Source organism: Pseudophryne corroboree, chromosome 3 (genome assembly GCF_028390025.1).
Source record: "Pseudophryne corroboree isolate aPseCor3 chromosome 3, aPseCor3.hap2, whole genome shotgun sequence".
Classification (NCBI taxonomy): Eukaryota; Metazoa; Chordata; class Amphibia; order Anura; family Myobatrachidae; genus Pseudophryne; species Pseudophryne corroboree.
The window spans coordinates 159478295-159622473 of NC_086446.1; the positions used below are offsets into that span (position 1 = coordinate 159478295).

Consider the following 144179-nt stretch of genomic DNA (forward strand, 5'->3'; position numbering starts at 1 on the left):
GTGGTAGTGTCCTGTCCATCAGTCATTCCAGTCATTCCTGTGCCGCATATTGTCTTATATAACTCCCAAAAAATAATGGAGAACAAAAATTTTGAGGATAAAATAGGGAAAGATCAAGAAGAACCACTTCCTCCTAGTGCTGAAGCTGCTGCCACTAGCCATGACATAGACAATGAAATGCCATCAACGTCGTCTGCCAAGGCCGATGCCCAATGTAATAGAGGGCATGTCAAATCCAAAAAGCCAAAGTTCAGTAAAAAGAACCAAAAAAAGAAATTGAAATCCTCTATGGAGAAACGTAAACTTGCCAATATGCCATTTATGACACGGAGTGGCAACGAACGGCTGAGGCCCTGGCCTATGTTCATGGCTAGTGGTTCAGCTTCACATGACGATGGAAGCCCTCATCTTCCCGCTAGAAAAATTAAAAGAGTTAAGCTGGGAAGAGCACAGAAAAGAACTGTGCGTTCTGAGATGGTATCACAAATCCCCAAGGAGAGTCCAAGTGTTTTGGTGGTTGCGATGCCTGACCTTCCCAACACTTGACGGGAAGAGGTGGCTCCTTCCACCATTTGCACGCCCCCTGCAAGTGCTGAAAGGAGTACATACAGTCCAGTTCCTGATATTCAAATTGAAGATGTCACTGTTGAAGTACACCAGGATGAGGATATGGGTGTTGCTGGCGCTGAGGAGGAAATTGACGATGAGGATTCTGATGGTGATGTGGTTTAAGTCAGGCACCTGGGGAGACACCTGTTGTCCTTGGGACGAAGAAGCCCATTGTGATGCCTGGGCAAACTACCAAAAAAGCCACCTCTTCGGTGTGGAATTATTTCTCCACAAATCCGGACAACAGGTGTCAAGCCATCTGTTGCCTCTGTCAATCTGTAATAAGTAGGGGTAAGGATGTTAACCACCTAGGAACATCCTCACTTATACGTCACCTGCTGCGCATTCATCAGAAGTCAGTGTCAAGTTGTGAAACTTTGGGTAAGAGCGTAAGCAGTCCATTGACACCTAAGGGGGTAATTCCAAGTTGATCGCAGCAGGAAATTTTTTAGCAGTTGGGCAAAATCATGTGCACTGCAGGGGGGGGGGAGCAGATATAACATTTGCAGAGAGAGTTAGATTTGGGTGTGGTGTGTTCAATCTGCAATCTAATTTGCAGTGTAAAAATAAAGCAGCCAGTATTCACCCTGCACAGAAACAAAATAACCCACCGAAATCTAACTCTCTCTGCACATGTTATATCTGCCTCCTCTGCAGAGCACATGGTTTTGCCCAATTGCTAACAAAATTCCTGCTACGATCAACTTGGAATTACCCCCTAAATCCCTTCTTCCTCCTGTACCAAAGTTCCTGAAAGCTACACCACCAACTCCCTCAACGTCAACTTCCTCCTCAGTCAGGAACATCAGTAGTCCTGCAGGCCATGTCACTGTCAAGACTGAGGAGTCCTCTCCTAACCGGGATTCCTCCGTAGGATCCTTGAGTGGTACGCATGCTGTTGCTGCCGCTGCTGTTGTTGCTGCTGGGAGTTGATCGTCATCCCAGAGGGGAAGTCGGAAGACCACTTGTACTACTTCCAGTAAGCAATTGACTGTACAACAGTCCTTTGTGAGGAAGCTGAAATATGACAGCAGTCATCCTTTTGCAAAGCGGATAACTGAGGCCTTGACAGCTGTGTTGGTGTTAGACGTGCGTCCGGTATCCACCATTAGTTCAGTGGGACTTAGAGAATTGTTTGAGGTACTGTGTCCCCGGTATCAAATCCCATCTAGTTTCCACTTCTCTAGGCAGGCGATACCGAGAATGTACACAGACGTCAGAAAAAGAGTCACCAGTGTCCTACAAAATGCGGTTGTATCCAGTGTCCACTTAACCACGGACATGTGGACAAGTGGAACAGGGCAGACTAAGGACTATATGACTGTAACAGCACACTGGGAAGATGTACGGCCTCCCACAGCAACAACAGCAGCGGCACCAATAGCAGCATCTCGCAAACGCCAACTCGTTCCTAGGCAGGCTACACTATGTATCACCACTTTCCTTAAGAGGCACACAGCTGACAACCTCTTACGGAGACTGAGGAACATGATCGCAGAATGGCTTACCTCAATTGGACTCTCCTGGGGATTTGTGATATCGGACAACACCACCAATATTGTGCGTGCATTACATCTGGGCAAATTCCAGCATGTCCCATGTTTTGCACATACAATTAATTTGGTGGTGCAGAATGACAGGGATGTGCAGGAGATGCTGTCGGTGGCCGAAAAATTGTGGGCCACTTTCGGCATTCTGCCACTCCGTGCCAAAGACTGGAGCGCCAGCAAACCCTCCTGAACCTGCCCTGCCATCAGCTGAAGCAAGAGGTGGTAACGAGGTGGAATTCAACACTCTATATGCTTGAGAGGATGGAGGAGCAGCAAAAGGCCATTCAAGCCTATACATCCACCTATGATATAGGTAAAGGAGGGGTAATGCACCTGACTCAAGTGCAGTGTAGAATGATTTCCGTCTTGTGCAAGGTTCTCCAACCCTTCGAACTTGCCACACGTGAAGTCAGTTCAGACACTGCCAGCTTGAGTCAGGTCATTCCCCTCATCAGGCTTTTGCAGAAGCAACTGGATAAATTGAAGGAGGAGCTAAGACGGAGCGATTCCGCTAAGTATGTGGGACTTGTGGATGCAGCCCTTCATTCGCTTTGCCAGGATTCAATCTGTTGAAATCAGAGCACTACATTTTGGCCACCGTGCTCGATCCTAGGTTTAAAGCCTACGTTGTATCTCTCTTTCCAGCAGACATAAGTGTGCAGAGGTTCAAAGACCTGCTGGTGAGAAAATTGTCAACTCAAGCGGAATGTGACCCGCCAACAGCTCCTTCATTTTCTCTTGCAACTGGGGCTGTGAGGAAAAGGATAAGATTTCCTAGCCCACCCACTGGCGGTGATGCAGGGCAGTCAGGAGCGAAAGCTGACATCTGGTCCGGACTGAAGGACCTGCCAACGATTACTGACATGTCTACTGTCACTGCATATGATTCTGTCACCATTGAAAGAATGGTGGAGGATTATATGAGTGACAGCATCCAAATAGGCATGTCAGACAGTCCGTATGTATACTGGCAGGAAAAAGAGGCAATTTGGAGGCCCTTGCACAAACTGGCTTTATTTTACCTAAGTTGCCCCCCTTCCAGTGTGTACTCCGAAAGGGTGTTTAGTGCAGCCGGTAACCTTGTCAGCAATCGGCGTAGGAGGTTACTTCCAGAAAATGTGGAGAAGATGATGTTCATCAAAATTAATTATAAATTCCTCCATGAAGACCTTTACCAACAATTGCCTCCAGAAAGTACACAGGGACCTGTGATGGTGGATTCCAGTGGGGACGAATTAATACTTTGTGAGGAAGATGTACACAGTGAAAGGGGTGAGGAATCGGAGGATGAGGATGAGGTGGACATCTTGCCTCTGTAGAGAAAGTTTGGGCAAGGAGAGATTGATTGCTTCTTTTTTGGTGGGGGCCCAAACAAACCAGTCATTTCAGCCACAGTCATGTGGCAGACCCTGTCGCTGAAATGATTGGTTTGTTAAAGTGTGCATGTCCTGTTTATACAACATAAGTAGTGGGTGGGAGGGCCCAAGGACAATTCCATCTTGCACCTCTTTTTCTTCTTTGCATCATGTGCTGTTTGGGAACTAGTTTTTTTTGTGCCATCCTGTCTGTAACTGCAGTGCCACTCCTAGATGGGCCAGGTGTTTGTGCCGCACACTTGTGTCGCTTAGCTTGGCCATCCAGCTACCTCATTGCACCTCTTTTTCTTCTTTGCATCATGTGCTGTTTGGGGACTAGTTTTTGAATAGTTCTATCTTGTCTGCAACTGCAGTTCCACTCCTAGATGGGCCAGGTGTTTGTGCCGCACACTTGTGTCGCTTAGGTTAGCCATACAGCCACCTCGGTGCAACTTTTAGGCCTAAAAACAATATTGTGAGGTGTTCAGAATAGACTGGAAATGAGTGGAAATGAATGTTATTGAGTTAATAATACCATAGGAGCAAAATTACCCCCAAATTCTGTGATTTTAGCTGTTTATGTTTTTTTTCAAAAATCATCCAGATCCAAAACCAAAACACGAAAGGGTGGTTTTGGCAAAGCCAAGCCAAAACCAAAACACGAAAGTGGAATTAGAACCAAAACCAAAACACAAAACACGTAAAGTGCCCGCCACACATCTCTAATATATATATACTGAAAAACATAATTCAGTTGTAACCAAGGATAATTTTTCTTTTACTATTCTAGAACACATACCATTGGATCCGAGAGGGAAAAGTAGAGATCTAACCCTATCTAAACAGGAGACTTTTTGGATTTATTCTTTGAACACCTTGACTCCTAGTGGCCTCAATGAGGAAATTGATATTGTGTCTTTTCTGTAGTAGTTCAAGTTCAAACTGATAAGACCAGATTGATATTCCTTTTTTTCGCAAAGATAATTTCTCTTAAAATAGTTTAAGAATTAAAGAGGGCCAAGCTATACATACAGTTAGTCCAACTCGACTAGGGATCTTATTTATGTAATATCCTAGTTACACTAAGTCAATAAAAGAAACGAAACTTTGAGTTAATTTGATTATTATGAGGAACGAAAGTTTGGGAGCCCTATATTATATAAATTGATGGTTTAGTTTTGTTTATATAAATTGAGCATGATATTATACTATGCAGGATAAGATGGGGCAACCATATGGATTGAATTGTAAATTGTAAATGGGAAACCATGTTGATGTCAGTTTGACTATATTTTTGTGGGTTACGAAAATTAGTAAGAAGAATTCCAATTATTTGTTTCAGATAAACGGTGTAATTTATGCCGTATAATTTAGTCAAATATGAAATATCTAAAATGTTATTAGGAGCAAGCACTATATATATTACATCTATTAAAATTAATCACTTTAATATATAGGTATTCAAAATTTTTTACCAATTAATTTATTTAAAATCAATATGTTTAATGACACAATTGATTATGAGCCGTCCATTTTCTTATTTTGGGCTCATAAAATTACTCACACACCAATAATTAATATGTTCACTTAATAATAATAAAAAATTATCACTCACTTCTCTGTATAAGTATATGTGTAATTGGGTCAATTACTTTAATATATATAAATTAAAAATAATTAGTGATAAGCTAACATCATCATATTTTTATCATATTGTTTTTTCACTGTAATTAATTAGTTTAGTGTTTGCAATTAATTTATATCTATGTGAATTTCTGATGTCAAATTATTCATTTCCATAGTATAATAACTGAGGATTGATCAGCGGTTCACTGCTCATAGCCGTAACCGGAAGTGCGGGTCCGTGACACGCAGTTGAGGCGGTGACACGCATACAAACGTACTTCCGCCGGAACCGGAAGTTAGCGGCCGTGACACGCACGCGGTGCCGCAAATGGAACGCAAAGCGCGTTCCAGGGGTTTAGTGTTGTTCCCACAAAGTTGGAGTTAATCAAATTAATAATAACATGCACATGAGATAAAATTAGCAATGTGACAAGAGAATAAACTAGCTATCAGTTTTTATAAGGTTAGTTGTTTCCAATAAATTGACAGGAAGTGATGTAAGGTTAGGGGAGGTATAAAAGATGCCTTTGGACTGTCCCTCATTTGTAGTTGTGATCCTGTGAGGTTGCCAGTTCCAGTGAAAAAGTAAGTTCTTCTTAAAACTTAAAAATTAGACTAATTACTAGTTGTATTTCAGCTATGGAAGTCCTTATGATCTCCTAGCTCATTAAAAAAAATTGATAACTAAACTGCATATATGGGTTATTAAATATATAACCTTCAATCACTGATTCCTTAATTGTAGGGAATAGTACGGTTCAGGATTGGAAATTTCTAAAAGACTTCCATTGTGGTGATTTTTTGGAGCAGAGTTGGATTGTAGGATTCTACTCTCCTTGATTAGGTAAGAACTAGATTAATTAGGCTCTAATAAGAAAGTCACATGTTAATAATATTATAAGCTCGGTCTATTTATCTGTTGAAAGTAGAGACAGGATAGAATAACGGTTGTAAATTAGATCATCAATTGGGTACGGCTCCACACCGATTTAATTCCATCCCTTGATAACATTATAGTAATTTAATAAATTGTTTAAAGGATTCCTTATAGAATCAATAGAATTGAGGAGTTTAATGAATTGATATCAGCATGGTCTCCTATGTTTAAGTGATTAAGTTATACTCTTAGATCTATAAATTTCTTCTGAGTGATGTTGTTGATTCCTTTTTCTCTGTTTAAAACGGCCTATAAAAAAGCCACAATGATGGTAATATACATAAATTATTTATGAGTTATTTAAGAGCTATATAAGAAATACAGTTTTATCCTTATCCTTTTTAGGGATAAATACGACTTCAACCTAATTGTACTTTTTCTGTTTTGATGAAGTTTATTTAGGTATGTATCGCTAAATTATATCTTCTATATGTTTGTTTGTTTTTTTTTGGATCTTATGTTTGGTGCTGTCATAATAAGTTATCAATAACGTCTGATTGTCTTTTCCTCTTAAGACCTCCATCTATGTATTATCCCTTCTAATTGAACTGGAGTAATAGTATTGATGTTTTACTCTATGTATTACATACAAATTTGAGATCAGTTATAAAGTTCATCTTTTCTGACTCTTCTTCCCCCCCTATGGAATGTATGTATGTATGTATGTATATATGTATATATATATATATATATGTATATGTATGTATATGTATATATGTATATATGGATATAATGTATATTAATTAGTATAACGGTAATGTTTCAGATACCAAATCATTTGAAAAGAATTTGCGATTGGATGTAACATTAAGAATTTAAATCTGTCTGAATCAGTGGTAAATCATTTTATCATGAAAGCTGGTATGTATGTTTATCCATACTTGATTTCAATAGAACACTCATATGACTACTTGATTTTATTGTTTAAAAAGTTGGCCATGAAGATTGTGACTTATTTCCCTCTGTAACTATTTAGATTATCAACCCCTGATGAAGTCCTAACGGACGAAACGCGTTGGGTTTACACCATAGAGCTAACAAAGCTATAATACAAGCACCTGGTTGGATGCACGTCTCCTACAAGTTCTGACTGATCACCTGACTGTAAATTCCTCACACCAACTAAAAATATCTATGTATAAGATTGTTTAATTGTTTTATTGAATTTTTAGAAAATTGTACCTAGGACAAACTTTTAGGTTATAAATACCTTTTGTTTGTGTATAAATAAAAAATTATTTTTATAATATTGTTATTCTGAAGGCTGATTGGCTCCCACAAGATCTTTTTCCTATCCCATACCTATTTTAGATACCTTATCTGACAGAGGGTATTTCTTGTTTGGTTAGAGACAAGTGGTACAGCGCAAAAAAAAGGGTTACCTTTGTTCTATATATATATATATATATATATATATATATATATATATATATATACTAGTCCAGTGCAGTTTTATAGTGCTTGTAATAATCTCTGCATTGCCTGTGACTGCGTGTGCCTGTAACTGCTGTATAGTTTCACTCTCATGCGTATCCAATCTGCATCTGTCACTGTATTCTGTACCCGAAGGGACTAGGGGGGTCATTCCGAGTTGTTCGCTCGTTATTTTTTTCTCGCAACGGAGCGATTAGTCGCTAATGCGTATGCGCAATGTCCGCAGTGCGACTGCGCCAAGTAAATTTGCTATGCAGGTAGGTATTTTACTCACGGCATTACGAGGTTTTTTCTTCGTTCTGGTGATCGTAATGTGATTGACAGGAAGTGGGTGTTTCTGGGCGGAAACTGGCCGTTTTATGGGTGTGTGTGAAAAAACGCTACAGTTTCTGGGAAAAACGCGGGAGTGGCTGGAGAAACGGAGGAGTGTCTGGGCGAACGCTGGGTGTGTTTGTGACGTCAAACCAGGAACGACAAGCACTGAACTGATCGCACTGGCAGAGTAAGTCTCGAGCTACTCAGAAACTGCACAGAGAAGTCTTTTCGCAATTCTGCTAATCTTTCGTTCGCAATTTTGATAAGCTAAGATTCACTCCCAGTAGGCGGCGGCTTAGCGTGTGCAAAGCTGCTAAAAGCAGCTTGCTAACGAACAACTCGGAATGACCCCCTAGGTGCATTAGGGTCCTCTTATATATTGTACACAGTACTTATCATTATATGGATATTTTACTGTGTTACAGTCACATACAACCGGGATTTAGGGGGTCATTCCAAGTTGATTGCAGCTGTGCTAAATTTAGCACAGCTACGATCAGGCACTCAGACATGTGGGGGGACACCCAGCACAGGGCTAGTCCACCCCGCATGTCAGTGTGGCCCCTCCTTCCCAGCAGAAATACAAAAGCATCGCACAGCGGCGATGCTTTTGCGTCTCAGGAGTTATTCCCCGCCAGTGCGGCTCCTGCGGCTGGCCGAGAGAACCTCTTCGCTGCCCCGTGTCGCAGCGGCTGCGTGTGATGTCACGCAGCCGCAGCGCCCCCCCCCCCCCCCATCCAGCCCCCTCCCGCCCAGCGACCGCCTCTGCCTCAGAGGCGATCGCTAGACAACGACGGCTTTCGGACGTCTGGCATGCGCCAGCGCACTGCGGTGCCGGCACATGCGCAGTTCTGACCTGATCGCTGCGCTGCGATAAACTGCAGCGAGTGATCGGGTCGGAATGACCCCCATAGTTCACAAGTTTGTGTACTTTTACGCAGGTTGTGTGCTTTGTCCGCAGGTTGTGTACTTTGTCTGGCTTCACCTACTACTATTAGCCTGATTGTTGCTTTATTACAATGTCTAACAATAAGGGCAATAAAACTCTGGAGGCTCCTGCAATTTGCAAGGTATGCTCCAGGGGTTTATCTAAGGGGTAAGTATTGTGTGATGGTCTGTGTACAAAATGTCATACACCTCCCAGTCAGCCTGCAGCTCCTGTGACTACAATGGAGCCACCCTGGGCTATGTTCACTTCCCTCCTGGGGACTTTGGTGGACCGCTTAGGACCGTTTAGCCCCCCCATGGGACCTCCGGTGCCACTGCCACCACAAATTGTCCCTATGGCAAACCTCACTCCCATGTCCCTAGGTCCTCTAAGCGGGCTGCTTCCTCCTCACAATCCACTAACTTCTATGCGGTTTCATCTGAAGAGGAGGGGTCGCATACGGTCCTGTCAGACACTGAATCCTGTGTGACTGACGAGGATTCTCCCTCACAAGTTGATGTCCCTGCCCTTGTGGTTGCTATTAAACGGGTTCTACAAATCTCTGAAGATGAGGATTCCACTACAGTGGCCAAGAAAACTGATATGTGTAAACAGCAGAAAATGGTTAAAACTGTATTACCCCATTCTGATCATCTTGTGGACATCAGGCGGGAACCCTGGTCTACCCCAGGTAAAAAATTTCCACTCCCTAAACGGGCTTTGGCTCGATATCCTCTCTCCGCCGCTGGTGGATTCTCACGTCACCCGTCTCGTGGTGTCGTCTACTCTGCTTGTCACCACTGTCACCTCACTGAAGGAACCGACAGATAAGCGTGTGGGGGGGATGCCTGAAATCTATATATTCTCAGGGGCCATTCATAGACCCACAATAGCTGCCTCTTGGGCCGCAAAGGTATTAAAGCATGGGTTCAGGCGTTAGACGAAGAGCTACCTGAGGATATTTCTGACAATGCCAGACAATACCTGTCTCACAAATGCACCGTCGCTTATTACATTCAGGAGGAGTCCTCTGAGGCGGGGATAATGGCAGCCAAAGCATCATCCACATCTGTCCTGGCTCGCCACATACTGTTGTTAAGGTTGTGGAAAGTGGATTTAGACTCCAAGAAGACCTTGGAGGTACTCCTTCACTGGGGACATTTTATTTGGAGAGGACCTAAATAAAATAGTGTCTGAATTAGCAGCTGCTAAGACTGCATTTCTTCCTCCTACTAATCCTTCTACACAGAAGGCGAAGACTACCACTTTTCGTTCCTTTCAACCTGCTTCAGCCTGCTTCAAAACAAGACAAGCCTGCTGCATGATGGGGCAGACTTCCCCCTGGGGGACCCCAGGGTGGGAGGCCAACTTCTACAGTTCGCCCAGGTCTGGTTAAAGACCACTTCAGATGCTTGGGTACTGGAAGTTGTCTCTCACAGGTATGCTGTCTCCTTCAAGAGACGTCCCCCTTACCATTTCTGCGCTAGGGTACTCCCTTCGGATCCGTTGAAGGCGCAGGCTCTACAAATGGTGGTAGGTTCCCTCCTGAGTACAGGAGTAGTTGTGCCCGTACCTCAGTCCCAGCGTGGCAGAGGCTATTATTCGACCCTGTTTCTAGTGCAGAAACCCAATGGGTCTTTTTGGCCTATACTCAACCTGAAATCACTGAACAAGTTTGTGATGGTAGCCAAGTTTCGTATGGAAATGTTGCGCTCAATCATGCTGGCTATGGAACCGGAGATTACATGTTATCCCTGGATAAACAGGATGCTTTTCTGCCTATTCCTATTGCCATATCACATCAGCAGTTCCTGTGGTTTGCTATTGGCAACGGTCACTACCAATTCCAGGCTCTGCTGTTTGGACTGACCACGGCTCCTCGGATCTTCACCAAGGTTATGGCCATCATGACGGCGCACCTCCATCGCCAGGTACTCAGAATCCTGCCATACTTGGATGACCTGCTGATTCTGGCGAGTTCCCACGATGTCCTCCTCAGTCATCTACAAGCCCACGGATGGCTGATCAATTGGAAAAAGTCCTCGCTGGTCCCAGCCCAGAGCATGGTGCACCTAGGGGTGCTTCTGGACACACACAGTCAGAGACTGTTCCTGTCTCCAGACAAGGTCCTGAAAATCCAGGACAGGATAAGACACTACATCCCTCATCCCAGAGTGTTGATACACTTGGCAATGCAAGTACTTGGCCTGATGGTGTTGGCGTTCAACATGGTGGAGTACACTCAGTTTCATTCCCGCCCGCTGCAACATTTAATTCTTGCCAAGTGGGACGGCCTGCCTCATCGGATCAGATCTCAAATGATCTTGTTAACTCCAGAGGTTCGTTTGTCGCTGATCTGGTGGCTCCAGGACCAGCAATTGAGCAGGGGCCGTCCCTTCTGGATCCCCGACTGGGTCCTCCTGACGACGGATGCCAGTCTGAGGGGATGGGGAGCAGTGGAGCAACACCCTTTTCAGGGTCCATGGACCAAGGAAGAATCACTCCTCCCAATAAACATCCTAGAGCTGAGGGCGGTGTTCAATGCCTTATCACTTGCCCTGCCCCTGGTACAGAACAGGCCGGTTCAGGTAGGGTCAGACAATGCCACGACAGTGGCATACATAAACCATCAAGGCGGCACTCAAAGCCACATGATTCCATTTGAACCTCTTGATTCAGTGCACCTTAAATGGCTCACAGCCAGGGCCCTGTTCTTGCTGGCTATTGCCTCTGCAAGACAGGTGTCAGCCTTAGAAGCTTTGTCCTGTCGTCCACCCTTTCATATCTTCCATCGGGGTAAGGCAATTCTACGACCTTGCCCAGGTTATTTGCCTAAGGTGGTGTCATAATTTCACCTTAACCAAGAGATTGTGGTTCTGGCCTTTAAGGGTCATTCTGACCTGATCGCTCGCTGCAGTTTATCGCAGCGCAGCGATCAGGTCATAACTGCACATGCGCCGACACTGCAGTGCGCCGGTGCATGGCTGACAGCCGATGGCTGTCGTTGCCTAGCGATCACCTCTGCCTGATTGACAGGCAGAGGCAGTCGCTGGGTAGAAGGGGGCGGCACGGCGGTGTTTGGCTGCCATTTTGTGGGCGCAGTCCGGCCAATGTAGGCGTGGCCAGACCGTGCGGGGGGCGGGCCACATCGGCTGCGTGACATCACACGCAACCGCTGCGAGCCGGGCAGCGATGAGTAACTCCTGGCCAACGCGCAAAAGCTGCGCTGGCCGGGAGCTACTCCTGAAGTACCAAAGCATCGCCGCTGTGCGATGCTTTTGTACTTCAGCGATTGGGCAGGGACTGACATGCGGGGTGGGCTAGCCCTGTGTTGGGCGTCCCCCCGCATGTCGGAATGACTACCGTTGTCTCTTTGGATTTGTCTCCCAAAGATCGTTCTTTGGATGTGGTTAGGGCTCTCCGTATCTATGTGGAGAGGACTGCCTCTATCAGGAGGTCAGATTCCCTTTTTGTTCTGTTTGGTTTTCACAAACGTGGCTGGCCTGCGAATAAGCAAACCTTGGCCAGATGGATTAGAATGGTGATTGCACCTGCCTATGCGCAGGCTGGACTCTTAGATCCTGCTGCAGTTAAAGCCCATTCTACTCGGTCTGTTGGACCTTCTTGGGCGGCCCAACATGGCGCGTCCCCAGAACAATTGTGCAAGGCAGCTACGTGGTCCTCAGTGAACACGTTCATTAGGTTCTATGCCTTTGATACTTCCGCCTCCCAGGATGCTTCCTTTGGACGCTAGGTTCTCTTATCCGCTAAGGCGCGTCCTCTCCCTTGAGGAACTGCTTTAGGACACCCCCGATTTTTCCCTGTGGAAACCAAGGTACTCTGCTGCAGAAAAGGAGAGTTATGGTAGACTAACCATTGTTAACTCTCTTTCTGTGAAGTACATTGGGTTCCACAGGGCGCCCACCATGACGCACCTAGCTTCTTTGGGATATATGGCATTAGCCGCTGGTACCCCTCTCCTGTCAGGAGAATGTGGTTCTATGTGACTAACATCTTCTCTCTTACCTGCTCCTGCATTGGACTGGTTAACGAAACTGAGCTCTCAGTGCCTGGAGGCGGGGTTATAGAGGAGGCCCCAATGCATCATGGGACAGACAAAGCTTTGCCTGATGGTGCCTCTGGATCAAGATCCCACTCTATACCCCGATGTTTCCCTGTGGAACCCAATGTACTTAGCAGAAAGAGAGTTAACAATGGTAAGTCTACCATAACTTTCCTTTTTATTGACAGTGTTACATTTTTCACAAACATGTGAGAAATAAAAAATCCATTCTATTCATGTCATGTTTCTTTAAAATCTTGTCTGTAGCACATTTTTGGTTAAATATATAGCAGCACCAAGACATGTTTTCTATCAGCATTTAAACATCATTACTAATAATGCAAATGGGTTGTCAGGGGGTTCAATGTGGAAAATTAATGTGAACCACTGATTTATGAGGGATAGGGTTAAATGATTAAATTGGGATAAGTGATTGTGTGGAATTATTATGAGAGGAGTTGATGTTCTGAGGTTATCCTGAAGGGTGATTGATGCTGGACCCTTTGCAGCAGTGCAGTGCTGAAGGTGTTGTGGCCATGCTATGTTGGAAGTTGTGGCTGTTCCTTTTTGGCAGGACCGACCCTAAGCAGACACAGATCCTGACACTTTGTACTTACTCGCCTGTCCCCTCTCTGCGTGAGATGCGGTTACAATTCCGATGGTCGGGATCCCGGCGCACAAGATACTGGTGCCAGAATCCCAACACATGATGGAATGTCGTCACAGCAATGAGCAATCCCAAAAGGAGCCTGGACACCAACACCAGAATCCCGATCTTCAAGACAGCAGGACGGGTAAGTACTACGCCGGGGATAGGTTTAGGTGACCCCAGTGAGACGTAGGTTTAGGCTGCGGGGAGGGTAGGGGGGTTAGGGTTAGGCAGCAGGGGGACGGACGGTTCGGTTTAGGGTGTGGGGAGGGAGGGGTTAGCCTGCATGGGGGGGTTGTGTTAGGCTGGATACCTAAAAGGGAGGGTTAGAGTCAAGACACCCGACATTTCATAACCAACACCTCTGCATACCTGTATTGATGAGATAAATGAATATGGTTACATATTGTGTACAAATTTACATGATAATAACTTACAAAATATAACACTTTTTATTGAACAATAATGGGCAATTACGGATGAGCACGGGGAAAGCTCCAGGTTTAACACCTGTAGCTATTCAATTATTTAGCCTTCCCTTCAGTGGCGGAACTAGCGAGCGGTGGCCCCAAGTGCGACAAAATGCTTTGGGCCCCCCCCCACCCCCCTCATCCCATCCAAGTCCACCCCCTCACCCCTGGAGAGGATTTGGTGAGGGGGACCTGCTCAGGGCCAGAGAAATGGATAACTAGCAACAGTGCCGTAACTAGACATTTTAGCACTGTGTGCAAGAAACGGCATCAGAGCCCCACTCCTGCATGCAAAACAGGGGCAGTGCGCGCAATGGGCGCGTGAAAAAATACATAGGGGCGTGGCTTTGTGGGGAAGGGGTGTGGCCACAAAATAATACCAATTCATAAAACGGTGCACAGTAGTCTCCATTATTCAAATTACGCCGCACAGTAGCACCACTACACCAGGTAGAGACCCTTTTACACCTTACGGCAGACAGATTTCCCTTTTTACACATTACGGCAGACAGTGTCCCCTTTTTACACATAACGGCACACAGCATCCCCCTTTTTACACATTACGGCAGACAGCATCCTCCTTTTTACACAACGTCAGACAGCGTCCCCTTATTACACATAGCGGCAGGCAGATTCCCCCTTTTTACACATTACGGCAGACAGCGTCCCCCTTTTTTACACATTACGGCAGACAGCGTCCCCCTTTTTGCACATTAATGCAGACAGAAAGCAAGAAAGAAAGCATGAAAGAAAGAAAGCAAGAAAGCAAGAAAGAAAAGAAAGAAAAGAAAGAAAAGAAAAAAAAGAAAGAAAGAAAGAATTATACTTACTGTCTCCGCTGGCTCAGGCTCCTCGGTGCAGCTTCTGGCAGAGATCCCGATTCCCAGGCAGGAGAGAAGGAGGAGGAGGGAGCCGCAGCAGCGCTGTGTTATTGGTGGAGGTGCTGCTGCTGCTGTCTCAGTCCTTCACCATAGGCTGTTCTCTGCCGCTGTGAATGTTGGGATGCGCTTCACAGCGTTGGAAGACAGTCTATAGTGAAACAGAGCTGCAGCAGCAGCAGCGCCTCAACCTATAACACAGCGCTGCTGCGGCTACCTCCTCCACCTCCCTCCTCCTCCTTCCCCCCGTGTCCGCAGCGCTCCTCTCCGGGCGGCTGTGTGCTGCGGCCAGCGGTTGCCCGCAGCACACAGTGGCATGTAATGAGTCAGTTTGACTCATTACATGCTTTGGGCCCTTGGACAGTGGCGGGCCCCAGTGCAACGCACTGGTTGCACTGGCGGTAGTTCCGCCTCTGCTTCCCCCGCATGGTAAAGCCTGATCCCATGTAAAATACAAAATCTAATGGGTTTCCCCACATACTAAGTACCAGAGGTGCATTTTTACACTGACTTTTTCGCAAAGCTCCTGAGGCAGCAAGGAAAAATGCACCTTCTATTAATTAACACATGGGGGTAAATTTACTAAAATGGGAGTTCTATTTAAGATGGGATGTTGGTTGCTATTGGCAACATCCTATCTTAAATAGAACTCCCATCTTAGTAAATTTACCCCACGGGGTATTGGCTGCTAATTGAATTTGTCAACGACGACAATTAGCTGCAGGGTTGGGTATGCGCCTAAATCTGCTGTTGTGATGGGAGGGCTTTTTTCTTCGCCGTCCAACCCAAAATATTGTCAGTTGTCATGAACTATTCCAGAGGTTCTCAAATGCAGTCCTCAAGGCACCCTAACAGTTCAGGTTTTAGCTGGGGAGTTTTAAGAGAGGAGGGGACCCTCGTGCAGCCTCCGTTGCTGGCCCCCTCCTCTCTGGCAGCAGTAGACTCTGGCCTAATGCCAGAGTCTACAACGCATGCGCAGGTCGCCCGCAACTTGTTCCCGGGGACATCACCAGTACGCATGAACAAAACACTCGGAAAATGCAACGGCTGCTCTTTTCTGAGTGATGTGTGCCCTCACAGCAGGGCTGCCGTCGCGGGCCTCAGGAGGGGTAAGTATAATATATGGGAGTGGGCTCCCCTGGGCCCATGGGCCAGTGTGCACCGCACACACTGCACCCATTATAGAAACACCTATGGGTTTTAGGTATATCCATGGCTCAGCACAGATGGTTAAATCAAATTGACTGAGGTACTAATTAAGTCACCTGTGGCCAAGCATGGATAAACTAAAAAATTGCCTTGAGGACCACGTTTGAGAACCTCTGGACTAGTCAAAAAATACATTGCCTTTAAAAAATAAATAAAAATCATTGGCTGCACACCCTGATAACTGTGCTTTGCTTGCCTATGTGGCTTTAGTGCACTGAGATAACAACAAGGTGTAGCATGGTACAGGGTGTGTGTATAGCACACATAGAAGGTGGTGCAAAGAATGACTGCAGTCATTACAGAGATAAGAAAGCCACGAGAAATGCATTGCATAATGAATTTGTCAAGGTGTATAAAGAATACTAATAGGATTCTATGGAAGAGAGAAAAATATAGAGAAAGAGAGTTGTAAAAATAACAAAGGGGAGATAGAGAATAAAGAAATATAGAGAGGAGCATGGAAAGATAAGAGAGAGTATGAAGGATGGAAAGATAGGGAGAGAGAGACATGGAAAATTAGTAGGGGGGAGAAAGATAGATGGAAAAGATAGGTGGGAGTGTGAGAGAAAGAGTAGGATAGCAAGGGGGGGTAGAGAGAAATAAAGTAAGGAAAGAGAGAGAGAGAGAGAGAGAGAGAGAAGGATGGAAAGATTGGAGGGCAAAGGGATGCAGTGCAGGTAGGCGCCAGGTGGGAGAAGCGCTGTACCTGCTCTGCATCCCTATGCTGAGCTGCTGCTGATGTCTCTGCTACTGCTACCGGCTGCTACTGTCACACTCCATGCAGCGGCGCCAGCAGCACAAAGCACCCTCCTCTCCCCCTCGGTGCTGGCAGCGCAAAGAATCCTCATCTCCCCCTCCCTTACCCTGTGTGACAATGAAGTGGCCTGACGGGATCCAAAGGTGGCGGAGCTAGATGGGGTTAAGGGGCGGAGCTAGACGGGACCAAGCTGCAGCAGGAGGATGGGCTGCTACAGCTCCGGCCAATCAGCTGCCAGACTTCCTTAGGTAAGTGTCTGGAAAGACAGTGTGTGTGTGTGTGTGTGTGTGTGTGTGTGTGTGTGTGTGTGTGTGTGTGTGTGTGTACTGTATATATGTGTGACTGTGTATGTGTGTAATGTATGTACAGTATGTATGTGTGTATATGTAGTGTGTGTATCTATGCGTGACTGCGGCATAATGTGTGTAAGCGGCACTGGTACAGGGAGCGTTACGTGTGTAAGCGGCACTGCTACAGGGGGCGTTACATGTCTGAGCGTCACTGGTACAGGGGGCGTTACATGTGTAAGCGGAACTGGTACAGGGGGTGTTACGTGTGTAAGCAGCACTGGTGCAGGGGGCGTTACGTGTGTAAGCAGCACTGGTGCAGGGGGCGTTACGTGTTTAAGCATCACTGGTACAGGTGGCGTTACGTGTGTAAGCGGCACTGCTACAGGGGGCGTTACCTATCTAATCGGCACTGGTACAGGGGGCGTTACGTGTTTCAGCGGCACTGGTACAGGGGGGCGTTATGTGTGTAAGCGGCACTGGTACAGGGGGCGTTATGTGTGTAAGCGGCACTGGTACAGGGGGCGTTACGTGTGTAAGCAGCACAGATACAGGGGGTGTTACTTGTGTAAGCGCCCATGGTACAGGGGGTGTTATGTGTGTAAGCGGCATTGCTACAGGGGGCGCTATGTGTGTAAGCAGCACTGGTACAGGGGGTGTTACCTATCTAAGTGACACTGGTACAGGGGGCGTTGCATGCCTAAGCAGCACTGCTACAGGCGGTGTTACGTGTGTAAGCATCACTACTATAGGGGGGCGCAATGTGTGTAAGCGTCCCAACTACAGGGGGTGTTACATGGGGATACGGTCATTAGGTCGACACCACTTAGGTCGACAGTCATTAGGTCGACCACTATTGATCGACAGGGTCACTAGGTCAACATGGACTAGGTCGACCTAATGACTGTCGACCTAATGACCCATACCCATTACGTGTGTAAGCGTCACTACTACAGGGGGTATTATGTGCGCTGTCCCTTTGTGAAGTATGGGAGGACGCAAATTTATAGTTTGCAGGGGGGCGCCGAACACCCTAGCACCGGCCCTGGGGGGAGTGATGGATGGAGAGATGAGAGAGTTCGAGGGATGAAAAGACAGAGGGGGGAGAAAGAGAGAGAGAGAGAGAGAGAGAGAGAGAGATGAAAAGATTTGAGGGAAGAGAGATAGATGGAAAGATAAGTGGGAGGGAGGGAGAGAGAGTAGGATGGAAAGATAGGAAGGGGAATAGAGAAAGAATAAAGTATAGAAGGAAAGATAGTGTGAAGGATGAAAAGATAGAAGATAGAGAGTGAATGATGGAAAGAGAGGAGAGCGAGAAAGAGGTGGAAAGACAGGCGGAGAAAGAGTAGGATGGAAAGATAGGTGGGAGGGAGAGAGTGAGAGAGACAGTGTGAAGGATGGAAAGATAGGAGAGAGAGAGATGGAAAGATAAGAAGGGGAGAGAGAGATTGCTGGAAAGATAGATGGGAGGGAGAGAGACAGAGAGCAGGATGGAAAGATGGATGGGACAGAAAGAAAGAAAGAAAGAAAGAAAGAAAGAAAGAAAGAAAGAAAGAAAGAAAGAAAGAAAGAAAGAAAGAAAGAAAGAAAGAAAGAAAGAAAAAGAAAGAAAAAGAAAGAAAGAAAGAAAGAAAGAAAAAGTAGGAATAGGAGAAAAGGGAGAGAACACATTAAAAGAGAAAAGAAAGACAAATCATGAGAGAAACAATAACAAAAATCAAAGAGGACGAAACTGAAAAATAAAAAAACACAGAATATGAGGACAGAGAGAGAATACTACTACTAGTAGTAGTACTGCAGTGAGTGAGTACATGAATGGTGGCTTGTTCAGTAGCTAGCAGCTGAGGGTCTGCATTTAGTACAGGAATAGCAGAGATGGAGCAGGGCACAGCTCTGCGTGTAATGGAATAAGTTCCCAATATCACAGCAGCAGTACTATATGATTGATAGGCACTGCTGTGCCACTGACCCGCTGATATGGCCCTGGCTGAGTGACAGCTGGGAGCAGCTCAAGTAAAGCCTAACAAGGAGGGGGCAGGCGGGGGAGAGCAGGATTTAAAGAGACGTTCTAATCCTCTGGAGCTCTTTCCCTGTGCCTCTCTGTCTGCTGAGGTCTCCCTTTACCTGTCGTTGCTTCTGTGTGAGGACACTTAGAGGTGAGAATTTATCTTAATGTAGATATACAGTAACAAGGCACCCCAAGCTCTGATGGAATGCCGTAGAATGAATGTATGTGCAGGAACTTTCCTCTATTTTAACTTTTTCTTTATCTTTATATACATGTTATGTGTTTGTATTTCTTTCCTTTGCTATGTATTTACCAATCTGTAACCTGTTGCTTTGTAACATCATTGCACTTTTACATTTTCTTTAAAGATCTGGATATCAGCTACTGTAAATTTGGCATCCAGTATTCAGTTACTGTGGGGGCCTTATAAGGGAAAGGAAGATACCGCATGTACAGTAGTATGTGAATTTTGATGGAGAAATGCATAATGTGTCCTACTAGGACCACAGTGACGTGCGGCAGCCATTCTGGTGATTAGTCCTGCATGTGGCAGAAGGTCATACAGAAGAAATGGGTACAGGCAGAGACATTCCCACCATAACCTCATAGACAAGGGAGGAATATGTGTGACCTACTGTATGAACTGTACTGCACAGTTTATTAATAAAATGCAGATTTGTAGGTGGTAAAGGCTGATCAACTTTACTCATTTACACTATATTGCACACATTTCAATAGGCATCACCAGCAACCTGACAACCAGTGGCTAATCCCCTGAGGAAAATAACATTATTTATATTGCACCCATATAGTTCTATACAAAGAATATTTAGTCATTCACATACTACAAGTTCCTGTTCCAATGAAGTTTACAATCTTTATTCCCTATAACACAGACGTTAGTAAGAATCAATCCCAGTAACACACCGCTACGAGACAGCAATTCTATCCACTGTGCCACTGTGAACTTGTCACCTTACTGGGCACGGTTCTTGTGTTTGAGTCAATTTAGGTTCTAACTGTGTACATAATATAGCAGAATATTGTGGATTTACTGTTCAAATATAACTTACAATTAGGTAACCTGGCTATTGATTGAATTGGCCCAAGATTGTATGCCTGTTGAAGGGAGGTTAAATTGTAAACGCCACTTGAGGAGGTGCTAATGTGAATAAATAAATGCACTCTGATTCTGTATAATATGTTGGTGCTATATATATATAAACGGATAACAATAATCGCTCTATGGCATCTAAGTGTCCTAGATTTCCAAACAATTTATGAATATCTAATTGTTCAACATCATAAACAATTTAAGAGTAGCAAATCCGGTACAGGGGCTAGTCCCATTAATACTGTTAATCTAGAGTCCAGCAAAATATGATTATCAATATTCTAATTTAATGATTTCCAATGGCAAATGTGTGTGTGTGTGTGTGTGTGTGTGTGTGTGTGTGTGTGTGTGTGTGTGTGTGTGTATATATATATATATATATAATTACTAATTTATTTATTATTATTATTATTTAGAAATTGGCAACATGGGTGCTCAGCACTGTCTAGTCAGTTACCTGATATAAACAATAACATACAATGACAAGAAACAGAAGTATAGGACCCTGCCTAAGTGGTTAATATGTGGGGATAACAATTGATATGTAATGGAACGGGATGCATTCAATATCCTGACCACCGAGATACTGACACCTGTTTTCCCTCTTGGGGTGTCCACGACACCCCTGGAGGGAGAATAACACTGCACTGTGCCCTTTTGCGCTCGCCCCGCTGCTGGCATTCCGGCATTCAGCAATCAGGACTCTGACCACTAGGATGACGGGCGCCAGTATATCCATACCAATCCCAGTGGAACAAACCATTTATTTTATTTATTGTGGGGATATAGTACGTGTTCATGGATACAGCAATTGTGCTACAGTAGTTTTCAGCTCATGGCAATTGGGGATAGTTATAAAAATACTGAACTGTCTTGGAAAACTCAATGGGGCCAGTTCAGAGTTGAATGGGAATAGTTGCCTGGCCAGATCTCTCCAGAGTCCCTATTCAGTGGCTGCATTCAGAGGGTCTGCGCACGCGCATAGAAACATAGAATTTGACAGCAGATAAGAACCACTTGGCCCATCTAGTCTGCCCTTTTTTTATCCTATTTTTACCTCAATCCTGTTTGATCCTTATTTCTTTGTAAGGATATCCTTATGTCTATCCCATGCATATTTAAATTGCTCTACTGTCTAGCGTCTACCACCCCTGATGGGAGGCTATTCCACTTGTCCACTACCCTTTCTGTGAAGTAATTTTTCCTCAAATTTCCCCTGACTTCTCCCTCCCTTCAGCCCACCCCAGACGGGAGTCCCGGGGCGGTGATGCAGCATGGGGGAGGGGCAAGGAAATGCAGGTGTTTTCGGGGGGGGGGCTGAAGACGTTTCCTGCGAGAGGAAACATGGGCCGGATCGCCTACACATGCAGCATGGCTGAGTAGGCAGCCATCTACCTCCAGCATGTGAGTAGTATGGTCGCAGATTTTGCTGCAATAGCAAAATCTGCGACCAACTCTGAATAACCCCATAAGTGCGTTATTAAGAGTTGATTGATGATTTTGTTAAATTAGCAAAAACTGCGCTCGTTCTGCTCACATGCTGGGTTTCCATTTGCAGGAAACAGGCAACATCATTGGCCAGCCACAAAAACAGCCATGACACCTGCATTTCCTGTTCTCCTCCTACCAACGCAGCGCCACCTCTCCAGGACACCTGTCGCTAGACATTCACTATGCGATCACATCCTTCCGATCGCATAGTGAAGGGTCGCACACTACAGCTGCAGCGGCTGCGTCCCACTCTCAATAAGTCCCTAAATACAGATATTTGAGTCTGCACTGCCCATATGCTTAGTTTCACCATTATCCACCATTATCCAAGGCTTCTCCTTGGTCGAAGAGATCTGTCTGAAAACAGATGTATGCTTGAATATGCATGACTCTGTATAAACCAAAATTCTGTTTGCATGCCTTCATATGCCCTCGATAAACTTAGCCTATGTGTGTGAACACCTTGTTTCCACCCAGTTACACCCATTCAGCCATTTGTGGAGATGTGACAGAGATGCATGTGACATTGAATCATGGGCAGTTGTCTATGCTTGGATCCAGAACTTGCGCAGTATAACAAACACACAAGGTCTATTATCAAAACAGAGTGATTTTTCACTGTACATCGCTAACAGCATGTCCTGGTTCCAGGGCCGGATTAAGCCTTGGGGGTGCCTGGGGCACTTAAGACAAAGGGGGGCCCCAGTGGAAGGTGGGCAGGGGCTGGCTGGGCAGGGGGGCAGGGTGCCATCTGCCCCGCGGGCTAGTGCAGTTTAAGTGTTCCAGGGCCACCTGACTGCAGATTCCCTGTGAAAAGCTGGGCCACGTGTTAGAGTCTGCCCCCCAGGCTGAAAGTTGCCAGCCAGCCCCTGAAGGTGGGAGATATATATTAGATTGCCCCCCAGGCTGAAAGTTGCAAGCCAGCCCCTGAAGGTGGGAGATGTATATTAGATTGTGCATACCTCCCAACATGTTCCATTTCAGGAGGGACAGAATGCTCTCTACCTGGACTTCCCACTTAATATATGATTGGCGTCACCTGTGTTGAACTATTTCATTGATAAGAAAGGTGTTTCAACACAGGTGTTTGCAATCATACATTAAGAAGGAAGTCCAGGAAGAGAGCATTTTGTCCCTCCTGGAATGGGTCATGGTGGGAGGTATAGATTGTGTATATTACATTTAATCCAATGGTGTATATTAGTTTTAAACTAATAGTTTAATAATGTCTGGGTACTGTTTATAGCTCCACCTAATTGAAAGACAACTATTTTATAACATTTTCTTGTAGTGGAACAAAGACTACTTAAACAACCTTAAAATACACATAGAAAAATAAAATAATTTATCTTGTCACATGCAAGAATAGCATCAGCCTCTGTACTACTTACACACTCGGACAGGACTCAGGAGGACTCTCTGTGTGTGTCTCTAGCTCTAGATCCAAATGGTTTACTTGCCTAAAAGTTTACACAAGACTCAGACACCCAGGTGGGGAGGAGAAGCTGGGATCCCTGTGTCACTTACAGCTCTCCCTATCCTCCTATCTCTCCTCTGGTCAGATAGCTCTGTTGGTAGCTCATGAAACATGATATTCCTGTGTCTCTGACTGCACTGCATACTGTCCTGCTCGCATTCTGGCTCTCCCATTAAGAGGGAAAGCTAGTGATATCAGTGTGCTTTGGCCAAGGGGGCCCCTGACACAGGGGTGCCCGGGGTACAGTATACCCTACATCCCCACCTTAATCTGGCTATGGCTGGTTCAAATCATTATACATTACACCAAGAAGTATCCATAGTGCTACACCACACTGACTGAATGTACAACACTTAAAAAGGGGATGTAGTCTGTTTCACCCCCAATAAACAATTGCATACTGTACAGTACATATACGCTAAAGCAAGGAATAGTGCTGCAATATTGCTTATCTAGTTAGAAAGTTAAATATTAAATAGTTCAATAAGGTTCCAAGTTAACAGTTTAGCCAAAGTGTTGAATTCTACACATGGATTTGCTGTGACCTCTTTATACTGTATGGTTTCCTAGAATAACAGAAAAAAATAAATTCTTGAGCTACAGTATTGCCTACTGTATATCTTTACCAACGGTTCATTCCAGACAGTGAAGTTATAAACCCTGATATACAGAACGCTATGATCATGAGGATGTCTGTGGACATATAGGAAGGGTTGCTGGCTCACAGTGAGTTAAAATTGTAATACAGCAAGCAATAGAGTGTCTTTATAAGCACTGTTATTGTTAATACACTATACAAGGTGTTCTACTGCTGCGACTGGACGGATAACACATTCATAGAGGATGGAGGTTATATAACATTTGCCCCAACAGAACAGAACAGTCCTGATTTGAGGGTTCTGTCCCTACTTCTCAAACAGGACTGGCCTTGAGGTTTTGGAGATATGTCCAGTTCCCTGGGACTTGTCATGCCATGTTGGTCACAGTGTTAAGATATCTTAGGGAACAGGATGGGGGTGATTATAAATGTCAAAACAGGTGGGCAAGCCACTGTCATGCATGATGATGGTCTGTGATGTCCAGGGCTTAAAGTGGTCCCGGAGAGGTGGGGGAACTCACCTCCGCCATGACCCCCTCCTGCTTAGTGCGCGCCGAAGGCGCGCGCGCCACAGAAAGGGGTGTGGCCTCACAATGAAGGGGCGTGGCCACACAAAAGTACCCCAATTCAAAATAATGTCTCACAGTAGCACAATTTTATTCACATTGCCCGTCCCACATACTAGTGCCCTTTACACACACAATGCCCACAATATCAGAGCCACTTACACACAACCGCTGGCAAGTATCCCCCCACACAGAACATTCCCTTCACTTTTTAGAAACAGGGGCCTCATGCGATAAGTGTAGCAATAATGTGTCTAATAATTAGATATATTTTGCATAAGTGCATATCCTATATGTTTTAGGACACTGCAGCTTCCATGGGCCTGGGTGCAATGAGGTGGGAGGTGGCAGCTGGCTCTCTCTCTGATGCCACTGAAGTACTTACTCAGATAGGGAGGCTTGAGAGCAAGCCAACCAGCTCTCTCCCTTCTCCGCACCCTTTACCCACTTCTGCCAGACCCTGTAGCTCCATCTCTTTCCCGAAGGTGGAAAAGGATTTCTCCCCTCCTGGAGTCACCTTGGGAGTTTTGAACAACTAAGTGTCCAAACAGACAGTCACTAGTGTCACTGTAGCGGACTTTGGTTGTCAAGAGGAGAAATGTGGAAGTAAGCCATGCAGGGTGACCGTGAGAGGCTCCCACTGAATGCAGCATCCACCCATGCGCTGTCAGCCTGCACCCACCAGATAACACCGATATCTGCCCCAATCCCACACGACTGTGCAGTGTCTATGAACAGCCGAGCAGAGCTCTAGTCATTGCTGCGGGCATACAGAGCCCGGAGTCACTTGGCAACCTATTGGCAAAATGAAGGGACCTGAATGAGGAAATTGACAGTAGCAGGGAGGTTGTGTGCTTGTCACATGGTAACAGACAAAGATGCGGGGTACCTGAAGGCTGGGACACCTGAAGGCTGCTGCGTTAATCCGCCGTCTGGCTGTTGGGTCACTAGCCGCAATTTGCTCGCAGCTGGCGCCACAAAAATGCTGCCGCTGTCTCTCCATTGCCGGTCCATGAGCTGCCCGGCGTCAAATCCTCGCCCCTGTCATTGCTGTTCCTCAGTCCAGCAGCACTCTCCTCAGTGTGGCTGTGTGCTTCAGTGGCTGTGGGCTGGAGCATCAGGTCCCCGGCTGCGGTGTAAAGCTAGCAGCAGCCACCAGACAGTCCTGGCTCACGGACCGGCTGCTATTGCAAAGCAGCGAGGCCGCACTTTGAATCTGGCACCAATTGTGCGCCATTCACTGCTCCCGGACCGCCAGCTAATGAGAAGCTGCCACATGGCAGCTTCACATTGGCTGGCGGTCCGCGAGCCGTGATTGGTTCACGCCAGATTTTAAAAAAGCCGCCCCTTTTTTTGATTGGTGCTGCAGCCGGTCTGCGAGCCGGGATTGGCTGGCGGCCGCTGCCACCTTTGCAATGCAGCAGGGACCGGATGCTGTGGCCGGGCGGAGGCGGAACTAGTTCCGCCTGCAATTAGAGGTGACGGAACGCAGTTCCGCCCCGTTCCGCCCCACTTTAACCACTGGTGATGCCCATATCTATCTTGTCTCTCTTGTCCAAAAAGAGCAGCAGTGGAATGACCATTGACAGGTTAATCATCTTGGACAATTGTTTTTAACCATTGGTGGGAAACTATCAGTGGTTAAAACCAACCATGGTTCGGGTCCGCACTTACGCAAAGGAACAGGAAGCACTGCCAAACATGTGCAGTACTTAGAGGCAAAGCGATGATAAAACTATTAACTATCGATGGTAAAGAACCGATGATTGATGGCATCCCTAAGCAGCAGCGGATGGGTACAATGCCACACCTGACGTGGTGTGCACTGCATTTAAGGAAATTTCAGAGGAAGGGAACATGTGTCATGGTGGTAGTGCTGGGCACACTACCGTGACACATGACCAGGTCCCAGTGATGCATGGTCACACCTCCTTCTCATGTGCGTGCTTATCCCGCTCCAGCTGCTACAAAAGTTGGGAGGTACAATATGGACTTCAACGCTAATACCAAATTTGTAATTAATAATCAGATTTTTTGAAATATTGCAGAAGTTCCTAATATCCTTATTTGAAACTAAATGTTTTCTCGATTACTTTAGTGTTGCATGTGCCAGTTTGAAATAAGGCACCATGAATGATATCCACAACTCTCCAGACTCTTGCTTTACCAAGGGAAAGATTATCCATCTGCAAATATCAAAACGATTGCTGTGGTCTATAGCAGTAGTCAATGTTTTTGTATTTGATGCCAGACGTTACAAAAAATATAGGTACTAAAAATGTTAGTGCCTTCCCTGTTCTTCCTTTTTTAAAGGTAATATACCCATTTTAGATTGATCATTTGTAGTCTGGACACATAGACATGCTTCAGACTTTCTACTGTGAGCAGGACTGTAGCAGAATTCACTCCCCAGAGGTCCAGGCTTAACAGAGTATGAAGGCCACGCTTAGGTTCTCCGGGTTTGGAGAGGGTCTAGTGCGCCAAAAAGGTCTCCTCTGTGTGGCAGGGAGGTGGAGCACAGTGGGCATAGTATTAGAATGAGACAGAAACTCCGCAGGTACTTCTCAAAACTTCACCAGCTGCCACTTTGTGGCACTAGTGCCAAGGACTGCTCTCTAGAATTGCTTTGTTCATTTTTCAGTATATATGTGAATAGAGTACACTCTATTATCATACAGGCTCTGATTCTGAGTTAAAGCATCTGTTGCTGCTTTTCTTTATGACTGCTGTCTACTTCATTACGGAAGCTGGCATATTATTCACCCACTGTAACCCACAGTAACTCCCGGTTACTGCCCAGAAATGCCCATTTCATGGAATATGTGGTCAGATCAATCTGTACACACTAGTGAGCTCTGTCTATTTGCATATGCCTGATCCTGTGCATGTGCATTTGCCAGTTTATTACTTTGGCGCATGCGCAGTATGCTGTGAACCTCATTTCCCCTTGCATCTGGCTCAGAATCAGACCTACAGTTTATTGTAACCACAGTGGGACGTGACTTGTATAGAAACTGATTAAAGCGACAGTACTGTAACTGCCAACTTTTGTTTGCATTTCAGGAGGAGAAGAGCGATGGTAAGTACAATATAATTGCTTAATCACCCTATGGCTGCCTTGCTTTGCCCATTTCTTTCTCACACTTGTCAGTTTGTGTTTGGCTCTTTATAGCTGTTGTCTGTCTCTTAAGCTGATTAGCTGTTAGTGTTTCTTTGTCATTATCCTAAACATAAGTGCATCTTAGAAAGATATCAAGAGGGCCTATCCTACGTGAGTTATGGTTCTGCTTATCTGATCATAACATGTCCTATTTTTATTTGATTCCACTTTGGCGTATCACCCTCCCCCTTGTTCTCCTTCAGCTATCCCTTGACCAGCTCATATTGGATCATCCTATGTACTCCAAAGATGGAGAAAAAAATGAGGTGTGCATACCTGGCATTGCCTCAAATGGTCTTCCATGGGGAAGAGGTCCATCCACAGAGATAACGCAAGGAATGAAGAATGGGGTTGATGAATGGCAGCACCACCCAAATATCACTGAGAGCTACGAGGACCTGCAGAAAATTCTGATTAATGCAGGACTTCCTGAGACAGAAGACAGGAGCAATGAACCCCGCACAGGTATATGACAAACACACTGCTCAAAAGACATGTTTTTTTTTATTTTGGCTGATTATGCCAAATGTTGATAAAAAGGTACAGACACTTCCTGTCTGTTGAGCATTGTTGATACTTCAAGGCAATCCTCCAATAAAATGTACAGTATACTTCTAGATTTTCTGGTCATACCAACCATTACCATTGGACACTGATGTACATAGAAACATAAGGGGGAGGAAGGAGTGTTCAATCTGCTTGGGAGGGATCAGATGATTACTCTTTGGCTAGGCTTTCTCCATAGGGTAAACTGGCTAACACCATCTTCAGATGGCATTAATAAGTTCTTATATTATTAAATAGACCCATTTTGCTGTTCCCATAGAGAATTATGAGGACAGAAGTACTTTAGTGAATATCTGTGATATCTCCAGCGTGAGCATTAATAAATAGGTAATTTACGTATTTTCCTATAATACCATGACAACATCTGTATTTAACTTACTACTTATTTATAAATATACCCAAAAGTCATTATTAAACTTCAGCTGAGCTTGTTGTCATTTAATAGCATCAATCTGAATGTGATCACTGAAAATATACATGGATAAAGAAACCACCTTTATGTTTTTATGTTCTTAACCAATTGAAAACACAAATGTATTTTTCTGCTCTCATCCAGGTCATACCATGGATACCACCACAATTTGTGTCCTTGGGGCTCCCAGCCTTTCCATATCCATCCTTCTGGAGGGTGCTAGACAGTGTCCTGGTAAGATGCTGACTTAGTGAGAACCTGTCAGGACAGGGAAAGAGGCCATGATGTGGAAGTTTAAACCATGCATGGTAGCGTCTAGAAAAACTGTATGTTGGAGAGAACGTGCATCTGTAACAGGAAGGGTCAATGGGTAAATGTTGTAGGAAGCTTACAGCTTAGGGTAACAACTCTATGGAGGAAAACAAAAGTGAAAAGGGGTAAAGATGTTAGTGTGTAATTTGCTGTTATAGTAGGTGGATAGGGAGGTCTAGTTTATGCTTCTCAGTTGAGGACAGGCTGGCGTAATGGTTAGCATTACTGCTTCACAGCACTGAGGTCTGGGGTTTAATTGGTCCTAATATGGTTCTATTCTGTGTGGAGTTTGTATATTCTCCCCATACTTGTGTGGATTTCCGCCAGGTACTCCAGTTTCCTCCCACAATTCAAAAATATACTGGTAGGTTAATTGGCTCCCGAAAAAAAATAACCCTAGTGTGTGCACGTACATGTGTTTAGGTCAGACTAGATGGGCCAAGTGGTTCTTATCTGCTGTCATATTCTATGTTTCTATGTGGGAGTTTCTGAATACTGCCTTAGTGGATAGAAATTTAATTCCTATAGGGTTTCCCTGTTAGCAGAAAGAGAAGGTGTGTGTGTGTGTGTGTGTGTGTGTGTGTGTGTGTGTGTGTGTGTGTGTGTGTGTGTGTGTGTGTGTGTGTGTGTGTATGTACATGACATGGATAGTTTTTGAATCTCAACCGTTGCAGTATTGAATTGCACAATGCTTTGGCTTGCTGTACAGCAGTGTGAATTATTATTATCCTTTATATGGCACTACAAGGCTTCTGCCATGCCTAATAAAGTACATAAACACATGACCAAAGCAAGAAAACAAGTACAAGACAATACAATGCAGGACAAGTACATGGTTTAGGAACGCTCCTGCATCAGTGATCCTAACAATCAAGCAGTAAGGTGGCAGCAAACAAGGGTTAGGTGCTGTTGTAGGGAGTTTGGAGTAGATGATAGAATAAGTAAGGGAAGCCAAAGCACAGGAGAGAAGAGTGCCCTGCTCATGATAGCTTACTGTATATTCTAATGGGAAGGGGAAGACACACAGGGATGACGCAGATGGGGTTGTCAGTGAGCGTAGGACAGAGAGTTAGGATGAAAGATGGCTGGGCTTGTTGAAGAAGTGTGTCTTGAGAGCCTGTTTGAAGTTTTGTAGAGAGGTCAGGTTGGGTGTCTGATAGGGAGAGGGATAGAATCCAGAGATAGGGAGCAGCATGGGCAAGGTGTTGGAGGTAGCAGTGGGAGGAAGCAATCAATTAGTATTGGAGGCAGTAATCGTTGGTAGAGCGAAGTGGGCAAGAGCATAGGCAAACGCATGGGGGGTTTCTACTTTCTGGTTGCCCCGAAACCCCCTCCACTTGGCAAATGGCTCAACTTATGACAACAATAGCAATGGTATATAATATGATTAGATTACTAGTGCTGCATATACATCATGCAGTTAATGGGACAGAGCAGAGTTGCTGCACAAGCCCAGTGGTAGCAACTTCTTCTACTGAGTTTGCTGTGTGTGTGATTCTGACTCATCAATCAATGCACTGGACTAGGGAGTAGCTGCCAGAAATAAGAGACAGAAGCCTTACCATGAGGTGGGAGAATGTGATCTTAAAAAGTGCAGTACTGGTTCTAGTTCTATTATGTTTGTGTAATTATTTATTATGGGATGTTTTACCTTTTACTGACCACTTATTTTATATTATTTAAGTGTTTGAAACAGCCTATACTATAGACCAGAGGTTCCAAAACTGTGTGCCGTGGCTCCTTGGGGTGCCTCGGGACACTTGCAGGCGTGCCCTGGGTTGGTGGTCCAGGACCAATTCAAATTATTCATGGGCAATATAATAGGCAAAACCAGTGCTGGTGGCTGCCAGTCATCAAATATGTGGCCAAACAGAAGCAAATCTTGTCCCTCACCACACAACTGACCCTAAGGATGACATATAAACGCGATCTACTTAATGTAATATTTCTTTCTAAATTTCTCAATAAGAAATTTTTGGCCTAGGGGTGCCGTGAAAAAAATTCTGATATTCTAGGGCGCCGTGATTCAAAAAAGTTTGGAAACCACTGCTATAGACCATCTACAGTATTAAATATTAATACTGTATTCCATACAGTATCCAGTTTATAAAAAGACCAATGTTTACATTAATGACCAGGGTCATTATTAGGTTCTTCTACTGCTCCCCTAGACTCCGACACTTGCTCCAGTGTTCCACAGAGTGGGAGATTGTGGACTGCATTTGGAAACCCCCCCTCTAGAAATCCTGCGTTTGCCACTGGAGAGGTAGTATAAAGAGAGATCAGGTCAGACATGTTCATGGGAATGGGTTGAGTATTTTGTTAGTGAGTGTGAGAAGCTTTAGGGGGTAATTCTGAGTTGATCGCAGCAGGAACTTTGTTAGCAGTTGGGCAGAACCATGTGCACTGCAGGGGAGGCAGATATAACATGTGCAGAGTTAGATTTGGGTGTGGTGTGTTCAATCTGAAATCTAAATTGCAGTGTAAAAATAAAGCAGCCAGTATTTACTCTGCACAGAAACAAAATAACCCACCCAAATCTAACTCTCTCTGCACATGTTATATCTGCCTCCCCTGCAATGCACATGGTTTTGCCCAACTGCTAACAAAGGCCCTCATTCCGAGTTGTTCGCTCGCAAGGCGATTATAGCAGAGTTACACACGCTAAGCCGCCGCCTACTGGGAGTGAATCTAAACATCTTAAATGTGCGACCGATGTATTCGCAATATTGCGATCAAAACCGAGTTAGCAGTTTCTGAGTAACTCCAGACTTACTCTGCCTGTGCGATCAATTCAGTGCTTTTCGGTCCCGGCTGACGTCATAAACACACCCAGCGTTCGCCCAAGCACTCCCACCGTTTCTCCAGACACGCCTGCGTTTTTTCCGGAAACGGTAGCGTTTCCTGCCACACGCCCCTAAAACGCCGTACATCCGCCCAGTAACACCCATTTCCTGTCAATCACAATGCGTTCTCCGGAGCGACGAAAAAGCCGTGAGTAAAATTACTTTCTTCTTAGTAAAGTTACTTGACGCATGCGCAGTGCGAACATTACGCATGCGCACTAAGAGAATTCTCACTGCGATGCGATGAAAAATACCGAGCGAACAACTCGGAATGAGGGCCAAAGTTTCTGCTGCGATCAACTCAGAATTACCCCCTTAGTTGGATTCTGAATGGGAAGGGAAGCCAGAGTAGGTCTTGTAGGAGAGGGGAGGCAGACGTAGTGTGTTTGGAGAGAAAGATGAGCTGGACAGCAGCATTGAGGACAGATTGGAGTGGAGAGAGATGGGAGTCAGGGAGGCCAGATCGGTAGTTACAGTAGTCCAATGAGTGAGAAAGGGTCTGAATAGTAAATAGTGTGAATAGTAGGTTTATATAGAATATGGATAAATAATAAGAAATGAGAAATGTTGGCACAAAACAAATAGATTGTACATATATAAGTGTGTGAAATACAGTGTCAGTGTAATAAAATAAACAGGTCTGTTACAGTTAATTTATCATTTATCATTCACATCACAGAACACACTACACAGCAAGCCATAGTGTTGATCGATACCACAGGGGAGATATATCAAAGCTTGGAGAGAGACAATGTGGAGTAAGATAAGGTAGTAACCAATCAGCTTTTGGGCCTAATTCATATCTGATCGTTGCTGTGCGTTTTCGCACAGCGGGCGATCAGATCCGAACTGCGCATGCATATGCACTGCAATGCACAGGCGCGTCGGACGGCTACAACGAGCATCACCGGTCAGCAACGGGATGGTGCAAAGCAGGACCGGACTGGGACCAAAGATAGGCCCTGGCATTTTTGAAGCACACAGGCCCACCTCGGTGTCAGCATCTGACTCCTCCCCTTACTATTCCCGACGTCTCCTACTTCTTAGTCTATCCTCTTACAAATATAATTAATATTATAACATGCAAGTATACATCATTCTGTATTAAAATACACACAACCATTGGTTGAAGTGTAAATGTTGAAGTGGGGGTATGGAAAAATGAAGGTTGTAACTAAGCGCGCGTGCTCCAGAAAAGGGGCGTGGCCACAAAAATATGGGCCGTGTCCTTCACTGTAGTTTACCCTACCACATACCCCTTATACACATTATGCACCACAATAGTAGGACCCCTTATACTATCTAGTACTGGTGCCCCTTTCACATTATACCACAAAGTATGAGCCGAAATTCAATCAAAGTATGAGCCGCAGACCAATCAGACAGAAAGTGCCCCATAGAGGTACCCATAAAATGGGTGTGGACAATTAAAATGGGACGTGATACACAGACATATGCCCCCAATAGTGCAGTGCCAGATTTACAATTGCCCCCACAGTGCCAGGTATACAAATGCTCCCACAGTGCCAGGTATACAAATGCCCCCACAGTGCCAGATCCACAAATGCCCCCACAGTGCCAGGTATACAAATGCCCCCACAGTGCCAGATCCACAATTGCCCCCACAGTGTCAGGTTATACCTGACACTGTGGGGGCAATTGTGGATCTGGCACTGTGGGGGCAATTGTATACCTGACAGGTATACAAATGCCCACACATTGCCAGGTATACAAATGCCCCACAGTGCCAGGTAAACAATTGCCCCCACAGTGCCAGGTATACAAATGCCCCCACAGCAGTGCTGAAGCTGCTTACCGCTTCTGCGCTGCTGCTGCTCCTCCGGCTGTGATGTGAGGGTGTCAGGAGGAGAGCTCAGAGCGCGGGCGAGCTGCTATGTCTGGCGCCGGCGTGTAGGACTTCAAACTAGCCGCCGGTTCGTGAGCCAATCATAGCTCGCGGACCGGCAGCGGCGGCTCCTGATTGGCTGCCGATCCACGAGCTCTGACTGGCTCACGAACCGGCGGCTGGTTTGAAGTCCGCTACACGCCTCCAGACATAGCCGCGCTGGTGCGCTCTCCTCTCCTGACAGATTAGACACGCTGCTGCCGAACTGAGCGGTAGCGTGTCTCAGTGACACAAGCGGGGGGGCCTTGGAAGCAAACTGCTGCTGCTGCTGCTCGGCCGGACCGGCCCACGTGGCCATCGGCCCTTCTGGCATTTGCCAGAAGTGCCAGATGGCCAGTCCGGCCTTGGTGCAAAGGATCCATTCGCATGGGCGTTCGCAAGGTGATTGACAGGAAGAGGCCGTTTGTGGGTGGCAACTGACCGTTTTCAGGAAGTGTCCGGAAAAATGCAGGCGGGCTCAAGCATTTTCAGGGAGGGTGTCTGACGTCCGCTCCGGCCCCCGATCAACAGGATACAATCGCATTGGATAAGTAAGTCCTGGGCTGCGCAGAGACTGCACAAACTGATTTTTGTGCAGCTCTGCAACACATAGGAATGCACTCTTGCACAGCGATTTTACCCTCCCCCTGTAGGCAGCGACTATATGATTGCAGGGCAGCAAAAAACCGCAGCACAGCGATTAGATCTGAATTAGGCCCTTTAACTGTCATTTTACAGGCAGTGTTTAAAAAATGACAATTAGGAGCTGATTGTTTGAAACTTTATCTCTCTACAAGATTTGATAAATCTCCCCCAACAACTGTAGCAATTGGAGCTTTCCCCTTTCCCCAATGTTTTTATTTATTTTTTCTTTATCTCAAACACTTGCCAGGTCACCCATACATCTTTTCTTGCATTTTTTTTTGCTTTTGTTTCAGGAAAAATACTACTCTGCCTCTCCTCTTCTTGGCTGTGCCCACGGCCACCTAACCCAGCATGCTCACCTCCTCTTTTCATTAGACAGGCGGTGACTTTTGATCTTGGGGGTCGCACTTTCTTGGACACTTTCTCTCCTCCGCGACGGGTTACCTACCTCTCCTGGTTGGGAGGGCAACAGCTGCTGCTGGAGGAGAAGTGGGATTGCCCGATGGGAGGCTCTCCACAGCTTTCCCACCTCCTTGCTGATACCTTGGGGGTGCGACTCCTGTTAGATCGTAAAGAAATTCCTCTTGCACCTGGCCTGCTTCTCACCTCTTACCAGTTGGGCCCTTGGGGGCCTCATAATGTGGAGACTACAGCCACAAGAGTTGTAGAGCTGTATCAAAAAGAAGGACGGGAGGAGCGAGTACGACAGGAGATTTCTGCATTTCTGACATCGCTGAGAAAGAGGGGTCATCACAAGGTAATGCATGATTATCCTTCCTTTTCAGGTCACAGCTCTGTAGCTTTCTTGTGTGGCTCCTGATCACCATTTAATTTCCCCTTAGGTTGTCATGAAGATTTTCTGTGTCCATCCACGAAACTCTCCTGCCACAACCTTTTATTCATCTCATGACCCAGATCACGTGACAGATGTGGCCATTGGGCTATTTTCTGAACAACCACATGGTCAAGCAGTGCTGCTTGAGGGGTTTATAACCACTATGCCCCCACGCAGAATCAAGCCACCACAGCTCCCTGCCTGCATACCATGTAAGTAAGGGGATATAGTGGGAGAGAAGTTCTATAAGATTCTTCTTGGGAGGAGCCAAGAGAGATTGACACTCTGTAGGATCCTCTCCCGTCACTGTCTTCCTTCTGTCTCCTCCTTCCCATTTATATATTTTTTTCTGTGTCATCACTCTTTTTTTATCTTCTTTATTTGATTACAGTCTCTCATCTATACACATTGCATTACACGTTTTTCCATCTTTCCTCAAATTCTTGCTTCATATTCAGTCTGCATTTTTTTCATGTTCTGTATTAAACATGTTCCTCTCTTATTGCATACCCTGTCAAACTTGTCCTTTTTACCTCCTCTATATCACACGGCCCTTACTCAATAATTTTATCTGTTTCCCGTGCTGGGGATGATTTCATATTTCTGTTCATAAATGGAATACTCTTATTTTTCCCAGCATTGGAAAGCAGCTTCACAGAGTTTTGAGAAGAGGCTTCTCTCTTCCCATCCCAAATATGCACTATTGTGATATTTAATTGCATCTGTATTGAAGGAGGGTCAGTACTTTCTTTCCTTCCTTTTTCTTTCTGTCTTTCTTCCTTTCCATCTTTGCTTCTTTCATTCTACACTTTCTTCGACTTCTGCCTCGCTCCTTCTTTCCCTCTCTCTTCCTGTATTACTGTCTCTGCCCCACCCCCCAGGCTGCTCCGTGCGCCCCCCAGAGCTGACGATCCGTCTCTGTGCCGTTGTCTGCCGATCTCGCGGAGACCAACCATTCCTAAGCAAGGTAACGGGGCTGCCCCCATTCTCCCGGGGCTTGTACCCCAAACTCCAAATCCTAATCCTGAGCCCCCGAAGAGAAGAGTTCTTTAGATATTTTCATAATGGATCATCACTATTTCAGATGTTTCATGAACAGATAAAAGTATTTTGGTTAACCAGTGAATGTGATTGTTTGATCATGTTTTGTTCTTTGTATTTTGATTTCTGTCATTCATGTGGTGTATGTTACCTCTCTTCCAGGTGGCATGTGCAGTGGGCCGGGCAGAGAAGCCTCTCTGCCACCGATCTGCACTACCCCAGTCCCTGGACACCACACTAGAGTTGTGGGGAGTGACCAATGAGAAACAGAAAAAAAATATTTGGGCTCAACTCAAAGAAACCTCAGAAAATGTCATGAGAGCAATAATGGAAGAGGAAAAAAAACTAACCTCAAAAGAACGAGGAGGGAGCAAGGCGCAAACTGATATACTTGGTGAGTAATGGAAATGCTTTGAGGAAAGAAAAGGCATATAACAAAATAAATCTAAATCTTTGTCTCTACTCTTTTCCTAATGCAGCAGCGATCCCAGGGTGACCAGACCTTTTCAGTAGGGTAGAAAACTATCCTCGGCCAAATGCAGTGCCATTCTGCCTTACCCTTTAGCCGGTGATCAATATGTTAGGGGAATCCTATAGAAATTCCCTCAGGGTACAGGCTGCTAGGTTGCCTGCTACTGGTTTGTCAGAAAGATTTTGGTCTGTTCCTGTCAACTCCTTGCTGAATGCTAACTCACTCCTTCATTCTTTTTATAGTCAGCATGTCCTGCAGGTTATGTGATTGGTATATTGGTCACCTCTCTTCTTTCCACTCCAGTACCCATTTTTTAGTAACTGAAGGGTTCTTCTATTAGTGTAGCTGGATTTTTGCACTAGAGAGAACATCTTTTGCATCTAGGTGGTCGTCCCTCCAATACAGCGGGGCCTATGCAGGAGCATTTACTTCCTGAGGTGTGTGTAATGTGCAGTGCAAGCTACAGGTACACTATATGTGTGTCATTGGAGCTTGTTTGCTACTTCTTTTGCTGTACTCTGTTGCTCTTGTACAATAGAGCCTGGTGTGTCTGGTCTGGCTAGTTAGTTTCTTTAGTGTCCTGTCTCCTCTTTATTTTTCTATTCTGTTGAATATTTTTCATGCTAATCATGAATATACCTAACCCTGCCCTTGAAATTGTTATCTTCTATTACCTGAAAAAAAGACAAAAAAGTACACATTTTGCCTGTAGAATTCCCCTACCAGATAGCAAACACCACTTATCAGATGGCACAAAATGCTACCTGGCCTTAATTCATCAGGAAGTACAAGCTACTTTACCTTCACTCATTCCTACTGATTCAGAAGAGAGGAAATAAGAGACATTAATACTGCTTTAGGAATGGATAATGTAAAGGAACCTGAAAGAGCTTTTCCTTGAATATGCTAATAGACTGGTGATAGCGGGTACACAAAACATAGCACTAGAAGACCTCTAGTACCGCCCTGACTAGTTACCAGGTAACATTGCTGGGGTTACTCATGAGTCGGCGAAGTGACTCATTAAGACACAATAGTATATTCTGATAGAGGATTTGCAAGTCATTCACAAATGATTACTTCAGCATGCAAAGACTTGGTTGCCACTGAGCTTGCTAGCAAAAGCAACAAGAGCTAAACAATTTTTATAAACTGTACGTTGTCTTGGACAAAGATGTGGAAAATCCCATGAGTGTATCAGTGTTTCACATGTGACTATTATCAGAACATTAGTCACATGATCCACCTGAGTATTTAACTTGAGAGAATGTCTTCTGATGTCAAGACCACAATGGATACAGACTGTTGCACATTGACAGTGCATCCTATCGGGCTGTTATTTAAACATTGCAGTTACCAGTCATCCATTCTAGTATGTCTGGCTATCTTGTTGCCGTGTGAGAATTACTATACTCGTATCAAATCCTCTGCAAACCATACATCGCACAGGCAGATTACTAATTTCTGCTGTGTTTTTGTGTCCTGCTTTGGAACTGGAACTGTAAATAATCACATGAATCTACAAACCCAGTGACTTTTTCTGGGTTGTTACATTTTTAGCTTATCTCTGCACTCTAAAGCTATTGATTGCTGCACTTCTGATTACTACAGGAGAACTGAGACCAGAAATGCTTCATTGTTGTCACATTTCCAGTAACTTCAGCATTAGAAGACTCTGCGTAACCCAAGGCTGTTGGTTGCTGCACTAATCACTAAACTCACCACCTTTATCAGAGCCGTAACTAGACTTTTTGGTCCCCTGTGCCAGAGAGAGAATTTGCGCCCCCCCCCCCCCCCCCCTCATTTTTCCAATAGGGACATAAGGCGAATGCTTCTTGGGGAAGGGGCATGACACGATTGATCCCAGAGAAAGCCCATGCTATGATGCCCCTTCCCACATTTTTATAATACACACACATTTATAGACCACTGCAAGAAAATGGATTTGGACACAAATCCTCTTTATACCACATTCATGCACTTAACTTGAGAGCTCATTGTTATTCAGTTACAATACCCTTTATTAAATAACACATTTCAATATACTGCCATACCCAGGATTCAAACCTATAACGTGTTGAATTTTAATCAAACACCCTACTCACTGAGCTATTTGATTCTGCATAAAAACTGTGAACACCATATGAAGCTACTGGTACTTTGTAAATAACTAATCAGCACTGCAATTGAGCAGATCTATGTAGTGTGCAGCCACACATCCAATCTCTTGCAGTGACACACTACATAGATCAACTTAGCCGCAATGCTGATAATTTTTTCACAAAGTACAAGGTAAGCTTCACATAGTTAGAATTATCTACCTTTCTATGCAAAGACAGATAGCTCAATGAATAATTTGTCTGGCTGCAATGCCACAGGCAATGGGTTAGAATCCTGGGTATGTCAGCATCTGGAAATGTAATAAAGGACAGTGTGACTGAATAACAAAGAAATCTCAAGTTGAGTTCATTAATGTCGTATAGGTATTAGCGACAGAAGGGGTCAGGGTAGGAGACAGTGGCGGTCAGGAGATGCTGGGCTTCAAAAAGAGGGTAAGCTGCAAGTGAAAGTAATTAAAACAGATAACTGACAAGTGCTGCCAACAGCGCCCCCTACCCTGCTGCGCTATGTGCAGTGCCCCCTCCGCACACACCTAGTTACGGCCCTGCCTTTATTATGTGCAGGCAATTCCACACTTTATCTTGTGCCACTTGTTATGCTCCTTTATTATCACCTTTTCAGCATATTAATAAACCCGATTACACCCAGTATACAGATAGATACTGTTTGGAGCAGCACAATGTTGATTTAATTAGTTTAAAAAAGCAGGGAATGGCTCAAGTTATCCAGCCACTATGGGGGTCATTCCGAGTTGATCGCTCGCTAGCAGTTTTTAGCAGCCGTGCAAACGCTATGCCGCCACCCGCTGGGAGTGTATTTTAGCTTAGCAGAAGTGCGAACGGTTGTATCGCAGAGCGGCTACAAACATTTTTTGTGTAGTTTCAGAGTAGCTCAAAACCTACTCAGCGCTTGCAATCACTAAAACCTATTCAGTTCCGGATTTGACGTCAATAACCCACCCAGCATTCGCCCAGCCACGCCTGCGTTTTCCCTGGCATGCCTGCGTTTTTCCGCACACTTCCTGAAAACGGTCAGTTGCCACCCAGAAACGCCCACTTCATGTCAGTCACTCTGCGGCAAGCAGTGCGACTGAAACGCATCGCTAGACCCTGTGCAAAACTACATCGTTCGTTGTGCCGTACGGTGCGCGTGCACATTGCGCTGCATACGCATGCGCAGAACTACCATTTTTTAGCCTGATCGCTGCGCTGCGAACAAATGCAGCTAGCGATCAACTTGGAATGACCCCCTATATTCCCAAGCTCTGCAACTTCATGAGTACTAAAGACCTAAGGAACCTCTGCTGTTATTCCTTATGTATGACAACCATACCTTATAGATTCTAAGAAACAGTGCTGCTGTACCTGGATAGCCAAATCATTGATGTTTAATTATTATTATTATTATTATCATTATTATTTTTTTAATTATTATTATTTTTCAATAATTATGAAACCTTGATATTATACATAGAATGCTAAAGTGGGACTGAAACTTTATTTACTGAAAGAGTCTTCAGCATGGGCTTCTGCACTAATGGAACCTGCATGTCCACTTGCTCAAGATTTGAATGGAACGACTGTTATTTTTGATGATCCACATGTGGGTCTCCATATCAGAGATGGGCCTCAAAAATATAAGCCAAGGATAGAAGCCATCCATTTGCATAATATATGACAGTGCTCTGTAGGTGCATAGTTGACTGACCTCGAATAATGCAACCACAAGATTAAATGAAGTTATAAAAGACAAGTTACCATAGATTTAGGCCCCAGAAGGTTTGGCTGAATTTGTTACAGTATCTTTTTTTTTTTTTATAAAGTAATTTTTATTTAGCAGTCTGGAAAATAAGGTACAGACATTGCAGAGCATCAACACTTCACAGTAAATAAATCAATTAACTTGAATCCGAACCTCATCTTTGAAATAAGTTCACAACTGTGGAATAATGCAGCGTGTCCATGAGGGAATAGTACAAAAAGTTTCCTGTTGTTCTGATCAGTTAGGTCTGCAAGATCCGCAACCATATATATGAATCCTCATTTAACTTTTATATTAACTCCCTTAAACTAACCAGTAGGAAAGATGTAAATAAAATAAAATAATTAAAATAAAATAAAAAGAAACAGAAGCAAAGTAAAAAGGAATATTCTGATTCAGGACCACAGCAATCATGCAACTAAGCAGACGACCACGCAGGGCTCAACCGCCAAGCATCTTAAATACATCATGGAACAGTAAATTGTTGAAGAGTCAGCACTTCAGTGCCTTCTATAGTTGCGGTATCAAGGGAGAATGGGGTGAGTCAAGCCATGGAGACCAGACCCTCTCAAATTTGGCTGATGCGTTTTGTTTCATATATACATATCTTTCTTTAATTATTGTATCATTGATTAAGGTCTTAAGCGCAGAAACCAAAGGGGCTTTAGGGGCCATCCATAGCCTCGCAATGCAAACCTTAGCCAAGGCACATACATTGCAAGCATAAAGACCCATCGAAACAGACATAGAAGTAGAGCATCCCATCCCCAGAATACAGAATTGAGGGGTAAGCAGCCCGCCAGTCACTCCCGTACTCTCCAGAATTGACCTAACCCCCAACCAGAACACCCTCAACCTTGGGTAATCCCACATTAAATGCCAAAATGTTCCCACCTCTCCCTCGCATTTAGGACAGAGGCCAGATCCGCCTGTATCAAAAGTAGCCAGTCTAGCTGGAGTCATATATGTTCTGTGTAAAATGAAGAACTGAATTTGCTGATATCTGAGAGATTTGGTAACTTTGGCAGGGTATTCCAGAGCAAGGGCCCAGTCCTCCTCAGTTATTAAACCCATATCCTCCTCCCACTTTCCACGGAGACGTGTCAGGGGGTCCGCATGGAGCTTAGTAAGCAAATATCCATACGCAGAGGAGACCATCTTAGCTCGACCCAAAGTGGCCACAAAGGTCTTGATGGGAAATGGGAGGATTCGTAGGGGGGACTCAGCAAACTGGGACTGGAGGGCGTGACGAAGCTGGAGGTATCTGAAAAAGTAGGAATTGGGTAAGTCAAACTCAACTTTCAGTTGTTGAAAGGATTTGAGTACATTATCTAGGTAGAGTTGAGAAATAGAAACCACCGATCTAGGGGCCCATACCTCCCGCCCCTCAAGCCCATGCAATTCAGGGAGCCAGCCAGAGTACCAAAGGGGGGTATCTGGGTCAATACCATCATATCTCAAGAGGACTCTCAAGGCCCGCCATATCTTTAAGGCCTGGAAAATAATAGGGGGAAGAAACCGAGCCATGCTCCCACTCAGCAGCACTTGCATAGGGGAGAGGTGAGGGAAGTAACAGCGAATAAACTCACAACGTAAAGAGTTAACCCCAGAATCTTGCGCCCACACACTGATATGAGTCAACTGAGCAGCGTAGTAATATATCTGAAAATTAGGTAGAGCCAGGCCACCGTCAGAGCGCTGCCTGGTAAGGGTATTTAGCTGTATCCTAGGTCGCTTGTTAGCCCATATCAGAGAGGATAGAACACTATATTTAATTTTTTAAAGAATAGCGGATAAATATATACCGGGGACTGGAGAATAATATATAAAATTTTGGGCAGTATAATCATTTTTATGAGATTAATCCTACCAGACACAGTCAGTGGAAGCTTACACCAAGTTTTGGATTTGCTCATGACCCACTGCATAGTTGGGTCCAGGTTCAGAGGGACAAAGTCAGAAGGGTCATTAGTTATTTGAATCCCGAGGTATTTAAATTGTGTCGTCCAACATAATGGCAGGGGGATTTTGGGAATAGTAGGGGCGGACCTATGACTGGCATAATGTATGATTTAGACCAGTTAATTCTAAGACCCGAGTGGTCACCAAAGCACTCAATCACACGTAGCAGAGGGGGCATTGACTTGGTGTAATCCTGCAAAAATAGCAGCATGTCGTCGGCATAAAGAGCTATTCTATCCTCACGTGAACCCGTACCGATTCCCACAATATCTGGGTGCGATCGTATCAAACAGACCAATGGCTCGATGGCCAGAGCAAACAGTGCGGGGGATAGAGGGCAGCCCTGCCTAGTACCACGGGACAGTTGAAAAGAGGAGGATACATAGCCGTTCACCAAGATCCTGACACTCGGATGTTGATACAGTAATTTAGTCCATCTGATAAAGTTGGGTCCAAAGCCCATACTAGCCATCACCCCCCATAAATAAGCCCATTCAATGCTGTCAAAGGCCTTGGCTGCGTCTAACGGGACCACAGCCGAATCAGAAGGGGAGTCATGTGGGAGTTGTAAAATGGTATATAGTCTACGTAGGTTAATAGATGTGGACTTCCCTGGCATAAAGCCAGTCTGGTCCGAGTGAACAAGGGAGGTGATTACTGTGTTAAGCCGTACTGCCAATATCTTTGCCAGGATCTTAGCGTCGGTGGGAATCAGGGAAATCGGCCTATAGGAGTCTGGAGACCCAGGGTCCTTACCGGGCTTTGGAATCACTATTATAATTGCCTCTGACATAGAGAGGGGAAGCTCATTATTGGCAAATATATCTAAATATAGGGCATGTAGTCTGGGCCCAAAAAAATCGATATGATTCTTGTAGACCTCGGAGGGAATCCCGTCACACCCCGGAGCCTTGCCACCAGGGGACATGCCAATGGCCGCAGTCACCTCCTCGAGCGTCAAGGGAGCCTCCAGAGCTCACAGGCCCCAGAGGAAAGTGCGGGCAGCGCAATACCCCCCAGGTAGCAAGAGAGATCCAAAGTAGAGCACGTCAATTGTGAGCTATATATCGCAGAGTAATAAGATCTGAATAATTGCGCAATGTCCGGCGTGGTGTCAACAAAGGAGCCATTCCCATCAGACATTTGGGTGATCGTAGACCCGGAACGATCATAATGTATCAGACGGGCCAGGAGTCCCCCCGTCCTATCAGCCTGCATATAAATATTAGTAGCTTTAAAAAGGAGGGAACGTGAGTTTTTATCGGACAGGTGGGCCATCCAAGCCGACTGAGCCACGGGGGGACCATCTAGCAAATATTGGGACTCCAGTTCCCTGGCGTCGCTTTCAAGGGCCTGTTCTCTCTCCCTTGAGGACATTTTATGAGCCGCTATGCGTCCAATATAGGAACCTCTCAAAAACGCCTTAAATGAATCCCAAATTATCGCACCCGGGGCTGACCCTACATTATCGTTAAAATACCCCCCCCCCCACTGAGTCTCCAGGTCACTGCAGTCACCTAGTTGGGTCAGCCAAGAGGGGTGCAGCTTCCAGTAAGAGTGCCCCTTCTGACCTTCCACAGCAATGGTCATCAACAGAGGGGAGTGATCAGAGACCCCTCGAGCCTCATAGTGGATGTCAATGATCCCAGGGACAAGGGCAGGGGACACCAGCATAAGGTCAATCCTGGAGAAGGAGCCATGAGCACTGGAAAAACAGAACTGACGGGCCGCAGGGTGACGGAGTCTCCACGCATCTACCCATTGCAAACTATTCAAGAAGTCAGCAAACTTGGTAGGGCCACCACCCGCTAGCGCAACCTTCGAGGAGTGCCATCGGTCCAAGGACAAATCTAGGATATTATTAAAATCGCCCAGGCATATCACTGGGGTGGTAGGAGACGGAGCAATGAAAGAGGCAGCCTGCTGTAGCACAGCATATGAAAAGGGAGGGGGCACATACATCGCTAAAATGTAATAGGGCTGGGAACTCAGTTTACATTCCATAAATACAAATCTTCCATACGGGTCAGTTTTGATCGACAACAATTCAAATTGCACTGATTTCTTAATCAGAACCGAGACACCCCTAGAAAAGGAAGAATGAGAGGCATGGTAAGCCCATCCCACCCAGGCCCGTCGCAAAGACAATAACCTATATCCCTCCAAGTGGGTCTCACTGAGGCATGCAATATCCGGGTCATATTTCTTAATCATATTTAGAACCAAAGAGCGTTTGATTTTGTTATTCAGACCTCAGACATTCCATGCCAGAAATTTCAGGTTAATCATGACCCCATGTAGACTCTATGTGTCTCCCGGATATACATTTCCCAAAATATAACTGAGAATCGACATTATTAATACCAGCAACACATGACGTATATAAGCCCTGCGCTATAAGCCACCGCGACTGAATTATTAAACATCTTTGCTTCAGAAAAAACTTAGGAAAGAAAAATAACAAACTAAGGAAAAAAACAAACCAAAAACAGCAACAAAGGGAGCCGCAACCAGCAGCTTCCCAATTATCCCTCCCCTCCCCGTACACCCCCCCCCCCCGAACACCGGCATACTTATATCCCAAACCAACAACCCGAACTTCCAAGTGCTAAGAAGGCCTAGATTCTCAGTTAAACCTCTAACCCTACTCTAACCAACACCACTTGGACGTAAAAGTCTTGAGCCACCAATACAAAGGAGGGAGGGCTCCCCGATCTATGATCGTTCCCTCCGGTAGTCTAGGCCTCAGCTTCTGCAGCGCAGGAGATCAGTCCGGAGCCAGCTGCCGAGCACCCGGTGCAAATCTGTCCAGCCATTGTGCCGCTTCCCTAGGGGAATTGAAAAACTTGGTCTCCCCATCCGCCACAACCCAGAGCCTTGAGGGAAACAGCATGGAGTATGAGATGTTAAGGTCTCGCAGACGCCGTTTAATGGGCATAAACTGGGCTCGGTCCTTCTGGACGTCTGCGGCAAAATCCGGGAAGGCCGACACCTTGACTCCATTACGGACCAACAGGCCCTTCGTACGACCTAGGCGGAGAACTGAGTCCCGGTCCTTATAGTGCAGGAATTTGGCGATGAAGGTGCGAGGAGGGGCACCAGGAGGTAGCGGCCGAGAAGGTATCCTATGTGCACGCTCCACCGTGAATTGGGCCGTAAAGGACTCAGCGCCATATAACTCCTTAAGCCAGGATTCAAGGAAGTCCTCCGGCTGCGAGCCCTCTTCTTTTTCAGGCAGGCCTACAAATCTTACATTGTTCCTGCGCAGCCGTCCCTCCATGTCTAAAAGCTTGGTCTGAAGGGAAGAAACCTGCTGGGTCACCGTGGATACGAACTGCTTCAGGGGGCCGCACATATCTTCCAGGTTGGAGACCCGTGTCTCCGCCTCACCCACTCTCTCACGGATACGCTGAACATCCTGTCGGAGTAAAGAGAGGTCACACTGCACCTTTTCCATCTTATCGGAGAGACGCTGTTCACTGCCAGCTATAGCCTCCAGCACCTGTTGAATAGACGGCGCCTCCGCCACCTCTGGGGAACCGGCCGCAGACACAGAGGGGGAATTCAAGTGGGTTGGAGAGGCTCCTTGAGAAGGAGCCGATGACACCCTGGGATTGGATTGCCTGGCATATCTTTCTAGTTTGGCCGCGGCCGCACTCTGGCCTCCCTTAACCATATTGGACAGGAGCAGTCGCACCCACCCCAGGGCAGGGTTTTCAGAACAGAAGTGTAATTAGAAGGTGGTAGCAGCAAGGACGTATACAATCAGTGGCGGGAAACAACCGTGCCCAGTTTTTAAGTCAAAATATCAATGGATAGAAAATACAGGCTTGTGTAGAGCAGCAATACGGACAGGAATATTGAAGAGGGAATATCCTGCAGCAATTCCGGGAGGCAAGGGTAGGATATTGGTGTGTAATACACTGTAGGATATTAGTGCAGTACAGCAGCGTAATCAGTTCCAATCTATATGCAACTCCTGTGTGTCATAATGAGAGAGCTGCGCAGTGAGAACACCTGACTGTGCTTCCAGCAGTATATTGAGTCAATATAGGTAATCTAGATATTGAGAGGCTGAGAATGGGTGAGAGCAAGTTACATTAAAGTCTCAAAGATCACAAACAGTTCACAGGTCCCAGGAGGATCTCATCAGGCAGCCCATCAGGCGTGCAGGCATGGGCAGCAGCCTTTATAATCCACTCCTAAAATGGCCGCTGTGTCCCTTCCCCTTCCCCAGGAGTACCTGCTTTTTCTCCTATCTACAGGGTTCCAGGTCACAGCCCGAGAGGCAGAGGAGAGGCTCTCTCTCCCCCACAGTCTTCCCACGGCGTCCGACAGCAGCAGCAGCCCGCCGCTCGAGCTCCGGGTGTCCCGTGACTGAGGCCGCCAAAATCGAGGCCGGGGATCCGGAGGAGCTGTAGGCCGCACGTCTGTGATTGCCGCTTCCACGGGACCCGGAGACCACGGAGAGGGACGCCCTTCGGTGCTCAGCAGCACGGGGTGAGCAATTCGGCCGGGCAGAGGGAGTCAGGATGGGTGTCAGGAGTGTGGTAGCCGGGGAGCTCCCGAGACCTGCTGCCTACTCCTCAGCCGTCGTGGCCACGCCCCCCTGTTACAGTATCTTTAAAGATCATGGTATGTTTATATGGACAAAGAAGAGCAGAAACTGCCTTGCTGTAGTCCTCACACTTTCACAGTTTGTGATTTTTGGATAAGAGCCTATACGGTTGGCCTTCTTTCCAAAGAAGAGAAGTATAACCACTGGTGCCAGAACCTTTGTCTTTACTGTGGCAAGCCTGGAAATTTTACTAGATTAAGTTCTGGCACAGGGAAAAGACCTGTGTCTACATCAATACTAGCCTATCCAGAGTTTGATTATTCAACCCTGTTTGATCTTCTAACAGGAATATTCTAATTACTCCTATTTTTTGGGAAGTATGATAAAACAATGGTAGCACTTATTGCCCACCAATGCTATAAGTGGTCATCCAGCTGTTGTTGAACTACATATCCCAGCATTCCCTGCAACAGTTTTACCATGGACAAATAGCAAAACTGGCAGGATATGCTGAGATGTGTAATTCTACAGCAGTTTAAGGGCCGCTTATTGCCCACCATGCCTTATAGGCTGCTGTACTAGGACATTTCATGGTAAAACTCCTATCAGAAGGATTTATACTCTATCCAGTCCAGAACTACATACCTTGAAAACCTACATTGCGGTTGAACTAAAGTAATGTTCCATTTGCTCTCTCTCTCCACCAACGGGTGCTCCAATAGCCTTTTAAATGAGAAAGAAATCACTCTACAGCTTTGCATCGATCATAAAAAAAAAACACAAATACCATCAAGAATTATTATCCACTTGGCAAATTTCTGAATCTGTAAATTGTGTAGGAATTGAACAAGAAAATTAGAGCTTCAAGAAGCATATCATGTTGCATGAATTTGTATGAAGTTGTATGAGCATCATGGAAGGAGGTATTCTGCATCTGTTATGCTCTGTATATGAGTACTGTTATAACATTGGGCTATGCAGAGCACTTGCCAAATGTCTGGGATTTTCTTGATGAGAATACGTGACCATCTTAGAACTCATGGCTTGTATGCGTCTCTCCTTCTGGATTGACAATGGAAACTACAAAGATCAAGCCTGTAAATTATTGCTCTCAACTGGTAAGACATGACCTTTCTCATGGATAGCAACAAGTCTTCTATCATGTTAGGGAGCATTTTGCAATAGGTTCATTTGTCTCATATTCTGACACTGATCTGTGTCGTTTATTGCAGAAGAAGATGCATCTGATTCGGCTATCGGGTCGGTATTAGCTCACAAAGTACCCAATAAAATCATTCTTCATTACTGTGCTTTTTTTCCTGAACAAATGACAGTTGCATCACATTGGTAATAAGAGACTTTTAGATATTCCAGTACCTTGATTAATCTTCAGGGTTACATCTTTGTATTATCTAATCCTCAGCCCAATATCATAACTCTGCAGCTGTAGGTCAGTTTGGAATTTGTAAGAGCGCAAATCTGGGTGGAAGACAATACTGGTAACCAGGTTTTTAGTAAGACTTTGCTGAATACATCCAATCTTGTGAAGTTTATCAGCCATTACGACTAATTGCATTGGACTGTAGTGCAGAATTACCATCTTCTATTGGTTAGTCCGCCATTTTGGTCAAACATTGCCGTTACCCAAGGATGGCTCATTTTCATGTCCTGGACTGAAAAAAGAATTTCCCCTTTAGGAACAGCTGATTTATTTATAGAAGAAATGTTCCATTTTCATGGTCTTCCTGAGGACATCGCCCTTTATCAGGGCACTCAGTTTATATCCAAGGCTGGTTCAGTCTTTGTTTTCTATGCAAATCAAAAAAACAACCGGCAAGTTGTTTTACATCCACAACCCAATGGACAATCATCACAAACTAACCTGCCATTAGAACAATGTTTTGTTACCTTATTTATTTTCTTCAGAATAATTGGTTTCAATTTGTAACGAAGGCTTCATTTGTATTGAATAATTACCGACACAGTGCAACTCAACAGATTCCATTCTTTGCAAATTTACCAATTCTTGGCCCTCAAGCTTAATACCCACAGTTATAAATTATATTGAAGATTGTGTGAAGATTCAATGAAACTTGAGCTACAGCCATTACATACTGGAGAGCATTATCAAATGTTTGTTAATAGGCATCACATAACAGAGCCTACTTTTTGGGTTAGGGATAAGGTCTTGTTGGCAAGAAAGATCTTCAACAATGGATGTCTTCAACCAAGTTAGCGTCTAAACTCCTAGGAGCTCTACACATACTGGAACATTTAGGGCCTGTGACAGCACCACTCCAAAATCTACAGACTTTGAAGATACTTCCATTGTTTCATATCTCTTTGCTAAAATCATTTTCTTGTGAACCGTTTTCAGGATCGGTTCCCAAAACCTCCTCCTGCAGTAATAATAGAAGGTGAAGAAGCGTTTAATGTGGACAAAATTTTGGACCCTCGATTTTGAAGAGTACAGCTACAGTATCTCACTCATTCATTGAAATTTTGTGACTGAAGAGCATTGGTTGGAACGAGATTCTCACATAGATGTTCCTAAAAAGATTTAGACATGTCATCGGCAACATCCTGAAAAGCACGGAAGAGTAGCATCTGGAGATCGCCCACTGAGGTAGGGCCTGATGACGGGAATGAGTTGTCTTTTGTAGCTCCCCCTACAGGGCTGCTATTTAAATCTTGCAGCCACCACTCCTATTTGCTTGTTTGTCTGGCTATGTAGCTGTCTGCTGAGCTTTCTTGTGCATAGTGTATTAGATCCTTTGCCCACCTTAGACCTCCCAGACTTTTCTTCACTCAATGTACCAAACCCTCTCAACATCTCTGATTGCCTATTTCTGCTTCACAAGTACAGCTAAGCAACTACTCACCTGCTATAGCAAATCCAAAGACTTTACTGTGATGCATTTCCAGTGTAAATCAGCAGTGCAAGACTCCATTTAACCTGAGATTATCGATTGCTGCACTTCTTTTTACTAATGCAAACCTAAAAATTTCAGTTTAGCTTAGCATTATTACAATTGGTTCAACTTGAGGCAATTTCAGTGCAGCATTTCTGATTACTAAGCCACTGTCATTATCAGTGTGGTCAGTTAACCTTTATAGCACGCTGCGGTATATTTTCTAGAAGTCGATTTTGGGTCGATTTTGATTGTTTTTGTCGATGTTTGGTCGAATTTTGTTTGATTTGTGTTTCAGGGTCTAAATCAGACATTTACTAACAGATGATTTTTGACATCCTTTGAAAAAAAAAAATATCTAAAATCATCTGTTAGCAAATGTGGGATTATGGGGTATATTTACTAAAAGTCTATCTGAGATGATTTTTGTTCAATGTTTGGTCGATTTTGTATTTCAGAGTCGTAATTCCACATTTACTAACATGATTTTTGACATTTTTATTTAAGCATTGTCAAAAATCATCTGTTAGTAAATATGTGTTTGATACCCTGAAAACACAAACTTACTCAAAAGTCGACCAAACATCGACCAAAATTTTTACAAAATCGACCCAAATCGACTTTTAGTAAATATACCCAGATACAAATGCAGTCTCCATATTTCTTGCGCATGGCAATTTAAACCATGAATGTTACTAAACTGAAAATTGTAAAGAAACTGTAACATTTTGATGGCATCTGCAGAGGTAGAACAGATGTTGGAATTGTCGTTCTCATGAACTTAAAGGCAATGTTCAGGACTACGTGTTCACAAAAAATAGGATTTTAATACCTACCGGTAAATCCTTTTCTTGTAGTCCATAAGGGATATTGGGGACACATTAGTACGATGGGTATAGACGGGGTCCAAAGGAGCCAGTGCACTTTAAATTTCTTCCACTGGGTTTGCTGGCTCCTCCCCTCAATGCCCCCTCCCACAGGCAGTTATAGGTAAAACAGTGCCCGAAGGAGAAATTACATACTTGAGAGAAGGAAGGAACATAACAATAAGTGTGATGAGATTTACACACCAGCACACCATAACATAACCGGGCCAGCGACGGCTAGCAACATTAACAGCAACAGCTGAACAGGTATCACCTAACAGAGAACCTGCAGAAAGTCACCGCACAGAGGTGGACGCCCAATACCCCTTAAGGACTATGAGAAAAGAATTTACAGGTAGGTATTAAAATCCTATTTTCTCTAGCATCCATAAGGGATATTGTGGACACATTAGTACGATGGGGATGTCCAAAAGCTTCCAGAATGGGCGGGAATGTGTGGAGACATCTGCAGCACCGCCTGCCCAAACTGGGTATCCTCTTTGGCTAGGGTATCAAATTTGTAGAAGTTCACAAAAGGTGTTCTTCCCCGACCAGGTAGCAGCTCGGCATAGTTGCAAGGCAGGGACTCCACGGGCAGCCGCCCAGGAAGACCCTACCGATCTTGTTGAGTGGGCCTTCAGAGACTTATGAACAGGTGAGGCTGCCAACACATAGGCCTAATCCAACGAGCAATGGACTGCTTTGAAGCAGGGCAACCCTTCTTCTGCGCATCATAGAGCATGAACAAGCAATCCGTCTTTCTGATCCGAGCCGTTCTCATGACATAGATTTTCAAGGCTTGCACTGCATCCAATGCCCCCGGAGGAGCAGAAGTGCCAGAACTGGACGGAATCACAATAGGTTGATTCAAGTAAAACACGGAGACCACCTTTGGTAGGAACTGCTGTCTAGTCCTGAGCTCCACTCTGTCCTCGTAAAAGACCAAGTATGGAGTTTTACACGATAAGGCCCCCCAATTCCGAGACACTTCTAGCAGAAGCCAGGGCCAGTAACATCACCGTATTTCATGTGAGGTACTTGTCTTCCACCGTCATCAGAGGTTCAAACCAGGAGGACTGCAGAAAATGTAACACCACATCCAAATCCCAAGGTGTCATAGTCGGCACAAACGGAGGTTGTATGTGAAGCACCCCTTGCAAGAAGGTCTGAACTTCTGGCAATAGAGCCAACTTCTTCTGGAAGAAGACGGAAAGAGTTGAAATGTGGACCTTAATGGATCCCAGACGTAAGCCTTTATCCACTCCAGCCTGCAGGAAACGAAGGAATCTTCCCAAGTGAAAGTCTGCAGAAGGATATGCGCATTCCTCGCACCAGGAGACATTTCTCCTCCAGATATGATGATAGAGTTTTGACGTCACAGGTTTTCTGGCTTGCACCATAGTGGCAATTACCTTTTTGGAAAGCCCTTTGTGAGCTAGGATGTCCCGCTCAACTTCCATGCCATCAAATGAAGCCGCCGTAAGTCCGGGTAGATGAACGGTCCTTGCTGTAGAAGATCCCTTCTTAATGGCAGAGGCCAAGGGTCTTCTATGGACATGTCCAGAAGAGCCGCGTACCACGCTCTTCAGGGCCATTTCGAGGCAATCAAGATTGCTTGCACTCCTTGATGCCTGATCCTCTTGAGCACCTTTGGGATCAACGGAATTGGAGGAAATAGGTAGAGCACATGGTAAGGCCAAGGTGATGTCAGCGCATCCACTGCGCTCGCCTAAGGGTCTCTGGTTCACGAGCAGTAGCAGCGAAGCTTCTTGTTGAGGCGAGACGCCATCATGTCAATCTGTGGGCATCCCCATCTGTCGATGATCTGTTGAAACACCTGTGGGTGTAGTACCCACTCCCCCGGATGGAGATCTTGGCGACTCAGGAAGTCCGCTTCCCAGTTGTCCACTCCCGTAATGAAGATTACGGACAGTGCTCTTACATTTCTTTCCGCCCAGAGGAGTATCCTTGACACTTCTCGCATGCAGGCCCTGCTTTTTGTCCCTCCTTGTGGATTGATGTATGCCACAGCTGTGTCATTGTCCGACTGAACCTGGATTGCCTGAGCAGAGGGGAGGCCTGAATCAGAGCATTGTAGATAGCCCGAAGTTCCAGGATGTTTATCGGAAGTAGAGCCTCTTGGGCAGACCACCTGCCCTGGAATTGCGCCCCCTGGGTGACAGCTCCCCATCCTCTTAGACTCCCATCCATCATGAGGAGGACCCAATCCTGAATCCCAAAGCATCGACCTTCCAGGAGATTAGAAGACTGTAGCCACCACAGGACAGAAATCCTGGCCTGTGGTGACAGCTGAATCATCCAGTGCATCTTGAGATGGGAACTGGACCACTTGTTCAGGATGTCCAATTGGAACGTTCTGGCATGGAACCGCCCATACTGTATCGCCTCGTACGATGCCACCATCTTGCCCAATAATTTTATGCAAAGATGAATTGGCACTCGAGCAGGTCTGAGGACCATGCAAACCATTTCCTGGAGTGTTCTCGCTTTTTCCACCGGGAGGAACATTTTCTGTATCTACAGTATCTAGTAGCATACCCAGAAACATGATCCTCTGAGATGGTTCCAGGTGGGACTTCTGTAGATTGAGTGGTGAGACAGAAGTTGGATAGTGCGATCTATATGGAGCAGTAGAAGCTCCCAGGAACTCGCTTTTATCAGGAGATCGTCCAGGTAAGGGACTATATTGACCCCCTGGACTCTGAGTTGAAACATCATTTCCGCCATCACCTTCGTGAACACCCTCGGAGCTGTAGACAGGCCTAAGGGTAACGCCTGGAACTGGTAGTGATCGTTCAGCAGGGTGAACCTCAGATAGGCCTGATGAGGAGGCCAAATTGGGATATGGAGGTAGGATTCCTTGATATCTACAGACACTAGGAACTCCTGGCGTTCCAGGCCTGCGATCACTGCTCTCAAAGATTCCATCTTGAATTTAAAAACCTTCAGGTAAGGATTCAAGGACTTCAGATTCAAAATGGGTCTTACAGACCCGTCTGGTTTTGGTACTACGAATAGGCTGGAGTAGTAACCGTTTCCTTGTTGATGCAGGGGCACCGGAACAATGACCTGGGACTGGACCAACTTTGTGATGGCCAGTAGCAGCGTTACACGCATATTTTCCAAAGCTGGTAAGCTTGATTTGAAATATTGTTGGGGAGGAGCACTGTCGGACTCCAGCTTGTAACCCTGAGAGATGAGGTCCCTAACCCAGGCATCCTGGCAGGAACCTTCCCAAATATGGCTGAAGCAACGTAAACGAGCTCCCACCACGAGATCCTCTCGGGATCGGTGGGCACCATCATGTGGAAGCTTTTGCGGAAGTTGAACTGGTGCTCTGTTCCTAAGAGCCGGCAATGGCTGGTTTCTTAGGCTTACCTCTGTTGCCTCTAGCTGCATTGGAGGCACCCCTGGCCCTAGATCGAAATCTGGTGGACCGAAAGGACTGGGTAGATGGTCCTGGGTAGGTATGTCTAGCAGGCGGAGCCCCAGAGGGAGGAAACGTGGATTTTCCAGCAGTAACCTTTGAAATCCATGCGTCCAATTCACCACCGAAGAGCCATTTACCTGTAAAGGGAAGATATTCCACATTTCGTTTGGAGTCAGCATCTGCAATCCATATGGCTCTGCATGCAGATACAGCCTTAGCAGTGGTCCTAGCATTATTATTGCCAATCTCTTTTAGGGAGTCCCAGAGGTCTCTAGCCATGTGTTTCAGGAAAGTAACTGCAGTAACCAGGGTCATATCCCCCGAGAGATCCTCCTGAATTTGAGTAGCCCAGGAATGAATCGCATGTGTCATCCAGCAGCCTGCAATGACTGGTCTTTGAGATACACCTGCAGCAGTGTAGATGGATAGAAAAATTGAGGCCACACTGAAATCTATCGGGTCCTTTACCGTAAAGGATCCTGGGGCAGGGAGTACCGCCTTTTTGGAAAGGCGAGAGACAGAGACATCTACAGCTGGAGATTCTTCCCAGAACTTTCTGCCTTCAGGGGCGAAGGGACTGGTATGCAAAAATAATTTTGACACCTGATATTTTTTTATCAGGAGTTTTCCAGGCTAATTTAAACAAATCATCTAATTCCTTGGAATCAGGGAAAGTGACTGTCAGTTTGTCTTGTGGGAGGAAAAATTACTTCTGATTTGTAGCATCCTCCAGGGAGAGCTTTAGCACATCCCTTATAGCCAAAATGAGGGGTTTAATACTTTGTGCAGGGATGGAGTCCCCACTTTTGGGGTCCACATCATCCCCATCATCCTGCATATCATCATCAGTATCTGATAGGAGTGCAGGTAAAGCAAGTTTATGTGCACCTGTAGTAGACAGGGGAGGATGGGGGGCATCAGCCCTGGCAGCCAGACTTGCTACTGCTTGTTGCAGTTCTTGTGTTTTATTGGCATTAGCAGTTAATTGAGATGATATTTTTGATAGCCCCCGGCCAGGAGGTCTCGTGACTCTCCCCCACATTGTCAGCATTTTGTGATGGCTGACTACACTGCTCACATGATAAGGAGCCAGATTAGGGATGGAAGAATCTGGCATTACAAACACTGCATAATTTTTGTTTCACCATTATGGAGTAACACACAAGAACACATACAACACAGAATTACAAACAAGCCTGCCCTATTGCATGTGAGAGGAGACAAGGAGTTAGAGAGGACACCAGCACACCAACGCTGCAGAGCTCCAGTGAGGCTGTCAGCGTTTTTTATATAGATATATCAGTTAAACTGTTTGTAATTAGGATTCCCCTAGAGGAATATGGTGCACAAATATTGGCTCTCCCCCTACTCAGACACCCTGTACCAGTGATCCAGCGTGTGACAGACCGGAGGAGCTGTGTGAGGCTGCTGCTGCTTATGCAGAGGAAGGCACCAAAATGCAGCTGAGCCCGCTCTGATATAGCTCCGTCCCCCGTAATGACGTCGGAGATACTGTACATATTTATACTGGCTATGTCTCCTAAATGTGCTGTAGTGTCACATAAATGTCAAGTACAGCAAATGTCAGCCAGTGTCACGCGGGGGCTACAGCGGGTCTCCCCCAGGAGGGACAAATATGCATTACCTGCGCTTTTGCCGCACCATGAACCGGGGGACCCCCTAGTGGAAACCCCGGTTTGTACTCGCCACTGACGATCACCTTTAGGCAGCGCTAGGGGTGTGTGGCATGCTGTGACTGCGACAGCTAAGGCACAGTGCCCTGCTGAACAAACAGCCCCTGAGGACCTCACGAGGCCGGTGACCATTCCCCCTTTTCCCTCTAACTCCCACAGCGCAGGTATGCTATTGCCCAAACAGCATACTGAAAATAATAAAGTTTTAAAAGATACTTAAAAAATCTCTCTGGAGCTGCAGAGATGTGCATCCTCTCCTGAGGGCACTTTTTTCTAAACTGCCTGTGGGACGGGGCACAGAGGGGAGGAGCCAGCACACCCAGTGGAAGAAATTTAAAGTGCACTGGCTCCTTTGGACCCCGTCTCTACCCATCGTACTAATGTGTCCCCAATATCCCTTATGGATGCTAGAGAAAGGTGTCTAGCTTAGACCATCACATGAGCAAATATAAACCTTGCAGACGGCCTATATTTTCATCAAATATTACCCAGGTGCACGCTGTATTAAGCCAGGGCACATCTCTAGCATATGTGCATAAATACGCAATTCATCTGTGCACCAGTTTTACTTTATAATTTATCATGGAAAATAGTACAATTGTTTGACTTTGCCAAGAACAACATTTTCTACAAAACAAAAGAACAACATTTTCTACAAAACAACACTATATTAATATTAAAGCTATCTATGATTGATCATTTTGATTTTCTATGACTTGACAACCCATTGTATAGAGAGGAACAATCAGGACTAAGGTCCTGATTCAGGTTTGTTAGCAAAGCAAAAAAACACACTAATGGCAAAACCATGCTGCACTGCAGGTGGGGCAGATGTAAAGTGTGCAGAGAGAGTTCAGTTAGGTGGGTCATATTGTTTCTGTGCATGGTAAATACTGGCTACTTTATTCTTACACTGCAATTTAGATTTCAGTTTGAACACACCCCACCCAAATCTAATCTCTCTGCACATGTTACATCTGCCCCACCTGCAGTGCACATGGGGGGTAATTCCAAGTTGATCGCAGCAGGAAATTTTTTAGCAGTTGGGCAAAACCATGTGCACTGCAGGGGGGGCAGATATAACATGTGCAGAGAAAGTTAGATTTGGGTGTGGTGTGTTCAATCTGCAATCTAATTTGCAGTGTAAAAATAAAGCAGCCAGTATTTACCCTGCACAGAAACAAAATAACCCACCCAAATCTAACTCTCTCTGCAAATGTTATATCTGCCTCCCCTGCAGTGCACATGGTTTTGCCCAACTGCTAAAATATTTCCTGCTGCGATCAACTTGGAATTACCCCCATGGTTTTGCCCATTAGTGTGCTTATTTGCTTTGAAACAACCCTGAATAAGGCCCCAAGTCATCTAATTTTTGGCCATGGTCAAAATTTAAAGTAGTGAATTAAATCTAACAAAACAAAATCATGTTATAAAATATATATAATTTCACATTTTCGTTGCTCTGTGTATATAAATACTGATAAAGTATAAACTTTTTTGGGCAAAATGTATTAGTCTTGCAGATACAGGCTGTTTGGGAATTCCTGCGAGTCTGCCTGAATTTTTAAAATGGCAATCGTTTACAAATCAAAACCAACCTAATTTTGCCTTGCAAATGATTGCCGCTTAAAAATAAATCATCCAATTTGGTTACGCATGTGGCCAGACAAGATTGGTCTAGACTCCAGGCACAGCGGCAAACAAATAGTTTGGTATCTAGGCGGCAGATGCACTAAGCCTTGGCGAGTGATAAAGTACCAGCCAGTCAGCTCCTGACATTTTTCAAACACAGCCTGTAACATGGCAGTTGATTGGCTGGTACTTTATTTCTCTCCACATTATCACTCTCCAAGGCTTAGTACATCATGATCTCCCCCTGTGTGAGAAGCTCAGCAGAGCTTCAGTGAGAGAGGGGAAAGGTAGAGTAGTAGATCCATGTGATTATATCCTTATTCGTAGATTCAGTAAAAAGCAAGGCTAGATGCCAATAAATTCTTGAATCAACAGATGCTTATTAGAGGTATCTTCTTGAAGCAAAACAGACAGACAAGGTGACATCTTAAAAGAAGCAGGCGTTGCCAAGGTTTCAAAGACCTCCTTACTCAAGTGCAGAAAGATGAATCCCGAAATGTCTGCTTCTTTTAAGTTGTCTCCCTGTATGTCTGTTTTGCCTCAAGAAAATACTTCTAATAAACATTAATTGATTCATGAATTTATTGGTGTATAACCAGAGCCGGTCCTAACTAATATGATGCCCTAGGCAAGATTTTGGCTGGTGCCCCCTAGCACCACCACTGGTTCCGCCTCTGACCTTGCACCTCTTTCCCAGCACAATCACCCCTCACCCATAGCAGTCCTTATTTTGGTGTTTGTACCCCCTATATTTGAAATAGGAACAGTTCGCACATTTGGCGCACAGCCCCTAAAGGGGTGTGTTTTTGCTGGCAAGGGGCATGGCCACACAATAGTAACCCCAATTCCAATTACGCCACACAGTACTGCAATTGTATTCACATTTGATCATGCGATAGTGTCCATAATTCATATTACATCCCACAGTAGTACCACTTTACCTTAAACGTTACTCCTCACAGTAGAGCCCCTTATTCACATTACATCACACTGAATTACTCCTTATTCACATTACACCACACCCTATTGCTCTTTATTCACATTAGACGACACAGTAGTGCCCTTTCTATACGCAACGCCACATAGTAGAGCACCTTATACACATAATGCCACACATTAGTAATGCATTTATACACATAATTCCACACAGTAATGCCCCTTACACATATGAGACACATTATTAATGTCCTTATAAACATAATGCGCCTTACACATTATGACAACCTTTATTAATGCCCTTTTACACAAAATGTCCCTTACACATATGCCGCACATTATTAATGCCCTTATACACATAATGACACACGTAGTGCCCCCTACACATTTGCTGCACATTATTAGTGCCCCTATACACATAATGACACACATACAGTACTACCCTGTTACACATATGCCGCACATTATTAATGCCCTTATACACATAATGACACACATAGGGGTATATGCAATTGCGGTCGAATTCACGAAATTGTCGAATTTCGGGAATTTTTCGACAAAAAAAAAAATCGTCAATGCAATTCAGTGCTTTCCGTCAAAAAAACGGACTTTCAAAATTCGACTTTTTGAAATTCGACTTTTTTCAAATTTGACTTTTCTGCAATGATACAAGTGCTGCAATTCGACCAAAGTGTATTCAATTCAAGTTTGGAAATTCGACAACAGTGCTTTTAGACAGTAAATTCGTCATTTTCAATCCGCCACACTTTGGAGGGTGAAACCAATAAAAAAAATTTAAAACATGTTTTTTTTGGTGTTTTTTTTTATGGTAATAGCATATCTATTTATATTAGAAGGGATTAGGTACTTGGTTTGTCTTTTTTGGAGGCACAAGTATTATTTATATATTTTTAAAAATATATATATATTTTTTTTTTATATATAGCTGGAACGGTAAAATCAAGGAAAAAAAATGGCGTGGGGTCCCCCCTCCAAAGCATAACCAGCCTCGGGCTCTTCAAGCTGGTCCTGGTTCTAAAAATGCGGGGGAAAATTTGACAGGGGATCCCCCGTATTTTTAAAACCAGCATCGGGCTCCACTAGCTGGACAGATAATGCCACAGCCGGGGGTCACTTTTATACAGTGCCCTGCGGCCGTGGCATTAAATATCCAACTAGTCACCCCTGGCCGGGGTACCCTGGGGGAGTGGGGACCCCTTCAATCAAGGGGTCCCCCCCCCCAGCCACCAAAGGGCCAGGGGTGAAGCCCGAGGCTGTCCCCCCCATCCAAGGGCTGCGGATGGGAGGCTGATAGCCTTGAGAAAAATGTCAGAATATTGTTTTTTCCAGTAGTACTACAAGTCCCAGCAAGCCTCCCCCGCAAGCTGGTACTTGGAGAACCACAAGTACCAGCATGCGGGAGAAAAATGGGCCCGCTGGTACCTGTAGTACTACTGGGGGAAAAATACCCAAATAAAAACAGGACACACACACCGTGACAAGTACAACTTTATTACATACTGCCGACACACACATACTTACCTATGTTGACACGCCGACTGCCACAGTCTCCGACGATCCGAGGGTACCTGTGAAAAAATTATACTCACCTTCCAGTGTCCACAGATAAATCCACGTCCAGAGTATAATCCAGGTACTTGGCAAAATAACAAAACGCAAAAACCTGTGCCAGCGGACTGAAAGGGGTCCCATATTGACACATGAGACCCCTTTCCCCGAATGCAGAGACCTCTCCGTGACAGCTGTCACTGAAAGGTCTCTTCAGCCAATCAGCGAGTGCAACGTCCTTGCACTCTGCTGATTGGCTCTGCGCGTCTGAGCTCAGACAGCGCATCGCAAAGCCTCTCCATTATATTCAATGGTGGGAACCTTGCGGTTAGCGGTGGGGTCACCCGCTGGTCAGCGGCTGACCGCGGGTAACCCCCCCGCTGACGGCAAAGTTCCCACCATTAAATATAATGGAGAGAGCTGTGCGATGCGCTGTCACAGCACAGACAGCGCACAGCCAATCAGGTGAGCGCCACGTAGTAGCGCTTCCTGATTGGCTGAAGGGACCTCAGTGACAGGAGTCACGTGGGGTCCCGGCACATTCGGGGAAAAGGGTCTCGTGTCAATATGGGACCCCTTTCAGTCCGCTGGCACGGGTTTTTGCGTTTTGTTATTTTGCCAAGTACCTGGATTATACTCTGGACGTGGATTTATCTCTGGACGCTGGAAGGTGAGTATAATTTTTTCACAGGTACCCTCGGATCGTCGGAGACTGTGGCAGTCGGCGTGTCAACATAGGTAAGTATGTGTGTGTCGGCAGTATGTAATAAAGTTGTACTTGTCACGGTGTGTGTGTCCTGTTTTTATTTGGGTATTTTTTTCCCAGTAGTACTACAGGTACCAGCGGGCCCGTTTTCCCCCCGCATGCTGGTACTTGTGGTTCTCCAAGTACCAGCTTGCGGGGGAGGCTTGCTGGGACTTGTAGTACTACTGGAAAAAAACAATATTCTGACATTTTTCTCAAGGCTATCAGCCTCCCATCCGCAGCCCTTGGATGGGGGGGACAGCCTCGGGCTTCACCCCTGGCCCTTGGGTGGCTGGGGGGGGACCCCTTGATTGAAGGGGTCCCCACTCCCCCAGGGTACCCCGGCCAGAGGTGACTAGTTGGATATTTAATGCCACGGCCGCAGGGCACTGTATAAAAGTGACCCCCGGCTGTGGCATTATCTGTCCAGCTAGTGGAGCCCGATGCTGGTGTAAAAAATATGGGGGACCCCTACTCTTTTTGTCCCCCGTATTTTTTGCACCAGGTGCAGAGCCCGGTGCTGGTTTTAAAAATACGGGGGATCCCCTGTCAATTTTCCCCCGCATTTTTAGAACCAGGACTAGCTTGAAGAGCCCGAGGCTGGTTATGCTTTGAAGGGGGGAACCCACGCCATTTTTTTCCGGGTTTTTCCCGTTTTTTCCTGTTTTTTTAATTCGCGGCAAAATCCGGCAAATCGGCCGTTTTTCGCCCGCGGGAATGTCGAATCCGTTTTTCATTGAATATGGTGAATTCCGGCAGCCACCTGCCGGAATTCACCTGTCGAATTATGTCGAATTAAAAAAACGGCGATAATTTGCCGCGATTCGCCCGCAATTGCATATACCCCATAGTGCCCCTTACACATATGTTGCACATTATTAATGCATTTTTACATGACACACATAATGCTCCTTACACATATTTCGAACACTACTGCACAACCAACCCACTCACATGCACACAGCACTCACACTGACACTAACACTGTGACCTCTGTCTCTGCTTGGGTACAGATGTGTACTCATAAATCTTGCCTCAATGCTAACGTCGGGCACCTTTTTTTATGAAAATGCATCTTATTTGCATTGCTATGTGGCTAGGATGCACAAGCAGCTTCTGCTGATTAAAATGATATGCAGCATGCCTATATACTGTGTGAGACTGTGGCTGTATCTGCATATAAAATGCTACACAGAATATAGGCATGCCACATATCATTTTAATTTGCAGAAGCTGCTGATGCCCCTAGGCATATCAAATGCCCTAGGCAATTGCCTAGTTTGCCTATACCTATGGCCGGCTCTGTGTATAACCTTGCTTTTACTGAATCTTCAAATTGTGTTTGAGGAGACCCCTACTGAATAGCAGTGCTGGCTGTGAAACACCAGTCCACACCCCAACTTTTTCTCTTTTCTCTCCCAAATGCTTATACGTAGAATGGAAGGCATTGCAGAGAATAAGACCAAATGTTGTGATGTTAAATTAGTGTGTTTGGTTAATCATACATATTATAAAAAACTGTGCCATTGTACAAATATACCATGCATCACTATTTAAATGGGAAGTGCCCAGATGAAACTCCCCAAAACTACAATATAGTTCAACACTGGACTCCCAAGTTTTTAAACAAGTGTAAACTGGGTACAATTCTGGTGTCTTGCCTAAAAGATCCATATAGGATCTCCAGTAAGTCTTTACATCCATCTTTTCTAATACTGATAACTTTTGAACTTGATATTTATAAAAAAAAAAATATATAAAATAGGTAATAGCAGAATTATTTGTAAATGTGTCCTGTACCCTCAGGGTTTAAGGTCCAGTAAGTGACATAAAATGGATTTGCTGTTGTCAAATGGCATCTGTAGAAAACTCAGCATACAGTCACACACACTGCAGATGTTGGATGTAGTGGAGTAATTTTTTTATTGTGCGCATACATCTAACTTGTACAGGTAGCATGCACGCGGAGGCAGAGATGTAACTGATGCTCACAGGAGACGCAGTGTGTTGAAAATGTGACAAGAAGGTGTTTTAAAGCATACACCTGGGATTGGGAGTGACCTAGGCGTTTTAGTGAAAGTGGTTGGCCCACATAGGAGGCTATACTCATACAGAAAAACTGCACCAGCCGTATGGCTGTTCCTAAAGATGCACCAATCGTATTTCAGTATCTGACAGTGGGTGATGCAGTCCTCGCACATTCAGGCGCACAGATGTACACCGGGAAGAACTTTGTAATGGCAGTTGCATAAAGTCACAGACGGGTGACTGCCAATAGGCCCCAAACATGTCTTTTAGCGTCCAACTGACCATCAGCTCCAGTGTTTCAATGACGATAAAAAACACTTAAAAATGCAATTTATTCAGCAGGATGCACACATACAGGGGGTAATTCCAAGTTGATCGCAGCAGGATTTGTGTTAGCAGTTGGGCAAAACCATGTGCACTGCAGGGGAGGCAGATTTAACATGTGCAGAGAGAGTTAGATTTGGGTGTGGTGTGTTCAATCTGCAATCTAAATTGCAGTGTAAAGATAAAGCAGCCAGTATTTACCCTGCACAGAAACAAAATAAACCACCCAAATCTAACTCTCACTGCACATGTTATATCTGTCTCCCCTGCAGTGGACATTGTTTTGCCCAACTGCTAACACAAATCCTGCTGCGATCAACTTGGAATTACCCCCATAGTAATAAACATCTCACAGCAGAATGTTTAATATAGTAATGAACATGAAAAGGTCCACATAACATTTTACTTTAAATGTTATGTGGAGCTGTATATACATGTGTATATATTATGTTTGCTGTATATACATGTGGTCTTGAACACACTAATGCAGTCATCTGAACACACTAACACTGTGAACACACTACTTGAGAACCACAGTTTTTTTTTACACAACTTCTGATTCCCTCTGATTTCTAGGAGTTGACTTACTGCTTACCTGTGCTGACTACATGGTGACCCCAGTCGTCCTGGGTGTGACCACTGCTCTCTGTTTGGAGAACTGTGGGATTCACGAATGCATGCTTGGAAGCCTGGCAGCAGGAAAATCCATCAATGTCAATTCTGCATCCGAACCTCTTATTGAGACAATGCTAAGACGATCTATGACATATGTCATGGAGGGTAAAGAAGTTCTTGTGGTCGGAGCTGGTGGCATCAGTAAGAAATTCATCTGGCAGGCAGCCCGAGATTACGGAATAAAGGTAGGCACGATCTTATATATAAGGCACAACACAATGTTCTGTGTAAGACATTCCTGTGATGTGGCTATAGCTATTTTCTTATATTGACATCCTGTAGTTCTTCACCTTTTATAGCTTAAACCAGTCTCCCGTGACAATTGTAGATCCTTAAAGTAGGGCATATATTGTTCAGTGGGTCAACACTAAATTGCCGACACGGTCATTAGGTCGACTTGCCAGTTGCCACTAGTCGACACGTCATATGGATAACTTGAGTTTTTTGGCTTGTTTCTCAACATTTTCATACTTTACCATCCACATGGACTATGATCGGGAATAGTAACCTTGCCTGAAGTGAGCCATGTGAGGGGATGCAGTACACTAATTGGGGGTCCACGTGCTGAGACAACGAAAATGGAACCATAAAAAATTCAAAAAGGTAGATTATTAAACTGTAACATAGAAATAAGGGCGTATGTTCATATAAGGAGCATATGACTCTGAATTGGCCGCAGTTCTTCAAAGTTGCATATGCAGGCTCTAATATAATGCGCAGTTGCTAAAAATCACAATATCTGTCAGAAAAGCGGACCTGTGTGCAACTCTGAATCAGTCCCTTAGTATTTAAAACATATAAAACAAAAACATCAGATGGCATTGAAGTGGCTGGAGCAGTAGGATTGTAAACTATATCATCACAGTAAGCAATTATTGAAGCAGAGGGGTGTTCCCTTTTTCAAAGATATAGGAAACTTTCTGGACTATGGATAGACAATAGGTCGACACCTTATGGCATTAGGTTGAATGGGGTCAAGAGGTAGACCAAGTCAAAGATCAACAGATCAAAAGGTCGACAGGTACAAAAGATAGCCATGTTCAAAAGGGCGACATGTGGACTACGACTGAGAATGGTTACTTTGCCCAAAGCGTGGCGACTGAAGCGTGGTGAGAAGAAAGCCTGCGTGGGTCTACGTTACCACTAATTAGGGTCACAAGTGATGAAACATGCAAAATGACACAAAAAAAGGATACAAAATCGTATCGACCATTTCCATGTCAGCCCTTTCAAACTTTTATGCTATCTACCTTTTACCTGTTGACATTTTTGACCCTGTCAATCTAATACTGTCTATCTAATAACTGTAGATCTTCTATACCGAAAACTTGAAATGATATTTATTCAACTGAAAAAAAAAAATCATAATGTATAAACTGCAAGTAAACGACCATACTATATTTATAATAAACATCTGCAAGTTACACTTTATGTAAGAGCGCTGGAGTCAGAGGCGGATTGGCCATAGGGTTTACAGGGAAGATTCCCGGTGGGCTGACGCACCCGTGGGGCCTGTTTTGTTTGAGGACACATGGTCCTATTTATAGACATAATGAAGATGCAAAATAATTTGCATATATGAAAATTACTTTGCCACTTAGCCAGTGATTGCAGATGATCTAGTGTATGCTCTGTCTGCCTGCTTGGCTGACATATAAGATTGAGTGAATAGTGATTGGGATACAGTTGGTGTAATAAGCAAGAAAATATATCTTTCTAAAGAATGATATTGTTTCCTAAATTCTGAAGGTGTATCGTATAATGTGCTCATAATATTTAATTTTATTTCTTTTTAACTTCCCCCTTGATGCTGGACATGCCCACTATCTGGAAAGTCTTGGGGTGAGGGTGCTGCTGCCATGGCCCATGGCTAGACCTTACACCTCTGGTGTTGCCCATGTGGGGCCACTAGTACAAATTTTTCCAGGGCCGCTTTTTGTTCCCAATCCGCCCCTGGCTGGAGTCAAGGGTATTCGGTCACATGGTCAACAGTTACCATGTTGGTATTCACAACGTCAACACCAGAATGTCGACATTAAATGTCAACATGGTGCAACACGTCAAAAGGCACCATACTGACATCCACGGAATTTCGTCATGTTCGTAATGTCGACATCTGAAATGTTGGCATGTGAAATGGTGATATTCTCAGAATGCCGGCAGCGGTTAGGGTTAGGCACTGGCAGTAGGATTACGGTTAAGCTTGGGGAGGTGGCTTGTTTATGGTTAGGCACTAGGGGGAGGGGGAGGGGGAGGTATTAGGTATAAGGACAGAGCACTTACCAGGATCAAATGTCTCAAGTCATAACTTACAAAGTCATCAGTGTTGCTGTGGATCCTTAACAACTTTTTAAATCATATTCCTCCTATACACCCATTTTATAGTTTCAAGTTTTACTTTCAAAGTTTACAGACTGAAGTGTTGCAAAGAGAATCAGCTGAAAAGCCCATACTAATCTTTAGACCATAGCTCAGAGAAAAGCGTATCTGAAATGATACGCTATAAAATGGTTTTCCAACGATGGACTGGATGAAATAAAAAAAATGAGTCAACTATCGTCCCTAACTGAGCGTTTAATCCCTTAGGATAAAAAGATTGTAGATGTATGATCTAGTTAGTAGCAGCCTCTTCTAAGTAACAACTTTCCTTGGTTGCCACCTGGAATGTTTTTTTTTTGTTTTGTTTTTTAGGGATGAGCGGGTTCGGTTCTCAGAGAACCGAACTGTACCGAACTTCACCATTCGAGTCCGGTTCCGAGCCAGGCTCGGGTTTTCCCACTGTCGGATTCTCGCAGGGTTTGGATTCCATATAAGGAGCCGCGCATCCCAGCCATTTTCACTTTGGCATTGGACAGTGTAGATAGAGGACGTGTCTCCGTTCTCTCAGTGTCTGTGTCTTGTTCTGAATCTGTCCAGTCACAGTGCTTGTGTCCTCTGCTGCCATATGTCCAGTGCTGCTGACCAGTGGTGCTGTATTGTGCTGCATCAGTTCAGTGGTGGTGTCCTCTGCTGCCATATATCCAGTGCTGACCAGTGGTGCTGTGTTGTGCTGCATCAGTTCAGTGGTGGTGTGTTGTGCTGCATCAGTCACAGTGGTGGTGTCCTCTGCTGCCATATGTCCAGTGCTGCTGTATAATAAGTCCCTTATAGTGTTGCTGTGTTGTCCTGCATCAGACCAGTGGTAGTGTCCTGGGTGTCAGTCAGTCCAGTGACCATTCACAGTGGTGGTATCCTCTGCTGCCATCAGGGGCAAACGCAGGATTTTTTGAGTGAGCTTTCCATATATATATATATATATATATATATATATATATACACACACACTGCTCAAAAAAATAAAGGGAACACTTAAACAACACAATGTAACTCCAAGTCAATCACACTTCTGTGAAAACAAACTGTCCACTTAGGAAGCAGCACTGATTGACAATCAATTTCACATGCTGTTGTGCAAATGGAATAGACAACAGGTGGAAATTATAGGCAATTAGCAAGACACCCCCAATAAAGGAGTTGTTCTGCAGGTGGTGACCACAGACCACTTCTCAGCTCCTATGCTTTCTGGGTGATGTTTTGGTCACTTTTGAAAGCTGGCGGTGCTTTCACTCTAGTGGTAGCATGAGACGGAGTCTACAACCCACACAAGTGGCTCAGGTAGTGCAGCTCATCCAGGATGGCACATCAATGCGAGCTGTGGCAAGAAGGTTTGCTGTGTCTGTCAGCGTAATGTCCAGAGCATGGAGGCGCTACCAGGAGACAGGCCAGTACATCAGGAGACGTGGAGGAGGCCGTAGGAGGGCAACAACCCAGCAGCAGGACCGCTACCTCCGCCTTTGTGCAAGGAGGAACAGGAGGAACACTGCCAGAGCCCTGCAAAATGACCTCCAGCAAGCCACAAATGTGCATGTGTCTACTCAAACGATCAGAAACAGACTCCATGAGGGTGGTATGAGGGCACAACTCCCACACCCAACACCGTGCAGGACGTTTGGCATTTGCCAGAGAACACCAAGATTGGCAAATTCGCCACTGGCGCCCTGTGCTCTTCACAGATGAAAGCAGGTTCTCACTGAGCACATGTGACAGACGTGACAGAGTCTGGAGACGCCAAGGAGAACGTTCTGCTGCCTGCAACATCCTCCAGCATGACCGGTATGGCAGTGGGTCAGTAATGGTGTGGGGTGGCATTTCTTTGGGGGGCCGCACAGCCCTCCATGTGCTCGCCAGAGGTAGCCTGACTGCCATTAGGTACCGAGATGAGATCCTCAGACTCCTTGTGAGACCATATGCTGGTGCGGTTGACCCTGGGTTCCTCCTAATGCAAGACAATGCTAGACCTCATGTGGCTGGAATGTGTCAGCAGTTCCTGCAAGACGAAGGCATGGATGCTATGGACTGGCCCGCCCGTTCCCCAGACCTGAATCCAATTGAGCACATCTGGGACATCATGTCTCGCTCCATCCACCAATGCCACGTTGCACTACAGACTGTCTAGGAGTTGGCAGATGCTTTAGTCCAGGTCTGGGAGGAGATCCCTCAGGAGACCATCCGCCACCTCATCAGGAGCATGCCCAGGCGTTGTAGGGAGGTCATACAGGCACGTGGAGGCCACACACACTACTGAGCCTCATTTTGACTTGTTGTAAGGACATTACATTAAAGTTGGATCAGCCTGTAGTGTGTTTTCCACTTTAATTTTGAGTGTGACTACAAATCCAGACCTCCATGGGTTAATAAATTTGATTTCCATTGATCATTTTTGTGTGATTTTGTTGTCAGCACATTCAACTATGTAAAGAACAAAGTATTTAATAAGAATATTTCATTCATTCAGATCTAGGATGTGTTGTTTAAGTGTTCCCTTTATTTTTTTGAGCAGTGTGTATGTGTATATATATATATATATGCCCTCCCGTAATATGCATGCAGGATGGCGGCACTCAGAGACTTTCAATGCTGAAAAAAATGTGCTTTTATTTTCAACGTTTCAGGCCCATGCCCGTCGTCAGGATAGCATGGGCCCGAATCTTTGAAAATAAAAGCACTTTTTTCACAGCATTGAAAGACTGAGTGCCGCCATCCTGCATGCATATTACGGGAGGGCACCGGAGCGAGTTATTTTAAATATTTAATACCAGTATATATATATATATATATATATGGAAAATGCTGGCGGCACTCACGGGACTTGGTATATGCAGAAATAAGCAAAGGCACTCACGCCTATATCAATCAACGTTTCAGTTTTATTCCAAAAACTTTCGTCAGGATACAAACAAAAAGTGAAACACATACCTTTATAGAGAAAGACATCACAGTGTTAACTCGTGGTTCTCATGCCGCGGTCAACGGAAGATGACGTCACATACGATGCGACGGGTGCCAGGTCAGCACCTCTAATCCGTCAGCCGTTGCTAAGAGACAAGCAAATACAAAGTGCATAACTTAAAACCCAAAGTAAATAAACACCAAAAGAAATGCAGTCATCAAACCTATATGCGGGGAATAAATTACAACAGTCAGGGGTATTCCATGTTTGAACTGCTGTAGCCATGAAAAAAATATATATAATATTCATAAACGTAGGTAAATAATATACCTAAGGTGCATATATGGACTTAGCGCTGTAAAGGCATGCAGACAATATCACAAGCAAAAATAAAGGTTACTGAGTAATACAGCTGCTGCAAAACATCAAAAAAGACAAGCAAACAGCTACCCCGATATATAAAAAAGACCACATGTATTTTTGAACAAAGGACGCTGCATAAGGCGCCACAGGTATAGGAAGCGCCACTCGAACACTCAGTCTTAAGCAACCAGTCTGTCCTCATGTTACATCAGACCGCTGGACAGAAAAAGTGGCAAATTGCTCTGATGAGAGTAGAGGACATCACAAATAGCAGTTCCAAGAGTTATATTCATTAAGTCCTGCTGGAGACACAGTGTTTAAGTTGTGGATCCAGCGTGTTTCCAAGCGCAACAGTTGTTTGCCTCTGTCTCCCCCCCTGATGCTGATGGGTACATGATCAATAATCTTGTATTTCAATGTAGATAAATTGTGCTGGAAGGTCTTGAAATGTCTTGCAACTGGCTGGTCTTGATTACCACCTTCGAGAGCTTGTCTTATGGCCAATCTGTGTGTAGCCATCCTCTCCTTGAACATACAGGTGGTCTTACCTACATAGAACAGACCACAGGGGCATCTGATATAGTAGATAACAAATCTGGTACTGCAGGTTAAGACATGTTTAATGGGTATACGTTTGCCAGTGTGCGGATGGCAAAAATCCCTTCCAGTTTCCATGTAGCTGCAAGTTATGCAGCCAGTGCATTTGTAACAACCCGAAATAGAAAATGGAGACTGAGACTTAACTAGCGCTTCTGGTTCCTGATGATAGTTGTTTTCCACAGGCTTCCGTCACTCACGGATATAAACCGTAAAAATATAAATATAAAGTGCATATAGTGAAATAACGTTTTTAATCGCATAAAATATAGCACACATTAAAAAGAACAATGGTCAGATATTGCACAATTCCCTTCAAGCAGCACAAGATAGACAGGCTAATTACCGGATCATTTAGAACTGTGGTTAAGCAGTTCTAACAGCGCATGGGAGATGGTATGGGGATTTCCGGATAATCCCACCACATACACGTCAGTTCTTACTGGATAGCGGTCCTTGTGTCCGTCCTTCAGCTTGTTGGGAGATAACCTACGCGTTTCCACCCCGTGCTGGGGTCTTTTTCAAGGTTCAAAAGTCTGAATGCTGACCTCCCCATTCAGACTGTTATTTAAATGTCCACAGCACCAATAGAAATCCTGATCGCCCAGCTGGACCCTATACATAATCAGAACTACTAGTCCCATGGTCCTCTGCTGTAGGCGTTCCTGTTGTTATGGAGACTCCAATCCTCGTCCAGAACTCCCTCGGTGGGCGTGCTTGTTTCCACGGGAACCCGTTTGTTTTATCCTTTCCATTCGGGCTCCGGCGTTACCTCGCGTAACGTCACTTCCGGCTTCTGTTGTCATGGAGACTGATGTCTCCGTCCGTAACTGGCGGCTCCGTTATCCTGCAGCGAAAAACGTATATCGAATGCAGGTGATCATGTCCCCCTCCTGGATATAATACTAAGATGGTCCAGCATTATAATATCCATTAAGAATTGTCCAAAAAGTCCTTTCAATTTCAAGCGTAACGTCACATCCGGTGACGTCAAAATCATAATCCATTGAAAAATATCCGTCTATAAAGAACAGTTTGACATTTAAAAACAAGAAGAAGAGATAATTCATCAGGGTAATAATAATTTAAAACACATTTTATCAATAAATTAACTAAAATTTTCCCCACATGCCTACTCTCAATTAAAAATTGAACTTCTCAATGGGAGCTGCCGAATAAACATCTTAAACAGGATGGAAAAAAAGGTTAAAAAAAGGGTTAAAAAAGGGATTATAAAAACCATTTGACCTCAAAATCGGAATTGATACCTCCTGGTTTCAGGGTACCAAATTCATAGATTAATTGCATCTCTTTTTTTGCTAGTTGTACTGGAATATTCTTACATCTCCAGTTACCTTTCACATGTTTAATGCCACAAAAACGTCTAATAGCTGAAGTTTTACTCTGATGAACAACTCTGAAATGTTCAGATAATGCATGTGTGTTTAAACCATTTCTAATATTTCTCAGGTGTTCACCGATACGGACCTTTAATGCTCTCGTGGTGCGGCCTATGTACCAAAGGCCGCACGTGCATTCTATTGCATAAATTACATTAGAAGAGTTGCATGTAATGAAATCTGTTATTTTCCAGTCCCGTTTATTAATAGTGACCTCAGTAATTTTACTGGCCTTTGACTGGATGCCTCTACATCCTAGGCATAGGCCACATCGAAAAAAAAACCTTAGATTTTATAGTACTCATTGCTTTTTTCAGAGGATGAGCACTTTTAACAAGACTGGCTTTTAGGTTCGGTGCCTTTCTAAAAATACACTTCGGTTTATTCGGGACAAAACCCCCAATTATCGGGTCATTTTTTAGTATCCCCCAGTGTTTTGCCAAAGTTTTCTCAATCTTCTTATACTGGCTATTATATGATGTTATAAAGGCCCATTCAAAGTTGGAATTATTTTTCTTCTCAGCAATAGTTTTGGACTGTAACAAAAGATCTCGATCCATTTCTGCTGCTTTGTTTCTGGCAACTGCAACCTTTTCTTTATCGTAGCCAGATGCCACGAATCTGAGCTGCATTTCCTCAGCCTGTGCCTCATATCTCTCTTCCTGGTTGCAATTTCTTTTGAGTCGCCTAAATTGGCCCCCAGGAATTGAGCCTAACCAGTCTGGATGGTGGCAACTCTTTGCATTTATGTAGGCTCCAGAATCAGTTGGTTTTTTGAAAGTCATGGTGTTAAATTTTCCATTTTCCACATAGACTGTCACATCAAGAAAGTTAATAGCATTAATACTTCTTTCAAAGGTGAAGAAGATATTTGAGTTGTTGGTGTTCAAATATGTAAAGAATTCCTCTAGTAAATTTTCTCCACCTTTCCACACAAAGAAGACATCGTCGATGTAGCGTCTCCACAGCACCAGGTTCGCTCCAAAGGGACAGTGGTTCCAGATAGTTTCCTCCTCCCACTGTCCCATGAAGATGTTAGCATAACTGGGAGCGAACCTGGTGCCCATCGCCGTGCCCACACACTGGAGGTAAAAAGTGCCCTTAAAAGAGAAATAATTATTCTCTAAGATAAATTGAACTCCCTTATATAGGAATTCCTGAAGATCACTTTCCAGTCCACTATTGCTTAAGGCTGCTTGTATTGCTTTTAAACCTCCACTATGTTCTATAATAGTATACAATGACCGGACGTCTGCCGTGACTAATATCATCCCTTCTTCCCATTGTAACTCGTTCATCAACCTTAGAAAATCTCTTGAATCTTTCAAGTGTGCCTTGCTCTTCAGAACTAACGGTTGTAGGAAATAATCAATGAATTCCGACAAATTCGAGGTGATCGAGCCTATCCCCGATACAATTGGACGTCCTGGGGGTTTCACCGGGTCCTTATGTATCTTCGGTAGGACGTATATGACCGGGATAGTAGGCTCTGCAATACAGAGAAATTTAATTTCTCTTTCCTTCAGGGTTCCCTTTTGATGGTACTCCTCCACTAATTTAATTAGAGCTTTTTGAATTTTCTCCGTTGGATCGGATCTCAGTCTACAGTATGTGATCCCGTCACCTACTTGTCTAAGTACCTCATTTTCATAATTCTCTCTTGTCATAATGACAACCCCCCCCTTGTCCGTAGGTTTGATCACCAAATCTTCATTGGTTCTCAAGTTCTTTAATGCACCTCGTTCCTTAAATGTCAAATTTGGTCTGGAGACTTTCGTTTCCATTGCCTGGATGTCATCCGACACCAATTTTAAAAAAGTTTCTATAAAGTTACCTTTTACATGCAGTGGATTAAAAATAGATTTAGGTTTGAAGGGAGTATCCGTAGTTAATGGTATACTTAAAGGGGCGCCATCCTCTTTCATTAAGAAATTCTTCTTAATGCAGATTTTTCTCACAAATTTGTGCAAGTCTACAAATGTGCCAAATTTATTTAGCGGAAGTGCAGGTGCATATTTCAGACCTTTTTCTAAGAGGGAAATCTCCTCCCTTGCGAGAATATGAGTACTTAAATTATTACCCTGATGAATTATCTCTTCTTGTTTTTAAATGTCACTGTTCTTTATAGACGGATATTTTTCAATGGATTATGATTTTGACGTCACCGGATGTGACGTTACGCTTGAAATTGAAAGGACTTTTTGGACAATTCTTAATGGATATTATAATGCTGGACCATCTTAGTATTATATCCAGGAGGGGGACATGATCACCTGCATTCGATATACGTTTTTCGCTGCAGGATAACGGAGCCGCCAGTTACGGACGGAGACATCAGTCTCCATGACAACAGAAGCCGGAAGTGACGTTACGCGAGGTAACGCCGGAGCCCGAATGGAAAGGATAAAACAAACGGGTTCCCGTGGAAACAAGCACGCCCACCGAGGGAGTTCTGGACGAGGATTGGAGTCTCCATAACAACAGGAACGCCTACAGCAGAGGACCATGGGACTAGTAGTTCTGATTATGTATAGGGTCCAGCTGGGCGATCAGGATTTCTATTGGTGCTGTGGACATTTAAATAACAGTCTGAATGGGGAGGTCAGCATTCAGACTTTTGAACCTTGAAAAAGACCCCAGCACGGGGTGGAAACGCGTAGGTTATCTCCCAACAAGCTGAAGGACGGACACAAGGACCGGTATCCAGTAAGAACTGACGTGTATGTGGTGGGATTATCCGGAAATCCCCATACCATCTCCCATGCGCTGTTAGAACTGCTTAACCACAGTTCTAAATGATCCGGTAATTAGCCTGTCTATCTTGTGCTGCTTGAAGGGAATTGTGCAATATCTGACCATTGTTCTTTTTAATGTGTGCTATATTTTATGCGATTAAAAACGTTATTTCACTATATGCACTTTATATTTATATTTTTACGGTTTATATCCGTGAGTGACGGAAGCCTGTGGAAAACAACTATCATCAGGAACCAGAAGCGCTAGTTAAGTCTCAGTCTCCATTTTCTATTTCGTTTTGCACTTTGTGGGTGAGGGGTGAAGGAAACCTCTAGGAGCCTTTGAGACATTACCAGCTGCTGTTTGACATTGCGCACGATTTATTCCTATTTTTTTCTGTACTACCTTTCTGTTTCCTTCATAGTGAATAGATTGTGCTGCATAGTATGTTTAAAATAAGAGACAATCGTAAATCCACATTTGATTATGTATTCAGAGAGGAAGGGGATTCCTCAGTCCTCACAGATGAAAATCTGGAAGGACTAATGAAAAAACTGGAGGGGGTCCTTTTGAGAGAAAGTAGAATCTGGTGGGAGATGGTTACCCTGGATAGGTACCTCTCCCATAAGATTATTCCTAGAGGACTACTCATCCAAAAGAATGTAACATTCTCCTCTTCTAATGAGACTTTTTCAGCAGAGTGGAAAAAGATACTAGATACATGTTCGTTATCCTTGATAAATCTAATTATTGTGGATAGGAAACAAGAATTAGTAAAATTAGAGGCAGAAATTGCCAATTCTAGGATTTTAATTAATCCATTTAAGGATCTACAGGAATTTAAAGAGCTAGAAAAAAGGATAGAGAATAGCTTGAAAAAGAACGAGAAAACACTGATAGAAAGAAAAGTCAGAAAATTCAACAGAGATAAAAAAAGCGAGTTATTAGGAGAACAGGAACAGGATATAGAAGATGAAGTAGACACTGAAGCTGAAGAGAGAAGGCCAGAGAGATCACCCCCTATACGTTCTCAACCAATCAATAAGAGAAAAATAAATCATCCCCAACAAGAAAGGGGAAGACTAAATGGTGGCAGAGGCGGTAATAGCAAAAATCACAACAATGATTCAAGGCGGGGAAACTACCAGAGATTAAGAACACCTCAATACAGAGAATATAGACCAAGGGACTTTGAAGAAGAGGAAAGAGAATGGAGACCGAAAAACTCCATTGATACCTTTAATAGGAGGGACTGGCCTAGAAATAGAAATTATAATGGAGGAGCCGAAAGAAGCAGAAATACTCCCATCAGAACCAATATAGAGAATAGATATAGAGTATTGGAGGAACAGCCACAATCCCCGGCTCCTTTTTTATCCAGGGGGAGGAATCAGAGGTACCCAAGGTGAGAAAGAGAGGGACCAGGGGTGGGAGGTTGAAAAGGAAAAAGATGAGATCCAAGAGGAAAACAAAAAATAGAACCAACGCAGTAGGGACGTCATCTGGAGTTAAGGAAGCATTACCTACTTTGGAAACGAAAATCAAGATATTTCATTTAAGTACTCATATTCTCGCAAGGGAGGAGATTTCCCTCTTAGAAAAAGGTCTGAAATATGCACCTGCACTTCCGCTAAATAAATTTGGCACATTTGTAGACTTGCACAAATTTGTGAGAAAAATCTGCATTAAGAAGTTTTTCTTAATGAAAGAGGATGGCGCCCCTTTAAGTATACCATTAACTACGGATACTCCCTTCAAACCTAAATCTATTTTTAATCCACTGCATGTAAAAGGTAACTTTATAGAAACTTTTTTAAAATTGGTGTCGGATGACATCCAGGCAATGGAAACGAAAGTCTCCAGACCAAATTTGACATTTAAGGAACGAGGTGCATTAAAGAACTTGAGAACCAATGAAGATTTGGTGATCAAACCTACGGACAAGGGGGGGGGGGTTGTCATTATGACAAGAGAGAATTATGAAAATGAGGTACTTAGACAAGTAGGTGAAGGGATCACATACTGTAGACTGAGATCCGATCCAACGGAGAAAATTCAAAAAGCTCTAATTAAATTAGTGGAGGAGTACCATCAAAAGGGAACCCTGAAGGAAAGAGAAATTAAATTTCTCTGTATTGCAGAGCCTACTATCCCGGTCATATACGTCCTACCGAAGATACATAAGGACCCGGTGAAACCCCCAGGACGTCCAATTGTATCGGGGATAGGCTCGATCACCTCGAATTTGTCGGAATTCATTGATTATTTCCTACAACCGTTAGTTCTGAAGAGCAAGGCACACTTGAAAGATTCAAGAGATTTTCTAAGGTTGATGAACGAGTTACAATGGGAAGAAGGGATGATATTAGTCACGGCAGACGTCCGGTCATTGTATACTATTATAGAACATAGTGGAGGTTTAAAAGCAATACAAGCAGCCTTAAGCAATAGTGGACTGGAAAGTGATCTTCATGAATTCCTATATAAGGGAGTAGATAACAAATCTGGTACTTCAGGTTAAGACATGTTTAATGGGTATATCAGATGCCCCTGTGGTCTGTTCTATGTAGGTAAGACCACCTGTATGTTCAAGGAGAGGATGGCTACACACAGATTGGCCATAAGACAAGCTTTTGAAGGTGGTAATCAAGACCAGCCAGTTGCAAGACATTTCAAGACCTTCCAGCACAATTTATCTACATTGAAATACAAGATTATTGATCATGTACCCATCAGCATCAGGGGGGGAGACAGAGGCAAACAACTGTTGCGCTTGGAAACACGCTGGATCCACAACTTAAACACTGTGTCTCCAGCAGGACTTAATGAATATAACTCTTGGAACTGCTATTTGTGATGTCCTCTACTCTCATCAGAGCAATTTGCCACTTTTTCTGTCCAGCGGTCTGATGTAACATGAGGACAGACTGGTTGCTTAAGACTGAGTGTTCGAGTGGCGCTTCCTATACCTGTGGCGCCTTATGCAGCGTCCTTTGTTCAAAAATACATGTGGTCTTTTTTATATATCGGGGTAGCTGTTTGCTTGTCTTTTTTGATGTTTTGCAGCAGCTGTATTACTCAGTAACCTTTATTTTTGCTTGTGATATTGTCTGCATGCCTTTACAGCGCTAAGTCCATATATGCACCTTAGGTATATTATTTACCTACGTTTATGAATATTATATATATATTTTTTTTTCATGGCTACAGCAGTTCAAACATGGAATACCCCTGACTGTTGTAATTTATTCCCCGCATATAGGTTTGATGACTGCATTTCTTTTGGTGTTTATTTACTTTGGGTTTTAAGTTATGCACTTTGTATTTGCTTGTCTCTTAGCAACGGCTGACGGATTAGAGGTGCTGACCTGGCACCCGTCGCATCGTATGTGACGTCATCTTCCGTTGACCGCGGCATGAGAACCACGAGTTAACACTGTGATGTCTTTCTCTATAAAGGTATGTGTTTCACTTTTTGTTTGTATCCTGACGAAAGTTTTTGGAATAAAACTGAAACGTTGATTGATATAGGCGTGAGTGCCTTTGCTTATTTCTGCATATACCAAGTCCCGTGAGTGGTAAGGAAGGCACCTGGGCAAATATCCTACAGCAATACGGAGTGCCAGCCACCTTTGTATCTATATATATATATATATATATATATATATATATATATATATATATATATCTATATCTATATCTATATCTATATCTATATCTATATCTATATCTATATCTATATCTATATCTATATCTATATATGAAACGAAATAGAGGAGATGGTGCCAGGGGAGTTATATCAACGCCCTACCAAAAAACGAACCCTTACAGTACTCTCCGGATAAATTACGTCAGATAACAAATACTAACATAAAAATTTATTAAAACATATAAACCCGACACAAATGTTCATAAGTATACAGAGTTGATACATTTACATTTGTCGCACAATTTGAACAATCAGTTTGTAGTGATGAGGAAAAAGCGTAGATATATCACTACGATTTCCTCCTTCTCCTTATTGTAGATTCGGAGGTAACATCAGATAATAGATAGATAAATAACCCAACGTGTATCGTCTTGTTCCAAGACTTCATCAGGGGTAAAATCTACAATTGTAGAATAATAAGTCAAAACAAATACATAGCAATAAGCATCTTACACTCACATATAACATGACATATTGGTATCAAAAGAACATGACATAGCAACATGAGGAGGAAAACAGAATAAATAACATGAAGAAAGAGGAAAAAAAGAGAACCAAAAAGCACAGGTTGTGAAAAACATACCTCTTCATTTCAGAACATATTGTCAGCACATAAAAGGTCATTCAAAGATGTATGAACAACGTTTCAATATTTCAATGGGACTTGATTGATACAGCGAGGACCATACCTAATTAAAAAACGTTTAATAACCTTTATTAATTAAAGGACACTTTTTGTTCAATTAGGCAGAGATTGGGATTAATCCAATGGAACGGCACATACCTCATATATCATCAGCTTGAGTCTGACATTCAGATATTCGAATATGGGGAAGATTCATATGTGTATAGAATCTAACTGGTTCACAAGCATAAGGAACCTAATAAATTGATTAATTGGGTATTATATATAAGAACACCTATGAGTTCATAAATAGACCCCTATCTTATTTTGACCATAATTATAAAAATTCTGGTATCATTAATGTCTGATCACTAATGAACAGATCTCATGACTAACCCGTGTGGTTTCTATATATGATACAGAACAAAGCCACAGAATTGGCTATAACAAACACCAATGTTACCACTATACAACGATCCTCTACTAAATGATCTGATTATAACCAGCCATTTATTCATATTTGGAAAACCCAGGACTAATTGTATTAACCATCAGTATAGTGAACCCACATGATATGTTTATTAGGGAAACCCATCCTTTATGGACGGTATCACTGATCTATGATCGAATAATTCAAACAAATTACTCAAAGTGCTACTCACAGGGGGTGTAGTTCATTAGTGCCAATCATTAAAGAAATCTCTATAATATAGCACATACCTCATCGGTCAGCAGCTTGAACCTGACACTCAGACTCAGGAGTGAAGGCAATTGAAATGGGTATAATGTCTAACCAATTTAGAACACGTGGTAGACCTGGTAAATTAATTGGGTTGATATCAATTAGACCATCCATTAAAGTACCAGTATGGTACAAAGAGTTCCCACCCCATGGGGAAACAAATACTCCTTTCACTTAGTAAGGGGAAGATCTATTAACTATAAAAATTATATAAGTGAGTGTATAACTCATACAACTTAGTTTCATATTCATGAATAAATCTGTCATATTTATATAGTGAATATATATAATTAGTGCATATCATATACTCTTTAAAAAATTACATTTATAAATGATTAGTGGTTAACCAGTCAATAAAATACATATAGTTGGTACAAAGTGTATACTAATAAATGGGACCACTTTCAAAGTTGATAATATACTATTGTAAAAACAAAAACAAAACCTTACCCTCCAGTAGTGCAGTGCTGACAGCCAAGTCTCTGTATAATGAGGCAATGGACCTGATACCCACCCTTTATAAAGGAAAAAGTGATTACATCACTTCCCTTGCAAAGTGATTGGTGCTCTATATATATGTGCTCCATTTACTATATTAGAATGGAGATTACTTAACTAAAAGTGCATAGATTTATAATTTTCAAATAATCAAACTAAGTGTATTAACGGTATTATTATGAGAATAACTCCTTAGGAGGAAATACCTAATTGATTAATATTACCCATAATGCTTTTCACTGTCTCTCTGGTTACTATTTAGGGAAACCGAACCTGGCTAATTGCCAGGAATGATGTTGGACACACCCCATCTCATTTAACTCAGTTTCATGTCCTAGATATTAGACTGATCCCCTGTGGGTAATTCCCCTTGATCGTATTGCATGACGCTGGAGCGATAATAAATAAATAAATAAATGAAAGAAAAAAAAAAAAAATATATATATATAAAAAATAAATAAAAATAAAAATAAATATATATAATACATATACACACACGCACACACACACGCACACACACACACACACACACACACACACACAGCAAACACACATGGCATACTTGCAAACCAAACATACAGTGAGCATGCCTTCCTCCCCACATACATACATATAACACGGCTTGCTCTTTGACATAAAATCCTCTGTGCCGGGATGCTGGGCAGAGCAGAATCTCCCTCTCTCCTATTCCTTCTGGGAGAGCTGCCTACGTTTGCGGTGCCCTGCCTGGCAAACTGCTTGTTCAGCAGTGAGCGCTTCTGTGAACTGATGCGCCACTGGCCATATGTCCAGTGTTGCTGTATAATAAGTAGAGATGAGCGCCTGAAATTTTTCGGGTTTTGTGTTTTGGTTTTGGGTTCGGTTCCGCGGCCGTGTTTTGGGTTCGAACGCGTTTTGGCAAAACCTCACCGAATTATTTTTGTCGGATTCGGGTGTGTTTTGGATTCGGGTGTTTTTTTCCAAAAACACTAAAAAACAGCTTAAATCATAGAATTTGGGGGTCATTTTGATCCCAAAGTATTATTAACCTCAAAAACCATAATTTACACTCATTTTCAGTCTATTCTGAATACCTCACACCTCACAATATTATTTTTAGTCCTAAAATTTGCACCGAGGTCGCTGTGTGAGTAAGATAAGCGACCCTAGTGGCCGACACAAACACCGGGCCCATCTAGGAGTGGCACTGCAGTGTCACGCAGGATGTCCCTTCCAAAAAACCCTCCCCAAACAGCACATGACGCAAAGAAAAAAAGAGGCGCAATGAGGTAGCTGTGTGAGTAAGATTAGCGACCCTAGTGGCCGACACAAACACCGGGCCCATCTAGGAGTGGCACTGCAGTGTCACGCAGGATGGCCCTTCCAAAAAACCCTCCCCAAACAGCACATGACGCAAAGAAAAAAAGAGGCGCAATGAGGTAGCTGACTGTGTGAGTAAGATTAGCGACCCTAGTGGCCGACACAAACACCGGGCACATCTAGGAGTGGCACTGCAGTGTCACGCAGGATGTCCCTTCCAAAAAACCCTCCCCAAACAGCACATGACGCAAAGAAAAAAAGAGGCGCAATGAGGTAGCTGTGTGAGTAAGATTAGCGACCCTAGTGGCCGACACAAACACCGGGCCCATCTAGGAGTGGCACTGCAGTGTCACGCAGGATGTCCCTTCCAAAAAACCCTCCCCAATCAGCACATGATGCAAAGAAAAAGAAAAGAAAAAAGAGGTGCAAGATGGAATTATCCTTGGGCCCTCCCACCCACCCTTATGTTGTATAAACAAAACAGGACATGCACACTTTAACCAACCCATCATTTCAGTGACAGGGTCTGCCACACGACTGTGACTGATATGACGGGTTGGTTTGGACCCCCCCCAAAAAAGAAGCAATTAATCTCTCCTTGCACAAACTGGCTCTACAGAGGCAAGATGTCCACCTCATCTTCACCCTCCGATATATCACCGTGTACATCCCCCTCCTCACAGATTATCAATTCGTCCCCACTGGAATCCACCATCTCAGCTCCCTGTGTGCTTTGTGGAGGCAATTGCTGCTGGTCAATGTCTCCGCGGAGGAATTGATTATAATTCATTTTAATGAACATCATCTTCTCCACATTTTCTGGATGTAACCTCGTACGCCGATTGCTGACAAGGTGAGCGGCGGCACTAAACACTCTTTCGGAGTACACACTTGTGGGAGGGCAACTTAGGTAGAATAAAGCCAGTTTGTGCAAGGGCCTCCAAATTGCCTCTTTTTCCTGCCAGTATAAGTACGGACTGTGTGACGTGCCTACTTGGATGCGGTCACTCATATAATCCTCCACCATTCTATCAATGTTGAGAGAATCATATGCAGTGACAGTAGACGACATGTCCGTAATCGTTGTCAGGTCCTTCAGTCCGGACCAGATGTCAGCATCAGCAGTCGCTCCAGACTGCCCTGCATCACCGCCAGCGGGTGGGCTCGGAATTCTGAGCCTTTTCCTCGCACCCCCAGTTGCGGGAGAATGTGAAGGAGGAGATGTTGACAGGTCGCGTTCCGCTTGACTTGACAATTTTGTCACCAGCAGGTCTTTCAACCCCAGCAGACCTGTGTCTGCCGGAAAGAGAGATCCAAGGTAGGCTTTAAATCTAGGATCGAGCACGGTGGCCAAAATGTAGTGCTCTGATTTCAACAGATTGACCACCCGTGAATCCTTGTTAAGCGAATTAAGGGCTGCATCCACAAGTCCCACATGCCTAGCGGAATCGCTCCGTGTTAGCTCCTTCTTCAATGCCTCCAGCTTCTTCTGCAAAAGCCTGATGAGGGGAATGACCTGACTCAGGCTGGCAGTGTCTGAACTGACTTCACGTGTGGCAAGTTCAAAGGGCATCAGAACCTTGCACAACGTTGAAATCATTCTCCACTGCACTTGAGACAGGTGCATTCCATCTCCTATATCGTGCTCAATTGTATAGGCTTGAATGGCCTTTTGCTGCTCCTCCAACCTCTGAAGCATATAGAGGGTTGAATTCCACCTCGTTACCACTTCTTGCTTCAGATGATGGCAGGGCAGGTTCAGTAGTTTTTGGTGGTGCTCCAGTCTTCTGTACGTGGTGCCTGTACGCCGAAAGTGTCCCGCAATTTTTCTGGCCACCGACAGCATCTCTTGCACGCCCCTGTCGTTTTTTAAAAAATTCTGCACCACCAAATTCAAGGTATGTGCAAAACATGGGACGTGCTGGAATTTGCCCATATTTAATGCACACACAATATTGCTGGCGTTGTCCGATGCCACAAATCCACAGGAGAGTCCAATTGGGGTAAGCCATTCCGCGATGATCTTCCTCAGTTGCCGTAAGAGGTTTTCAGCTGTGTGCGTATTCTGGAAAGCGGTGATACAAAGCGTAGCCTGCCTAGGAAAGAGTTGGCGTTTGCGAGATGCTGCTACTGGTGCCGCCGCTGCTGTTCTTGCGGCGGGAGTCCATACATCTACCCAGTGGGCTGTCACAGTCATATAGTCCTGACCCTGCCCTGCTCCACTTGTCCACATGTCCGTGGTTAAGTGGACATTGGGTACAACTGCATTTTTTAGGACACTGGTGAGTCTTTTTCTGACGTCCGTGTACATTCTCGGTATCGCCTGCCTAGAGAAGTGGAACCTAGATGGTATTTGGTAACGGGGGCACACTGCCTCAATAAATTGTCTAGTTCCCTGTGAACTAACGGCGGATACCGGACGCACGTCTAACACCAACATAGTTGTCAAGGACTCAGTTATCCGCTTTGCAGTAGGATGACTGCTGTGATATTTCATCTTCCTCGCAAAGGACTGTTGAACAGTCAATTGCTTACTGGAAGTAGTACAAGTGGGCTTACGACTTCCCCTCTGGGATGACCATCGACTCCCAGCGGCAACAACAGCAGCGCCAGCAGCAGTAGGCGTTACACGCAAGGATGCATCGGAGGAATCCCAGGCAGGAGAGGACTCGTCAGACTTGCCAGTGACATGGCCTGCAGGACTATTGGCATTCCTGGGGAAGGAGGAAATTGACACTGAGGGAGTTGGTGGGGTGGTTTGCGTGAGCTTGGTTACAAGAGGAAGGGATTTACTGGTCAGTGGACTGCTTCCGCTGTCACCCAAAGTTTTTGAACTTGTCACTGACTTATTATGAATGCGCTGCAGGTGACGTATAAGGGAGGATGTTCCGAGGTGGTTAACGTCCTTACCCCTACTTATTACAGCTTGACAAAGGGAACACACGGCTTGACACCTGTTGTCCGCATTTCTGGTGAAATACCTCCACACCGAAGAGCTGATTTTTTTGGTATTTTCACCTGGCATGTCAACGGCCATATTCCTCCCACGGACAACAGGTGTCTCCCCGGGTGCCTGACTTAAACAAACCACCTCACCATCAGAATCCTTCTGGTCAATTTCCTCCCCAGCGCCAGCAACACCCATATCCTCCTCATCCTGGTGTACTTCAACACTGACATCTTCAATCTGACTATCAGGAACTGGACTGCGGGTGCTCCTTCCAGCACTTGCAGGGGGCATGCAAATAGTGGAAGGCGCATGCTCTTCACGTCCAGTGTTGGGAAGGTCAGGCATCGCAACCGACACAATTGGACTCTCCTTGTGGATTTGGGATTTCAAAGAACGCACAGTTCTTTGCGGTGCTTTTGCCAGCTTGAGTCTTTTCAGTTTTCTAGCGAGAGGCTGAGTGCTTCCATCCTCATGTGAAGCTGAACCACTAGCCATGAACATAGGCCAGGGCCTCAGCCGTTCCTTGCCACTCCGTGTGGTAAATGGCATATTGGCAAGTTTACGCTTCTCCTCCGACAATTTTATTTTAGGTTTTGGAGTCCTTTTTTTTCTGATATTTGGTGTTTTGGATTTGACATGCTCTGTACTATGACATTGGGCATCGGCCTTGGCAGACGATGTTGCTGGCATTTCATCGTCTCGGCCATGACTAGTGGCAGCAGCTTCAGCACGAGGTGGAAGTGGATCTTGATCTTTCCCTAATTTTGGAACCTCAACTTTTTTGTTCTCCATATTTTATAGGCAGAACTAAAAGGCACCTCAGGTAAACAATGGAGATGGATGGATTGGATACTAGTATACAATTATGGACGGACTGCCACGGTTAGGTGGTATAAAAAAACCACGGTTAGGTGGTATATATTGTAATACAATTATGGATGGACGGACTGCCTGCCGAGTGCCGACACAGAGGTAGCCACAGCCGTGAACTACCGCACTGTACACTGGTTGATAAAGAGATAGTAGTATACTCGTAACAACTAGTATGACTGACTATGACGGTATAAAGAATGAAAAAAAAACCACGGTTAGGTGGTATATATTGTAATACAATTATGGATGGACGGACTGCCTGCCGAGTTCCGACACAGAGGTAGCCACAGCCGTGAACTACCGCACTGTACACTGGTTGATAAAGAGATAGTAGTATACTCGTAACAACTAGTATGACTGACTATGACGGTATAAAGAATGAAAAAAAAACCACGGTTAGGTGGTATATATTATAATAATACAATTATGGATGGACGGACTGCCTGCCGACTGCCGACACAGAGGTAGCCACAGCCGTGAACTACCGCACTGTACACTGGTTGATAAAGAGATAGTAGTATACTCGTAACAACTAGTATGACACTATGACGGTATAAAGAATGAAAAAAAAAACACGGTTAGGTGGTATATATTATAATACAATTATGGATGGACGGACTGCCTGCCGACTGCCGACACAGAGGTAGCCACAGCCGTGAACTACCGCACTGTACACTGGTTGATAAAGAGATAGTAGTATACTCGTAACAACTAGTATGACACTATGACGGTATAAAGAATGAAAAAAAAACCACGGTTAGGTGGTATATATTATAATACAATTATGGATGGACGGACTGCCTGCCGAGTGCCGACACAGAGGTAGCCACAGCCGTGAACTACCGCACTGTACACTGGTTGATAAAGAGATAGTAGTATACTCGTAACAACTAGTATGACTGACTATGACGGTATAAAGAATGAAAAAAAAACCACGGTTAGGTGGTATATATTATAATACAATTATGGATGGACGGACTGCCTGCCGACTGCCGACACAGAGGTAGCCACAGCCGTGAACTACCGCACTGTACACTGGTTGATAAAGAGATAGTAGTATACTCGTAACAACTAGTATGACACTATGACGGTATAAAGAATGAAAAAAAAACCACGGTTAGGTGGTATATATTATAATACAATTATGGATGGACGGACTGCCTGCCGACTGCCGACACAGAGGTAGCCACAGCCGTGAACTACCGCACTGTACACTGGTTGATAAAGAGATAGTAGTATACTCGTAACAACTAGTATGACACTATGACGGTATAAAGAATGAAAAAAAAACCACGGTTAGGTGGTATATATTATAATAATACAATTATGGATGGACGGACTGCCTGCCGACTGCCGACACAGAGGTAGCCACAGCCGTGAACTACCGCACTGTACACTGGTTGATAAAGAGATAGTAGTATACTCGTAACAACTAGTATGACTATGACGACGGTATAAAGAAAGAAAAAAAAAATACCACGGTTAGGTGGTATATAATTATACAATTATGGATGGACGGACTGCCTGCCGAGTGCCGACTGCCGACACAGAGGTAGCCACAGCCGTGAACTACCGCACTGTACTGTGTCTGCTGCTAATATAGACTGGTTGATAAAGAGATAGTATACAACAATATACTACTATACTGGTGGTCAGGCACTGGTCACCACTAGTCACACTGGCAGTGGCACTCCTGCAGCAAAAGTGTGCACTGTTTAATTTTAAATTAATATAATATTATGTACTCCTGGCTCCTGCTATAACAACCTGCAGTGCTCCCCAGTCTCCCCCACAATTATTATAAGCTTTTATACATTGATGTGCAGCACACTGGGCTGAGCTGAGTGCACACAGACTGAGTCACACTGTGTGACTGCTGTGTATCGTTTTTTTCAGGCAGAGAACGGATATAGCAGAGAACGGATATATTAAATAAAAGTTAACTTAACAACAACTGCACTGGTCACTGTGGTAAACTCTGTCTGCACAATCTCTCTCTCTCTCTCTCTCTTCTAATCTATTCTAATGGAGAGGACGCCAGCCACGTCCTCTCCCTATCAATCTCAATGCACGTGTGAAAATGGCGACGACGCGCGGCTCCTTATATAGAATCCGAGTCTCGCGAGAATCCGACAGCGTCATGATGACGTTCGGGCGCGCTCGGGTTAACCGAGCAAGGCGGGAAGATCCGAGTCGCTCGGACCCGTGAAAAAAAAAGTGAAGTTCGTGCGGGTTCGGATTCAAAGAAACCGAACCCGCTCATCTCTAATAATAAGTCCGTTACAGTGTTGCTGTGTTGTGCTGCATCAGACCAGTGGTAGTGTCCTGTCCATCAGTCATTCCAGTGACCAGGTAGTCACAGTGGTATACGCTGCTGCTATATGTCCACTGCTGCCGTATAATAATAATAATAATAACAACAAGTCCCTTACAGTGTTGCTGTGTTGTGCTGCATCAGACCAGTGGTAGTGTTGTGGCCATCAGTCATTCCAGTGACCAGGCAGTCACAGTGGTATACACTGCTGCTATATGTCCACTACTGCGTCGGAGTGCCGTATAATAATAATAATAAAAAATAATAACAACAAGTCCCTCACAGTGTTGCTGTGTTGTGCTGCATCAGACCAGTGGTAGTGTCCTGGCCATCAGTCATTCCTGTGCCGCATATTGTGTTATATAACTCCAGAAAAATAATGGAGAACAAAAATTTGGAGGATAAAATAGGGAAAGATCAAGAACCACTTCCTCCTAGTGCTGAAGCTGCTGCCACTAGCCATGACATAGTCGATGAAATGCCATTGTCGTCTGCCAAGGCCGATTCCCAATGTGATAGTAGAGGGCACGTAAAATCCAAAAAGCCAAAGTTCAGTAAAAAGACCCAAAAAAAGAAATTTAAATGGTCTGAGAAACGTAAACTTGCCAATATGCCATTTACGACACGGAGTGGCAAGGAACGGCTGAGGCCCTGGCCTATGTTCATGACTAGTGGTTCAGCTTCACATGATGATGGAAGCCCTCATAACTGAGACCTTGACACTTATGTTGGTGTTAGACGTGCTCCCGGTATCCGCCATTAGTGCAGTGGGATTTAGACAATTGATGGAGGTATTGTGTCCCCGGTACCAAATCCCATCTAGATTCCACTGCACTAGGCAGGCGATACCAAGATTTTGCCATTTAATTCCAGTGATTTGGACATATAATTCCAGTGATTTGGATGTATAATTCCAGTGATTTGGCCGTATAATTCCAGTGATCCTGCCGTATAATTCCAGTAATCCTGCCGTATAATTACAGTGGTACTGGCGTATAATTCCAGTGATCCTGCCATATAAATCCAGTGATCCTGCCGTATAAGTCCAGTGATCCTGCCGTATAATTACAGTGGTACTGGCGTATAAGTCCAGTCCAGTGATACTGCCGTATATATACCCTGTTGCAAAGCCGATTACTGAGGCCATAACAACTATGCTGGTGTTAGACGTGCGTCCGGTATCCACCATTAGTGCAGTGAGACTGCAGTGCCACTCCTAGATGGGCCAGGTGTTTGTGCCACTTAGCTTAGTCATACAGCTACCTCATTGCCCTCTTTTACTTCTTGGCATGATGTGCTGTTTGGGGACTGATTTTTTAAAGTGCCATCCTGTCTGACACTTCCGTATATGTCCAGTGGTACTGCCATTTAATTCCAGTGATTTATGACGTATAATTTCAGTGATTTGGACGTATAATTCCAGTGATTTTGCAGTATAATTCCAGTGATTTTGCCATTTAATTCCAGTGATTTTGACATTTAATTCCAGTGATTTGGACGTATAATTCCAGTGATTTGGACGTATAATTCCAGTGATTTGGACGTATAATTACAGTGATTTTGCAGTATAATTACAGTGATTTTGCCATTTAATTACAGTGATTTGGACATATAACTCCAGTGGGAATTATTTGTGTCGCTTGGTTTAGCTATACAGCTACCTCATTGCACCTCTTCTACATCTTTGCATGAGGTGCTGTTTGGGGCCTAGTTTTTGAAAAGTGCCATCTTATCTTCAACTGCAGTGCAACTCCTAGATGGGCCAGGTGTTTGTGCCGCACACTTGTGTCGCGTAGCTGTTTTTAGGTTTTTTTCAAAAATCATCCAGATCCAAAATCAAAACAAGAAAGGGTGGTTTTTGCAAAACCAAGCCAAAACCAAAACACGAAAAGTGAAATGTAAATAAACAGCAGTGTAACAATAAAGCAGCCAGTATTTACCCTGCACTGAAACAAAATAACCCACCCAACTCTAATTCTCTCTGCACATTATGTCTGCCCCCCCCCCCCCCCTGCAGTGCACATGGTTTTGCCCATTAGAGGAAAATTTTATTTTGCAACCAACCCATAATTATCTTTGGGCCAAAGATTATGAGAGATAACCTCTATAGGTTAGAACTACCAGGTGAACATCAGACATTCTTTTGGATCTTGTATAACAATGGTGTAGCTTGAAAATCAATTGTTAAGAATAGTTAAGAAACAATGTAGAATCAATCCATACATTGTTAAATCCAAGACTGTCCATGGATTTTTATTTTATTTTAAAAATCAATATGCACATACTGTTTGCATTTGGTCACTAAGCTGATGTAAAATCTAATCATGAAAATATGTATGGCCGAGAATGACAATAGTTCAGACTTTTTGTCTGCCGGTCGTGATGATAAAATTGGTCAATACTGATTCTGTCATTCAGAACAATTGTGTTTACAGTTTGTTTTAATGGAGTCTGACACCATCCTTGTAAAGTAAATTTAGTAAAGAATTTTGATACTTTAATGTGAACTAATTTAAGGTACCCTTGCGTTTTCCGTAACTTAACCTCAATATTTTGTTTAGATTAAGCGAAGGATTGCACAAAGGTTATTACCTGTACTTTACTTTTGTAAGATGTTTTCTGCAGAAAGAGTTTGTCCTCTACAATAAATTGTATATTATGGTTTTGGAGGTGTGTTTTGTGTTTGAGTAGATAAAACCACCCCTCAGTGAAGTCTTCTCTTCTTCCTTTGTGGTTATAAACCTTCTATCTGCTGAGGGTTGTGATGTCATACCGTTAAGCCATATAAATAAATAAAGGGCGGTATTCAATACTTTTCACTCCCTTCCACACCCGTTCTGTTTCTGCTAACGGGCGTGGTATTATCATTTCAGCTCACTACCCCTGGGGTAGTGAGGGCACCCAACCATTTATTCAGCTAAACCTGATTAATATGGGTGCAATATGCACGATAACAGGGATCACTTTAGAAAGGAGATTGGGCATGATATATCATTTGAATACCGCCCAAAGACTCAAAGATGTCAGTTTTGGCAGAAAACGGTTAGCTATTCATTGAAAACCGTAATAAATGAGAACCTGTATGGTGGCGGTGAAAGGACAGCCAGAACCAGAGCAATCCATCAATATACTGTACCACAAATTACTGTACCACAAATTAACAATATCAGAGTGCCGAACACTAACACACAAACCAACTGTAGTATCCAACTCTATCTATCACCTTTCTATCATGACCACCCACCTGTAAGGGTGATGTTCTTCCCTCCTTTAGGTTGGTACAGCCAAATTGCAGTCAAAACTCATACCATTGCCTTTCTTTTATGCACAAAATAGTCAACATGATCCATACTAAAGAAACCCAACAAGAACAACATAGGGGTAGGGTGGGTGGGAAAAGCCTTAAATAATCCCCAGCCACACCCCTAAACACCATAGGTTAAGCCAGTGGTTCTCAAACTTTTTTGAATCATGGCGCCCTAGAGTATAAGAAATGTTTTCACTCCACACCTAGGCCAAAAGTTTTTTATTGACAAATTCAAAAAGATATTAAAATGAGTAAACTGTGTTTGTATGTCATCCTTAGGTTTCAGTTATGTGGTGAGGGACAGGATTCACGTCTGTTTGTGGGCCTAATTCAGATCTGATTGCTGCTGTGCGTTTTTGCACAGAGGGCGATCAGATCCGACCTGTGCATGTGTATGCACCACACTGCGCCGGTGCGTCAAAAAACAGCAACACGCATCAGCGCCTAGCGACAGGATGGTGCGAAAAATCAGATCGGACGGGCGTACGCAAGGAGATTGACAGGAAGAGGTTGTGGGTGGCAACTGACCGTTTCAGGGAGTGTCCGGAAAAATGCAGATCGGCTCAAGCATTTTCAGGGAGGGTGTCTGACGTCAGCACTGGCCCCGATCAGCAGGATTCTATCGCACAGGATAAGTAAGTCCTGGGCTGCGCAGATACTGCACAAACTGATTTTTGTGCATCTCTGCAACAGAAGCGATTGCACACTGGCACAGCGCTTTTCCCATTCCCCTGTATCTGATCACAGGGCAGCAAAAAAACCCACCCAGCGATCAGATCTGAATTAGGCCCCGTATACATATTATATAATTGCAAGCCACAAGCACTGGTTTTGCCTATTATTTTTGATAATGCTGATTATCTTTACAGGAATAAAAGCTATACCTTAAACACACCGTAAATACACTTTAAACCTTTAGCCGCTGCGGCCGCTATACTTAATTCACACTCTATGCACCTTTTACGCTATTAGCGTACAGAGTCCCGTACAGTGTACGGACTTTGCGTACACACGCCGCGCTGACGGTACAAAGTACTCACAGCGCGTACACACCCAGAGATACACTTTAAACCTTCTACAGCAATGCAATGAAATAATAATAATACACTTTAAACCTTAGCAGGGCAATGAGCACACGACACCAATTGTGATTTTACCGCTGGGTTCCGACACCACAGTGGATTATTTCTGAAAGGGGGTTTATACCAGAATGTTACCCTTAAAATACCCTACAGCTGGATACCAAATATCACCTTATAACCTTAGTCTGTCCCCTCTTATCCTGTAAAGGTGAATCCCTTTGTTCTGCAACCATTTAAACAGCTATAACTTTCTGATGTGGTGCAAGGAGACTATGTGTACATCGTGCACTATTTGGATTAAATATGTAATGTGTTTTGATGGCTCTCCATGCGTACATAAACTCTGCCGTAAATACCCATACCACGCGCCGATGTGCAGGACCGCGGGAGCGACCATACGCAAATTGCGGATATGTGCACGCACTGCAGATCAAGTGCACGCGCAGTGGGCATGTGTGTGCAGTTTGTACGTGCTGTGTGTTCTGCAATATTTTTCGACTTTGACAGTCCACCCTTTGGCAGTCACCAATAACTGCCACTATCTAATCACTAAACAGAAAAATATCAATACAATATCTACAGACGATTGGATGGTCGGAGGAGAGTTGTAGGCGGAAAATGTATGACCTAGTGGGATAGTAAAAAGCATGTATGTATGAATCCATGTCTATGAGGCATGTATCATCATGCCGTATATGTTTTAGATAAGCTTCGAGGTATTGCGAAGTATACATTAAATCCTTCTTATCCCGTATTAAGGGTCTGTTAGTGGGCTGACAAACACTACCGAGCTCTTTTCGGCTTCTTGTTCCAACAAATGGGGTGCACATTTAGTTGATGATACATGGAGGGGGAACATATGTGAGTGCTAGTATATGTGGATATCACCTGTCGACTATGTGTGTCATTAACTGAAGGTTGTAGAGCTGAAGATAAGACACATATCTAAAATACATTCACATAACATTTACATAAACATTCTTGGGTAGGGCTGATGTCTTTTCCGGATGGGTGTATCTGGGCAGAGGGGGAGACAAAGGAAAAACGGGTGAAAGAAACAGGCCATGGAATTCATTTGCAATCCTTATCATAACACTGTCTCTATGGATGGGTCGTAAATTAAATCTGCTGCTATAACAATGCCCTCGCTCCTTAGACTCATCAAATTTGTGACGTGCTTGCGCAGCATCAGAATTCGAACACACCTAAATATCAAGCCAATAATTATGACGACTCCCAGGATACAAAGGAGAAACTTTCCTACACTCATAATAACATTTTGAGGCCACTCTCCTAATCCTGAGAACCAATTTCGTGGGTTCAACCATGAGACCCAGCCGATTACCATTACACACAGCGGTTAGGGTAAGGTTGTGTCTCCTCCGGAACTCCCACTTCAACTGCAAGATATCGTCCAACTTTTGATCGATGATCTCCGTGGGGTCGTCAGTGCTGTTCGTGATATATGTACAGCACTTTACACCACATTAAGTTGCTAAAGTGACACAGTACCCACCCGTCACGGCTGTGATATAATTTAGGACCATCCTGTGCTGAATCAGTTCCGTCTTGTAAGCTTGTAACTCCCTTCCCGTATACCTGAAGGTGTCGTCATACATCTCAGTGATATTATCTATCAAGTTCGCTAGCGCATGGATATACCTATAATTTATAATTCCTCTGGCAGTACGGGTGATGTCTAATGCGAGAAGGAATTGAATCCCGGTGGATTCGTGGATCAAATCAGAGGCTACGTGCTCTGTCCTCTCTATTAAGGTGTCTCTTGACGATGTGTTCATAGTGAGTATGAGTTTAAGGAGCCTGAGCACTGCGGTGAACATCTTTCATCTTATCATGGGTTATGGTCATGACCTCTGGAAACACTCTTCCAACATAACACAATCCCTCTGAGTTCGGGGCAAGCCACTTATACGCCTTCCTCCCACAGATGAAATAGGCATCATCGGGGAGAACATAGGGGACAGAATATGACATTACCATATTACAAACTTTCCAAGTGAAAAACCCAATCCCTAGTTCTCCCATCTGCTCAGTACAAGTATCAGGCTGGATGATATGAGCACAGTACCCTGGTGATACTTCTCCAACCCACATGGTCTTGCTTCCTCGAGTATACCTATACCGAAAATACCTTCCACTGTTGGCTATTTGGCGTACAAGTTCAGAGTCTATGGGTATCCTATCAGCTCTGTGCGAAAAGGCCATTGTCTGGTTATTCCACGTCACTTCCCAATTTCCCGGTTTTCGGTAATTGGAAATATTGAAACATAATAAGGATCTATCTACATGATACTGGTGGAGCTTCAAACTAGGGGGCCTAGAAATATTGAATTTCTTGTCCACCGGTCTCCCACCCCATAATTCAAGTCCTCATCTATTGCTAAAGGGTACGGTAATAATCCTGACTTGCTCTGACCTTGAGGTACTTGTGAGCACACCCAGCATTCTGTCTGGTTTAGTGAGTGGTAATCACTCAACGGATGACGGTCCATGTTGATATTAAGGCTGGACTGACATCTCTGGATGCACCCATCCTCGACTATGTTCTCACAATTCCTACAAATGCAATTTTCCTCAGCCAATAACCCTTCACAGTGCCTCCGAGCTCCCTGACTACCAGATCGCTTTCTGATACTTGCCTTTGCTCGAGTGATGTGTTGCTCTTGAGATTCTACAAATCCATTCTCCATCAGAACCCATTCCAGATCCTTTCTCGACCTCTCTGGGACCCTCACCGAAACAGACTGTCCTGGTCAACAACAGGATTAAAAGGAAAACCCGGAACGCAGTCTCTTGGGGTAAGTCCATCTTGTTAAGGGAAGAGAAAGGAAACAAGAAGGGGGAGAAAGAGAAGGAGAGAAGGAGGGTAGTGGGGGATGGAATAAATAAAAAACTGGTGCGACAACCGCCTCTGGTCTTGTTGTTCTCCGCACTCAGGTGCCGTCTCAACAGTACTGCCTCTCAACCTTCCCGGAACAGACACTCCAGTGATACGATGTTCTCTACACTCTGCTCTTTGTCACGGGTTCTCTCTGGGTCAGCGACCTTCTTACAGTGGGACGAGTGGACCCAAGTCTCTCTTTCGGCAACCTTTAATGCTGTCGTGCTGGTCAGCAAGACTTGGTACGGTCCTTCTCACCTGTCAATGAGGCAACCTGAGCGTAGAAATTTTCGAATCATTACATAATCCCCAGGTTCAATGTCATGACAATTACTGTTCGGTAGGTCAGGAATCACCAGCTTTAGATTTCTATTTTGATTCCTCAGCTGCTGGCTCATCCTAACCAAATATTTTACAGTCACTTCGTTATTGCATTTCAAATCATCCTGGGGGTCTATCATTACATGAGGTTGTCGGTCAAAAAGAATCTCAAAGGGTGATAGGTTAAGGGGGGACCTGGGAGTGGTTCTGATGCTGTACAATACTAGTGGCAAAGCTTCTGGCCACAACAATCCAGTCTCAGCCATCACTTTGCTCAGCTTGTTCTTAATAGTGCTGTTCATTCTCTCCACCTTCGCACTCGCCTGTGGTCGGTACGGAGTAAGCAGCTTGCTATTAATTCCCATCAGTTTGCACATAACCTGAAAGATTTCACCTGTAAAATGGGTACCCCTATCGCTTTCAATTATTCGAGGGATACCATATCTACACACAAATTCCTGCACAATTTTCTTTGCAGTGAACGTAGCAGTATTTGTGACAGCAGGGAACGCTTCTACCCAATTGGAAAATACATCAATACAGACTAACACATATTTTAAATTCCTACAGGGTGGTAACTGTATGAAATCAATTTGTATTACCTGAAAAGGGCCGTCTGTCGGAGGGATATGGGATGGTTCTGTTGGTATTGACTTTCCAATATTCTTCCTCAAGCAAGTAAGACATGTCATTGCTCTCTTACCCGCATGAGAAGAGAATCCTGGCGCACACCAGTGGGCTCTCACCAGCTTACACGTACCCTCTTTACCCAGATGAGTCAGACCGTGTGCCGCCTCAGCTAAGTTTGGAAGATATGCTCTGGGGGCCACTGGCTTACCGTGTCCACCTGTCCAGAGTCCTGAGGACTCCTGGCCATACCCCTTTGACCTCCAGACCGCCTTTTCTTGGAGAGAACACAAATTTTGCATTTCAATTAATTTTTGTGTGTTGATTGTGTTGAATGTCATCAGTGATGTGATGTTCGTTTGTATGGGGGTGCTGTCTGCTGATTTAACAGCTTCGTCTGCCCGGCTGTTACCAAGTGAGATTGGGTCTTGGTTGTAAGTGTGTGCTTTGCACTTGATAACAGCCACTCTGTCTGGTTCTTGTATTGCTGTTAGAAGCCTTTTTATGTGGGATGCATGTGCTACAGGTGTGCCAGCTGCCGTCATAAAATTTCTGAGGCGCCATAGGGCCCCGAAATCATGCACTACTCCAAAGGCATACCTAGAATCTGTGTATATATTGGCTGACTTACCCTTGGCCATTTCACATGCTCAGGTTAGGGCGACCAGCTCAGCAACTTGTGCTGAGTGCGGTGGGCCCAGGGGTTCAGCTTCTATGATACCTCTGTCGTCTACAACTGCGTATACAGTACACAAGTCTCCCGAGTCCGTCTGTCTGTGGCAACTACCATCAGTGTAAAAGGTAAAGTCTACGCCTTCCAGTGGGTTGTCACTGATGTCAGGTCTCGCAGTGAAAGTCTGATTCAGGTATTCCATACAATCATGCGTATCAGTATCTGTACTAAATCCTCCTTCACCATCATTCTCATCCTCCACCCTTTGTGCCTGTCCAGGCACACTTGGCAGATAAATTGCAGGATTTAGTGCTCTGCATCTCTTTATGGTGATGTTTACAGGGGCCATTAGTGCTAATTCCCACTTTGTAAACCGTGCCGATATGAGACATGTCTAGTTTAGGCGGAGTTCAGTAAGGCTGATACTGCATGAGGTGTATGGATGGTCAGGTTGTGCAATATTTTTCGACTTTGACATTTTGACAATAAATATATTGAATTTGTCCTTGACCACCAACCTATGCACCCCTGGAAGTGCCCCAAGGTACTCCGGCGTTGGGAACCACTGTGTTAAACTACTTAAAATGACCAGCACATAATCCCGCCCCCAGCCATATAACCTCTTTCAGACTCATCCAATCCTTCAGTTCATGTTGTACCTCTTGCCTAAGAAAAGGAGAGTACCGGTAGAGAAGGATTAATTAATGAAAGTCCGTTAATGAAATGTTGTTTCTCCCTCAATGAAATGAGTATCACAATATGAAAAACCTTTCCTGCCCAGCAGGCAAGTGTGGGCTGGATTTGGTTGCCTAGTAATAAGGATAAATATGATGTTCTTTGTAGTTCAAGGTCATCTTTTGAAGTTTTGGACTTTTTTAAAAAGAGCAAATAAATCATCCTTGTCATTTTTTACAGACCAATCATAAATAGTATTACTATTTATGAGAGGTCAACATGTAGATTATTAAGAGCTCTACTTGCTTGCTTAATAACTAGGGGCAGTGGCAAATGCAGGATTTTTAGAGGGGGGTTTCCAAATGCAGCCCACAATCTCCCACTCTGCGGAACACTGGAGCAAGAGCGGGAGTCTGGGGGAGCGGTAGAATAACTCAGTAATGACCATGAACATTAATGGAAACAATGGTCTTTTTATATACTGGATACTGTGTTAAATACAGTATTAATATTTAAAATTATAGATTGTCTATAGTAAATCATATAAATAAGATAAGTGGTCAGGAAAAGTTTAAGCATACCATAAGAAATAAATACACAAACATAATAGAACCAGTACTGCACTTTCTAAGCACACATTCTCCCACCTCATGATAAGGCTCCTGTCTCTTCTTCCTGGTAGCTACTATCTGTTTTGTTCATACGTTTGTAAATCCAGTCATCAGGACACAGAGACATGTGAGTTCACTGCTGTGCTTTTTATTCCATCACCAACTCCAGGCACACTGGACCACCCACTTCCCAGCATACCCCTGGTCCCAGGGACCATCACTGAAGATTCAGGCTTACACAGATTAGTAAGGGAGTGTCTGCAAATATTAAGCATTCTAATACACTAACATCACATCCTCTTTTCTTTAAAGATAAGCCCTGTACGCTTCAATGCAACAATTAACAACGTCATATTAAGAACATCATCTAACACGTTCCAATGAGTCTCTCAGGTCTGCGTATTTCCCTTTTGGGTCTTTCATACACAGTCTGTGTTTCATCGACCATGTTGGACCTTTCTAGAATCGTGGCTTGTTCACCATTATCAGGATCATCATACATGTCAGATGAAGGGTATTCTTCAGTCATGTTGTCTTCATTATGGTTAGGTTGAGATCTTAAATCCACCCGATTTCTCCTTACTTCCGTTCCACGCTCTGTACGTATAGTATAAGATCTTGGTGCTACTTGTGCTTGCACAATACCTTTCTGCACCCAAATACCTTTCTCATGATCTCTGAGACGGACTCGCCTGTCATGGAACAGTTTCTGTTTCGCCTGTTGACGTTCCTTACTCAGTCTGACCAACGCTGAGTTATGTGTATTAAGCAGTTCATCATGTATCGGGAGATTTGCTCTAATCCTCCTTCCCATCAGCATTTGTGCAGGAGAAAGTCCATTCTGTATAGGTGTACTGCGGTAGATTAAAAGACTTTTGTAGAAATCTTCTTTACCTTCTTGAGCTTTTTTCATGAGACTCTTTACAGTTTTTACTGAACTTTCCACCAACCCATTTGAGCGTGTATAGTGGGGACTTGACGTAGTATGGACAAATTCCCACTCATCAGCAAATTGTCTAAATTCAGCACTGGAAAACTGAGGACCATTGTCAGTGAACACTTCCATAGGAACACCATGCCTTGCAAAGATTGACTTCATGCAATTGATTACGGCTTTACTAGTAGTTATATGTAGTGTCTTCACCTCAGGGTAGTTAGAGTAATATCAGTCACGACAATGTACGTTTTCCCATTACAATCAAACAAATCTGCGCCAACTTTCTGGTACGGTCTCTCTGGCACTGCGTGAGGACTCAGTGGCTCGACTTGTTGTTTCGGTCTATACGTAAGACATAATTCACATGTAGCTGTAGTCTGTGCTATGTCTTGGTTCATTCTTGGCCAATACATAACTTCACGCGCTCTCCGCTTACATTTTTCTTCTCCTAAGTGGCCTTCATGTATCTTGCACAGCATAGTTTTTCTTAGTCGTGCAGGTATTACAAACCTATTGCCTTTGTAAATATTACTATCGACAACTGTAAGGTCACTGCGGTACATCCAATAATCATGGATAGACAGCGGGCACGCATGTTTTTCTGCTGGCCAACCTTTCAGAATGATATCTTTCAACACTTTCATTGTGTCATCTGTCTCAGTTTCTTTCCTAATCTGTTCTTGTCTTGCAAGAGACACTGGTAGAGAAGCTACGATCAAATTAACATAGGCATCTATCTCTTCATCCATCAGACTTTTGGAACCTTCACTTTTGTCCACAGCACGAGAAAGTGTATCAGCAATGTACATGTATTTGCCGGGACAGTACAGCAAGTGTACATCATATTTCTGTAGTCTGATAAGCATTCGTTGAATTCTCATGGGACAGTCATGTAATGATTTAGTTATGATAGCTATCAATGGCTTGTGGTCAGTTTCCACTGTAAATGTTTGACCATACACAAACTGATGAAATCGCTCACATGCATATGTGATCGCTAGAAGTTCTTTTTCTATCTGAGCATACCTTGTTTCAGCACTTGTCAGTGCTCTTGATGCATAGATTACTGGTTGCCATGTATCCTCATGTTCTTGTAACAGCACTGAGCCTAGGCCAAATTGCGAAGCATCTGCTGAAATTCTTATTCTTTTCGCAGGATCAAAGAATTTTAGCACTGGTTGCTCTGTAATGATCTGTTTCAAGTTTTGCCAACTTTCTTCTTGTTCATGTGACCACATCCACTCGTTATCTTTGTCCAACAACCATCTAAGAGAGGCTTTTCGTTCAGAGAGTTGAGAAATAAACTTTCCTAAGTAAGTAATCATTCCTAGGAATCTTCTGACGTCATCTTTGTTGTTAGGACGTTCCATGTTCACTATGGCTGATATTTTCCTTGGGTCTGGTTTTACACCTTGATCCAAGACCACGTCGCCCATAAAGATAAGTGTATTCACGCCAAATTCACATTTGTCCTTGTTTAGCTTTAGATTCACTTTCTTGACAAGTTCCATTATTTGTCTCAATCTAGATTCATGTTCTTTCTTTGTAGATCCCCAGACAATAATGTCATCCATCATTGTTTCAACACCTGGAATATGTTCAAAAATCATGTGTATCTTTTTGTGATATACTTCTGGAGCAGACAATATTCCATATGGTAGTCGAAGAAATCTGTATCGACCTTCTGGTGTATTAAATGTACAAAGCTTTGAGCTGGCCTCATCTAGCTTCATTTGCCAGAATCCTGAAGATGCGTCCAATTTACTGAACCATTTTGTTCCCGCAAATTGCGACATGATTTCATCTCTGGTTGGTAGTTTGAAATGTTCTCGTTTAATAGCTTTGTTTAAATCTCTGGGGTCTAGACATATTCTGAGTTGTCCATTTTTCTTTTCAACAATTACTAAGGAGCTTACCCATTCAGTAGGCTCATCAACTTTCTGTATCACACCCAAGGCTTCCATGCGATTTAACTCAGTTTTGCTCTCAGCGCAAAAGGCACTTTTCTACAGGGGTGTATCACTGAAGAAACTTGCATGTCTATATTTATTTTATGCTCTCCAGGCAAACAACCTAGACCTTCAAACAAGTCTCTGTATTCTGTAAACATCGATTTGCAGTCATCTTCTACTTGTGATGTCACCATAAAAACTTTCTTTAGCAAGCTTAGTTTCTCACAGGAACTTAATCCTAGAATCGGTTGCACATTTTTATCCACAATCAGTAGAGATGTTTTAAACTGTTGTCCCTTATATTTCAGTGTCACTAAGCATGTACCTTTCACAGGAATTTCCTCCCCAGTGTACCCTGTAACTTTCACTTTGGCTAGGTGAATTTTAGGTTTTACTCTGAAAGTCTTATAGTCTTGAAATTATATTAAATTCACCTGCGCACCAGTATCAAGCTTAAAGGGAATGACAATCTCATTCACAGTTAAAGGGACAATCCATTCTTTCTTATCTGCACTGCAAAGTTCAATGCAATCCACAAAGAATTCATCTGTTTGTTTAACAGCATGCACTTTGGTTGTTTTACTTTTAATTTTACAGCATTTGGCAAAGTGATTAAGTCTACCACATTTCATGCAGGTTTTACCATAAGCAGGGCACATTTTAGGATTGTGAGCATTTCCACATCTACTACACATTTCCTTATTAGACTGTGGCTTAGACTGCTTTATTCTTGAGAATGGAGGTTTGCATGGCTCTGTTTTCTGCACTACATGCACATCAGCTTCCTTGTGTAACTTTTTGGCTTGAAATCTAGTTATTTCTGCAGATCTACACATAGTCACTGCCTTTTCTAGTGTTAGGTCTTGCTCTCTCAGCAATCTCTCTCTCTGAGTCTATTATCAGGTATTCCACAGACAATACGATCTCTAATCAGTGAATCCTTTAAATCACCAAACTCACAGGTTTTACTGAGTGATTGCAGCTCTATAACATACTGATCAAATCCATCTACAGACTTCTGATCACATGTGAAAAATTTATATCTTTCATATGTCACATTTTTCCTTGGCACAAAGTAATCTTCAAACTTTTGCATTATAGAAGATAGCACCATATTCTGCCCCTCATCAAACTGAAAACTATTATAAATGTTCAGCACATCCTCTCTTATCACATGGAGGAAAATGGATGCCTTCGTTTTGTCAGCCTCTGAATCAGCTCCACATGTAGCAAGATATATATTAAACCTTTGCTTAAATCTTTTCCAGTTTTCAGACAAGTTACCAGACATCAGCATGCTGGTTGGAGGAGCTAGTCTATCCATGGTTACTCACTGTTTGAAGATTTGAAGATAGGAGCACACGGCAGGTTTTGCAGACACAGAGTGTCACAGCCACAGACTTCTGCAAGATTCTTTCACACTCTGAGAGCACTAGCAGTCCAAGTTAAACTTCTTCTGACACAATGTTTTGTTCATACGTTTGTAAATCCAGTCATCAGGACACAGAGACATGTGAGTTCACTGCTGTGCTTTTTATTCCATCACCAACTCCAGGTACACTGCACACTAGACCACCCACTTCCCAGCATCCCCCTGGTCCCAGGAACCATCTCTGAAGATTCAGGCTTACACAGATTAGTAAGGGAGTGTCTACAAATATTAAGCCTTCTAATACACTAACATCACAGTTCAGTGCACTGATTCTCAGATCCACACACACAGAAAACTTGGTAGAAGAAGCTGCCACACAGGGCATGTGCAGCAGCTACGCTCTGTCCCGTAAACTGCATGATGTGACAGCAGTTCTAGTAATTGTATTATATACCGTTGCTATTGTTGCCATCATTTTAGCCACATGCCAAGAGGATGGGGGTTTCTGTGCAACCGGAATCACCCCCACCCCTCCACTTGCGTTTGCCTATGAAGGGGGTCTCTGCACTAAGCATTGGAGAGAGATAATGTTGATGGAGATAAAGTACCAACCAACCAGCACCTGTGATTTAAAAAAAAAATTGTCTGTTTCTTTATAGACTTTATCTTTCTTCAAGTATTGGTACACAGGGGTCAAAGTCCATTGTACATTTTTTTTAGTTGCCACACCAAAATGATGCATTTGTCTGGACTATAGTATTTATAGCATGTTTTTTTCTGATCTAAAGCCTTTGTTTGGTTCTATAGTAATCAGGCAGCATAACTTTATATTATCAACCTCCCTCAATAAAAGGTATTATAAACTCCTGAGTTATCTTGTAACATTGCTGAATGTATAATTTTACTAGCTTCCTCTTTCATTTGATGACAGCAATACATACCAGAGTTGTATTTATAGTTCCACAGAAAGATTGCAGTTCACCGCATCCTGATTCATCTGCGCACTGCACCATGAAAGCTCCAGCTGGAGCAACAATATTCAGGAGAAATAATCAGCTCTCTCCAAATTTCAGTCCTAAAACTGGATCTTTACTAAGGACATACTGTACAGACAAATACTGAACAACTAGAACTTATATAGCCCCATTTTCCATCATCACCCAATGGCAGCACCTGATAAAAACAAGGCTAAAAATGTGAATCATTAGTGTTTAAAACATATAACATATATGAAATGAAAAAAAAAAAAAAAAAATCATCTTACTATTCATCCATTGTATAGTATAGAGTTTTTCCACAGTTAAGTATTACAAATGAGATAGATATATATATATATATATATATATATATATATATAATATATATATATACAGTTTACAAATGAATCGGCACTCACCCTTCCGTAAATATAAAATGCTCTGGTGCCTTCCGGAGTAGAATTATTAACAGAACAGTACTTACCAAACAGCGGCACTCGGAGACTGGAACAGGGTAAAAATCAAAAAGGAGTGTACTGTAATGTGTCACATCACATAAAAAAAAAAGCATCCAACGTTTCGGTGCGTCAATGTGACACAATAAAGTACACACTTTTTTGATATTCATCCTGTAAAGCTATATATTAAGCGAGAAAGTGTGTGTCTGTCTGTTTGTCCTTTATGCACGGCCAGAGTTTTAGATGTAGCTCCATCTAATTTGGCATGGTGGTGTAGTTTTGACCAGGATTAGGTTTTTGCCTAGGTTTGTACTTTGTCAGGGCCACACACTGTCTGTCAAACGCTTTACCATACTATCCCCTTACACTGGGACACTCATTCAGGGGCGGATTGAGATGGAAAACCAGCCCGGAAAAAGGATGGAAGCAGCCCTAATGGGGGCGGGGTCTCTTGAGGGGTGGGGTCTGTCAAGGGGGCGGGATCCCTCCTTACATGCTACCATCGGTCGCACCACTGTAACTGACACACTGACAGTTTCACCTTACAATGATGTTTGTCCCTTGCGTCCCCATATGCAGCCGCCGGGTGGGAGTGTGTGGAGGTGGGGACAGTGCAAGCCACAGCCACCAGGTGGGGTAGCAGAGGGGAACAGTACAAGCCACAGCCTGCTCCTGCCGGGACAACGCATTGGGCTGACTGCTGCCGCAATGGTTTCCCTTCCTTATGGAGGCAGTGGAGGAGAGAGGAAGGACTGGGGCACCTAGTACCTGCTGGCTGCCAATGGGTACTAGTGCCCGCTGGCTGCCGTGGCACTGTAGGGTGGACTGGGACACTTTCAAGCTGCCCAAGTTACCATATATACGGTGTTGGAGGAGGGGGGGACACCAGGATGATGGTAGTAGTGGGAAGTAGGTGGCTACAGGACATTATAGGGGTAACCACGGGGAGTAGGGGCAGGATAGGAGTAGGACTGGAGAGCAGAGGGCAGGATGGGAGAAGTATTGTGGAGCAAGGGTCAGGATGAGAGTTGTAGTGGACAGCAGGGGCAGGATGGGAGTTGTAGTGGACAGTAGGGGGAGGATGGGAGTTGTAGTGGACAGCAGGGGGCATGATGGGAGTAGTGGTGGGTTGCAGGGGACAGGAAGGAGTGGAAGAGACTTACCCATAACGCTGCCAATAACTAGAGGACAGGCTCGTACCAATGGCAATCTGTCCCGGAGTCCCACTGGGCCAATCCGCCCCTGCACTCATTAATTACACAGGTTCTGTGGCTGGATTGCCTGCATTTCACCTGGTTTTAATCCGCTATAGAACCTGTCCTGGGTTTAAAGAGATAGTATGGTTAGGCACACTCTCATACATAATTATACATACACTGTCACACTCTCATGCATAAAATACACACTATCACTGACCTGGTTTGGAAGTGTTGTGGACTCAGGGTTTCTTCCGGTGACCGGGAAGAGGAACCGCTACTGGGTCGCAGAAGAGAAGGCCGGATGTAGGTCTTCCTCATGCAGGATTCGGACGGTAGGCAGAAGGTACGGGTGGGCGCTTGAAGGACTCCTGAAAGACAAGACTTGTAAAGGTGCTGATGAATTGGTGGAGAGTACCAAAAGCTCGCTGTGAGCGGTGTTGTGGTGCTAGAGGCACTGAGGTGCTAGAGGCACTGAAATGCAAGAGGTACTGAGGTGTTTGAAGGCGCTGAGGCGCTTAGAGACGCTGAGGTGCTTGGAGGCACAGAGGTGCTGAGGCACGGAGGTGCTGGGGCACGGAGGTGCTGAGGCACGGAGGTGCTGGAGGCACAGAGATGCTGAGGCACGGAGGGGCTGAGAGAGAACGGCCCCAACTCCCACCGAAGATGCGTCAACTTCTAGGAAGAAAGGTTCATCGAAATTTGGTTGTTGGAGAACTGGAGCGGACATGAAAGCTGACTTCAAGTGGGAAAAAGCCTCAATGGCTTCGGAAGGCCACAAACTCGGATTAGAGCCCTTTCTCGTCAAGGCAGTAATGGGCGCAACAATGGTGGAGAAACCCCTAACAAATTTCCTGTAGTAATTCGCAAAGCCTAGGAATCTTTGTATTGCTTTTAAAGAGAGAGGCTGAGTCCAGTCACGAATGGCAGAGAGCTTCTCTGGATCCATGCGAAGCTCCGTCCCCGAGATGATATAACCGAGGAACGGAATTGATGTTACTTCAAAGGTACATTTGGAGAACTTAGCATAGAGATGATTCTCTCGTAAACGGTGGAGCACTTCTTTGACTTGAGTCCTGTGTTCAACAAGATCTTTGGAAAAAATCAGTATGTCGTCTAAATATACCACAACACTTTGATATAACATGTCTCGGAAGATTTCGTTGACGAATCCCTGGAAGACAGCAGGAGCATTACTAAGGCCAAACGGCATCACCAGGTATTCGTAATGCCCATCCCGGGTATTGAAGGCGGTCTTCCATTCATCCCCTTCTCGGATGCGTATAAGATTATAAGCTCCCCTCAAGTCGAGTTTGGAGAAAACGCGGGCGCCACGAACCCTATCAAATAATTCTGTGATTAGTGGCAAGGGGTATTTATTCTTGATGGTGATATCGTTTAAACCGCGGTAGTCGATACATGGTCTCAACCCCCCGTCCTTCTTCTTCACGAAAAAGAAGCCCGCTCCAGCAGGGGAGGAAGAGGGGCGAATGAATCCCTTGAGCAGATTGGACTTAATATAGTCCGACATAGCTTGAGTCTCGGGAAGTGACAGAGGATATGTGTGGCCACGGGGTGGCATCTTCCCTGGGATAAGGTCAATAGGGCAGTCCCAAGGCCTATGAGGTGGTAACAGATCAGCCGCCTGTTCCGAAAACACATCCTTGAACCCTTGATACGCCTTCGGAATATGCTCTTCATCCGACTTAGAAGAGACACGGAGCGGACAAACGGGAGTGAGACAGCATGACAAAAAGGACTCCAAGACAGAATTTGAGAAGACTTCCAGTCAATGTGGGGATTATGAATTTTGAGCCAAGACATTCCAAGGACCAGATCGTGATGCATTTCCGGAATCACCAAGAGTTCCAAACATTCTTGATGTAGAGCCCCGACCTGCAGCTTAACTGGCTCCGTGCGCCACGTTATGAGACCCTTGGAAATTCTAGTACCGTTGATAGCCGTCAACGAAATAGGCCGCTCGATAGGCCGTACCTTTAAATCCATGCTTTGGACACAGGAGGAAGAAACGAAATTCCCCGCAGCTCCGGAATCCAACAGGGCCTCGCAAGACTTGGAAACTGAATTGGTGAATAAAGACACAGGAAGCAAACAATCCAAAATAGGAGAAGATTTAGTCGTGACCCCCAACTTGACTCCTCCGGAACAAGCTAGGCCTGCCCGTTTCCTGGACGGGATTTACAAAACTTGAGGAAATGATCTGCGGCTCCACAGTAAAGGCAAAGTTACCCTCACGACGACGCTGTCGTTCCTCCGGAGACAGTCGGGATCGGTTAACTTGCATGGGTTCGTCCGAGCTGGGCACAGCCGCCGGTCTAGGAGTAGAATGCCGGAACCTGGGACGTTCTCTTCCACGCTCCTGCATCCGAAGATCTACCTTGACGCAAAGGGAGATCAACTCTTCTAACGAATCAGGCAGATCCCTAGTAACCAACTCATCTTTCAGCCGGTCGGAGAGAGCGTTCCAGAAGGCAGCCCTCAGAGCGTCATTATTCCAGCGAAGTTCAGAGGCAATGGTCTGGAAATTAACCACGTACTGACCCACGGGGCGGGAGCCCTGACGAACACGGAGCAAGTCGGAAGAAGCAGTAGTCATCCTGCCGGGCTCGTCGAAGATTCTTCGAAAAGACGTGATGAAGTTGGTGTAGTTGGAAACCACGGGATCAGATCGTTCCCATAACGGAGACACCCAATCCAACGCTGACCCCCTCAAGCAGGGAAATGATATACGCTACTTTAGAGCGATCCGTAGGGAAATTGTGAGAGAGAAGCTCGAAGTGCACCTCGCACTGATTTAGAAAACCACGGCAATTCTTTGGGTTTCCATTATAGCGGGAAGGAGTAGGAAGCTGAAGACGAGATCTGGTACCAGCCGGAGGTTGAGCATTACTGGAAACAGCAACTGGAGCAGTTACGGGAACTGGAACTGGAATTACGGAAACTAGGGATGCTTGAATTTGATCCAATCGGCCGGACAATTCTTCGAGATATTGCATCACCTGGCCCTGTGTCGCCTCTTGAGTCTGAACTCGGGAAGCCAAACTTTGGATGGCGCTCGACTCTGTGTTCCGATCCCCCGGGTCCATGGGGCGCCTGAGTATACTATCACTGACCTGGTTTGGAAGTGTTGTGGATTCGGGGTTTCTTCCGGTGACCGGGAAGAGGAACCGCTACTGGGTCGCAGAAGAGAAGGCCGGATGTAGGTCTTCCTCATGCAGGATTCGGACGGTAGGCAGAAGGTACGGGTGGGCGCTTGAAGGACTCCTGAAAGACAAGACTTGTAAAGGTGCTGATGAATTGGTGGAGAGTACCAAAAGCTCGCTGTGAGCGGTGTTGTGGTGCTAGAGGCACTGAGGTGCTAGAGGCACTGAAATGCAAGAGGTACTGAGGTGTTTGAAGGCGCTGAGGCGCTTAGAGACGCTGAGGTGCTTGGAGGCACAGAGGTGCAGAGGCACGGAAGTGCTGGGGCACGGAGGTGCTGGGGCACGGAGGTGCTGAGGCACGGAGATGCTGAGGCACGGAGGTGCTGAGGCACGGAGATGCTGAGGCACGGAGGTGCTGAGGTACGGAGGTGCTGGAGGCACGGAGATACTGAGGCACGGAGGTGCTGAGGAACGGAGGTGCTGAGGCACGGAGATGCTGAGGCACGGAGGTGCTGAGGCACGGAGGTGCTGGAGGCACGGAGATACTGAGGCACGGAGGTGCTGAGGCACGGAGATGTTGAGGCACGGAGGTGCTGAGGCACGGAGATGCTGAAGCACGGAAATGCTGAGGCACGGAGGTCTGGAGATCATAGGTACAGCAGTAGTAGCGATGATACTCAGGCGCCGGAGCTCTGCCCGGCGTCTGAATTTGTACTTCCCGCCAGCACCCGATTGGAGAGGCGCTGATGACATCACCCGTCCCCAGTGAGCGTCGAGCGCACCCGCAACGTCCTCACTACGGGCGCCGGACGGAGCGCCGGAAGGCAGAGGCCGCCAGCGGGGACGGCCGCCCGGGCAGCCAGCAGCCTCGGAGGGACAAGCCCGGCGGCCGCGGCGGTGATATGACACACACACTGTCACACTCATATATAGTATACACACACGGTCACACTTTCATATATAATCTACAAATTGTCACACTCTAATATATAATATACACACACTGTTGCACTAATATATAATATACACACACTATCACACTCATATATAACATACGGGTTAGGTCTGATATGCCGGTGGTCAGAATACCGTCCGCGGTATCCCGATGGTGAGATCCCTAGAGGGGTAAGGTAAGTGTACTTACCTCTCCCCAATGTCCCCCTAACCAACACAGCCTAACACTAACCCTCCCCAGTGGTGCCTAAACCTAACCTTCCCTTCCTGCAGCCTAAACCTAACCCTGGTCTGGCAAACACTTGTCGGGATCCTGGCACCGGGATTGTGATACTAGTAGTAAAGCCGGTGCTGACTGCAGATGTTCTTCAAAGTCCATTCTTCAACCCGGGCAACACCGGGTATCCCAGCTCTCTCTCTCAAATCTGACCTACAGCTGCCCTATATAAAGGGTAGATATGTAGATAGATAGTTGGATAGATACTGTAGGTAGATAGATCTTTTTATTTTACTTGCATGTCCATGCACTTTACCAATGTGATTTAAATACAGTACACCTGCTTTCAGTTACTATGACTATTCTGGTAGTACATGTACATCATTATTATTTGGAAGCTTTCTATTGACCAGGTCTGTTTCTTTTCTGTTATTAAAGTCTTCTTTGTTTAACTTAGCGCATGTAGTTGATGCTACTTTCATGTGTTTTATGGACATACTGTATGTATTAGAGAGCATTTGCAGGATATCCCCCCACAACTATTAAGGATCCTCAAGATTTAATATATCTGCCACGATCCTTAATTTCTGATTACAAAAACAGCCCCAATCTGATGATGGCAATAGCCCATAGTAGCCTGTAGACTGCGGGTTCACTGATTCTTTTGGAGGGGGACCTCTCTCTCTGCCTACCCCGATGATGCATGCACATACTGCACTGAAGCTGAACATGGAAGCTCATAGATAACATAAGCTATTACCCGGCTTCCAGCTCTTCACTGGGATGGCCTGTTATCGGATCCTGGGTCCTGGCAAGATAAGAATTCTAAACTTGTGTGAAACTTTTCATTTTCACTATGCAAATTTAGTTGATATTGGGCCTGATTCAAAAGTGAATGCAGTACCGATTTTTGTGCATGGGTGCTATTATATGCCACTGCGCATGAATGAAAAGTCATTAAAACCCCTATGGCACATGCGTTTCCTGAGATGTACTAAGCAGTGAAAAGAGTGGCGAAGTGAGACATGGAGACGTAGCCCATAGCAATCAATCATCTGCTCTGTATAATTTTATAGTATGCAGATTATAAATGTTACTTCAGTGCTGATTGGTTGTCATGGGCAACTTCTCCGCTGGCTCCCTTCTCCACTCTTATCACTGCTTAGTACATCTCCCCCTTAGGGACAATGGTTGGTGGCTGGAAGGAGGCCTGAAGTAAATGCAAAACAAGGCCATTTCATGGGCGCATTATAGAATGGTGATGAGCATATCAATGCAAGAGGATGCTCTCTCAGATGCAGTGACGCAGCCACAGAGGCCATGTTTAGCCGCAGTTGAGAAGAATACACTACGTCTGCCATAGGCTGGTGCAAGTGTCGATGTTGAGAGTGATGATATGTCAATGGTTTGCTCATTTCGTTGCACGTAACTACACAAGGAGAAGGCTGAAACTATCATTTGCATATTACCGCAGCTGCTAACGTGGAAAATACGCAATAGCAGATGCACCGCGTCCACCTCTGAGTCTGGCCCATTATCATCTCCATCTCCTTTTTTTCTATACATCATCTCCAATAACTACAGTATATGATAAATTGGCACATACTGTATGTGTTATTTCTTCTCTCACTAACGCTACCTAGTATTAGCGCAATCTGTAAATACCATTGCATCTTAGGCATCCTAGTAGTTATGAGATGAATATGGATACGTCAGTGCTCACTCTGCCTTGTACCCCTTTTCTACTGACATGAAAATTCCGGGTTTTTGCACATGAACACGTACCAACCCAGGATTTTTGTAGTGATGAGCGGATTCGGTTTTACTCGGTTTTACTCGGTTCTCAAAACCGAATCTTATTGGCTATCCAAAACACGTGACATCAGTGAGCCAATAAGATTCGGTTTTGAGAACCGAGTAAAACCGAGTAAAACCGAGTAAAACCGAATCCGCTCATCACTAGATTTTTGTCCGTGGAAACGGCTACAATTCAAAAATCCCAGGTAAAGTGACCTGGGATTTTTACTCTGGTAACAAGTAGGGTTTTTAGCTGGTCTTTCCTGGGTGAGCTGCAGTAGAAACGGTTTACCTTGGCCATCCAACCCGGATAACCCATTTACAGCCTGGTGATTAGCTCGAAACCCTCTCGAACCAAATGCGCCACACTCACCTCGACGCCGCAACCTGCTGTTGGTTTTCGGTCTGCAGTTTGCAGTGCTTGGAGACTGCCTGCCCGCCGCCGCTGGTCTTCTGGCACTCCTCCCACCGCTGGTCTCCTGGACCTCCTTCCACCGCCGGTCTCCATCCACCCATCGCTGGTCTCCGTCCACTGTTTGCGGCGCTTGGTGATGGCGTCTTCTCCAAGCGCTGGCAAATACTGGGTGCAGTGGAAACGGGGTACATCCCAGGTCTAACCCATCTTGGAACTGTGTTCCAAATATCGTGTTAGACCCGAGATTTTGATGAAAAATCAGTATTAAATTGGTGACAGTTTTATCAACTGTACATGTACATTCATACTGGGCTGCTCCATCCTCCCAATACAGCATGTCTCTTATCAGCTATGTCTCTATTAGGAGATATACTTGTTCATTAAATTCCCTTGTGTCTACTATATTTTATACACAATTATGATGATATAGCTTTAAATCTTATTGCTCCAACAATGTGAATGCCATCTCATGTCATATTGATTTTATTCTATGTATCTTGTGTGCTTAACTTTTTAAACACTTAGGGGTGGTTCAGATCTGATGTGTACAACAAAATAATACATTTATATTCAATCGTTATCAAAATAGGTTATAGAGCAATAAATTGCTGGATGTCGATAAATATAGGGAAATAGTTGATAACAATATTTTTTTTTCTATACAAGAGATCTCAATTTTGAATATTATTAATTAATCTAACGAGATACAATTTCATAAAGAAAAAAAAAGGTCACGGTTTTATCTTTCTCCAACATTTAATCTGGAGTCATTGGATTACATTAGCCTAGTGATGTCATAATCTCATTAAATTACAAAGATCTCTTAAGGTGTGTACACACGGTGACATCCTTGCTATGTCCGATTTTGTCTATGCGATTTCCCTTGAACTCCCCCAGAGCTCAGATAGCATAGATAGCACTGTGCAGGCAAGTCAATCTTGACTATCTAGTACAAAGTATAGTCAAATCAAAATTGGCACTTAGGGGGACATTTACTAAGCAGTGATAAGAGCGGAGAAGTGAGCCAGTGGAGATGTTGCCCATGGCAACCAATCATCACTGAAGTAACATCTATAATTTGCATACTATAAAATTATGCAGAGCTGCTGATTGGTTAATGGGGCAACTTCTCCACTGACTCACTTCTCCGCTCTTATCACTGCTTAGTAAATGTCCCCCTAAGTGCCAATTTTGACTATAAATTTGTACTAGATAGTCAAGATTGACTTGCCTGCACAGTCTATCTAGACTTACGATACCAACCCCACGGGAGCGCGCATTGGCATTCAATCTGTATTGCAAGCTGCCTTTTTACATGGACAACCAATTACTGTCAAGAGTATAGGAAGAACCCATGGATATTGCTATAGGTGTCAGTGATGTGTGATGTAAGTAGGTCTACACATTGAATAACTTAACCAGGGTTTACATTTACTAACCAAACAGGATGCAGGTAACACAAGGATTAATGCAGGTATACACAGTAGGTATGTACATACTAGATGCAGACAGGAACACTTGGCATATGCAGGGTTAACTAGTAAAGTACTATACTCTTGCAAATGGTGCAAATGGCTCATGTAGTACCCAGTGGTGCTGATCATTCATCTTGAATATTGTTGCTCTGATTGGACGCTGTCATTGTGCACCGCACAGCTGAATCAGGAAGCAGTGAGTTATAATAATAATAATAATAATAATAATAATAATAATAAATGGTGTTCCAGCCAATCAGCTCCTGTCATGTGTTCAGCTCCTAACAGACATGTGTTTGAAAAATTAGATTTGGGAGCAAATTGACTGGAGCACCATTTATCATATGCAGTTTTATCACTTGCTGATAAATGTGCTCCTATGTGTGTGTCTGTGTGTATGTATTTACAGTATGTATGCGTGTGTGCATATGTATGTGTGTGTATATGTTACATATGCTCCAAAAAGGTATATTAACCATTATTGTTAGTGATGTTACAATTGAGGTTTTACCTAATTTTAAACATATCTTTCCCTTAGGTCCATATGGTGGAGTCGAATCCCGGACACTTTGCTTCCTCTCTTGTGACTTCATTCATCCACTATGACTATGACGATCGTTCTTGTGAAGATGAAGAACATGCTCAGAATATTTTAGCCATAGTCAGGGGTAGAGGGATACAGTTTTCTGGCTGTATGGCATTCTGGGATGAGTGCACTATACTTGCTGCTATATTGAGTCGCTTACTAGGGCTTCCCGGCCCACCCCCCAGTGCTGTGAGGCTTGCCAAGCGCAAGACACAAACACAACTGAGTCTCCTCGACATGACATCTCCATCTCCACCATTTCCATATGCTGGAGCATTTGCCGTGCCTTGCTTTCCATTAGGTCCTGGAACAGGAGGTGTAGAGGCCGCAGAGTCCATTCTCTGCTATCCATTGGTTATTAAACCAGAGTCTGGAGCAGGAGCAGTTGGCGTGAGGCTAGTCCAGGATGCTGAAGAGTGTAGAAGGTTAGTTAAAAAGATGGGGTTGGAGCCTGAAGCTGGTAAACCAAGGAGTGAGGAACCAGCTGCTCCAGATGTGGGTGGAATCTGCTGTAGAGAAAATGATTGTAAGCCAAGAAATGGGATGAATTGTGAACCAGTACTGGCTGAGATAGTATTAGAGAATGGAGAAAGTGCTGTTAACTCTGAGGAAACTATAAGAGGCGGAGGTCAGGCACCACCCCGGTCACTTCTAGCAGAGTACATTACAGGCACTGAGCATGATGTGGATTTGGTGCTAGGTCCCAGCGGCCGACTTTTAGCAGCATATGTGTCAGATAATGGACCAACGTTACTCCCCGGGTTTACTGAAACTGCAGCTGCTCTCCCGTCCCGTCTTAGTCCAGAACGACGCTGTCAGTTAGTTCAGGCTGCCAGCCGCAGTTGTAAAGCCCTAGGCCTCTATCCTGGAGTTTTTAATGTGGAGCTCAAGCTGATTGAATCTGGCCCAAGGTTGCTGGAGATCAATCCTCGGATGGGTGGATTTTATCTGCGTGACTGGATCCGCCATATCTATGGTACTGACCTAGTGCTTGTAGCTTTGGCACTCTCTTGTGGGCTGGAGCCAGCATTGCCAGAGAAAGGTGCCCAGGAGGGTGCTGTGCTAGTTGGGGTTATGTGCACAGGAGACTCCCATGAGGAGGCGCTAAATAGCACAGCAAAGCCGCAGAGATTGGCAGAGTTGCATAATGCGGGACACATCAGATTTAACCGCCTGGAGGGTAGTGCAGTACATGGTCCAGATCAGGAACCATATGGAAATGTGGCTTGTCAAGGAGAGAGTCAGAAGGAGGCCAGAGAAAGGCTTCTTGGAGTGTGCTCTGTGCTTGGCCTGGATTTAAAGGAGTATCCAGTACATTATCTGACCGGAGAATTCCAGTGAGAGGCATCAGCAGGGAAATACTCAGGGGTGTGTGTTGGAGGTTGAGGTGATTAAGATGTGAGAGATGAGTGGGATCAAAGAATAAAAAGAACATAAGGGAAGGTAAAAGGTCAACAAACAAATCAGAAAGTGTGAACACCTCAACGCCCCCTAACCTCCCTGACACGCATTATTGCAATACACTGAATGTGCGCCCTAGTGCCCTGACTGATTGGGGGCGTAGTCAATTTAATAAAGGCTAATTGTATAGTATATGTGTGTGAAGGTCGCTTAACCTATGCATGATTATTACATTTAGAGCCTGTCACTGCTAGCCCACTGAAGTTAGTGGACAGTTTTTGTTAGGTATCTAAACAGAGATAATCTCACACATCTACTACATGCATTTGTGTTCAAAATCAGTATACGCCAGGTATTCCTAGCCGAACAAGTGATGCATAGTAAGCTCTTGTCAGCTTTGCAGATGTACTAGTATGTTTAAAGCTTGGGGCAATGTGGGTCACTCTAGGACTTTTATCCCTTAAATCAAAATGAATGAATGCTAGCAACACCTAAACACTTCACCAGGAGCAAATGATACACGCGTGCTTATATATTGCTGATACTTACCATTGCAACAGCTTGCAAACACAAAGATGCATGGCATGCTGGGAAATATGAGACATGGACTCAGGGCTGTATTTACCATATACCCAAGGCATCACAGGTCATAGGGCAGCATAGAGATTGTTTCTTCTTGATTTTTATTTATATTGTATTTACCGTTGAATTTTCTATGTCACTACACCTGTTTCTTTTATTACTTTGTACTGGTTACCCTTTGTCCAAGTGGCAAGATAGGATGCAGAATCACTTATGTAGGGCACATCCACTCACTGCTAACCTTGAATACAGCGCAGCATGCATAGAAAGTACATAACCAGCTCTGTCCATTTTTGTGATTTCATTCAAAAATCTGCTGTATACTCCTATCCTGATTATAATCAGTGATCCCTACTTTTTAAAACCATGAAATAAAACAACTTTCATAAAAAAACTTGGTTTATTGATACTTACATGCGAGAGTGAGAAAAGGTTTCCACACAACATCCATGATTATGTTTCTCAAGCGTTCATGCTGGGAATTGCCTGTTAAGCTGCATCCAGTGGAGGCCATTAGGCTACACTCCTTGTTCTGTTCATGGAACTAGCTTGAGATGACGCATGCTTTGTGATCAGTGTCGGACTGGGGCATGAAGTGCCCACCGGGGGAATTCTTCTATAGGGGCCCATGCTTAAAGGTGTAGCCAGGTTCCAGTGGGGGTGTGGCCAGCCACCACAGAGGTTTGGTTAACCATTACATGTTCTGTGCCCCTTGGTAAGTATATAATAAACCAAATTATTGTGAAGTATAATGTAACATATGTATAATGCATAAATCCAGTGCACTAGGATAATCTGGAACTTGATCCCTAGAGGAGGAGGGCCCACAGGCAGCAGGGCCCACCGGTGGTTTCCCCTGTTCCCCAATGGGCCAGTCCGACCTTGTTTGTGATACACACTGGGGAAAATGTATCAACCCTTCTCAAGAGTGGACAAGTGGAGAAGCAACCAATCAGCTTCTACCTATCATTTTATAGAATGTACTTGAATAATGCTTGCTAGAATCTGATTGGTTTGCGATGGGCAACTTCTCCAATTGTTCACTCTTTAGAAGGTTTGATACATTTCCCCCATGGTATGTTATTCTGCTGCACATAGCCACTAGAAGATAGGTAGACTGTGGGCCATTGGTGTATTTATCATGGGTGCAGTGTGTCCAGTACACGCTGGCCCTGGGTCCAGAGGGGCCCACACCGCACTCCCTGCAGCCATGTTTAATTACTTAACTCTCCAGAGACCTGTGTTGGCGCTGCAGCAGATTTGCACTTTTTACATGGGGAAGGTTGGTATATAAAAATGGACATTTCTTTACTACTAAAGGTGTGTGTGTGTGTGTGGAGGGGTACTATTATTAGGTTTTAAGACCACCTGGGGGTGTATTGCCAATGGGGGATAGGAAGTTACTGTATTTTATCATTTTATAATGGGGGCCTATGGACATTGGGAAGATGGAGGGGTGCAAAATACCCATAGATATATATTTTGAAAATATTTTATTAAAAATACTTTTTAAATTGGCACTGGTTTCTGGGGAGATGGGGGGTCATTCAGATCTGATCACTGGGATGCTAATTTTGCTGTCCTGCGTTCAGATAGTAGTTGCCTCCAGCGGGAGTGTATATTCGCTGTGCAAGTGTGCGTTCCGATGTGTGCGCCGTACTGCTAAAATCCACTTTATGCAGTCTTTGCGCAGCCCAGGACTTACTCCCCAAGTGCGATAGATTCAGGCCGATCGGGGCCAGAGTTGGCGTCAGAAACCCTCCCTGAAAACGCTTGGGCACGCCTGATATTTTCTGGACACTCTCTGTAAACCATCAGTTGCCACCCTCAATTGGTGTCTTCCTGTCAATCACCTTGCGAACACCCGTGCGATCGGATTTTTCACACCATCCCGTCGCTGACCGGTGATGCCCATTGTTGTCCGACATGCTTGCGCATTGCGGTGCATACGCATGAGCAGTTAGGACCTGATCGCCTGCTGTGCAAAAACGCACAGCAATGATAAGATCTGAATGACCCTCACGGTCCCTGGAGATTAGAGTATAATACATGAGTGCAGGGTTTGCAGTGTGGCCCCAGGGGCCTGTGTGCGCCACCCATCCTGCACCCATTATACGGTAGATACGCACATGACCAACATTTCCTGCATACCACTGTTGTAACGCTTGGTAGTTTGAGTTACTGTTACCTTCCTGTCAGACTGAACTAGACTGCACATCATCCTCTGACCTCTCTTTTTAAGCAGTTAGGATAGGATGCAACCACAGCCAGAAAGTCTTTCTCTGACATAGAGGCATCACACCGTGCCCTCCTGCTCCTGTCCCCTCTATTTAAAGAGGAAATTGGTTCTGCACATGTGCACAGTGGATTTCCTTTTTCTCATCAGGTTGTTGAAAAGGGATAGTAACAAGTTGGAATAATGCACTTCATAGGCCCATGTGGCCAGAGGCACATCGCACGTGATAAACTCGTGATAAATGCGTTCACCATTATCTAAGTGGACAAATCGGCGCTAGGGGCCATGTACAGTAAATGTATAGGTAATAATTAGAGATGAGCGCCGGAAATTTTTCGGGTTTTGTGTTTTGGTTTTGGGTTCGGTTCCGCGGCCGTGTTTTGGGTTCGACCGCGTTTTGGCAAAACCTCACCGAATTTTTTTTGTCGGATTCGGGTGTGTTTTGGATTCGGGTGTTTTTTTCAAAAAACCCTAAAAAACAGCTTAAATCATAGAATTTGGGGGTCATTTTGATCCCAAAGTATTATTAACCTCAAAAACCATAATTTACACTCATTTTCAGTCTATTCTGAATACCTCACACCTCACAATATTATTTTTAGTCCTAAAATTTGCACCGAGGTCGCTGTGTGAGTAAGATAAGGGACCCTAGTGGCCGACACAAACACCGGGCCCATCTAGGAGTGGCACTGCAGTGTCACGCAGGATGTCCCTTCCAAAAAACCCTCCCCAAACAGCACATGACGCAAAGAAAAAAAGAGGCGCAATGAGGTAGCTGACTGTGTGAGTAAGATAAGCGACCCTAGTGGCCGACACAAACACCGGGCCCATCTAGGAGTGGCACTGCAGTGTCACGCAGGATGTCCCTTCCAAAAAACCCTCCCCAAACAGCACATGACGCAAAGAAAAAAAGAGGCGCAATGAGGTAGCTGACTGTGTGAGTAAGATAAGCGACCCTAGTGGCCGACACAAACACCGGGCCCATCTAGGAGTGGCACTGCAGTGTCACGCAGGATGTCCCTTCCAAAAAACCCTCCCCAAACAGCACATGACGCAAAGAAAAAAAGAGGCGCAATGAGGTAGCTGACTGTGTGAGTAAGATAAGCGACCCTAGTGGCCGACACAAACACCGGGCCCATCTAGGAGTGGCACTGCAGTGTCACGCAGGATGGCCCTTCCAAAAAACCCTCCCCAAACAGCACATGACGCAAAGAAAAAAAGAGGCGCAATGAGGTAGCTGACTGTGTGAGTAAGATAAGCGACCCTAGTGGCCGACACAAACACCGGGCCCATCTAGGAGTGGCACTGCAGTGTCACGCAGGATGGCCCTTCCAAAAAACCCTCCCCAAACAGCACATGACGCAAAGAAAAAAAGAGGCGCAATGAGGTAGCTGACTGTGTGAGTAAGATAAGCGACCCTAGTGGCCGACACAAACACCGGGCCCATCTAGGAGTGGCACTGCAGTGTCACGCAGGATGTCCCTTCCAAAAAACCCTCCCCAAACAGCACATGACGCAAAGAAAAAAAGAGGCGCAATGAGGTAGCTGACTGTGTGAGTAAGATAAGCGACCCTAGTGGCCGACACAAACACCGGGCCCATCTAGGAGTGGCACTGCAGTGTCACGCAGGATGGCCCTTCCAAAAAACCCTCCCCAAACAGCACATGACGCAAAGAAAAAAAGAGGCGCAATGAGGTAGCTGACTGTGTGAGTAAGATAAGCGACCCTAGTGGCCGACACAAACACCGGGCCCATCTAGGAGTGGCACTGCAGTGTCACGCAGGATGGCCCTTCCAAAAAACCCTCCCCAAACAGCACATGACGCAAAGAAAAAAAGAGGCGCAATGAGGTAGCTGACTGTGTGAGTAAGATAAGCGACCCTAGTGGCCGACACAAACACCGGGCCCATCTAGGAGTGGCACTGCAGTGTCACGCAGGATGTCCCTTCCAAAAAACCCTCCCCAAACAGCACATGACGCAAAGAAAAAAAGAGGCGCAATGAGGTAGCTGACTGTGTGAGTAAGATAAGCGACCCTAGTGGCCGACACAAACACCGGGCCCATCTAGGAGTGGCACTGCAGTGTCACGCAGGATGGCCCTTCCAAAAAACCCTCCCCAAACAGCACATGACGCAAAGAAAAATAAAAGAAAAAAGAGGTGCAAGATGGAATTGTCCTTGGGCCCTCCCACCCACCCTTATGTTGTATAAACAGGACATGCACACTTTAACCAACCCATCATTTCAGTGACAGGGTCTGCCACACGACTGTGACTGATATGACGGGTTGGTTTGGACCCCCCCCAAAAAAGAAGCAATTAATCTCTCCTTGCACAAACTGGCTCTACAGAGGCAAGATGTCCACCTCATCATCATCCTCCGATATATCACCGTGTACATCCCCCTCCTCACAGATTATCAATTCGTCCCCACTGGAATCCACCATCTCAGCTCCCTGTGTACTTTGTGGAGGCAATTGCTGCTGGTCAATGTCTCCGCGGAGGAATTGATTATAATTCATTTTAATGAACATCATCTTCTCCACATTTTCTGGATGTAACCTCGTACGCCGATTGCTGACAAGGTGAGCGGCGGCACTAAACACTCTTTCGGAGTACACACTTGTGGGAGGGCAACTTAGGTAGAATAAAGCCAGTTTGTGCAAGGGCCTCCAAATTGCCTCTTTTTCCTGCCAGTATAAGTACGGACTGTGTGACGTGCCTACTTGGATGCGGTCACTCATATAATCCTCCACCATTCTTTCAATGTTGAGAGAATCATATGCAGTGACAGTAGACGACATGTCCGTAATCGTTGTCAGGTCCTTCAGTCCGGACCAGATGTCAGCATCAGCAGTCGCTCCAGACTGCCCTGCATCACCGCCAGCGGGTGGGCTCGGAATTCTGAGCCTTTTCCTCGCACCCCCAGTTGCGGGAGAATGTGAAGGAGGAGATGTTGACAGGTCGCGTTCCGCTTGACTTGACAATTTTCTCACCAGCAGGTCTTTCAACCCCAGCAGACTTGTGTCTGCCGGAAAGAGAGATCCAAGGTAGGTTTTAAATCTAGGATCGAGCACGGTGGCCAAAATGTAGTGCTCTGATTTCAACAGATTGACCACCCGTGAATCCTTGTTAAGCGAATTAAGGGCTCCATCCACAAGTCCCACATGCCTAGCGGAATCGCTCCGTGTTAGCTCCTCCTTCAATGTCTCCAGCTTCTTCTGCAAAAGCCTGATGAGGGGAATGACCTGACTCAGGCTGGCAGTGTCTGAACTGACTTCACGTGTGGCAAGTTCAAAGGGCATCAGAACCTTGCACAACGTTGAAATCATTCTCCACTGCACTTGAGACAGGTGCATTCCACCTCCTATATCGTGCTCAATTGTATAGGCTTGAATGGCCTTTTGCTGCTCCTCCAACCTCTGAAGCATATAGAGGGTTGAATTCCACCTCGTTACCACTTCTTGCTTCAGATGATGGCAGGGCAGGTTCAGTAGTTTTTGGTGGTGCTCCAGTCTTCTGTACGTGGTGCCTGTACGCCGAAAGTGTCCCACAATTCTTCTGGCCACCGACAGCATCTCTTGCACGCCCCTGTCGTTTTTTAAAAAATTCTGCACCACCAAATTCAAGGTATGTGCAAAACATGGGACGTGCTGGAATTTGCCCATATTTAATGCACACACAATATTGCTGGCGTTGTCCGATGCCACAAATCCACAGGAGAGTCCAATTGGGGTAAGCCATTCCGCGATGATCTTCCTCAGTTGCCGTAAGAGGTTTTCAGCTGTGTGCGTATTCTGGAAAGCGGTGATACAAAGCGTAGCCTGCCTAGGAAAGAGTTGGCGTTTGCGAGATGCTGCTACTGGTGCCGCCGCTGCTGTTCTTGCGGCGGGAGTCCATACATCTACCCAGTGGGCTGTCACAGTCATATAGTCCTGACCCTGCCCTGCTCCACTTGTCCACATGTCCGTGGTTAAGTGGACATTGGGTACAACTGCATTTTTTAGGACACTGGTGAGTCTTTTTCTGACGTCCGTGTACATTCTCGGTATCGCCTGCCTAGAGAAGTGGAACCTAGATGGTATTTGGTAACGGGGGCACACTGCCTCAATAAATTGTCTAGTTCCCTGTGAACTAACGGCGGATACCGGACGCACGTCTAACACCAACATAGTTGTCAAGGCCTCAGTTATCCGCTTTGCAGCAGGATGACTGCTGTGATATTTCATCTTCCTCGCAAAGGACTGTTGGACAGTCAATTGCTTACTGGAAGTAGTACAAGTGGGCTTACGACTTCCCCTCTGGGATGACCATCGACTCCCAGCAGCAACAACAGCAGCGCCAGCAGCAGTAGGCGTTACACGCAAGGATGCATCGGAGGAATCCCAGGCAGGAGAGGACTCGTCAGAATTGCCAGTGACATGGCCTGCAGGACTATTGGCATTCCTGGGGAAGGAGGAAATTGACACTGAGGGAGTTGGTGGGGTGGTTTGCGTGAGCTTGGTTACAAGAGGAAGGGATTTACTGGTCAGTGGACTGCTTCCGCTGTCGGCCAAAGTTTTTGAACTTGTCACTGACTTATTATGAATGCGCTGCAGGTGACGTATAAGGGAGGATGTTCCGAGGTGGTTAACGTCCTTACCCCTACTTATTACAGCTTGACAAAGGGAACACACGGCTTGACAAATGTTGTCCGCATTTCTGGTGAAATACTTCCACACCGAAGAGCTGATTTTTTTGGTATTTTCACCAGGCATGTCAACGGCCATATTCCTCCCACGGACAACAGGTGTCTCCCCGGGTGCCTGACTTAAACAAACCACCTCACCATCAGAATCCTCCTGGTCAATTTCCTCCCCAGCGCCAGCAACACCCATATCCTCCTCATCCTGGTGTACTTCAACACTGACATCTTCAATCTGACTATCAGGAACTGGACTGCGGGTGCTCCTTCCAGCACTTGCAGGGGGCGTGCAAATGGTGGAAGGCGCATGCTCTTCACGTCCAGTGTTGGGAAGGTCAGGCATCGCAACCGACACAATTGGACTCTCCTTGTGGATTTGGGATTTCGAAGAACGCACAGTTCTTTGCGGTGCTACTGCTTTTGCCAGCTTGAGTCTTTTCATTTTTCTAGCGAGAGGCTGAGTGTCTCCATCCTCATGTGAAGCTGAACCACTAGCCATGAACATAGGCCAGGGCCTCAGCCGTTCCTTGCCACTCCGTGTGGTAAATGGCATATTGGCAAGTTTACGCTTCTCCTCCGACAATTTTATTTTAGGTTTTGGAGTCATTTTTTTACTGATATTTGGTGTTTTGGATTTGACATGCTCTGTACTATGCCATTGGGCATCGGCCTTGGCAGACGACGTTGCTGGCATTTCATCGTCTCGGCCATGACTAGTGGCAGCAGCTTCAGCACGAGGTGGAAGTGGATCTTGATCTTTCCCTAATTTTGGAACCTCAACATTTTTGTTCTCCATATTTTAATAGGCACAACTAAAAGGCACCTCAGGTAAACAATGGAGATGGATGGATACTAGTATACAATTATGGATGGACTGCCGAGTGCCGACACAGAGGTAGCTACAGCCGTGGACTATTGTACTGTACTGTGTCTGCTGCTAATATAGACTGGATGATAATGAGATGTAGTATGTATGTATAAAGAAGAAAGAAAAAAAAACCACGGGTAGGTGGTATACAATTATGGACGGACTGCCGAGTGCCGACACAGAGGTAGCTACAGCCGTGGACTACCGTACTGTGTCTGCTGCTAATATAGACTGGTTGATAAAGAGATGTAGTATGTATGTATAAAGAAGAAAGAAAAAAAAACCACGGGTAGGTGGTATACAATTATGGATGGACTGCCGAGTGCCGACACAGAGGTAGCTACAGCCGTGGACTACCGTACTGTGTCTGCTGCTAATATAGACTGGTTGATAAAGAGATGTAGTATGTATGTATAAAGAAGAAAGAAAAAAAAACCACGGGTAGGTGGTATACAATTATGGATGGACTGCCGAGTGCCGACACAGAGGTAGCTACAGCCGTGGACTACCGTACTGTACTGTGTCTGCTGCTAATATAGACTGGATGATAATGAGATGTAGTATGTATAAAGAAGAAAGAAAAAAAAACCACGGGTAGGTGGTATACAATTATGGATGGACTGCCGAGTGCCGACACAGAGGTAGCTACAGCCGTGGACTACCGTACTGTGTCTGCTGCTAATATAGACTGGTTGATAATGAGATGTAGTATGTATAAAGAAGAAAGAAAAAAAAACCACGGGTAGGTGGTATACAATTATGGACGGACTGCCGAGTGCCGACACAGAGGTAGCTATAGCCGTGGACTACCATACTGTACTGTGTCTGCTGCTAATATAGACTGGATGATAATGAGATGTAGTATGTATAAAGAAGAAAGAAAGAAAAAACCACGGGTAGGTGGTATACAATTATGGATGGACTGCCGAGTGCCGACACAGAGGTAGCTACAGCCGTGGACTACCGTACTGTACTGTGTCTGCTGCTAATATAGACTAGATGATAATGAGATGTAGTATGTATAAAGAAGAAAGAAAAAAAAACCACGGGTAGGTGGTATACAATTATGGATGGACTGCCGAGTGCCGACACAGAGGTAGCTACAGCCGTGGACTACCGTACTGTGTCTGCTGCTAATATAGACTGGTTGATAATGAGATGTAGTATGTATAAAGAAGAAAGAAAAAAAAAACCACGGGTAGGTGGTATACAATTATGGACGGACTGCCGAGTGCTGACACAGAGGTAGCTACAGCCGTGGACTACCGTACTGTACTGTGTCTGCTGCTAATATAGACTGGATGATAATGAGATGTAGTATGTATAAAGAAGAAAGAAAAAAAAACCACGGGTAGGTGGTATACAATTATGGATGGACTGCCGAGTGCCGACACAGAGGTAGCTACAGCCGTGGACTACCGTACTGTACTGTGTCTGCTGCTAATATAGACTGGATGATAATGAGATGTAGTATGTAAAAAGAAGAAAGAAAAAAAAAACACGGGTAGGTGGTATACAATTATGGATGGACTGCCGAGTGCCGACACAGAGGTAGCTACAGCCGTGGACTACCGTACTGTGTCTGCTGCTAATATAGACTGGTTGATAATGAGATGTAGTATGTATAAAGAAGAAAGAAAAAAAAACCACGGGTAGGTGGTATACAATTATGGACGGACTGCCGAGTGCCGACACAGAGGTAGCTACAGCCGTGGACTACCGTACTGTACTGTGTCTGCTGCTAATATAGACTGGATGATAATGAGATGTAGTATGTATAAAGAAGAAAGAAAAAAAAAACCACGGGTAGGTGGTATACAATTATGGATGGACTGCCGAGTGCCGACACAGAGGTAGCTACAGCCGTGGACTACCGTACTGTACTGTGTCTGCTGCGACTGGATGATAAATAATGATATAAAAAATATATATATATCACTACTGCAGCCGGACAGGTATATATTATATAATGACGGACCTGCTGGACACTGTCTGTCAGCAGAATGAGTTTTTTATTTTATAGAATAAAAAAACACCACACAAGTCACACGACGTGTGTTTAACTTTTACAGGCAGACATTCACAATACAATATAGTATACTATATACTGGTGGTCAGGTCACTGGTCAGTCACACTGGCAGTGGCACTCCTGCAGAAAAAAGTGTGCACTGTTTAATTTTAATATGTACTCCTGGCTCCTGCTATAACCTAACTGCTCCCCAGTCTCCCCCACAATTAAGCTGTGTGAGCACAGTCAGATATTATACATAGATGATGCAGCAGCACACTGGGCTGAGCACAGATATGGTATGTGACTGAGTCACTGTGTATCGTTTTTTCAGGCACAGAACGGATTATATTAAATAATATAAAACTGCACTGGTGGTCACTGGTCAGTCACTAGTATAACTAACTAATACTATCAGCAAAATTCTGCACTCTCTGTCTGAGTACTCCTCCTAAGCTCCAGTAAATGAAGTGTCACTGTCTCACTCTGTCACTAGTATAACTAACTAATGCTATCAGCAAAATTCTGCACTCTCTGTCTGAGTACTCCTCCTAAGCTCCAGTAAATGAAGTGTCACTGTCTCACTCTCACTCTCCTAAGTATCTATTTCTTCTCTAAACGGAGAGGACGCCAGCCACGTCCTCTCACTATCAATCTCAATGCACGTGTAAAATGGCGGCGACGCGCGGCTCCTTATATAGAATCCGAGTCTCGCGATAGAATCCGAGCCTCGCGAGAATCCGACAGCGTCATGATGACGTTCGGGCGCGCTCGGGTTAACCGAGCAAGGCGGGAAGATCCGAGTCGCTCGGACCCGTGTAAAAAAACATGAAGTTCGGGCGGGTTCGGATTCAGAGGAACCGAACCCGCTCATCTCTAGTAATAATGTGTTTTAACATGTTATATATAGTGTTTGATGAATGGTTGTAGAATTTCACATTTAAACTGAATGGACGATGCACTTATGAGGGATGTGTAAGTTGTTTTGGTTTTAAAGTGCATTGACATTTGGGGAAAAATTGCCTTGGGACAGTCTCACATAGATTGATATGTTAATGACCCTGTGTCACAACTGAGGGCCTGAGCTGACGGGAGGCAGCCTCAGTTGTAGGGGCTGAGATGTACCGGAACCTGGGAGGTTGTATCAGACCCCTGGACATGTAAGTAACATGAATAATAACTGCCCGAAGGCGTGACCACGACAACTTGGATAAAAGTCAATGATGTTTATTATGACAACTCCGCAACACAGCAGCAGTAAAAGAAAACGTAAAAGTCAGCAAAGAATAAATACAGTTCCTGGGTACTACAGGATGGCAGGAGCCACAGGGCACTGGTAGTGTGAGATAGTTCTTATAATCTTCTAGATGGAAAGTCCTTACCAGGCCCGACTGTAGCAATGGAGATAACCCAGGATTGTGCCAGCTGGTGTTCCAGGAAAAGCTGGGTTGCTGAAGATAAAACGGCTGCTGTGGATACTGGCTGGAACCAGACTGTTGTTAGCACGGAGTGGATACTGGCTGGAACCAGTTAAATAATAAATGAACTTGGGAGCGATGAAATATGAACTGAAATGTAGAACTTGAGAGCGGAGAAATAATAATACCGGTGGAGAGTGGTAAAGTGTAGAAAGGACACCGGCCCTTTAAGAGAAGCTGTACTCTGCTGGAAGCTGAGCTGGAAGCAGGTAATGTTGTAGCTGGAAACAGATGAATCCACAATGGATTGGAGAGTCAGGCTACACCGCAGGTGGAATGCTGGTGCGGGTCTCTATGGTGGAAGTCTTGAGACAGGAGCTGGAACCTGGAAGACAATCACAGGAGAGAGACAAACAGGAACTAGGTTTGACAACCAAAGCACTGACGCCTTCCTTGCTCAGGCACAGTGTATTTATACCTGCAGCAAGGAAGGGATTGGCTAGGCAATTATGCAGATTATCAATACTGAGAACAGATTGGTGGAAATGATCAGCTGACAGAATCCAAGATGGCTGCGCCCATGCAGACACTTGGAGGGAAGTTTGGTTTGTAATCCATGTGGTAATGAAAACAGTAATGGCGGCGCCGGCCACCGGAGACAGGAGGCGCCAGGCTGACAGATGCACATCCAACCACGCGGACACAGCGGAGGCCGCGGCTGACGTAATCGCCACTCAGACACTCTGCATGCAGAAGTTCAGGGACGGCGGCGGAGGCCGCGGGAGACGCCATGCCAGGTGTAATATGACGTTTACTGTGACAGCGTCCCAGAGTGACAGGAGAGGATACAGGAATGTACACATCAGGATAACAGATGGGATCCGGTCCTGGAGCGCTGAGCCAGCCTTAGGAGGCATCTGATGGGTAAGAAATGGCGTCCAGATACCCGGATCGTGACAGCACCCCCCCCTTTAGGAGTGGCCCCAGGACACTTCTTTGGCTTTTGAGGAAACTTGGAATGGAATCTCCGGACCAAGGCAGGAGCATGGACATCAGAAGCATTGGTCCATGAACGTTCCTCAGGACCATAACCCTTCCAGTCAATAAGATATTGTAGTTGACCGTAACGGTGACGTGAGTCCAGGATCTTGGCCACTTCATACTCAACGCCTCGTTGAGTTTGGACTTTCGGAGTTGGAGGAAGTGAGGAATGAAACCGATTCAAGATCAGCGGTTTCAACAGGGAAACATGGAATGTCCTGGGTATTTTTAAGAAGGGAGGCAACTGGAGTCTGTAAGCAACAGGATTGATGACTTGTTCAATCTTGAAAGGACCGATATAGCGAGGTGCAAACTTCATACTGGGAACTCTTAACCTCAAATTCTTCGTGGATAACCATACCCGATCACCCACCTTGAGAGCAGGAACTGCTCGACGCTTCTTATCCGCAAACTTCTTGTACCTGAACGATGCCTTGAGCAGAGCTGATCGTACGCTCTTCCAGATATTGGCAAACTGATGCAAGGTGATATCCACTGCGGGAACAGAAGTTGCTGGAAGCGGTTGGAACTCAGGGACTTTAGGGTGGAATCCAAAGTTAGTGAAGAATGGTGTTGAAGCAGATGAAGAATGATACTGGTTGTTATGACAGAACTCGGCCCAGGGAAGTAATTGAACCCAGTCATCTTGAGAGAAGGACACATAGATGCGGAGGAAGGCCTCCAAGTCCTGATTCACCCTCTCGGTTTGACCATTGGTCTGAGGATGGTAAGCCATGGAAAACTTTAGCTTGACTTGGAGGACTTGACATAAACTTCGCCAGAATTTGGCTGTGAATTGAACTCCTCGATCTGAGATAATTTCTTCAGGAAGACCGTGGAGTCGGAAGATCTCTTGTATGAATACTTGAGCCAACTTGGAAGCTGACGGAAGACCGGTGAGAGGAATGAAGTGTGCCATCTTGGTGAACCGGTCAACTACCACCCAGATGGTATTGAACTTGTTGCACATGGGTAAATCTGTAATAAAATCCATCGACAAATGGGTCCAAGGTCGACGGGGAACAGATAGTGGAACCAGTTGCCCCGCAGGCGACTGGCGGGATACCTTATGTTGAGCACACTTTGGGCAAGATGCAATAAACTCCAAGACGTCCTTTTTCAGAGTTGGCCACCAATAGGACCTAGAGATAAACTCCAGGGTTTTTTGGATACCTGTATGTCCGGCAAAACGGGAAGCATGGGCCCAATGCATGAGCTTCTTCCTTAGCATCGGTTTCACAAAACTTTTCCCTGATGGGGGCGTAGAGTCCATCCCTACCGTGGAGAATGCCAACGGATTTATAATAGGATGCTTGTCTGAAGACTCTGACTCATTTTCTTGCTCCCATGAGCGGGAAAGGGCATCGGCCTTGCGATTCTGAGAGCCCGGACAGAACTGGAGTTTAAAGTCGAACCTGGAAAAGAAAAGTGCCCATCTGGCCTGACGAGGGTTGAGACATTGTGCGCCTTTCAGATATAAAAGGTTCTTGTGGTCTGTAAGTATGGTGATTGAATGAGAAGCTCCCTCCAACAGATACCTCCACTCTTCTAGAGCGAGCTTGATGGCTAGCAACTCCTGGTCGCCAATGGCATAGTTGCGCTCAGCTGGGGAGAACTTCCGGGAGAAGAAACTGCAAGGGTGTAAATGGCCATCTTTAGCCCTCTGAGATAACACCGCTCCTACTCCAACGGAGGAGGCATCCACCTCTAAGATGAAAGGAGAGTCGATGTCAGGCTGTTTCAGAACAGGCGCAGAGATGAACCTTTGTTTTAAAAGATGAAATGCTTGCATGGCTTCTTCAGACCACTTGGACGGGTTAGCACCCTTCTTAGTGAAAGCAGTAATAGGCACCACAATGGTGGAAAAGTCTCGTATAAACTTTCGGTAATAGTTGGCGAACCCTAAGAACCTCTGGACCCCTTTGAGGGTTAAGGGTACCGGCCAATTTTGGATTGCTTGTAGTTTCTCAGGATCCATCTCTAGTCCGGAACCGGACACAATGTACCCTAGAAACGGAATGGACTTGACTTCAAAGACGCATTTTTCTAATTTGCAATAGAGATGATTGACACGGAGACGGGACAGAACCTCTTTAACCCAAAAACGATGTTCCTCTAAATCGTTGGCAAAAATGAGGATATCGTCTAGATAGACCACGACATGACGGTATAGAATGTCTCTGAAGATCTCATTGACAAAATGCTGGAAGACAGCTGGAGCATTGCTCAATCCGAAGGGCATGACGAGGTACTCATAATGTCCGTCACGGGTGTTAAAGGCGGTCTTCCACTCGTCACCCTCACGGATCCGGATGAGATTGTATGCACCTCTCAAGTCCAGCTTTGTAAAGATGGTAGCTCCGCTAACTCTGTCAAAGAGCTCAGTAATCAGGGGTAAAGGATAACGGTTCTTGATGGTAATGTTGTTCAAACCTCTGTAGTCGATGCACGGCCGCAGACCACCATCTTTCTTTTTTACAAAAAAGAAGCCTGCGCCGGCTGGAGAAGAAGAAGGTCGAATGAACCCCTTTGCTAGGTTCTCTTTAATATATTCCTCCATAGAATGCGTCTCAGGCAGAGACAACGGATAAGTTCGGCCTCGAGGTGGAACCTTCCCTGGAACGAGATCAATCGGGCAGTCCCATTCTCTATGAGGAGGAAGGATATCAGCAGAAGCTTTACTGAGCACATCCGTGAAATCTTGATATGGAGGAGGTGGAACATCAGACGACCTGGGGGAGGAAGAACAGACAGGCAATACTTTAAACAAACATGTCTCAGCACAGAAGGAACCCCATGCCAGGATTTGCGTAGTCGTCCAATCAATTGTAGGATTGTGAAGACGGAGCCATGGAAGGCCCAGGACCACAGGATGTGTGGCTCTTGGAATCACTAAAAAAGAAATAAGTTCGGAATGAAGAACTCCCACTCTCAGACGAACTGGTAGAGTCCTTGAAGAAATAACTGCATCAAAAATTTTGCTGCCATCCACGGCAGTTAAAGAAATGGACGAAGGAAGTCTCTCGGTGGGTAGGGACCACCGTTTAACATAGGCTTCGGTAATAAAGTTCCCAGCTGCTCCGGAATCAAGGAGGGCAATGACGTTCCGATAACGTTGAGCAACTTGAAGCGAGACTGGGAGATTACAATCTTGAGGAGATGGAGAGGAGATCATTACTCCTAGCCGGCCCTCTCCTTGGCGAGCTAGGATTTGGAGTTTCCCGGACGTTTGGGACAGGCATTAATGGTGTGAGACGGAGCTGCACAATAGAGACAGAGAGACTCGGAGAGACGTCTTCGGCGCTCAGCAGGAGTTAAACGGGAACGGCCAAGGTGCATGGGCTCATCTTTAGATGGTGACAGTTGACGAGGAGGAGGAGCAGAAGATTTTGGAGCAGATGATCTTCCACGCTCAGTTGCTCTCTCTCTGAAACGTAAATCAACTTTCGTGTAGAGTGAGATTAGCTCATCTAACTTAGAAGGTAAGTCTCTGGTAGCTAACTCATCTTTAATACGCTCAGATAAGCCATGCCAGAATGCAGCATACAGGGCCTCGTCGTTCCATGCCAGTTCGGATGCCAGGATCTGGAACTGTATCAGATATTGTCCTACAGTACGTGACCCCTGGCGTAAACGGAGAATCTCGGATGAAGCTGAGGTTACCCGGCCTGGCTCGTCGAAGATGCGCCTGAATGTTGACACGAAGGCAGTGTAGGAAGATAGCAGGGTGTCGGACCTCTCCCATAACGGTGATGCCCAATCAAGGGCTGAGCCACTGAGAAGAGAAATAATGTAGGCAATTTTTGTACGGTCACTGGGAAAATTGCCAGGTTGTAGCTCAAACTGAATCTCACACTGGTTGAGAAATCCCCTGCAGAATCTTGGAGATCCGTCAAATTTTGCTGGCGTTGGAAGATGAAGACGTGGAGCAGAAATGGGTAAGGTGGGTGGGGTTATAGCTGGAGTCACTGTGGTTGACGCACCAGACGCGCCTGATCCACGGAGAGTTGTCTGAATCCCATCCAGCCGAGTAGAGAGATCCTGGAGACAGCGGATGATGTGGCCCTGTGCAGCCTCCTGATGTTCTAGTCGGGCTGCCAGTTCTTGCATCGGCCTGGCCGCTTGATCCTGGTCTCCGGCTGGATTCATTAGGTCAGTGCTTACTGTCACAACTGAGGGCCAGAGCTGACGGGAGGCAGCCTCAGTTGTAGGGGCATAGATGTACCGGAACCTGGGAGGTTGTATCAGACCCCTGGACATGTAAGTAACATGAATAATAACTGCCCGAAGGCGTGACCACGACAACTTGGATAAAAGTCAATGATGTTTATTATGACAACTCCGCAACACAGCAGCAGTAAAAGAAAACGTAAAAGTCAGCAAAGAATAAATACAGTTCCTGGGTACTACAGGATGGCAGGAGCCACAGGGCACTGGTAGTGTGAGATAGTTCTTATAATCTTCTAGATGGAAAGTCCTTACCAGGCCCGACTGTAGCAATGGAGATAACCCAGGATTGTGCCAGCTGGTGTTCCAGGAAAAGCTGGGTTGCTGAAGATAAAACGGCTGCTGTGGATACTGGCTGGAACCAGACTGTTGTTAGCACGGAGTGGATACTGGCTGGAACCAGTTAAATAATAAATGAACTTGGGAGCGATGAAATATGAACTGAAATGTAGAACTTGAGAGCGGAGAAATAATAATACCGGTGGAGAGTGGTAAAGTGTAGAAAGGACACCGGCCCTTTAAGAGAAGCTGTACTCTGCTGGAAGCTGAGCTGGAAGCAGGTAATGTTGTAGCTGGAAACAGATGAATCCACAATGGATTGGAGAGTCAGGCTACACCGCAGGTGGAATGCTGGTGCGGGTCTCTATGGTGGAAGTCTTGAGACAGGAGCTGGAACCTGGAAGACAATCACAGGAGAGAGACAAACAGGAACTAGGTTTGACAACCAAAGCACTGACGCCTTCCTTGCTCAGGCACAGTGTATTTATACCTGCAGCAAGGAAGGGATTGGCTAGGCAATTATGCAGATTATCAATACTGAGAACAGATTGGTGGAAATGATCAGCTGACAGAATCCAAGATGGCTGCGCCCATGCAGACACTTGGAGGGAAGTTTGGTTTGTAATCCATGTGGTAATGAAAACAGTAATGGCGGCGCCGGCCACCGGAGACAGGAGGCGCCAGGCTGACAGATGCACATCCAACCACGCGGACACAGCGGAGGCCGCGGCTGACGTAATCGCCACTCAGACACTCTGCATGCAGAAGTTCAGGGACGGCGGCGGAGGCCGCGGGAGACGCCATGCCAGGTGTAATATGGCGTTTACTGTGACAGCGTCCCAGAGTGACAGGAGAGGATACAGGAATGTACACATCAGGATAACAGATGGGATCCGGTCCTGGAGCGCTGAGCCAGCCTTAGGAGGCATCTGATGGGTAAGAAATGGCGTCCAGATACCCGGATCGTGACACCCTGACACCAGCGTGGACAAGGGTACCTGGACAAGCAATTTAATTGATGCGGTCCAGAGGAGTATTATTGTTGGTATTATATTTACATTCGTGAAAGAGAGAGGAACATGTTAATCAGATTTTACTTGGGAAAGCAAACTGGTTTGGTTTCTATATAAAAGAGAGTAGGAAATTGCTTTATCCAGTTATTTAACTCTTCTGAAATGTAATATGTATTTATTTATATTTTGTGAGATAGTCTAATTGGTTAAAAAGACCCAGGGTGAAACTATCCCCTGTGGCATTGTGCCTTGGATTGAGAGAAAAAAGAAGGTCTGCGAGCCTCAGAGTGTATACATCTTCTGTGACATCTTGAAGTGTGAAACTGCTGTACACATCTTGTATGCGGTATACCCTTGAAAAAGGGAAGGGTCTTTTTTAAGTAAATATCTTGCCTCGAGACTGACTGCTTTCATCTTGCAACTACCAAATATGTAACAAACGCAGTCTCATTCTCCGACTGTCCTGGGGTGAGCCCATTGTCTCGAAACTCCGCTCTCTGCTAGCTACCAGAGCAGTCAATGAGCAGTGTGGATCCAGTCGACAACCAGTGGGGAACCAGCCGATACCCAGTGGCGTCAGAAGGCGGGTTCAGGGGGTACAGCCCGCACCCGGGTGTGATGCCAGGAAGGGGTGACACCAAAATGTGAGTTCCTCCACAGTGACAGGAGCTAGGTGCTACAGTGTGAAAGTCTGCTACATCACTCGGCTCCTATCATAAAAGAGAAGCCGACAGCGCTGGGAGACAGATGCAAACAGCTCCTTATACAGTAAGTAAGTTGCTGGATCAGATTGCTCATGGCACATCCCCTGCTTCAACTTCTCCTAAACATACTAGTGCCAGAAAACATATTTACCTGTTATAAGAGTCACACCGATAAGTCAAGACAGTGAACCGATGTGAAAGGTTAAGCCATATGGTCAGGCTTAAAAGAAATGGCCAGATACTGTATATTGACACCACTGCCACATCCCCAATCTAGTGCACCTTGTATTAGTAGAATGGTAGAGGATTACTTATATGCAAATATGCATTCATAAAATTTAATTTTGAATTCTGGGATTAAAAAAACATGGACCTCATGAGGAGGATGATGACATTGTTAATATTTGGTAAAATAATCTCGTTAACCTAAAGCCCATTAGTAACTTGATAAAATCAATATCTATTCAACAGTCCGACAAGCAACACCAAGGGCCTGATTCGGAGTCAGTCTTATGCTAACAGTGTCTTCAGGCGGTGCATTTCTGTCTCAGAGCATCTTCACATGCACCATCAGATGCACCATCGACACTTGTACCATCCCTATAGCAGGTGCATCCCTATAGGTTGGTGTCCTGTGTGAGCGGCTCAGCGTCTTTGGACACAGCTGTCTTCAGTGACATGACCACATCTGCTTAGCCAACCCCCTATTTCCCTCCAGGTATGCCCACTAAAATCCACAGACCCTGCATCCAAATCTGTCTCTGAGCTGCCAGACTCATATGCAGACCTACAACATCGTCTGTTTGCATGCAACATCACTACTGTGTCCACCTGTCAGTGTGCTAGAACCCGGAGCTCATTTACAGAGTTCAGCAGTGCTGGTCTTCCAGGTTTGCTGTGGTTCCTCTGCAGACAGGGGTCCGTTGGCTCCTGCCTAGTGACATTGTGGCTGCTGGCGTTCCTTCCTGCTGGAATCACCTTCTCTGGTGTGTCAGGTCAGGCTCTCATAGGGGAGCGTGCACTGACCTGTTTAAACTTTAAAGCAGTAGGTGTGCCAAACATGACATCACGTTTGCCGCAAAATTTTAATCTCCTGCCTATAAAAGGGAGACTCTGAGTACTGACAAGTACCAGAGTATAAGCGCCAACACCTGACTCCAGCGTCTAGCCTTTTGTTTACTATTGCCTTCCCTGAGTGATCTCCATTACCTGATCCTAGTTCTCCTGTGTGTCTGACCCCTGCCTGATTCCTGATTGATCCCTGCCTGTTCCTGAACCTGTTCCCATCTGGTCCTGATCCAGTCTGACGACTCTGTGTCACTACACCTCATACCGTATTAGCAGCTCCTACTCCAGTACTTTTTAGTCCTGTACTTAGGAAACCAAGAGGGCAGCAACCTGCACGGGAGCAGCAAAGCACAACCCTCCTGGCGCGGTCCCCATGAAAACCACCCACACATTAGCCTCTGTTATGGTATCAGCCAATTCTAAAGCACTGGTCAGCACCCATCATCCATCCATAACTTGCGACACCAAGTCTGAATCAAGCCCCAGATGTTTCCTTTGTGGATGCTTGAGTTTTAAATTGTGAATGCACTTTATAATATACAACATAAGGATAGGAGCAGTAGCGGATCTTGCCACGGGCAAGCAGGACTTTTGCCCGGGGAGCCGCCTTCCGGAGGGCGCCGCACAATGGTAAGATCCGCTGCTGTGCCCCCCGCTGCCGATGTGTCCCACGCTGGTCCCCCGCTGTGAAGGGAACTAGACGCTATCCATCTAGTTTCCCTTCGTGGAGAGGACCTTTGCTGTGCGGTGCGCGATGACGTCATCGCGCACCGCACAGCATTGTGGGACTGGCACAGACGCTAGGGGTCATGATTGACCTCTAGTGTCTATGCTGTGCTATGGGAGAGACGTCATGACGTCTCTCCCATAGATCCGAGGAGAGGAGTGGCGCCGGCGGAGTTCTGCAGCGGTCGGGACTCAGGAGCAGGGATTGTAAGTATTCATTTTTTTATTTTTTTTTAAGCGGCGCTACTGGGGGCACAAATGGGGGAGCTACTGAGGGTACAAATAGGGGTGCTACTGGGGGAACAAATGGGGGCACAACTCTACAGGGGTCGTGACTGACCACGCCCCTGTATGAAGCCACGCCCCTATTTTTCACCCGTGGCGCCACAAGGACTAGAACCGGCCCTGGATAGGAGCATTTTAAATTAACATTATTGTAATATAATAGTGAACCTAATAAAAAATGAAATTGAAAGATGTCAGTCACTTTGGCCTTTGGTCAGCTTAGTGTATGTACTTGTTTTAATATGAGCACTCTTCCAGACATTGGTGCCAGACTTATCGTCTCAATATCTGCTACTGGACTGTGCTTATTGTGCTCTCAGAGCTAAACCCTTCAGTACCTCTGTACCAGTGTAGTCAGTACTGTGGGTGTGGCTATCCCTATGGAGCAGTGGCGTAACTTCATCCCAGTAGCCCGGAGGCAAGATAGATGTTGGTGCCCCCCTACCCCACCACATGCTAAATAGGCACAGCACCAAAAAGAGGTGTGGTCTATATGTGAGGGGGTGTGTCCACACAACAATACCCCAATTCAAATTACGCCACACAGTAGTGTAATCTTATTTTAATTACACTGCACTGTAGTAAACCTTATTCACATTACGCAACACAGTAGTGCCCCTTATTCACATCATGTCACATAGTAGTGTCCCTTATTCTGTAATGTCATACACCATCACCAACTCACCGCACCTCCCTGCAGCACATACACAGTCACCGGTGCTCACCCTCCCGCAACACATACATTCACCTGCTCACCTCCCTCCTGTAGCACATACAGTCACCCACTCACCTCCCTGCCCACAGCACATACACAGTAACCCGCTCACCCACCCCCCACCGACCGCACATACAGTCACCCGCTCACCTTCACCGCCCCCGCAGCACATACAGTCACCGGCTCACCTCCCCCTCACAGCAAATACAATCACCCGCTCACCTCACCCCTGGCAGTACATGCAGTCACCGTCTCACCCCCCCAAAGCACACACAGTCACCTGCTCACCTCCCCCCTGAAGCACATACACAGTCACCCGCCCCCCTTTCCCCACCAAACACAAACATAGTCACCCGATCCCCCCCCCCGCAGCACGTACAGTCACCCACTGACCTCCCTCAGCCCACAGCACATACAGTCACCTGCTCATCTTCCTTCACCCTGCAGCACATGCAGACACTTGCTCTTCCCCCCACCCCTTAGCACGTACAGACACCTGCTCACCCCCAACTACAGCACATGCAGTCACCTGCTGATCTCCCCTTGCAGCATAGTCACCGGCACACCTCCACTGCAGCACATACAGTCACCCACTCACCTCTCCCGCAGCACATACAGTCACTCACTGACCTCCCTCCCCCGCAACACATACAGTCACCCAGTGACATCCCTCCCCCCGCAACACATATAGTCACCCACTGACGTCCCTCCCCAGTAGTACATACAGTCACCCAGTGACCTCCCTCCCCCTGCAGCACATACAGTCACCCACTGACCTCCCTTCCCCCAGCAGCACATACAGTCACTCGATTTCCCCCGCAGCACATACAGTGACCCACTGACCTCCCTCCCCCTACAGCACATAGTCACCCACTGACCTCCCTCCCCCTGCAGCACATAGTCACCCACTGACCTCCCTCCCCCTACAGCACATAGTCACCCACTGACCTCCCTCCCCCTGCAGCACATACAGTCACCCACTGACCTCCCTCCCCCTACAGCACATAGTCACCCACTGACCTCCCTCCCCCTGCAGCACATACAGTCACCCACTGACCTCCCTCCCCCTACAGCACATAGTCACCCACTGACCTCCCTCCCCCTGCAGCACATACAGTCACCCACTGACCTCCCTCCCCCTGCAGCACATAGTCACCCACTGGCCTCCCTCCCCTCGCAGGACACATACAGTCACCTGCTCACCCCCCCACCCCACTGCACATATAGACACCCGCTCACCCGCCACTCAACAGCACATACAGACACCTGCTCACCCCCCTGTGCAGCACATACAGACACCTGCTCACCCCCCTGGGCAGCACATACAGACACCTGCTCGCCAAACACCCCTGCCCCCTCCGCATCACATACAGACACCCGCCCAAAGCCCAAGCAGATATTCGCCTGCTCCCCTCACCCCCCCCCAATAGGGCTTGTAATTACTAGGGAGTTTATTGTGTGCCACCAGATCATTATGATGCAGCTGCAGCTGCTGTTCTCACCTCTCCCGACTCCCGTCCACACTCAGACTGACAGCCGCGCAGCTCTTCTCTGAATGGCTGAATGCTCCTCGGCACATCCAACTCCTCAGGGTCGCAGTTGGATGTTACATGACATCTGCGACCCCCAAAGCACAGTGTCCAGGTCACTCGGGAGGAGAGCCGTGATGATACTCAGCGCTCCACTCGGCGGATCCTCTAACAGGAAGGACTCGTCAGGCTGTCAGCGCACTGTGAGCGCAGCACGGTAATTTAGACTGCTGTGGTGTCTGGCTGCAGGTATCGCACCACTCCGACGGAAATGCCCTCCCAGGTGTCTGTACATAGATAAGGGACAATGAAGGAGCCAGGTGCCCCCTTGAGGGCGGAAGCCCGGCGCAAACAGACTCCTTTGCCTCCGGGACTTCCGCCGCTGCTATGGAGAGCATACCTGGTGCACACCTTTATCCCCTTTATAGTGGAGTTATAAAAAGAAAAAGTAGTTTTACTGTGAAAGGGTGAGAACTGTATTGTCTGCCTTTTCTTGAGTGCTACAATAATTAAAATTTATAAAAAATAAATCAGGTTTAGCTTACTGCATTGGAGATGTGCACGTGTGAGCTGGTTTGGGTTCTCTGTTATACTTTTTTTTTTTGTAAACACATTTTTATTTGAGTTTTTCAAAGTACAGCGAGATATACAACATTGCAAAAGGAAGAATGAAGCAGGATATGCAAGTACTTCAATTATGCACAAAAACCCTAATGAGGTATAAAACGATACAGCATTATAAAGGTATAAAAGAGCTTCCCCAGATCAAAAAGAGCAAGGCACATAACGCTCAGGGTGAGGTAGAAGTGAAATCTTGAAGACTAAATTAGTGAATACTAAAACTCCCCTGGAAACAATATTCGAGGGCCCATTTCAGAAGAGAGGCAAAGAAAACATAACGTCTATCATTGGCCTCCGGACTGAAATGGAGAAGCCTAGAGAAAAAACATACAATATACCTCAAAACAGGGGGGGGGGGGGGGAGATGTGTCCCTCAACATTCTTGTGTACTTAACGAGTGTGATCAGAGATCAGAAAGAGAGAAAGAATTAACACAGAGAGAAAGAAAGAAGTAGAGGAGAAAGAGGAAAGGGGGATGGGTAGGGGAAGGGGGGGGGGGTATTCGGACTACGATCCCTCCAAATTACTCTCTAGTGCCCTCCTAGACATCACCCGGCCACCGGGGGAGAATGAGGGAGGCGTCAGCCTATACGAGATTGTGAAAAATCAAGCTCGAATATTCTCATAATCTGTGAACACATTTCAGGGGATCTAGTGAGGATATAGGGTCTCCACTTTTTGAAAAAAGTGCCCATTCCCTAGGTGAAATTGGGCAGCAAAGAGTGACGCTCAAAATATAGCAACTTCATCAGTAGATTATGTACTTCCGCCATGGAGGGTGAGGATCTTGAAATCCAGGATTTCAATAATACCTTTTTCGCTAAGGTGACCAGTATTGTCAGAAAGGGCACGAGATGGATCCTATCAGAGGGTAAGGACCAGCTGTCAAAATTTGCAAATAACAACGGGACAGGATCCATGGGTACCGCCAAAGAAAAAGTAGAGCTAACAAAGTTCCGTAACTTATGCCCTATGTATTGTTTTTATATGGGTTTCTTGGAGGGATGAGGTGTGCAAAACTTTTAAGGATTTATGATAATACTTAAATATAGTATCTCCCGTTATAACCATACCCAGGTCCTTTTCCCATTGGGCAGCCGTGGACTTCCATGCTGAGGATTTGCTAGAGGCAATGAGTAGATGATATATATATGCTGTTTTATAAGTGGTGTTCAAAAATTTTGTCGCCAACAGAGCCACGGGTCAGGGGGGTCCCCGCAGGACATAGTAAGGGGCAAAGATTTAATGTAGTGGGTAAGTTGTGCATAGGAAAAAGTATACACCATAAGTCTCTTCCCAATAGGAAAAAGGGAGTAGTTGGCCCCCTGGGTCAAAGACCTGGGAGGTGCTGCGTAGTCCTCGCAGTTTAAGTCTATGGAAGTGAGTGCTATGGAGGCCCGGAAGGAACATAGGGTTCCCCCAGAGCGGTATCCATTCAAAGTTCAAAGGGTTCCTACCCAACTGTTTGCTAGAGGCCCACCAGGCATCATATGTGTCCCTAAAATAAGGGTTAGAATATAGTCCAGAAGGCAATTCGTTTTAGGGGTAAGTAACAGTGCTCCCGGGGCATAAGGTGCAAATAGAGCACAGTCTAACTCGTAGTCCGTATACCTATTCGTCTCCAACAGCCAGTCCAGCATATATCGGAAGAACAAAGCACGTGAGTACTGGTGTAAATCAGGAAAACCCCAACCGCCGCTAGCCTTTGGCAATTGGAGTTTTTGTCTAGAAATTCTGGGTTTTTTGGATCTCCAAATAAACCTCTGGAAAATGGCATATAACTCCCCCACATCAGTAAGAGAGAGGCGAAGTGGTAACATTTGCATGCAGTATGTTAGTTTAGGCAGCAGTATAGTTTTAATAACTTCTAATCTGCCCAATAAAGACAGGGGGAGGCAGGTTACCCCAATTCTCCAGAGACCTACCAAAATGAGTAAGCAGTGGGGCATAATTCAATTTGTAAAGGGCAGAGAAGCACTTGGGGATCAAGACGCCCAGGTACTTAATATGCGAGGGCATAATCCTAATGGAGTTTAATTCAGCGAAGGCCGGGAAGGTAGGGGAGGGGGGGGGCCTTAATCATTAACAGTTCTGATTTATCTACATTAATCTTGTGCCCTGAAAAGGTGCTAAAATGGCGAATCATATTAAAAACCTGAGGGATCGAATGGGTCGGGTCAGAGAGGAAAAGCAGCATATCGTCCGCAAAGAGGGCTAGGCGCAAGTCAACCCCACCTACCTTAATTCCGGCGTATAGAGGGGAATGTCGAAAGGTTAAGGCCAAGGGCTCCAATGCTAATACAAATATCAAAGGGGATAATGGGCAACCCTGACGGGTGCCTCTCAGAATCGGGAAGGCTTCCGACAGTATTCCATTACAAATTATTTGGGACGATGCCCCAGAGTATAAGGTCCTTATGAGATCTATAAAGCGAGCTGGAAAACCAAAGCGGGCTAGCGTGTCATAGAGATGGTCCCAGTGTACCATATCGAAGGTCTTTTCCGCGTCAAGTGATAGTATGGCTCTCGGCACTTCAGACCTGGCACACTGGGAAGCACCCACCACCGCCAGGACTTTCCTAATATTTATCACTGGATTTCTGCCTGTCTGGTCAGCATGAATGACATCAGGAAGTATTAGTTTAAGCCTTTTGGCAAGGATTTTTGTCAGAAGTTTGTAATCGATATTGAGGAGAGAGATTGGCCTATATGAGCTCGGGTCAGAGGGATTGCGGCCGGGTTTCGGGAGTAATCTCAGAACTGCGGAATTAAAGTAGGGAGGCATCGATCCCGAGGTCATAATTGTATTAAATACCGAGGTAAGGACCTGTGTTATACTGGGGCTGAGCAATCTATAATAGTCTGGGGTGAGCCCGTCCGGACCCGGGGCCTTACCAGACTTTAGACCTGAAATTGCCCTCTGGACTTCGGCTTCAGTGATAGGTGACAGGAGAGAAGTACCCTGGGCTGCAGAAATCTGCGGGATAGGAAGGTTTTCCCAGAATGAGGAGGAGTCTGCTGCAGAGGCGCGGGGGGGAAGGGAAGAGTATAAATCTGTGTAGAAGGATTGGAGGATGGAGGCTGCCTGCTCATTTGTGGAGGATAGAGAGCCATCCGCCAATTTCAGCGGTTGAATGATGGATGAAGGGCATTGGCCTTTTAAAAGGTTTGAAAGCGTTTTACTAGATTTATTTCCATATTTAAAGAATCTATATTCTTTCTGGAAAGTGTAATTGGCCTCAAGTTTAGAGAGCAGTGCCTCAAAAAGGGTCTTGCACATGTGAGGGATTGTTGTGCCACCATATAATCTTTCAGTAAGGCCTTCTTGGCCGTTAAAGTGTGAGCAATAATGTTGCCTCTAATTGTAGCCTTGGAAGCTTGCCAAAATAAAAGGGGGTTAGTGACTTAAGTTTACGCGTTATGAAAAGCAAAATCATCCCAGCTATCACGAACCCTCTGATGTAGGGGAGTGGATGAAGTGAGAGTGGGGGGGCACCTCCATGAAATAACGTTTTTCTGGGAGGGCATTAATTGTAGCTCCACCCATATGGCCGCATGATCCGACACAGAGATGGACTCAATTTCAGAATGAACAACCTTAGGCAGCAAAAACTCAGACAACAGCATATAATCAATGTGGGACAGGGTGCCCTGTGCTGCTGACAAGCACGTAAAATCCCTATCAGTCGGGTGCATAACCCTCCAAATGTCCAACAGCTGTAACTTCCTAGCCACGGCGGGTACTCCAAATTTCGGAGAATTATTCCCATGTTCAGATGGGAATTGTTTGTCTAATTGTTTAGAGGAAATCAAATTCCAGTCCCCACATACAATAAGCGGGGTATCTGCCATCGGTGTAAGTTTGGTAAGAATAGTTTGCAGAAAGCGTTTGCTGTAGACATTTGGAACGTAAACATTACACAGTGTATACAATTGACCATTACATATCTGGCATATGACCCATCTACCCCCACTATCGGCAAGAGTAAACTTAACCTCTGCTGGGATGGATTGTTTGGCAATGATTACAACCCCCTGGTTTTCTTTGAGAAGGACGCGGATGCTATTACCTTCCAACCCAGGGCATTCAATCTGTGTGTGTCCTGGGCTAAGAGGTGGGACTCCTGCAGGAATACCAGGTCCGCATGAAGCTTTTGCAAATATATGAGTACCTTTTTTCTTTTCTGTGGGGAGTTTAGTCCTCCCACATTCCAACTACAGATCTTAAGAGAAGACATAGGCTCAGAAGGAAGGGAACAGAAAAAATAGGAGACCAACAATAACCGTCGCCCCTTTATAGGGGACAATAATACCTAGTCGAGGGACTGCCGTCCTGGGCGAGAGAGGGGGGGGGGGAAAGGGAACAGGGACAGAAAAAGAGAAAGGATAGTGATTGAAAAAAGAACAAAAACAGCATAAAACGCATATACATTCCGGCTGAGTAGCCCCAACATAGTCGCTTAACAGAGTGCACACAGCAAAATTTCCAGGGGGCCCCCAAAAACATTAGCAATGCGATCTCACCGCCGGCCCGCCCACCGCGCACCGCTACGCCCATTTTGAAAAAGCGTGTGCTTATCTTCCCATCTCAGTGAGGGACCCATTACTTGAACAAACAACAGCCTGACCGCTTACAAAAAACTATAAAGAATAAAGAATATGGTCTGGTCGCTGACAACAGTGCAGTAATAGCAGTAGTTTCTCAAACTAGGAGCCAGGATCCACAGAAAAGGCACATACAGTATAAAACAGTCCTCATTAACCGTATAGGCAATATAACGGTTGGTAACAACATAACTGTGTGACAACATCAACAACGGTATCAGAGCATAGGTGTAACCAGTCGATATCAGGAAACACACATACAGGGGTGTATCTAGGGGTCCGAGCGCCCCTGGCCAAGTAAAGGGCTGGCAACCCCCCATGCACATTTGAAATAAGGTGTGAGTATTGGAAATGGGGCATGGTCTTGTGGGGGAAGGGCATGGACACAATAGTACTTCCAATTCAAATTATACCACACAGTAGTGTCCCTGATTCGCATTACACTGCACAGTAGTGTCTCATATTCACGTTACACCATCCCTACCCCCTAACCCACCTTTCCCACAGCCTGACCTTTACCCCCCCCCCACCCTCCCCCCCCAAAAAAAAGCCTCTTTAGTGGTGCCTAACCTTAACCCACCCTTCCTAATCTCCCTCCCTGCAGCCTTACCCTAACCCTCCCACACGGCTTGCCAGTGGAGACTTTGGCACCAACTCGGTCCAGATTTTGGATTCTGCATCGCTATCTATGTTGGGATGCCAGCATCAGCATTCCGAGCAGTTTCAGGATGCTGGCATCAGCTTTCCGACCGCCGGGATGCCAAACGCCGGCATCTTGACTGCATCCCAAATGAAATGCTAATGAGCTGCAGTGAGATGAGCCTCAAATGGACCCAGCCATTAACCAAACACCATTAGTTGGATCATGGTAGAAGTGCTTCCTGTTAGAAAAAACATCAGGGTGCCATCACTTCCAAGATAAAATGATCAATTATACAATTAACTGATATACATTTCCTTGAACCTGGCCTTGAAATAGGTAAGATATGTATTTTCTTTATTTCACTCAACAAGTTAAAGTTTTCGCTTACTCACTACTTACATCTAACATGCATGAAAATCGTGTAGTTTTCCAGGTACTACAGTCCCTTCTCCCAAACACTGACACTTTTTTATTATCTTCAACAACAAATATATAGCACTGTGCTATATAACAATTGCTGTGTACCTGGTGATAGTCTTTTACTGCCGGCGTGGCGCCGGTGTCCGTCAGCACCGCATACCACGCTGCACTAGTGATAAGACTAGTGTCCGGAAGCACCGCACTTGTAATCAGACTCACAATAAACTACAGTTCCCAGCAGCCCTTGCTGCCGGGAGCTCCCAGCAACAAGGGCTGCTGGGAGCTGTAGTTTATTTTGAGTCTGA

General features: G+C 45.1%; 1 protein-coding gene and 1 long non-coding RNA gene across 3 annotated transcripts; one reads left to right on the forward strand and one right to left on the reverse strand.

The window, feature by feature from the left end:
- The first annotated feature begins 19130 nt into the window (after positions 1–19130).
- CARNS1 (carnosine synthase 1) lies at positions 19131–115180 on the forward strand. The gene is made up of 10 exons (XM_063958522.1): positions 19131–19223; positions 27385–27400; positions 27685–27946; positions 28605–28694; positions 34442–34905; positions 34991–35195; positions 35865–35950; positions 36187–36418; positions 63632–63915; positions 112756–115180. Exons 2-10 carry the CDS (start codon positions 27398–27400, stop codon positions 114142–114144), a joined length of 3015 nt encoding a protein of 1004 aa, XP_063814592.1. The 5' UTR covers positions 19131–19223; positions 27385–27397; the 3' UTR covers positions 114145–115180.
- On the reverse strand, positions 77959–79650 carry LOC135054987 (uncharacterized). Of its 2 annotated transcripts, XR_010243608.1 has the most exons (5): positions 79622–79650; positions 79150–79245; positions 78589–78685; positions 78388–78493; positions 77959–78204 (listed from the first exon to the last, which is right to left on the reverse strand). It is a non-coding gene; the product is annotated as an uncharacterized LOC135054987 (long non-coding RNA). The 2 variants fall into 2 exon arrangements; XR_010243607.1 differs by lacking the exon at positions 78589–78685.
- Positions 115181–144179: the final 28999 nt, after the last annotated feature.

What these genes read in the sequence shown, in the direction of transcription:
- CARNS1 (XM_063958522.1), top strand. An exon ending in GGGTGCTAGACAGTGTCCTG is followed by an intron (nt 28,695 to 34,441) that starts GTAAGATGCTGA and finishes CTTTTGTTTCAG; the next exon opens with GAAAAATACTACTCTGCCTC. An exon ending in CCCGAGATTACGGAATAAAG is followed by an intron (nt 63,916 to 112,755) that starts GTAGGCACGATC and finishes TCTTTCCCTTAG; the next exon opens with GTCCATATGGTGGAGTCGAA.